Here is a 144,179-nt window from a genome sequence, read left to right on the forward strand (position 1 = left end):
ACATTTCTCTCAATCTATAAGAACAAATATAGTCACGTGTGATTTAGGGTCTGTTCACATTTACTTCAGTTCACTTCAGCTCCAATCAGTTCAATTCAGTTCACCTCAGCTCCAATCAGTTCAGCTCTTAATCTCCCTCTCTCATAAAATATTCAGTTCAGCTCAGTTCAGTTCATTTCAGCTCCAATCAGTTCAGTTCAGTTCAGTTCAGTTCAGTTCAGTTCAGCTCCAATCAGTTCAGTTCAGCTCAATTCAGTAAATGTGAACAGGCCCTTAGTTTGATTCGTTTTGATAAGTAGATTATTAATATCTCACTTTTATAATTTTTACTAGTGTAAAATTATAGATATTTATGATCAAAGATGGATTAAAAGTTACATCGATTTACGTGAACAGGAACACAGATAGAGTATATATTTTTACATTAGAAATTCCTCTCGTGAGCAGGGCTTCCTAATGTTTATTTCTTCAAAAAAAAAAAAATAAATAAATAAATAAATTCATTTACACGTGATTTGTACATGAGACTTGAGAGTTGCTTTGGTAATTTGGTGATGTGCCATTTACATGTTACTCTGGGTGAGAAGTTATTACTGTTTCAATAATAAATTTTATCTTACAAATTTTTTTTATGAATTAGACTAATTATATAAGAATTTTATATTATGTAATTATGAATCTATAAGAAATTACACATTAAAATAAAATTTAAACTAACAATAAATTTAAAATTAGCATTTAAGGAATTTAAGTTACCATAAAAATAGTTGAAGTTGTCCTAGAACTAACCGCCTTACAATAAAATTAACGTACTCCTGCCTTACACAAGACTTATTGCTTTCCTTTTGAGATCGTATTTTTATTATTTGTTGCATTTTCTTTTTTCAGAAACATTTCACAATATTTCATTAATATATTCTCTTTTAGTGGACTCCTAACTATCATACTACTCCATATGATATATCCATATTCTCTTTCCTTCTAACAATTATACTTTATTTTTCCGCCAACTTTACTTTTTTCACATTTTTTTTTTTTACTTCTAAAACTCCACACATATGTCTATAGGCCTAGTGCCTAAAATTCACTTAATATCAAGCCCGTTCTTTAATTTCTTGAAGCCCAAGTTAGGCGGCCCTTTCTTAACAAATTTAAGCCATGCTGCTCAATTCAGGTGGCTCCTCAGTCCTCGCTATCTGAAACAAAAAAAAAAAAAAAAAGGATGTCGTCTTTTTTCCCAACAATTTTTGTTAAAAAAAATATTTGTTTATTATTGGTAATAGCGTAGGTTGCACAAAAACATGTAAAAATATTAAAATACAGAAATTCTAACCTATGATAATTTTAGTCATGGGACTATAACAAATTTCGTTGATGATATCATTATAATTATACCAACAAATAAATATATTGATACAAAATTCTTGCTGGTACTAATTAAAAAAATATGTTCGTATAAAATGATACATCTAAACACAATTTAATACTAATGGAGTTTATTATATTCATGTATGAATAAAGCTATACTATTATAGTCTTCAAAAAAACAAAAAAAAAGCTATACTATTATAAATTTAGACTTTCACAAAAGAAAAAAAGGCTATGAGCACAACACGAATACGTATGTAATATGTCAGAATTATGGATATTACGAATACTTGACATATTGTTAGATTATTCTCAATAATATATAGTTATTCTATATCAATAGTTTATAATGTTTGTTGAAACATGATTAAAGATATTAATGGTGAAAAAGCTAAGGGCACGTTCTCTTCAGCTTAATTTCAGTTCAGTTCCAATCAGTTTAGTTCTTAATTTCATTCTCTCGTAAATAAATAATTTATTTCAACTCAGTTATGTTCAGTTCACTTGTTTTCAGTAAATTAGAACAGGCCCGCAAAATAACATCTTTTTGAGTTGAAGGGAGTATAATTTTGGAAAAATTGCATAAAATTATCTCACCTTTAAGGCGTCCGCCAAAATAATCCCACTTTTTTGGGTTATTTTTAATTTTTTTTTTTACCAATCTCAAACCAACACGTGTCATTTAACTTATTATAATAAGTTATATGACCAGTTGTGTAACACCCTAGAAAATCCTTTCTTTTAAAATACCTGTTTTGCTCTGTTTAAAAACTTTAATTAGGAATATCTAAGATATTACCGCCACCGTGATAACGGCTAAGGCAACTATCAAAGGCACACAGCGGAAGACTAATTTCAAACCCTTTCAAAACAAGTCAGCTTAAAAAGTAAACCAACGAAAATAAAGTCAAACCAAAGTCAAACAAAGTAAAATAAAATCAACCTACAACTTGGAACCATTATAGGCCCTTATTAAAACCAAACCAAATTCAAAACCTTTTCGTTAGTCGCGCATAATGATATTATCATAAATAATTAAAGCTATAAACACATCATAAACTTATGGAAACTAGCATGATACGCTCTTCACTCATGCCCATTCATGAATATGCTTCAACACCTGAAAAACTTATCTCTACCTATTTCCACTACTCTCCATTATAAATGGGTCATCATAGGGCCAAGATAAAGACAACGCCAACAAACACACAAAACACACAATCAGCAAAGCTGAGTACATAAGCGTAATTAACACACTAACATACAATTTCCTATCAACACACGACTTACCTTGTTGCACCTGTTTTCCAAGCATACAACACTCAACAAAAATTCTCACTAGACACTAAATAATTTATTTAGCATTGATTACGCATCGAACGGGTTTCCCCCTAGCCTCCCCCAATAAATTGAGGTTACTAACACGGGAGCTAACCGTGCCAGCATAAAAAACCACACATAGGTGGCGGAATTCCTGCGCATAATAATAATAAAAAGGAATATACAGCGTCCTGTACTCCATTAGAAGTTATGGTTAAATATAAAACCCCATAACTCCCCCCCATATATGTTCATACTCAAGGTATATACGTTCCAAGAGTTTTGGTGCGTAATCTCTTTCACTTTACGTTATTTACCGATTATTAAACTTGGTGATGACTCTCAAACCATAATAATTCAATCAATAATAATTATTCAAACAATCAAATACATCAACTTAATTCTTGAATAATTAGTGATCACATAATATTTAATGTTGAACCCTTTTTAATTCTACCTCGGTGCCAACACTAGTAGAAAAAACAAATTGGCAAGCGGTTCAAACCCCCCAATGGCAAGCGGTTTTAAACCGCTCCCTAATGGGGGGCTTGCCAATGACCATTCAAATGGCAAGCGGTTCAGAACCGCTTGCCTTTTGATGAGAATGGCAAGCGGTTTGGCGCCAAAACCGCTTGCCATTACACTTGACATACTCTTATGTCAATTGTAATGGCAAGCGGTTTTGGCGCCAAACCGCTTGCCATTCTCTTCAAATGGGAAGCGGTTCTGAACCTAAACCGCTTGCCATTCCTTTTTTTTCCAAAATTATTATTAATTTGTAATAATATAATTAGTGACCTGTTTTAATATAAATAGTCATGTCTTAATTATAATAGGGACCTGTCACAATAATATTAATAATAATACAATAATAACATGAAATAAAAATTACATATATATATCATATCAAAAGTAACATCATTGTAATATTGAATTAACAATAATATGTAAGTACACCAAAATGTGTAAAGATATATAACACCAACAATAGCTACGTACTAATCATAATTAATGTTAATATAAAAAAAACATATACTAACTAAAATAATGTTCATCATACTAATAACTAAACTCAAGCTCACTAATTAATTTGGTGTGTGTGCACCCACTCCGACAATACTAATAGATGCCATCAAATGTCACGAAATAAGCCCACATGTCGCGAATTTCATCGATTTCTTTGCTTGTTAACGGGCCTTCCCTTTGAATCGCGCAAACCTTTAGGAAAAAAAAAACAAACATTATATATATAACACTTGACTATTATAAAAAAATTCAAATAATTAACTAGCTAGGACTAATTGATGCCATTTACAAATCACATCAAAAGAGCATTACGCATTTTACCCATTGATGCCCCACATAAGTCCTATATGACTTGTACTTTTCCCATTTTCTACATTTCATATCATATGCACTAATTCTCTATCAAAACAAGTCAATATTACCTAGTATTAAGTGTCTAAGGCTTGAAATCACATCAAAAGAACATTTTACTAAGTTTTAGGACGCATTTTATACAAGATGCCCCAAATAAGGCCTATATGACTTCTACTTTGCCCATTTTTTATATTTTTTATCAAATGCACTTATTCTTTATCATAACATGTCAATATTACCTAGTACTTGGTTTCTAAGACTTGAAATCACATCAAAAAAACATTTTACTAAGTATTAGGGTCTATTTTATCCAAGGATGCCCCAAATAAGGCCTATTAGACTTCTACTTTGCCCATTTTCTACTATTCTAGTCAAATGCACTAATTCTTTATCATAACATGTCAATATTACCTAGTCTTAGGTGTCTAAGGCTTGAAATCACATCAAAAGAACATTTTACTAAGTTTTAGGACGCATTTTATACAAGATGCCCCAAATAAGGCCTATATGACTTCTACTTTGCCCATTTTCTACATTTTTTATCAAATGCACTAATTCTTTATCATAACATGTCAATATTACCTAGTACTTGGTGTCTAAGACTTGAAATCACATCAAAAAAATATTTTACTAAGTTTTAGGGCCTATTTTATCCAAGGATGCCCCAAATAAGGCCTATTGGACTTCTACTTTGCCCATTTTCTACTATTCTAGTCAAATGCACTAATTCTTTCTCATAACATGTCAATATTACCTAGTCTTAGGTGTCTCATGTTTGAAATCACATCAAAAGAACATTTTACTAAGTTTTAGGACGCATTTTATACAAGATGCCCCAAAAAAGGCCTATATGACTTATACTTTGCCTATTTTCTACATTTTTTTATCAAATGCACTAATTATTTATCATAACATGTCAATATTACCTAGTATTTGGTGTCTAAGACTTGAAATCACATCAAAATAACATTTTACTAAGTTTTAGGACACATTTTATCCATGGATGCCCCAAATAAGGCCTATATGACTTCTACTTTGCCCATTTTCTACATTTTTTTATCAAATGCACTAATTGTTTATCATAACATGTCAATATTACCTAGTACTTGGTGTCTAAGACTTGAAATCACATCAAAAAAACATTTTACTAAGTTTTAGGGTCTATTTTATCTAAGGATGCCCCAAATAAGGCCTATTGGACTTTTACTTTGCCCATTTTCTACTATTCTAGTAAAATGCACTAATTCTTTCTCATAACATGTCGATATTACCTAGTCTTAGGTGTCTAAAGCTTGAAACCACATCAAAAGAACATTTTACTAAGTTTTAGGACGCATTTTATACAAGATGCCCCAAATAAGGCCTATATGACTTCTACTTTGCCCATTTTCTACATTATTTATCAAATGCACTAATTCTTTATCATAACATGTCAATATTACCTAGTACTTGGTGTCTAAGACTTGAAATCACATCAAAAAAATATTTTACTAAGTTTTAGGGCACATTTTATACATGGATGGCCCAAATAAGGCCTATATGACTTCCACTTTGCCCATTTTCTACATTTTGTATCAAATGCACTAATTCTTTATCATAACATGTCAATATTATCTAGTACTTGGTGTATAAGACTTGAAATCACATCAAAAGAACATTTTATTAAGTTTTAGGACGCATTTTATCCATGATGCCCCAAATAAGGCCTATATGACTTCTACTTTGCCTATTTTCTACATTTCTTATCAAATGAATTAATTCTTTCTCATAACATGTCAATATTACCTAGTCTTAGGTGTTTAAGGCTTGGAATCACATCAAAATGCATTTTACTAAGTTTTAGGACGGATTTCATCCAAAATGGCCCAAATAAGGCCTATTTGACTACTACTTTGCCCAATTTCTACATTTCTTATCAAATGGACTATTTCTTTCTCATAATATGTCACTATTACCTCGTCTTAGGTGTTTAAGGCTTGGAATCACATCAAAATGCATTTTACTAAGTTTTAGGACAGATTTTATCCAAAATGGCCCAAATAAGGCCTAGTTGACTACTACTTTGCCCAATTTCTACATTTCTTATCAAATGGACTATTTCTTTCTCATAACATGTCACTATTACCTAGTCTCAGGTGTTTAAGGCTTGGAATCACATCAAAATGCATTTTACTAAGTTTTAGGATGGATTTTATCCAAAATGGCCCAAATAAGGCCTAGTTGACTACTACTTTGCCCAATTTCTACATTTCTTATCAAATGGACTATTTCTTTCTCATAACATGTCACTATTACCTAGTCTTAGGTGTATAAGGTTCGAAATCACATCAAAATAACAATTTACTAAGTTTTAGGACGCAATTTACCCAAAATGGCCCAAATATGACATGTATGACTTCATTACCAAATTCCCTATCAATTACGCAACAAGTTCAAAAATTTTTACCACAATGGCCAAATTCACTTTCAATTACGCACCAAGTTCATAAAATACTACCACATTCCCCGGGCTGCTGCCATATGGCTGCTGCTGGCAGCAGCTGTAGCTAGCTTGGCTGCTGCAGCTAGCTGGGCTGCTGCCATGGCTGCCTGGGCTGCTGCTGCTGCTGCCAAGGCAACTGCCGCAGCCCAGGCAACTGCCCAGGCAGCAGCAGCAGCCCAGGCAGCTGCAGCAGCAGGGATGTGCAATCTAAACCTCAAATGATGGGGGAAGATGTATCCTAAGGATCGAGGTCATATATATAATGCTTTTTGGAATGATATATGCCTATTAATTGGTCATGACACGAAAATAGATAAACTCATGAATGCATAATTTATGTAAATATATGTATTATATATTTAGTATATAATATATACGAAGTATATGTTTAAAAAAGATTAACTCACTAAAATGTATGTTAAGTAAAAGATTAGCACATGAATGCATTATTTATCTACTATTTTAGTATTTTACAGCCCTAAAAGATTAGCATCAGCAGCCCAGCCCAGGCAAGATTAGCATCAGCATTTATCTACTATTTTAAGTAAACAAAAAAAACAAAAAAAAAGGAGAAGCAGGCCCAACAGCCCAGGCAACTGCCGCAGCCCAGGCAACTGCAGCCCTGGCAGGCCCAGGCAGCTGCAGCAGCCCTGGCAGGCCCAGGCAGCTGCCCAGGTAGCTGCAGAAGCCAAGGAAGCTTGTAGGCAGAAGCAGCAGGCCATGGAAATTGCCGAGGGGAATTGCGGGTTTTGCCTATTTCTTGTACTACATGATTTGTAAGCCAAAATAAAACAGCAAATTCAAAAGACTTACCATTGTATCGTCCCAAACCGTTTGAAGCAACCCGGGTGGTACCTCGGCCCAATCAAGTGTAATAGGTATTTTACGAGTTAGTATGCCAACGTGTTGGGAATATTTGCATTTATATGACATTCAACTAACAATACACAAGTTCATTCATTCATATATTGCTAATAAAATTACCTAAAATCAAACTAAGGTTAACAATCCATTCATTCATTCATAGCAATCCATTCAAACATTACAATTTACTAACCAAATTTAACAAACTAACATGTTAACTAATAACTATTCTCTTCAAAAAATTAACTTTAAAGCTACTCATATTCAAACAACATATATATATATATATATATATATATATATATATATATATATATATATATATATATATATATATATATATATATATATATAACATTTAAACAATTAAAGTAACAATTAACATTATGGAATAAACAAACAATTAATAAAACAATTAAGATAAATGTGCTCACTAAATTTGAAACCCTAACATTAAAGTTTGGACTAAACAAACAATTAATACATATTTAAGTAAAGTTTAGCAAGAGCTCACCCTAATTTGAGAGTGTGAAAGAGAAGGATTGATATTGTGGGGTGAGAGTTAGACTTGTGGTGGCTTTGAAAGAAGTAGTAACTTCAATTAGGGCAGGGAGAGAGAGAGGTGTGGTGGTGGGGCGAAAAATCAGAACACACACCACCAGCCACCCATGAATTGGCAGCCGCACCCCCACGAAAACAGCAGCATGCAGCCACGAACACCACCAGCGACCTTGAGCAACACCTCCCCACGAACGCTGCAAATTTTCGCACAGGAGCAGCTACAAACAAACCCACGAAAATTAAAAAAAAAAGAGAGAGAAAAGGGAGTGAAAGGAGTGGTGGTGGCGGCGGCGGCGGCGGTGGTGGAGTATGCTTGAGAGTGGAGTTGGAAGCAAGGAGTGAGAAAGAGAGGGGAAGTGAATTAGAGAGTACTGTTCGAATTTTTGGGGAAAAATTCGACTAAGTGCCACTGACTGCTGAGTTTCAATTCCCGCAAATTTTTTTTTTTGAATTGGCAAGCGGTTCGGGGTTGAACCGCTTACCATTATACCAAATGGCAAGCGGTTCAACCCCGAACCGCTTGCCAATACATGTAATGGGAAGCGGTTCGCACCAAAACCGCTTGCCATTCTAAAAAAGAGTTTTTTTTTCTTTTTTTTTTTTAAAATAGGGTCTTTCGAAGCGGATTTGAAAAACCGCTTGCCAATTGGGGCTTCCCATTTAGTTTTTTCTACTAGTGCAATGACACCTTAAACGCATAAAGCGCCACAAATCCTATCCCTCGGTGTTAAAAACACCTTAAGTGCACTAAGGCACCAACATACAATTTATTCCTCGTGTACATAGACACTTATATAGCTCCTTTCCTCATGCTTATAGCATCAATAAAAATTATATGAACCATAAATAAATTCTTTTTCAATATTCCAAATCAAATTAAACATTTAGTTTAATTAAACATGCTCTCTATTATGCCATAAATAAATAAGTGGTTCAAAAATAATATTCCAAACTATTATTGTCCATCCAATATTCCATCACAAATAAATCATGCTTTATAATCCAATCACCAATAACATCCAAATCATAATTTCCAAATCCAAACCTAGCATGATACTACTTGTAATCAATCAAACACATTTAGCATGATATTACATCAACATAATTATGCTAAGTATGCGAACGTACCTTGAATACGATCTTAATATTGCCACAATTAAGAGAAATCACTCACTTCAAAGTCTCCTACAATTTAAAATCATAAAAGGATATTAAAACCCGCTCTACACAAATTTCCAGCAATGTATACTATTATAAAACCCCTCATAATTTATTTAAAATAAGCTGAAATTATATTTAAAACCTCATAATTAAATCTCAATTAATGGGTAATTAAAATTCCTTAAAGAAACTTGATTTCTAATGCTTTACCAAAAATTCCAGCACTTTATTTTAATTAAATCTTGCTGTAATTTAGTCTTAAAACACTTTAATCAAAGGTTTACACCATTATATATCATAATCCTTCAATAATTTATAAATCAAGAACCTAGGGTTTCAAAAATTGGGGCTTTTTAATTAAAAACATAATCTGAAAATTAATTAACATAATACTTTTAATCAAACATCAAAATTAAATCACAAAACCCATAATTAATATTTAGATCTAGGATTAAATTGATTTTTAAAACAAAATTAATAAATTATTTTTTATTCGAAAAAGAGAGGGAGAAGAAGAAGGTGGCAGCCACCACCAAGCCGGCTGCCGGCGCCGGTGGCCGCCTGCTGGCGGCGGCTGGTGCTGCTGGCGGCGGCAGCCACCTGCTGGCGGTGGCTGGCAGTGGTGGGGGGGTGGCCGAAAAAAAAGAAGGGGAAGGGGAGAAAGGAAAAAGAAAAAAAAGAAAAAAAAGAAAAAGGAGAGAGAAGTTTACCTTGGGTTTTCTCCTCTCTGGGCAAAGTTTGATTTGCCTCATATGTGGGATATTTATACCCCTTCTCTAAAACCCTTCTCCCTAAACTTTCCCTTTTTAATTTTCCTAATCCCATCCCTAATAAAACTTTACTAAAATAAACTTTCCTAAATTAAACCCCAACTTAATTAAAATAATTATTTAAATAAACTTTCCTTTTATAAAATATTTCCAACTTATTAAAATAAATAAATAAAATACTTTACATAAAACATTTAAATTCAATTAAATACTTCTCAAAATACTTATTTTAAATAAAATACGTATAAAAATACGAGGTATTACAGTCTACCCTCCTTAAAAGAAATTTCGTCCCGAAACTTGGGGAATGAATTCCGAATTTTTTTTTTCCTTAGTTAGTATAATATTGCTGTACTTTTTGTCATACCTTTGCCCTTTTTGCGTCTCATTGAGAACACAAGAACTCAAAATATTCGATAAAATTGTGCAAAAAGCACAAAAATAACTTAAAATGTAGGAAAAAGCGCAAAATTCTACCGCATTCTACCCCCCTAAAAGAAAACGAGTTACATCCCCGTAACTCAACATACCTGAAACAACTCAGGGTATTTCTTTTTCATTTCATCTTCTGCCTCCCAAGTGGCTTCGTCATACTCTTGATTAGACCATAACACCTTCACAATCTTAACATTCTTATTGCGTGTACTACGCACCTTGCTATCAAGAATTTTGACAGGTCTTTCTTCATAGGTCAAACTTTGGTCTAGCTCTATGGTTTCAGGTTGCAGTACATGGGATTTATCAGGTATATACCTTCTTAATTGTGACACGTGAAATACATCGTGTACTTTGCTTAGCTCCATAGGTAATGCTAACCGATAAGCTACTTTGCCTATTCTTTGCAGTATCTCATATGGACCAATGTACTTTGGGCTCAGTTTCCCTTTCTTTCCAAATCGCATTACTCCTTTCATTGGTGATACTTTTAATAACACCTTATTACCAACATCAAACTCCTCTTCTCTACGCTTTAAATCTGCGTAGCTCTTTTGGCGATCTTGAGCTGCTTGAATCTTGGCTTGAATTTCCTTTACTTGTTTCACTGTATCCTCGATCATTTAAGGCCCTAGAATCATTTTTTTGCTTATATCGTTCCAACAAATTGGACTACGACACTTTCTCCCATACAATGCCTCAAATGGAGCCATTCCTATGCTCGCATGATAACTATTATTGTAAGAAAATTCAACCAAATCCAAACTATCCTCCCATCCTCCTTGGAAGTCTATAACGCAAGCTCGCAACATGTCCTCCAAGGTTTGAATGGTTCTCTCAGTTTGCCCATCTGTGGCAGGGTGAAACGCTGTACTCATCTTAAGTGTTGTACCAAAGTTTTCCTGTACGCTTCTCCAAAATTTTGAGAGAAACCGGGAATCTCTATCAGACACAATATCCTTTGGAATTCCATGTAACCTCACAACATTCTTGATGTAAGCCTTTGCAAGTTGCTCCATCTTCCAAGTCTCCTTCATTGGTATAAACACCGCAGATTTTGTCAGTCTGTCCACCACTACCCAAATGGTATCATTTCCACTCTTTGATTTTGGAAGGCAAGTCACAAAATCCATCGAAATGCAATCCCACTTCCATCCAGGAATTTCCAATGGTTGCACCATTCCCTGTGGCCTCTTGTGTTCTATTTTCACTTTTTGGCAAGTCAGACACTTTGCTACAAATTCCGCAACTTCATTCTTCATTCTAGGCCACCAATACACCCTTTTCAAGTCTTTATACAGCTTATCCCCTCCTAGGTGTACTGAATAGGGCGTATTGTGCCCCTTTTCCATTAGCTTTCTCTTCACTTCCTCACACTTTTGAGGTACGCACCATCGACCCTTATACCTCAAACTTCCATCTTCATAAATTTTGAAATCCGTAGCTTTGCCTTGCTTTATTTTCTCTCGAATCTTATCCAATTTCACATCTCCTACTTGGTTTTCCCTTATCTCGTCGAATATGGTTGGTTGGATAGTCAGATTCGCAAGAATGCCAGCTGGTACTCCCCATTCTACTACTTCTAAATTCATTTTTCTCATTTCCCTACATAACTCATCAGCCACTATCAAGGTACTTAATTCGTGACTGGTCTTACGACTTAGAGCATCTGCAACTACGTTTGCTTTCCCTTCGTGGTATTGTATGTCCAGGTCGTAATCTGTCGTATATTCCAACCATCTCCTCTGTCGAGAGTTCAAATCCTTTTGAGTGAAAATGTATTTTAAGCTCTTATGGTCTGTATAAATTCTACATTTCACTCCATACAAGTAATGACGCCAGATCTTTAGTGCAAAGATAATCGCAGCAAGTTCCAAATCATGGGTTGGGTAATTCACTTCATGAGTCTTTAATTGCCTTGATGCGTATGCAATTACCTTCCCATTTTGCATAAGCACACACCCCAGACCATTCTTTGACGCATCGCTATACACATCATAGATACCACTGTCGTCTGGTAGGGTAAGCACTGGTGATGTAACCAACTTCTGTTTCAAGAGTTGGAATGCCTCTTCACACTTATCATCCCACTCAAACTTCTTGTCTTTCTTCATTAGAGTAGTCATAGGTTTAGCAATTTTCGAGAAATCCTTCACAAAACGCCTATAATATCCTGCTAGACCTAAGAAACTCCGAACGTCAGACACTGTTTTGGGCATAGGCCAACCCTTTACAGCTTCGATCTTGGCTGGGTCTACTTCCACGCCATCCTTAGATACGAAATGACCTAAGAATGCTACCTTTTCCAACCAAAATTCACACTTAGAGAACTTTGCATAAAGATTGTTTTCTCTCAGTGTTTGCAGAATTGCTCTCATGTGTTCCACATGTTCCTCTTTGTTCTTAGAATAAACCAATATGTCATCTATGAATACCACAACGAACTTGTCCATAAATTGATGAAACACCCTGTTCATCAAATCCATAAAGATTGCCGGAGCATTGGTCAATCCAAATGGCATCACCGTAAACTCATAGTGTCCGTATCTCGTCCTAAAAGCAGTTTTAGGGATGTCTTCATCTGGAATCCTCAATTGATGATATCCAGCCCTCAAGTCAATCTTAGAAAACACAGTTGCGCCTTTCAATTGATCAAATAAATCATCAATCCTTGGAAGTGGATACTTGTTCTTTATTGTCACCTTATTCAGTTCCCTGTAATCGATACATAACCTCATGCTTCCGTCTTTCTTTTTAACAAACAGAACTGGTGCTCCCTAAGGGGACGCACTCGGCCTGATGTACCCCTTGTCCAACAAATCCTGCAATTGCTCCTTTAACTCACTCATTTCTACCGGTGCGTCCGATATGGTGCCTTAGATATTGGTGTTGTTCCTGGGACTAAGTCTATAGTGAAATCGATTGCCCTCTTAGGTGGCATCCCAGGGATCTCGTCCGGAAATAGATCCAGAAATTCATTTACTACTTCTATATTTTCTGGCTTAACTGCCTCCTCATAATCCATGTTCCTTACACTACAAAAGTATATTGGATGCCCCTTTCTCATGTACTTTGCCAACTTCAATACATAAATCAATCTAGGGCATTTGACTTTGCCATGCATCCAATACGTCACTGCCTCATTCCCACTCGTGGTCATTTTTACTTTCTGCGATCGACAACCTATTTCTGCATTGTACTTGCTCAACCAATCCATTCCTAGGATGACATCAAAATCCTTTAACCCAAACTCAATCAGGTCTGACTGAAACTCTTTCCCTTCGATCTCTAAAGGTACATTCTTAAAGGTTTTGGTACAGTTCACTACCCCACCCGTTGGAATGGTTATTGGTAAATCTACTGCTTCTACTGTTTTCAAACGGTCTTTAAGTTTCGAAGCAATTCTTTTCGAAATGAAAGAAAAAGTTGCAACAGAATCAAATAAAACTTTAACAAGAATAGAGTGGATAGAAAAAGTACCAGTGATAACATCTTTCGTGGAATCCGCCTCATGCCTACTCAACACATTCAATTTTCCTACAGCTCCACTTTTCTGCTGATTGTTCCCATTGCTGTTGTTGTTATTATTCCTTGCTCCGTTCTGCTGCGCTCCCTTATTCCCATTGAAGCTGTTGTTATTTCCCTGAAAGTTCCTTTGGATCCCTCCTGAATTATTGCTTGGTTTAATCCCATTAGAACCCTTAGAGAAACACTCATACTCTCGATGCCCAAGCTTGTTACAAGCACGACAAACAACCAAGTTGCCCTCACAATCTTTTCCAGGATGGTTATTCTTGCATCTCCTGCAAAAATAACGCCTCTCATTTCTGTTATTCCCTTGGTTATTATTTCTAACCCCTCCATTGAAGTTACGTCCTCCTTGACGATTGTTACATTGGGAATTGTTGTTGTTGTGGAAGTTGTTGTTGTTATGGTAGTACTTATGCTTTTTGAAGCTATTCTGGTTACCTTGTTGACTCCCAGAGTTTTGTCCTATCTCTTTTCTCTTCTCTTTCACTTCCACATCCGCCAGTTCCTTCTTTTTCTTCAACTCCAAAGCATACAAGTGTGCAGCTCTGCCATATACTTCATCCAAGGTTTCAAATACTTGACCACATAACTTCAGCTGCAAATCAGTAGTCAACCCACTCTCAAACTTCATAGCCTTTGCTTTCTCCGTAGAAACCGACTCTTCAGCAAAACGAGACAGCTCTATAAACTTCGTATAGTACTCAGTCACTAACATGCCCTCCATTTTGAGGTTTGAGAACTCTAGCCTTTTGCTTCTGTAAGAAGCTAGGGTAAAACTTGTCTCTCATCTTTTCTTGGAACTTAGTCCAATTGAATCCAGGCAGCGCTCTAATAGTTGTTTCATTTTGTTGCCACCAAAGATCAGCTTCACCTCTCAAGTAGTAAGTAGCACAGCCCACCTTAGAATTTTCTGGGCACCCAACTGCCCCAAACAGTTTCTCAAATTCCTTAACCGATTTTCCAGTATGGTAGGGTCAGGCTCTCCTTGATAGGTTGGTGGTTTGCTTTGAGCTACCTTCTTAAAAAGTTCTCCTTGAGCATCCTCATTGGTGGATGAATTCCTTGTTAACTGCTGAGCTACAACTGCTAACTGTCTAACAACCTCATTCAACTCACTCCCAGAATTATTTCCCCCTGCCATTTTGCTTCTCCTGAATTAAGAACAAGGGTCTATATTAGAGGATGGCTATGGTCAACTCTTAAGACATACACTCATCTATCAGTTAACACCCTTTGAAACATTCACAATAAAATTTGAAGCTCACAAATTGGAATAGCAAAAGCTAAGAATTCCCTAAATTTGTAGTTTTGTCAATTAATTTTTGATTGCTAACCAACCATACACTTAATAAAGCATCACATAGATAAATAAAAATAATTCCCATAGATTCCCATAGTCGAGAAATAATTTTATTGGAATTAATTTGCTTGGAGTTTTGGCTATTTGAATAGTGATGTGCAATGGGCGATTTTGGAAAATAAATGAATTTCTTTATTAATCATATAAAATTTTCGACAAGGAAGTAAATAAGATTTTATTATTTAAAATAAACTGGAATTACTAAAATAAAATTTTTTTTTTTCTAAAAACTTATGTGGTCATGCCACTTATTAATTTAAAACTAGAGTGATAATTAACTGAAATAAAAACCGAAAATTTACGACGAGGAATGCTATAAAAATCTAATCCTTTCGGATATCGTCTCTCTTGTCGGCCGATTGCTTGTAACTACCAGGGTCGAACTCCGAATCATCTTCCTCCTCAATTGGCTCGGGTGATTCTGGTTCAGGTTCCACCTGTACGAACTCTCCCTCTTCCTCCTCATCAGAAGAAATTTCTATAATGACTGGAGTTGGAGATGGATATGGATTATAAATTTCCATGAGTGAACTATCTCTCTGTTGTTGTTCCTCATTTTCCGCTTGATTTCCCCCTGAAGAATGAGAAGAAGAAGAAGAACTTTCCGATTGATGACTAGGAGAAGGTGGATTTTGCCCCACTGGGTTTTTGAAATAATAATCATGGTATGGAAGGTGAAGTTGTCGGCAATGGGCCTTCTCGACCCTGACAAGGTAGGAAATTAAAAATCTGTAATCCGGGTACCATTGTCCATAATAGTCCCTGTATTTGTAGTAGTTTGGGATGTCGCCTGGTAAATAGAAATCAGAAAATTTGGATTTGACAGCATAATAAGGGGGCTTATCCGGCAAGCAACGGAAAATCATAGCTGAAATACGATCAGGGCTATCAAAAACTCTGTCCTTTAAAACATTGCTCCTGTAGGAACAGTAAAAGCGAATCTTTTGAACGTAATCATAGGGATGTTCAGTTGGTTTCTTAGTGAGAGTGCCTAGTTCGGTGTATCTGCTAGGAAGATTCGGCATCCTGTAAGGAAAAGACTTAGAAAAGAATTCCATTTCCCAAAGAAAACAAAATAATACAGTTCTTGCATGAAATAGGTTCAATGTTCAATCAAACAATTTTTTCTTATTTCTAACCACATAAATACATGCTCACAAGTAGTCCATAAACATGATTAAACATCACAACCTAAGAATTAATGCATACAAGAACATGATTATTCCTAACTTATATGCCCAATTTCTTTCCTACCCAATCTCACCAACATGCTTTTTAAAGCTATTAACACATAATGCTTACCTTAATCCTCGCTTTCCAGCAAAATGAGCAAACTAAAAATATTTTTGACTCCTTTTTAAATTAAATTTTTCAAAATTAAATAAGAAAGAAGGCAAAATTCGAACCTCCCTAAAAAAAATTTCGAATCTTCCTTCTAAAAAAAAAATTTCAGACCATTAAATAAAATAAATTTTTTTTTCGACCTTTCTTTAAAAAAAATTCGAACCAAATAAAAAAAAAAATTGTTTTTAAATTAAATCAATAAATATTTAATCTTCCAAAAATAAAATAATCAGAATTAAATAAAATAAAATAGAAATTAATTCTCTAAAAATTTTACCAATAAATAAGTACTTGGCCAAGATTAAATTTAAAACACTTTAAAACACGTTTTTGGCTTTAGTGGTAATAAAATCTCAACCTAAGCTCCCAGATACCACTTTGTTACACCCTAGAAATTCCTTTCTTTTAAAATACCTGTTTTGCTCTGTTTAAAAACTTTAATTAGGAATATCTAAGATATTACCGCCACCGTGATAACGGCTAAGGCAACTATCAAAGGCACACAGCGGAAGACTAATTTCAAACCCTTTCAAAACAAGTCAGCTTAAAAAGTAAACCAACGAAAATAAAGTCAAACCAAAGTCAAACAAAGTAAAATAAAATCAACCTACAACTTGGAACCATTATAGGCCCTTATTAAAACCAAACCAAATTCAAAACCTTTTCGTTAGTCGCGCATAATGATATTATCATAAATAATTAAAGCGATAAACACATCATAAACTTATGGAAACTAGCATGATACGCTCTTCACTCATGCCCATTCATGAATATGCTTCAACACCTGAAAAACTTATCTCTACCTATTTCCACTACTCTCCATTATAAATGGGTCATCATAGGGCCAAGATAAAGACAACGCCAACAAACACACAAAACACACAATCAGCAAAGCTGAGTACATAAGCGTAATTAACACACTAACATACAATTTCCTATCAACACACGACTTACCTTGTTGCACCTGTTTTCCAAGCATACAACACTCAACAAAAATTCTCACTAGACACTAAATAATTTATTTAGCATTGATTACGCATCGAACGGGTTTCCCCCTAGCCTCCCCCAATAAATTGAGGTTACTAACACGGGAGCTAACCGTGCCAGCATAAAAAACCACACATAGGTGGCGTAATTCATGCGCATAATAATAATAAAAAGGAATATACAGCGTCCTGTACTCCATTAGAAGTTATGGTTAAATATAAAACCCCATAACTCCCCCCATATGTTCATACTCAAGGTATATACGTTCCAAGAGTTTTGGTGCGTAATCTCTTTCAGTTTACGTTATTTACCGATTATTAAACTTGGTGATGACTCTCAAACCATAATAATTCAATCAATAATAATTATTCAAACAATTAAATACATCAACTTAATTCTTGAATAATTAGTGATCACATAATATTTAATGTTGAACCCTTTTTAATTCTATCTCGGTGCCAATGACACCTTAAACGCATAAAGCGCCACAAATCCTATCCCTCGGTGTTAAAAACACCTTAAGTGCACTAAGGCACCAACATACAATTTATTCCTCGTGTACATAGACACTTATATAGCTCCTTTCCTCATGCTTATAGCATCAATAAAAATTATATGAACCATTAATAAATTCTTTTTCAATATTCCAAATCAAATTAAACATTTAGTTTAATTAAACATTCTCTCTATCATGCCATAAATAAATAAGTGGTTCATAAATAATATTCCAAACTATTATTGTCCATCCAATATTCCATCACAAATAAATCATGCTTCATAATCCAATCACCAATAACATCCAAATCATAATTTCCAAATCCAAACCTAGCATGATACTACTTGAAATCAATCAAACACATTTAGCATGATATTACATCAACATAATTATGCTAAGTACGCGAACGTACCTTGAATACGATCTTAATATTGCCACAATTAATAGAAATCACTCACTTCAAAGTCTCCTACAATTTAAAATCATAAAAGGATATTAAAACCCACTCTACACAAATTTCCAGCAATATATAATATTATAAAACCCCTCATAATTTATTTAAAATAAGCTGAAATTATGTTTAAAACCTCATAATTAAATCTCAATTAATGGGTAATTAAAATTCCTTAAAGAAACTTGATTTCTAATGCTTTACCAAAAATTCCAGCACTTTATTTTAATTAAATCTTGCTGTAATTTAGTCTTAAAACACTTTAATCAAAGGTTTACACCATTATATATCATAATCCTTCAATAATTTATAAATCAAGAACCTAGGGTTTTAAAAATTGGGGCTTTTTAATTAAAAACATAATCTGAAAATTAATTAACATAATACTTTTAATCAAAAATCAAAATTAAATCACAAAACCCATAATTAATATTTAGATCTAGGATTAAATTGATTTTTAAAACAGAATTAATAATTTTTTTTTATTCGAAAAAGAGAGGGAGAAGAAGAAGGTGGCAGCCACCACCAAGCCGGCTACCGGCGCCGGTGGCCGCCTTCTGGCGGCGGCAGCCACCTGCTGCCGGTGGCTGGCAGTGGTGGTGGGGGTGGCCGAAAAAAAAGAAGGGGAAGGGGAGAAAGGAAAAAGAAAAAAAAAGAAAAATAAGGAAAAGGAGAGAGAAGTTTACCTTGAGTTTTCTCCACTCTGGGCAAAGTTTGATTTGCCTCATATGTGGGATATTTATACCCCTTCTCTAAAACCCTTCTCCCTAAACTTTCCCTTTTTAATTTTCCTAATCCCATCCCTAATAAAACTTTACTAAAATAAACTTTCCTAAATTAAACCCCAACTTAATTAAAATAATTAATTAAATAAACTTTCCTTTTATAAAATATTTCCAACTTATTAAAATAAATAAATAAAATACTTTAAATAAAACATTTAAATTCAATTAAATACTTTTTAAAATACTTATTTTAAATAAAATACGTATAAAAATACGAGGTATTACAAGTTGGGTCCATTTTAAGTGGATTGGGTATAAAGGCAGGATTATTTAAAAATAACTCAAATGTGGGATTATTTTTAGCGGACGCCCCAAAGGTGGAATTATTGCGGGGAACTTTTCCTTTAATTTTTGAGAGAAAATTTGGAAAAAAAAAAAAATTCTTAAGAAAAAATGGAAAAAAAATTTCTTAGATTAATTATCAATAACTAGTATAGTACCCATGCGTTGCACAGTGGTGATAAGTTTAGCCTTATATTTAGGGAAGTGAATGATATATATCCATAATAATTTTAAGGAAAATTTGTCAAAAAAAACCTTTTAAATGCACCATTTTGCGAAAAAAAAAAATCTTTTAAAAGCTTTTTGGCTAAATGAAACCTGATTTTTAACATTTTGGCAAAGGAAAACCCGAATGTGAAGTTTTTTTGTTGAAGACAACCAAGTGCCACTAATCCACTTAATTAACTTCTAATTTATTCTAATTATCCTTTTAGCACTCACTTAACCATTTTATAATTAAATTAATTTATAAAAATAAAAAAAGAACAAAAACCACCACCCACCACCCTCCTCCCTTCACCCCTCCCCTTGCAGCAGCCCTCTCCTTTCCCCCTCCCCTTATAGAAACTCTCCTCCCCCACTCCACCTGCAACCCCTCATCCTCGGCGACCTACCTCCACCATTGGTCGACTCCCCTTGCCCCTTTTACCTCCGGCCTGCTGCAACCCTCTACCTCCCCCTCCTTTCGAACATCTATCTCTCATTTCTCCCTCAAACACTCTCAAACACACTACCAAAATTTGCTATGGAAGCTTCAAATAAAGTTCTCCCACACATTCAATGTATTTTAGCTTCGATTTTATCGTATAATATGCTTGAATTTTGTAATCTTTAATTTATTCGTAAACCCTAGAAAAATCAATTTGGGGGTTTCTAATTTTGTGCATCTTGTTTGCAATTGATGCTTGTTTTGATTTTGATTATGTATGTATATGATGTTAGGATAATTTAGAAGCAAATTGCAATTGATTTGAGCAAATTAGAGCCAAATATTGAAACTTTCTTACTTGTGGTGGTCGCCGGCGGGGATAAGGAGGAAAGGGATGGTTGGCCGATGGTAAAGGTAGGTCGCCGGGGGTGGGGGATCTAGGTGGGGGGTCCGATGGGGGAGGGGGTGGTTGGTAGGTGGCGGTTTGTAACACCCCAATAATTCTCTCTTTAAACCTCTGAGGACCCTGAACAATATTCAAGAGAATTACTGGCGTGCTACCGCCACGTGTTCAAACGTTAAGGCTTTATCAGAAAATAGCAGCGGAAAACCTAAATCAGTTATAAATAAGTTTCAAAACCAACGAATGAAACCAAATTAAGTCATACAACTTGGAACCATTAAGGCCCTTATTCAAAACCCAATAAAAGTAGTAAGTGATTAAATTCAGTGTTCAAATAAATTCAAACCCAAAAGAAATAGTGTCGAATAAAAACGAATTAAAATAAATTCAAACTTGCAAAAGAAATAAAATGAAACAACCAACTCTCTACTCAAGATCCCACCCCTGATGAATGCTGCATGTGTAAGAACCTGTGGTAATTCTGCTCCCCAATATTACAAGTGTAAAAATTGGATCGTCACAGGGTCATTGAAAGGCGAAGGCCATGACCAAAGAAAGACACACAAAGCACGCAATCAGCAAAGCTGAGTACATACAAGCTGCAAAATAAATTAAGAATTCCATAACATGCTACTAATAATCAATCATCATGCATCATTAAATTATAGGCTCAACACACGACTCAACTATTTATATTACTAAGACTCCATTAATTAATAATAGGTAAATCATTATTTTTATTCATTGGATTACGCAATAGACAAGGTTGTCCAACCCATGCTCCATTTGGAACATCAATAAAAGAAAAACCCCATGCCTCCTTTCGGAAACATCAATAAACATCCAACGACCACGGGCGCGACTCCGTGACCGTAGTTAGTACGAGATCTCACCTAACTCCTAGTTTTGAAAAATATTTGAAATAAGAGACTCGTAGATCAGACGGCCTCGAGAAAAGTACACGGCTAATACCCCATGTACCCCAACCCCTGATTGTCATTACTCCAGAAGTGCACCAATCCAGAGTTTTATTGCTCATCCATCTTGCACTTTACGTGATTTACAGGTTTAGACTTGGTGATGGCTCATATGCATAACAATACAATCAATATAATCCAATATCAATTCAATCAAGTAAAGCAACTTTTCAATTTCAATTCTTGATATATTAGTGGCAAGCAACATTTATTATTTATTCCTTTACTACCTCGGTGTATAAACACCTTGAGTGCATAAGGCACCCCAAATTCTTAACCTTGTCTTATAAGACATGAACCATTCCTTTACTCATCCTATTTCATTAAATCATGAATGAGTAATAATTAAGTCATTTCACCAATCACATACCTTTGCCTCTAAGCGCACCTTGCATAATTAGAACATAACCAATAATTACAATAAGGAATAGTGCACGTCAAAGGAAATTCATAATGTATAACCAAACAATTTAACCCAGTCATCCCTAGACATGATACTAAGTTCTCGATCCGTCCTTAAACATGCACCTAAAAGCAAGGTTTTGTAACTTGTACGTACCTTGAGCAAACGAATTGGTATGCCACTTTACTAACTAGAAATCACCTTCAATAAACTCCTCTCCTAAGCCAAATAATAACATCTCAATCAATACCCAATCAATTAAATTTACAGCAATACTAACTTACTTTAAAACCTTCAAAATCCAAATCAAACAACACTTTAAAACCTTCCCTTTTGTTAAAATTAAAGGCTTATATATAGTTCTTTAAATTTTTCTTCATAAAAACCTTAAAATACACTCTTATACATGAAATTACAGCAAGTTCAAAATCTAATAAAAATCTGAAAATTATATAAAAACCCCTAAAATCTCTCTTTTTAATGGGTGATTAAACCCTCTTTATAAAACATCAAAAGTAGTACTTAGAAACTATTTCCAACACTTGAAACTTCAATAAAAAAACATATATTTATGCTTAATTAACTTTAAACATAATTAATTTTATTAATCAAACTCAAGGATAATATTTTAAGTATGTAAAAACTTCGTTAAAATCAAAAACTGCCCGAAAATCATATTTAGAGGCTGAATTTGGCCTCAAGAGGGTGGTGCTCACTACCAAAGGTAATGAGCTTTTCTTAAACATTGTTTCCACATGGAAAACACTACTTTTTCATCAAAATCGGATGAGTTCAGAATCTGATCGGGATTAAAACGGGATTAATATTAACGAACGGAAATCTAAAAATTAAAACACGAATCTATGTGTTCAAAATAATCTGGAATTAAGTTAAACTAATCAGTAGTTATAATCACCAAAATTTCAAAACATCATTACTATAAAAGCCCTAAATCAATTGTTCATAAAAACCCTAAAATCATGTTTTTCAATAAATTGAAACCCTAGGTTTATAATTCATAAAATATGAAATTTATAACATAAATATAATCTGAAATTTATAATCTTTATACCATTAAAATATAATTTGATACTAAAAATATAATCTTTATACTAAAATCAAAACCCAAAACAATTAAATTAACATTAAGCAAAATAATGAAACAAAGGAGGATGAAAATAAGACTAACCTTTTTGTGTGGGAAAGTTTTGGAGATTCATGGGATATTTATAGGAGAGAATTATTATAGGGTAAAAAGAAAGATTGGGCCTCATAAAAATAATGGGTCGATTAAGTAAACAAATGGGTTAGGCTTGTATGATTGGACATAAATTGTAGAATAAAGGTGCATAAAATAATTTGTTCAAATAATTTTCGACCCAGATTAATAATTTGAAACTTTTGAAATTAAATTATGAAAAATAACAAATAAATATTATAAATAAAATAAATTTTCATTTATAAAATATTTAAAAATACGGGGGATTACACAGTTGGCCAGTGGTTGAGACTTGGGAGGTGGTGGTGTTTTTATAAATTAAATTTAATTATTAAATAAAAAGGTGGGTTAGAGAGTGATTAAAAGAAATAAAAAAATTAGAGACTAATTAAGTGAATTAGAGAACAATTAGGAAAACAGGTTTCTCCTTGCAAAAAAATGAAGGTGGTGGTTTTTTTTTTAACCAAAAAGCTTTTAAGAGGTTTTTTTTTAACAAAATGGTGCTTTTAAAAGATTTTTTTTGACAAATTTTCCTAATTTTAATTAAAATATGAAAGAGTAGTAGTAAAGTATATAAAAAATATTATGTAATACTATATAATACTACTTAATTAATTGAGAATAAGATTAAGCTTTAATATTACGAAATACTAAAAGCCTTATTACTCCGTATTTCTTCCTTTTCACATTAGTTGTATATCACAATATAATGTTTATTATAAATTTTTTATGTTTTTTCTTATAGACAATGATTTCGTTTTACATGTTTTTAAATAAACGAATAATGAAAGTATTATTGTACTTTAAAACCGTGCATAGCACGGGTTCTAAACTAGTAAATAAATAAATTAATGACATCATTAGTAAATTTGGAGGGAAAATTTTTAATGATAGCTTGACACGTAGGACACTTTAAGGAATTGATGACATCATCACATTTTGTTTTAGTAATAGTTAATAGATGACATTGATATTGTGACTAATAGAAGTTATCATATCTTTTGTAAAAAAAGAGGTTATCATATCTTATTTATTAAAAAAAAAAGTAACAAATTCCTAAAAAAGTTGAAAGTTAGTTACCCATTTTCAATCTTAAATCCAATTTGAAGTGAGTCAGTTGGTTAATGATTCCTAAAGCTAGCCTCTAACCTTTTTTAAAGTATTTTTCATCGTTCCCTATGAAAACCCTAGTAAACCCTAGAAAAATATGGCAAACATTGAAGAAATTGAAGAAGAAAAAAAAGAGCAAAAAGAAGCAAATGCCAATTTCATCATCAAATTTTGGATGCTTACCCTATGACCTATTAACTACAGAAATTTTCCTCCGACTACCAATTAAATCACTTGTTCAACTCAAATTAGTGTGCAAAAGTTGGAATTTTTTAATTTCAAATCATAAATTTGCCAAATATCATCTCCAACATTCAAAACAACACAATCTAACCTCATTATCCTTTATAATGAAGAAACATAATCAACATTTCTTCGCCATTGATCTCAAAGTCTTAGGCAAAGTTCCCTTGATTGACAAAACTTGCAAAGTTGATCCATTATTGGCTCATCGTCGTATAATCATTAAGTCTTCATCGAAGTTATTAACGGTCATTGGATCATGTGACGGGCTAATATGTATGTACAAAAATAATTTTAGGAAGGTTTATGTTTGGAATCCTACTACCAAAGAATGTAGACGCACATCAACTCCTAAAGGTATTTCTAATTGCATCTGCATTTTTGGATTCGCTTATGTCCCTTCCATCGACGACTACAAAATCATGTTGATTTCGGATCACACGCGCCAAGCGATTCCACAAGTTCATGTATACTCATTGAAGGATAATAAGTGGAGAAAACTAGACGAAATTATCGACATTCAGGTAGCACGAATTTTTTACCAAATTTATCCAACTCACTATTACAAGTGGCCTATATTTACCTCCTCCGAGGGAGTTTATTTTGATGAAGCTTTATATTGGCTTTCGGATTATTTCGTATTAAGGTTTGATTTGGTGAAAGAATCATTTGATTTGATATTAAATTTGAAGATTAAGGCCTTTAAGGGAAAACATCTAGGGTGTTATTTATCGACATATATTCAAGTTATAGGAGAAAATTTGTGCGTCGTTTGTCTCATAAATAATACTCGTTTTTCCCATAACCAAAATCAAACACCTGTTAAGGTTTGGATGTTCGAGCAAAACGAATGCGTTTGGAAGAATTTTCTAAAATCTCCATTGAAGGAGCAGTATATGGGAAGTCTAGATTTTCTAAGCTCGAGAATTATTGGGATCGTTAATGGTAAACTTGTAATATTGGGAGAAACAGAATTATCTCCCGTAAAGGAGATTGTGCTTGTTGATACACGTGAAAATCAACCTATGACTTTCTGTACTCATTATGCACTTTTTGAATCGATTTATGTTGCAAGTTATGATGAAAGTTTTATTTCTCCTTACATATGACTTAGGTTGTAATGTTGTATATGCATGCATATAATTATGCATTTGCAAACATAATAATGACATGAGAATTTATAAGTTTATCTCAAATTAATTCTTTTTCATTTATTTGTTTATTTTCGTTTTTAATTTACGGAGTATAATCTTGTTTCAAACTACCATGGTAGCACTAGGGTTATCGGGCGTGAGCCAACGAGGTTGGAGTTAAGCGCAAGTACTAAATTGAGGTGAAATCTGTTTCATATTAGTGCGTAAAACTGTATTATGGTGAATACTTCATTCGTTCCAAAGTTCGACTCGCTTTGCATTTGCGCGGTCTCCAATGAAGATCTTTGACCATGAATATCTTCGGCTATGTGTTAGTGAAAATTATAAAAAGTTGATATTTGAAAATTTAATAACAAGAGGAATCTAATAAGATCCCTCATACTAATTTATTTCTATTGTATAAATCATAATACGTGGTCAAAGTTATTTTATTTTGACCAGATGAATAGTAAGTGAGTCGAACTTTCAGAAACGGAGATAGTAAAATTTTTTTATTTATTTTTTTTTTTTTTTTTGAGACAACCTAATATGATGTCTTGCTCTTTAAACGTAGTACACTAAAGTAGTTAGAGTAGCTAACTAGCACATTTGCCAAGCCACAACTTATATTGTTATTGGTTATATTGTTATATCTTTTTCTATCCCTCATTTCTTCTACGGAGTGTGAATTTCACATATGGCATTAAACTTATAAATGCTATAAATGCTAATAATCTACTCAGAAATTTCTTTACTTTATGCTTCAATGAACGTATACATGCAAATTTATTGAACAAATTCTTAATATTCTCACTGATCATTTGTTCAAATAAAGCTAGCATATGTATACCTATTGCGTATACACAGAGTCTTGGGGTGTGTTCGCGTGTTAGCTTTTGAGTAGCTTTTAGGTACCTTTTAATGGTTTGACTTATTGCTTAACAAAAAATGTGAGTGGTTGGCAAAGTAGTAATTATGGAAACTTTTAGTGGTGGAGGTAACTTTTATGAAAAGTTAAATTTATTAGTTTTTGAAGTTAGAGGTAACTGTTGAAAATTTAGTCTATAATTTTAAAAATAAAATATTGATTTTTATATGTAACTAGTTTAGATCCCGTGCATGCACGGATATGTAATACAAGTTTTTTTTTTTTTTTTACTTAATTCAATGACTATTAAGATTAAACTTTAATGAATCCAATTGACACATAAGTATGGGTCTGTTCTCATTGACTGAACTGAACTTATTAGAGCTGAACTGAACTGAAATAAATATTTTATAAGAGAAGGAAATTAGGAGCTGAACTAAACTGAACTGAACTTATTAGAGCTGAACTGAACTGAACTAAATGAATTTATTAGAGCTGAACTGAATTGAATTGAACTGAACTGAAAATAATCGTATGAGAACATGCCCTATGTCTCGCATTTTTTAATTTATACTGACATCTACTTTATAAGAAATTGTTTGTATAAAAATTTTATTTATTAAAGTGATATTAGTTTATACATTTTCCTTTCCATTGAATTTTTTTTTCCAAATTTAGATTTGTTTTAATATAAAAAAGGTAAATTTATTGTTATTAATAGCTAATGAAATATCATGTACATATCTTGATTTATTTATTAAATAAAAAAGGTATTATTAGAATCTTCCATAAAAATAATAATCTAAGATACAATAAGATTTAGTAACAATATTATAATAAAAATAGAAATTTAGAAAGAAAAATAGGCGGGAATTTTTTTAACCACATAATGATATATGTCATATAAGATTCGCCTTTAGTATAAGTTATTGATTGATGATTGATTGATGGATGATAACTACTTTACCGAACACTATACCTGAATTATCTATCTTTACAGCTAACTTCTTGTTGACAGCTAACAATAATCTACACAGCTAACTACTACCTTCACAACTATATTTTGCCGAACATGCCCTTAATCTTATTTTATCACTTTTTACCTTTATGGGGTATAAGCATGTGCGATGCACGGATTTTTATCTAATATTTTTTGTATATATTTGTTGTTTTTTTTATTTATTTATTTTCCTTTTCCTTATATTTTAAAACTTTATACCTAAAAAGAGCAGTTATTTTTTTATTAATCCGTTTGAAAAGGATAACACTTATTAGCATTTAGCACTTGCATGCTATTGTAATTAATAAAAAAAAATATCTTTAACAAAAATTATAATAAGAAACCAATTTATCAGCTTCAAACACACTATAATCCTCTCTCTCTTTTTTCCCCCATTTTCTCTCCCTTAACTTCTACGTAGAGCCTATCCCTTTTTTTCTTTAAAAAAAATTCTGATGCATGTATATATTGGGCCTCCCGTGAATAATGATGGCAAGATAATTCCTTTTTCGACTTTAGCCCTGGATCTATCTCCGTTTATCATTGTATCCCTCAGGTTATTGTAAATTTCACACCAAAGTTGTTGCTAGTGACGTCAGATATATGGAAACGACCTTTCCTCTTTTAGTCATTGCTTTTTTTATCCCCAACTTATGAAAAAAACCCAATAATAAACATTATTTGTACTCGTAAGAATATGAAATCCCAATTAGTTAACTACTTGAGTAGTTAATTGGTGGTACATGTAAATTAAGTTAATGATGCCTATTTATAATAAGATAGAAAAAATCTTTGCTTTATAATATTAAATCACATCTTTTCAACATAAATTTTATCATTCTTTAATTTTTTAATCTAATCTCATTTATTTATAAAAATTATTATCTATAAGGATTTTTTTTTTTTTTTTAGTTGTGACTTTATTAAAATCATACTATGTTTACGTACTTATTAGTAGATAGCAATATCATAGATCAAATATAACGATTATATTATTTTATAATTGTGATTTTCTTTTAAATCATAATAATTATTATCTTTATTTTTTCCAATTTAAATTTTCATTCATGAGATTTTTTTTTTTTTTTGGTAAGATAACATGTTTTAATAATATTTATAAACTTATACATCTTTTCCATATAATCATACATTTTTTTTTTTTGTAAATCATCATATATTTTTTTTTTCTCTAAATTATCATGTCATAATTTTGATAATTATAGGATGAAAACCTTTCCCATATAATCGTACGTTTTTTTTGTAAAGTATCATATATGTTTTTTTTTTTTTTGGTTTTTGTAAATTATTATATGGGCCAAAAAGGTGATGAACGAAAAACTTGTTGGGTGGCTTGGAACAAGCTTTATCGTTCAAAAAATAATGGGGGTTTGGGTTTTCGTAATCTGCAGCTTTTTAACAAAGCTATGTTAGCTAAACAAGCTTGGAGGATACTTACCAATGAGAAATCTTTGATGACTCGGGTTCTCAAAGGTAAGTATTTTCCCTCCTCGGATTTTTTTGGTGCTAGAGCTGTTGCGGGAATGAGTTTCACTTGGAGGTCAATCTTGAGTGTAAAGAATGTAATTGAAAGAGGGGCCAGGAAGATTATTGGAGGGGGAAGTAGCATTAACATTTGGAAGGACCCATGGGTTCCAAATCTGCCTAACTTTCGCATTTTTTCGCCAATTGCTGATGGGGATAATGCTCCAACTGTAGTGAATGAGCTGTGGGAAAACAAGTGTTGGAATCGGAACTTGCTGCTTGAACTTTTTACTCAGAGAGAAGTGGATGATATTTGTTGCATTCCTATTCCTTTGTTTGAAGATAGTGATGAATGGAGCTGGCATTTCTCAAAGGATGGGCATTACAAAGTTAAAAGCGCCTATAACTTGTTAATTGAAGATGAAGAATTGGGCAGGGCAACATCCTCTGTAGAGATTACTCCGTTCAAATGGAAAAAAATATGGAATGCTAAGCTACCTCCCAAGATCAAGTTGTTCACGTGGAGGGCTATCAAAGAGGCTCTGCCTGTCAGATTGCGTCTGGTGGCTAGGGGAATGCAGGTAGACCATTTGTGTCCGATGTGTGGTGAGCTAGAGGAGTCTACCATACATATGCTGCTGCTTTGCCCTTCGGTGAGGTCTAGTTGGGAACATTCTGTTTTGAGGTTGGACACAATGAGAGACCAAGCTGACTCTTTGCGTGAATGGTGTGTAAAGGTCTATGGGAAGATTAATGAACCGAGGTGGTGGGATATTTTCTGGAGTTTGGCGTGGGGAGTGTGGCTGAAGCGCAATGCTTGGGTTTTTGAGAAAAATCGAAAGCTAGAGAGTGATTTAATCCATAAGGCTGTTGGTTTAGTGGGAGAGTATGCAGCAGCTTTGGAGAGATGTAATATTGCGTCTCCTGCTCTGCATTTGGGCTCTGGTTGGAAAGCCCCGCAAGTGGGTGTGCTGAAACTAAACTCTGATGCCTCCTTCAAGGTTCAGCAGTGCCTCGGAGTGGGGGGTGTTCTAAGGGATGCTGTTGGTGATGTGCTCCTCGCATACTGTTCGTCAATCAAGGGTGGCTTTGATGTTGATATTGGGGAAGCTATTGCTATGAGGCAATGTCTTGTTATTGCTCTTGAGGCTGGGTTCAGAAACTTCGTGCTGGAAACCGACAACATTAAGTTGTTTCATCATATGAAAAAAGGTATTACGCCGCCGAATGCCTTTGGGAATGTTGTTAAGGATATATTACACTTGGGCAGGGAGTGTCTTTCTTGCTCTTTCTCTTTTGTCAGAAGGCTAGGAAATGGTGTAGCCCATGAACTTGCTTTGCTTAGTAGTAGTTTCAATGAGTTTCGTGTTTGGCTTGAAGAGTATCCCCCGGAATTACATGGGGCGATTTGTAATGATCTTGAAAACTTGTTGATTTAATAAAATACTAAGCTTGATGGTTGTCAAAAAAAAAATTATTATATGGGATATTTATGTGTGGCTGACCACGCCGTGTGACCAGGGGTTACTCGAGTTAACCCTGACCGAGTAACCCCTCAAGTAACCTATGACCGAGTAACCCCTCGAGTAGCCCAAGACCGAACCCCTCAAGTAGCTCCTAACCTTGCAGGGGTTACTCGAGTTACCCCTGATCGAGTAACCCTTCAAGTAACCCCTGATCGAATAACCCCTAACCAAACCCCTCGAGTAACCTCTGATCGAACCTCTAAAGTAACTTTGTCCCTAATCAAGTAACTCGGGTACCCATGACCGAGTAACTGAAGTAAGCCCTGATTGAGTAACTCGAGTAACCCTTGCCACATGGTGTGGCCAGGCACATTAAAATTTTGCAATATATATATATATATATATATATATATATATATATATATATATATATATATATATATATATATATATATATATATATATATATGTAAATTTTGATATTTTAATTTTAATTTTATATCTAAAAATAATATTTAGTTCTTAAAAAAGAAGACAATTTTTTATTTTTTAAATAATTTATTTTACAGGAGTTTTTTAAATAATTTAAATCTTAATAAATTAATATTCATTGTTTTTATTAGTGATTTAAATCCTAATAAATCACTATTCGTTTTTTTTTATTAGTGTGACCAGCCACATTTAAAAATTTGCAATTATCATATACTTTTTTTTAAAATATAAATTATCAAATAGTTCTTTTTTTACTTTTTTTTCTGTAAATTTTGATATTTAAATTTTAATATCAAAAGATAATCTTTAGCTCTTAAAAAAAAGATGATTTTTAATTTGTTAAATAATTTTTTTACAGGATTTTTAAAATAATTTAAATCCTAATAAATTATAGAAAAAACGTTATTTTATTTTTTTATTTTATTTGTTTATTTTTTTTACCAAATTGTAGCTAGGAGCCCATTCATTTTACCAATCAATTGATAGAAAGCCCTAGTTTATCATGATGATTAACAAAAATAGTTTATCTAGTGACATTTTTCAATTAACTTAACAACAACAAAAAAAAATCTCAGTATGACAATTTCATAAAATCAATATTTTTGTGGTCACATTTAATATAAAAAACTAAGGGCTTGTTCGGCATCATTTTTTATTTTCAGTTTCCTGTTTTTTTTAAAAAAACTAAAAACCAAAAATAGGAAACAGGAAACAAGAAAAAGGTGTTTCCACTTTTTTATTATCAGTTTTCAAAATTATTATGATTTTAATAAGTTTAAATAATTTTTGATTCATTATGCAACATATATCATATACTTTTATACAACAAAAAACCAAAACATAGAAAATCACAACAATGCTAAACGAACCCTAAATTATATATGATTTGATCAAATAAAATTTTCTAATTGTGTTTATTTTTTCAAACCAAAATTAAAAACAAAAATATTCCCAAAACAAATAAAACATCAATTAATTCAAAGCATGTAACAAAATACAAAATTCAAAGGATCAACAGTTCCACAAAAATCAAAAACCCTAACCCTAAACCCCCAAATTTAATCCAAGTCTTTAACAACATTAATTCCCATAGATTTAGCAGAACCAATAATAGACCTAGAAATACTTTCAATCGACAAATGTTGACAACCAGGATCTTCCTTCTTAATAGCAGCAATTTCATAAACATGCTTCAAACTCACCGACGACATGTCCAGGGCGACCACTACCAGATTCAACACCAGCAGCTTGTTTCAGAAACCATGAAACTTTCGGAGATTTGATGACGTAATCGAATGTTAGATCCTTATATGCGATCAGGGAGACAGCCATTGGAGTTTCGGGTTTGTACTTTTGAGTACGAGCATTGAAATCCTTGCAAAACGCCATTAGATTTACGTTGAGGTGACCTAGGATTCGTCTGACAGGTGGACTGGGTTTGGCGTTTCCTGCTGGGATTGTTAGTCGGACTCTCGTCATTACTGGTTTTCTTACCAGGTCTTTTGCTTTTGCTGCCGCCATTGTTGGAGAGGATCAGAAAAAGGAGAGAGAAAGTGAGGAGGGTGAAAGAGGGGTAATTGGTTTCCTGGCTGTGATTGTTTGTTTTTTGGCAATATATATATATATACTAAAATAACAACCGCTGATGTCATTATTGCTTATGTATCACTTTTTTATTTAACTTTTTCCCTCCTCCAAAATACAAGGATGATGTCATTTTTTTCCTTTTCAATCTACCCTATTTATCATAGTTTTGAAAATATATCCATTTAAATTTTTAAATTTTAAATTTTGGATTTTCTACACATATTATACTATTTATTATTTACAAGTTGTTAACAGTATTTAATAATATAATTTAATTGAAATTTCTTAATTAAATATGAAAATTATGCACTTTCGGGAATTGTATATTCATATTTAATTAGAAATTAGTTAGGAAAAATGAGAAAGTTATTTTCTTTCAGTACGCGTCAAAAGTCTATAATTCAATTCTTATTTTAAAACCGTGCATCGCACGGGTTTAATCTAGTTAGTATTATGTGCAGGTGCACCACAAATAGGTGCACCACGTCTATACTTTTGAACATTTAGTAAAAAAAAATTGAACATTTTATAAAAAATGAACATTTTGTAAAAAAAAATGAACAAGTCACAAAAACAAAATATAAACATGCAATTTTTATGTTCATATTTTATAAAGAAATGTTCATTTTGTATACAGTAAATGTTCAGTTTATATTACAAAACTATTGAATTATTACGAGTCAGACAAACTTCTTTCAAAATTTGTTTGACTCGTAATGATTCAAAATTTGCGATTGTTCAGATTTTTTACTAAATGTTCAAAATTTGTTATTGTTCATATTTTTTACTAAATGTTCAAAAGTATAGGCGTGGTGCATTGCGATTGTTCAGATTTTATTACTAAATGTTCAAAATTTGCGATGTTCAGATTTTTTTACTAAATGTTCAAAATTCGCGATTGTTCAGATTTTTTTTTACTAAATGTTCAAAAGTATAGGCGTGATGCATTGCGATTGTTCAGATTTTTTAACTAAATGTTTAAAATTTGCGATTTTCAGATTTTTACTACATGTACAAAATTTACAGTTGTTCAGATTTTACTATTAAATGTTCAAAAGTATAGGCGTGGTGCAGGGTGCATCTTAAAATTTGCGGTTTTTTGGGCTCATATTTGGGCTTGGTCTTGGGCTTAATTAATTGAAGGTCCACTTAATATTGAACAACTTTGAAGTTTGAAGTCGGAAAAAAGGCTGTATGATGCATCTCAACTCTCAAGTGTATTGGTATCTTCTTCCTTATTTCCATAGTTTCAAATAAGGAAAAAAAAAAAGTAGTCTTATAATGGTTGGATTGGGTGTTTGAATGGTGAATGAATGAATGATATGGAAACATGTTTGGTTAGTTAGTTCGTTCGGGTGCTGTGTTCGAGTGATTTAGAGTCATGTCAGATAGATTAGTTGGTTAGTTATGTGAATTGGATCAAGTTTACTTTTTTGACCTTTATTTTTCCTTGTAGGTGTATAAACAGTAACATATTAAATCCATCTCACATAGTCACGTATGGCGACTAAATTGGTACGTTAAAATTCAAACTATTTATCTCTTTTTCTTTAATTTTTTTTTATCCAGTATTCCAACTTCAACAGAGTTTTGCCATTTCTATATGAATTTCAACCTTCAAGAACAAGGCGAGCATGTGTTAGAAAGATGGGTGTCTGATTAGTAATGGGAATCTATTTAGATTTTGGGGGAAAAATGTTCTTAGAAGTTAAAATATCAGAGACAAACCTATGTAAAATATGCAAAATAAGTCCTACAAATGGTAAGAAATTGTGATTGTCTCATAGATTTTCCAAATATGACAAGTGTCCTCATGCAGTGACGGATCCAGGATTTTTAGGGTGCTGGGTCACTGTCACCTATCGATCATCACCCATCGACAGCATACCTATCAGTTCAGAAGGTGGATGATTTTGGTGATAGAGGATGATTTTGTGGAGGAGGATCATGCATATTGGGACTAAAGAAACTTGTTATATCACACATTTTTTATGAAAATTAAGGCCCTGTTCACATTTACTTAATTTCAGTTCAGTTCCAATCAGTTCAGTTCATCTCCAATCAGTTCAATTCAGCTCTTAATTTCCCGCTCTCATAAAATATTCAGTTCAGCTCAGTTCAGTTCAGTTCAGCTCCAATAAGTTCAGTTCAGTTCAGCTCCAATCAGTTCAGTTAAGTTCAGTTCAATTCAACTCAATTCAGTAAATGTGAACAGACCTTAAGTCACAATTTCAATTTAATTAAACAATCCAACATTGTCAAAAATAGATTAATTCAATCTTTTTGCAACTTGCCCATTCTGCACCCAAGTTAATATTTTTTTTTAGGAAAAATGGACAAGAAAAATCTAAACCTTTGTACTTTTTCCTCCTAAAAATCCAACCTTCATTTTATTCCTCAAAAATCCAACCTTCTGTTGATGACCGGTTTTTTAAGTTAGAATGTCACGTGTCAACTATTAATAGGTCAATTATTTTAATTTCAATTATTAAAAAACAAAAATAATTAAAAAAAATTAAAAAACAAAAAATATCAGATTTATCGACCATCATTCCTCACCACCTCCATTAAATCTGGCCACCATTCTTCACCACCCTCCATTAAATCCGGCCACCATTCCTCAGCTCCTCCCTTTCCGACCATCCTACCTTTACGCTCCCTTTCCAGCCACCCTGCTTTTCCGGCCACAACCCGACCAATTAGGCTGTTGTCGTACTAGCCCACACGCCTCTCCTCCCCCTGCAAAACCCACACTCATCACCTTCACTAACTTCTAGCCAACACTGCTACCTTCACAACTCCCCTACACCACTCCATCACACACACAATAACCATAATTGCAGCGGCCACCAGTCACAGTACAACCCCTGTTCAACCCCCAAAATCGAACAATTATCACCACCCCTCCATAACCACCACCTCATCAACACCACCACATACACCACCACCTAACCTAATTTCACTAGAAGAACCCCACCCAAACCCGCCTGGTCCAGCAGCTCCACGCCCATTTTCGAAACCCCAGAATTCCCACGCCAAAAACCTGACTAAAGAATTCTAACTTACTTTTTCAAGCAAAAAAAATAAATAAAATAAAACCTAAATTAAATGCACCACAAATTTTTGCAGAAAGCTAAGCACGAATACGACTGGAGGAGCCCCCCTTAAGAGAAGCACAATCAATTGCACTGCCGCTTCGAAACCCCAGAATTCCCACCCATAATTGTGAATTTCGAGCCTAGGAGGGGTTGATGGTTTCGGTTTTGGGTTTGGGATCGTTGGGTGGGATAAGTGGTGGTGGCAGAAGTGGCGGTGGCGGAGGTGAGGTTGGTGGTTTCAATGTTTGAGGAGAGAGGAGAGAGAAAGAAGAGGAGTGAAAAGGGAAAGTGAGAGAATAATTAAAAAAAAAAATTTAACCTGTTTATCAGGTCACAAGTTAAATGGATTTGTTGGAGAATGAGGGGTATAAAGGTTGGATTTTTAGGAGGAAAAAGTGCAAAGGTTGGATTTTTCTTTTCCATTTTTCCTCTTTTTTTTTACAAAAATAAAAATATCCAATTTAATTATACAAACATAATATATGCAACACAAATTAAAAGAAAAACCACTTAATGTAATGTCTTAACAACACAAAACAAAACAACATTGAAGGATAATCAAATTAATCATATAATAATCAAATTAATCACATGATAATCAAATAATCATAAGTTCATAAACATTTAAAAAGGAAAAACCAAAAAAAAAAAACAATACTAGCTAATGCTGCTACAGTGAATTAAATGAAAAAAGAAAAAAAAATTCAATAATCACATGAAAATCAATAAATCACATAACCACAGGAAGGGGAAAAAAAAGAAACAAAAAAGGAAACAAAAAGATATAAGGAATTCAAAAAAAATGCAAGCAGCAATGCTCGAACTCAAGACATGCGCAATTGCTTATTGGTCTTTGTCTTAACCACTCCAACCACAATGCTATAAGTTTGCATTGTTAGGTTATGTCCAAAAATTATTTTTATATCTTATTTTCTAATGAGTGCCCTTTTCTTAAAAATTAAGTTTTTTGTTTTCCTCCTCTAGGTCACGTGACCCAGCAGGACCAAGGCTGGGTCTGCCACTGTCTTCAGGTATCAAAAATTAAAAGTGGGAATATATTACATACACACCATATAGTGTGGGGTGATCTAATATATGAAAATGAGTGTCCCCTTGCTAGTACAGACTACAAATGGAGTGAACTCCATGTTAGAAAATACAATTACAGAAATTATGAAACTAATTACAATGAAAATATAAACTAAATAGGACAAGAAATCTCTGTCCTTAGGATAATATTAGCCCCCCACTATGATGCTAATGGGAAAACTATGCTAATTTACCCCCAGAATTCTCCAAATTCTTAGAATGAAAATACAGCATAATTTTCACTCTTCATGGACATGTTTTTTTTGAGAAAAACGTTGTGTGAGAAAAGAATATGTAAAAACTAATTTGCGAGTCTGATTAGTAAATATTCTGATAAAATACTACTAATCATGTACTAGCAAGCCCATGATCAAGCCCACACAAAAAGGCCCACAACTCATAACACACATAGCGCACACTAGTTAATAAACAAGACTAACATTTCATATTCTTTCCATGTAGGACAATTCTCTCACATAAAACTCACAAATTGAAGACTACATACAACACTCCACTCTTCATAATAGGCAACAATGCAACACTTGTATTAAGGTCCAATTTTTTTTTCACTTTTAGCATATATTGTATTAAGGACCAATGCAAACAACTACTCATTTAAAAAGAAAAAAAAATCTACTCATTTTTTTCAAAAAAACAAAAAAAAAAAAAACATAAATCATTAAGAAAAATTCGTGTAAAACCATTGCTATTGTTGAGCACCACGTTAATGACCATGGTGTTAATTAACTTGGTGGAGAATAATGCTGCTTTGTCTTGGCCTTATATGAAGGAGAAAATTTTTTCAGCTCTGCAACAAATGCACCCTTGTAAGGCCCTGGAGCCGGATGGTATGCATGCAATTTTTTTATCAAAATTTTTGGCATATAGTAGGCAGTGATGTTTTTAATTTTGTTAGTAGCATTTTACATGGCTTTTCCTCTCCTAGCTCTGTAAATAATACTAATGTTGCCCTGATCCCGAAAGTGAAGTCACCTACTTTGATGTCAGAATTCCGGCCTATTAGTTTATGCAATGTTTTGTATAAATTGGTGTCAAAAGCTATTGTGCTTAGATTGAAAACCATTCTTCTGGGAGTTGTCATAGAAAGTCAGAGTGCTTTTGTCCCTGGTCGCTTGATAACTGATAATGCCTTGATTGCTCTGGAATTATTTCATACTATGAAAAAGCGGAGTCGGGGGTCGGAAAGGGACTATTGCTCTGAAATTCGGACATGTGTAAAGCTTATGACCGGGTCGAATGGAATTTCCTAAGAAAAATTCTTTTGACGATGGGATTTGATGGTAGGTGGGTGAATTTGATCATGGAGTGTGTGATGACTGTTTCATACTCTTTCATTATAAATGGGAGAGTGTGTGGTTCGGTGTCCCTTTCCCGGGGGCTCCGTTAAGGGGACCCTTTTTCCCCTTATTTGTTTATTCTGGTAGCAAATGCTTTTTCTCATATGTTGCTTAATAAAGTGAAGGAAAAGGAGATTCATGGTGCTAAAGCTAGCAGAAATGGTCCTATTATTTCTCATCTTTTGTTTGCGGATGATAGTTTTCTTTTTGCTAGAGCGAACCGACGAGAATGCGAAGTTATAGTTGATATACTCAACAATTATGAAGTAGCATCACGACAAAAAATTAATTATGAAAAATCAAAGGTTTCGTTTAGCAAAGGTGTGAGCTTCGAGCAGAGGAATGAATTACAGATGAGACAAGTTGAGAGACATGAGAAATACTTGGGGATTCCTACAGTAATTGGGAGATCGAAGAAATTCATTTTTGAGGCTCTCACTGACAGAATATGGAAAAAACTTCAAGGTTGGAAGGAGAAACTATTGTCCAGAGCAGGGAAGGAAGTACTACTCAAATCAGTGATTCAAGCTATTCCGACTTACTTGATGGGGGTGTATAAATTCCCAAGTGCCGTTATTCAGAGTATAAGATCAGTTATGGCACGGTTTTAACGGGGTCAGAAAAATGCTCATCGAAAAATTCACTGGAAATCGTGGGATGTGATGTGTACACCTAAATGCTTCGGGGGAATGGGATTTAAAGACCTTGAAGTTTTCAACGATGCTTTACTTGGAAAACAGGCATGGAGGCTGGTCACCGAGAGGAGTCTCTTTTGAGTCGGGTAATGAAAGCAAAATGCTACCCGAATTCTTCTTTCTTAGAGGCCTATCTGGGTGTTGGAGGGAGTTATTCTTGGAGAAGCGTTTGGGGTAGTAAATCACTGGTGAAAGAAGGTGTTATATGGCGTATTAGCAATGGTATGAGTGTGAACATTTGGAAGGACCCGTGGCTCGCGGACTCGGAAGGCAGATTTGTGACTAGTACGGTGGCTGAAAACCTGTCCCAAGTGAGTGATCTAATTGGTTTTGAGGCTATGGAGTGGAATTATGACATTGTGGCAGCAAATTTTAATGACCATGATCAAAGGTGTATTATGTCAATACCTTTGAGGGAGAGATTCACTCGTGATACTCTTACATGGGCTTTTTCAAATGACGGTCTTTATTCCACAAAGACATCGTATATGCTTGGGATCGGAAAGGGTGTCACTTGGATGATTTTCACCAAGATTGGGTTTGGGGAATGGAAGTCTCACCAAAAGTGAGACATTTTCTCTGGAGATTGTGTACGAACACACTGCCAACAAAGTCGTTGTTGAAACATCGACATGATCTTGTGTAGAGTGCAGCCTATTCGTGGTGTAATGTAGAAGAAGAAACAAGCAACCATGCTATTTTTGAGTGTGTTAGAGTGTAGGAACTACGGGAAGATAGTGGCTGCATTGATCTCTTACAGGACAGAGCTGAGAATGCTTGTGATATGCTCGAGAATTGGAAGAACATAAGTGCAAAAAAGATGCAGTATGAAGCCTTTTTAGCATGGATAATTTGGTCAGAACGAAACAAGTATGTGTTCGAAGGCGCAATCACCCCTAACAACATTCTGAGTGAACGTCTGAAGAGGTTGGTGGATGAATTTGGTGCATACACCAACAAGATATACGGGGTTGCCAAGTCTGCTGTGAAGAGAAGTCCTTCTAGATGGGTTGCTCCCTCTGGTGATATTATCAAGATTAATGCAGATGCACGCTTAAGTGAGGAAGGTTGGGTGGGTTTGGGAGTTGTGGCACACAATAAGGAGGGTAAGGTATTGTTGTCCGCTGCAAGGAGAGTGCGAGCATGGTGGGCAGCAGAGATTGCTGAGGCCAAAGCTCTTCTGTTCGCAGTGAAACTTGCTCTAAGTCATGGCTTCAAGGAGGTTGTTATGGGGTCAGATTGTCAGGTCCTTATTAGGCGTCTCTCCAAGGCTATGGTGTATCTTTCGGATTTAGATGGTGTGATTGAAGACATTCTGTCATTGAGCTGCAATTTTAATTCTTTCTTTTGGTCTCATGTAAAGAGGGGGGGTAATTGGGTAGCTCACCATTTAGCTCAAATAAAACCCTTTGGGGTTGAACAAAGGTGGGTTAACCATTGTCCCCCGGAAATTACTCCCTATGTACTCTCATCATACACTTTGTCCCTTGACCAATGAATTTGCTCGATGCGTTTCCCTCAAAAAAAAAAAAAAAAAAAAAAAAAAAACTTGAGTCATTTGACCAAAATCATGAGTAGTTAAGCATATCAACCCAGGGTATGAACACCATACACATTATTTCCACTATCATATTGAAAAGAGAAGAAGGATCATTAGAAAAATATCAACATTTAGCACATAATTAATATTAACTATTACTCTGTAACATGTACCTGAAACAGAGTTGAAATACAGAATAATCTGTGAATGGAAAGAGATGAGAAAGGAAAATGCATTTTGCATAACATAAAGATGAAATGAAAGGAGGACTTATTAATTAATAAGATAGTCAAATTTTTTTTTTTCAGTTTCCTATTATTAGCAAATCTATATTATAATTACAGAGTCAGTTAATGAGGTTTCTCCAAAACCTCAATCCTCAACTCTCATGAGGTTTTTTTTTATTTTTTTTATTTTTTTTAATAACCTCCTATTAAGTAACTTCCATCATTTTTTTAAAAAAAAAACTTCCATCTTTCCTACGAAGTATTATTTTTTCTTTCTAAATATACATGTTACATGTATACCGTGCGGTAGCACGGATACACTCTAGTTTGTACAATTGTTCAATAATTTGTAAAAAGCATCTTCTCCGTATTTGTTTGTTTGTTTGTTTGTTTGTTTTTTTTTTTTTTTTTTTTTTTTTGTAATAGTTGAAGTCATTATTTATAATCCAATTTTCAAAGTAATTTAAATGAAGTAGCTTAGCTTTAAAATTAAAAAATAATAATAAGATGATATCATCAATGCATTTAAGTGGGAAAAAATATCATAAAAAGCGACACATGTACAAATTTGAAAAAGGATGATGTCAGTGGTTTCTATTTTAGTTATAGTCAACGGTTTTTCATTATTTAATTTTTTTTTATTAGGCTGCTTTGCTCTCTTTAATTATTGTGTATTCCAGATTTCCAATTGGGTCAACTCATGTTTCTATCCTTTATGTAGAGCAACTCATATAAAATGTAGGGAAACTGATACATGACTTTTTTTTGAAATTTAAGTTTATTATGTCTATCCTTTAAATTCTTATGTGTTACAAATATATATAAATAAAATTTATTAAATTTTTTTTAATAGATTTTTATTTTTTTTAAAAAAATAAAAAGCATTTTGGAGGAAAAACTTTTCACAACATTATGCCAAGTGTCCCCTCCGAGGATTACTTTGGTATAGACTAGTTTTGGCCCCGTGCAATGCACGGATTTATAAAGTAAGATTTATTAATAATAATAGTCAATTGAAATAGATTAGAGTTAATTGGAATTAAATGACTCATGTAACTTTTTTTTTTTTGAAATTTAAATTTATTAATGTCTATCCTTTAAATTCTTATATATGCGTCACACAAACAAACAAACAAACAAACACACACACACACACACACACACACACACACACACACACACACACACACACATATATATATATATATATATATATATATATATATATATATATATATATATATATATATATATAATTTATTAAAATAATTTTAATTTTATTAATAAAAATAGTATTTTGGAGGGAAAATTTTTCACAAAATTATGCCAAGTGTCCCCCCCGGTAATTACTTTAGTATATAGAACTAGATTAGCTCCTGTGCGATGCACAAATATAATAAATAGAATTTATAATTGTATACATGCAGTTTCAAGTCATATTATCACTCAAAATATGGAAACCTTTGTATTAATCAACACCAAACTACAAAAATTAAAATAGTACTTTGTATAATGAAAAAAAAAATCATGTTTACAACAAAATTCAGTGGAATTTGTAATTAGACGGAGTAATCACATATATACCGGGTTAATATTTGTTTTCCTTAAGATTAGCTATATGTAACTTAAGATAAAAGTATTTTGCAGTCAATATTTAGCTTTTCCAAAATAAATAAAAATTAAATTAAAAATAAAATAATTAAAGAAAATTGGAAGAGAAAAAAAAAGTTTAGGCGGGAAAAAATTTGACACGTGTACAATTTTTTTAAAAAAAATGATGTTAGCGGTTGTTATTTTAGTATTAATTATAGAAGTATATATATAGATAGATAGATTACATCTTTACAAGTATTTGATTAAAGTGAAGAACGGGCCTAATTGGGCCATATAAGGCTAAATTGGCTAATCTCTCGCTAAAACAATTGGGCATTAAGTGAAAAAAAAAAAAAAATTGTAAACAAGGTGATTTATTATATGAATCCGACCTAATAATAAACCTGTTCCGGGTGTGCTCCGGTACAGATAATCTTCGTGGGTTGGTAAAGGTTTACCGTCCAATTACGCACCTGCACAGTCAACACAGATAAGCTAACCCGGGGGTTATCCGGAAATAACCTCTCCGATGCTAAAGTCAGCAATCCGATAAGAAGAAAGAATGAAGAGAGAGAAAGTGTTTTAGATGTGTAGAGAGAGAGAGAAAAAAAAGATGTCCCTTTGGGTGAACATTTGCTTGGGTATATATAGAGAGATAACCAAGCTGGTGCCACCTATAATGATAGGTGGCAAACCGACCTCGTAGGCAGCAGGTGCCTACGTGGTCTCAAGCAGCTCTCCACGTGGCCGTTTAGAACGGCCGTTATGGATTTTCGAGCTTTCTTATTAATCAGTTGTTTCAGTATTATTATAAGACATTACCGGCTAATTAGGTATTACTACCGGTATTACCCCGTACAACTAGCCCCCCAAGTGAGGACGTTGGTGAAACCGGCGTGCTCACTTGAAATATGAGAAGGATTTAAAGAAAGAAAGGTTTTTCTGGAATTAGAAATGTAAGATTTGCCCTTTAAGTGACTAAAGTACCGATATAACTTTGGTCACCTAAAAATTAATTGAGATTTTAAAAAATGTCTGATTTGCCCCCCAAGTGACGAAAGTACCGATAGTACTGTAGTCACTTAAAAATTGATTGAGATTTTAAAAATCTCTGATTTGCCCCCCAAGTGAGAAAAGTACCGATAGTACTGTAGTCACTTAAAAATTGATTGAGATTTAGAAAATCTCTGATTTACCGATAGCGTGCTTGGGCATTATTACTTTGATGAAAAATTTAAAAATTCCAAAATTTCTTGGGCGGGAAAACTTGAAAAGTAAGTGGGGCACGTGTCATTCATCCTGCGTCTTAGGTTACGAAAAGGCGTTTTTCCCCAGCCAATGGATTGCATGCACAAACTGTCACTTCAACTGCCACTGTTCATGGGGGTATTTAAGCCTCGAAAATGAGTAATTTTCTCCATTTGCTCTTTATTTCCAAAAAATTTCTTCGAAGCATTTTCTGCGAACACACTTAGGGTTTCGTCGATCAATTTGCACCATCAAGAGGATTGTAATTTCAATTGCTTGCTTGAAGATACAAGTTTCTCAACTTTCTCACTTCAGTGTTTCTGTCAGTTCTGTCCTGCGAAGTTCATTTGATTCAACGAGGTAAAAAGCCCTAACTTTTCGTTTATTTTGGTAATTTAGAGCGTCAATCGCCTGTTTCGCCTTAGTGTGTGTCTGTGGTTGTGTGTGTTAAGTTTATGCCTGAATTTGTTCAAAACTCGACTTCGGGTAAAGCCGACAAGGCTGACCCGTTTGCACCCTTGTCCCCAGCTCCAGTGAAAGAAGTTGAAAACTCTTATCAGCCTACCTGGTCTAATATTTTAGAAGACGTTGAGATCATCTCAGTCTCCCCGATAAGCATTTGCCCTCAATTGGAGTCTACTTTCGAGATTATTCAATACGGGTCAAACTTAGGCAGGATAGGTCGTAAAACAACGGCAATGCCGAGAACCAAAAGAACTAGTTACCAACCCGAAGAATGTGAAACCTCTGAACACCGTGCAGGTAAAGAACCTGTGGTTGAGGAAACCTCTGATGTCGGTGAGGAGCATATTCAGTCTGTAGAGAGGTCTTTGGAGGATATGGGTGAGGAGAGTGTAGGTAACATTCAAAATGAGGGTGTGGGTGAGAGTGGAGGTGAGGGATCTGACGAAGCCGGTAGTGGGGATGGCAGCCTGGATACCGAGATGAGTGAGCAGAGAGTGAGAGTGAGGGAGGGTGAGGCCGCTGAAAGAAGCGATGCCGTCATGAAAGAAGAGGGTTTAGATGAAGGGTATGACTCTGAGAATGACGATCCAAAATACCGAGAACCTCTTGAACTAAAGGCCGAGTATAAGCTAAGGTTGTGTCGACGAAAGTTGACCCAGAATGGCTCGAGAAGGCTACCGAGAAAGAATATTGTCGTATCGGTGCTCACTTCTTCAACCTTCCTGACGGGTATGATTTGAAGTTACCTAAAGAGGGTCAAACTGCTCTTGACTGTCCTGACGGTCACATAGTTGTATATGCAAAACATCTTGAGTATGGCTTACGGTTTCCGCTACATCCTTTTATTGAGAAAATTTTCAGGGCTTGGAATGTATGTGTGGCACAGCTAACGCCCATTGCTATCCGTAATCTTATCTCACTGGTATGGGTAATGATATTCATGGACTTCCCTCTTACTTTGAACTTATTTCGCACTCTTAACTGGCTAAAGAGAGACAGTCAGTCACCAGGGTTTTGGTCATTGTTCACGGCTCGAGGTAAATGCACGGTCTGGCCGAAACTGACCAGTTGTAAAGGTTGGATGGAGAATTTCTATTTTCTAAGTGTTCCTGAAGAATATAAAGTTCGCAGGCGTTTCTATCCTGCTCATAGCATGTTTGATACTATTAGGAGTAGGAGATTAGGTGAGATAGAGAAGTATGCTTGTAAATTTTTTGATTGTACATATGTAAGGGCCGGTAGTAAGAACAAAGCTGTACCGGGGGTGTGGCTACCCAACTGTAATTATATCTTGGGTAACGCCCCTTTGTCTCATGTCGGTCTCTGCTGGACTGACAAATTTAATATGGCTCTTCTCATGTTAACAACTTTGTTTTGTTTCTTCATTTTCATCATCATTATTATTATTTGTTATGTACATTGTTGTCATTTCATTTTTTCATTTTTTTTATATTGTCGTTATTTTACGCATATGTACTTTTATTGAAATATCTCGATGCCCAGAACCAGTTATTTCAAAATAATTGACTGCCATGTCGGTATCTCGATTTTTAGTGTATTTAAATTTCACAATCCTGTTACCCGTATTTACTCCTTGTGTGGTTGCTGTGGTGCAGGTATTAACAAGTTAGACTTTGCCAACTTGGGTTTACATCCTGACGGCAGGGTGAAATTTCAGTGCCCTCCTAACCCAAAACACAGTTACGATACCCTACCCGTGTACTGCACGCGTGCTCTCAAAGGGAAGAAAAGAAGACGACAAGATATGACTTCTAACGAGCAACGTAGAACAAGAGCTCCTCGCAGTCTTCCGGTCAGACGCGGCGGAGCAAACGTCCAAAAAAGATCTAGCGACCTCTCAAGTAATGACCAGAACAAAAAGCAAAAACAAGATGAGGCCGCTAAGAATCAGCAAAAGCCGTCAGAAACCGCTAAGGATCTGAATATTGTGAATCTGGAGGACGACGCTCCTACCGGTGTCAGAAGATTGAACATCACTCTGCGCAAGCCTACCGATGCAAGTGCTGTTGCGGCAGAGAAGGTTGTAACGACTGACAAATCGGTTGCGGCCGAAGATTCTTCTCTGAGGGACCGACAGAATAGGGTGTCGGGAAAGTCTGCTAGCAGCAAGAACGCCTTCATTCCTGTGACGGCAGGGAACTACATCGAGGTTCCTCATGTGAAGGTCCCTGCCGAAGTTACTGAGGAATTCTTAGTTCCTAGCGGCAATGCTGGTGAGCCGTGGCATCCCCATATTAATGTAAACAGGGGAAAGTCCGTTATCTGTGACGACCCCAATACCGGCGGAAGCATGGGTTGGAGAGTGCTGAAGGACCTGGCCACACCAGCAGATAGGCCCGTTGACAAGCTTATCGCTCCTTGCGGCCAAATGATGAATGACATGCTCCGGGTACGATAGTGATAATAACTTAATTTAATTTAATTTAACTTGTAATTAATTAATTAATTTTTTTTTTGTTTTGTTTGTTTTTTATATGATAATTTTACACAGTTGTGTAATAACCCTTTTCCCCCTCTCTCCCTCTCTTTTTATAGACTGTCAACTCGGCGGTCGAGGTGGTACACATGTACCGATACTATCAGCGCTGTCATGATCAGGCCGAGGCAAAATATAAAAAATGCGATGACGGCTGACAAGTTGCTATCAAAGAGAAGGATCAACTGACGGCCAAGGTCAAAACGCTGGAGAACAATATGATTGTTCTGAACACTAAGCTGGCCAACCAGGAATCCATGCAAAAGAGAATTACCGACCTCGAGCTGCAGTTAAAGACAGAGAAGGAGGCCAGAGCGAAATTGGAGGAGAGCTTGAAAAAAGCTGAGGAGGACAAGCCCGGTATTAGGCGCCGAGCAGTCAATCGGTTCATGCAGTCTGACCATTACCGGAACTTGCTGGTGGACCGGTACACTGGCGGATGGGTAGCTGCGCACCGCTGTGTCTGCAAGGCCGGAAGCTGGGATGCAGAAAAATGGCAGGGAGCTGAGAACGCTTATAGTGAAGATATGCACCTGTCCCCTACCAGCTATGAAGCAGACTACTTCGATAATCCTCCTCCAATTGAAGTGATGAAAAATCTGGATCTACGTGATTTGCCGAAGGAAGAGTTTGCTGATGTCCTAATTGCCAGTCCTATCAAAGAGGACAAAGCTGCCGGCACTTCTGAGCCTGCCCCCCGAAAGGAGCCCGAATCGAAGAAAGATTAACGGGGCGGGCAGCTATCACCAGAGTCATGTGGGTCCTCTTTGTCTGTAACTTTTAAGGCTCATTGTTGAGCTGTTTTTGTCATATGTTGTTGTTTAAACAATTTCTTTCAACTTTGTATTTTGGCCGATCTGACCCTTGTCTTTTTTGGGTGATGGCTGTCGAATTTACTTCCGTGTGTTCTGACAATATTTATCTTACCTCTGTTTAACATTTATTAATCTTGTCTGTACTTGGCAATATCTATAATACTTGACTGTATTTTGATTGCGCACTACTGTATTGTTTTTCTGTCATATTCACTTACCAACGATTTTACCGTTAAACTTTATTTGAAAATTTTCCTGTATCCATTAAAACGTCGTTAATAACCTATTTATTTTTCCTTGCGACTTCCATAACTATATTGAAATTTCGTGCCTATTTGCTTACCTGTACACTAAGTTTTTTAATACTTTGGTACTTAATCTGTATCTAGTTGAAATAAATTATCGGCCTATCATATCGATTCCAACTTTGGTACTTAATGCCTGTACACTAAGTTTTATAATACTTTGCTACTTAATGCCTGTACACTAAGTTTTTTTTTTTTTTATCATATTCCAACTTTCCATTCCAACTTTTTGATTCCAACGTACTGGCATATCAAGCATAATAGGCATATGCCCCCGATTTCCGTAATTAATTTCCTTAGAAATTGATTTCGGTAATCCTTATCATTCTGATATTATCGGTATTTTCATGCAGCTGTCCAGAACTTATTCCTCTCCGGTAAGATGCCTAAACAAGTGAACTGCACTTATGTCACTTTAATTCCTAAGACTGAAAATGGTACATGCAGCCTTTAGCAGGCCGAGTATTGACAGTGGATCAGACCGTCAATTTCAACTCGCCTTGAGGCGCATTAGTTATCCAACCTTCCTCCTCACTTGAATGAAAGAGACAGCTAGCTAGGCTGTTTGTCAAATCATATCGAAAGTAGGGGATGGCTCCATATGTTGTAGTACTTACTTTTCTTACTAACGGCCTTAGCCAAAATCGTCAAAACAAATTACAGGCATGGAGCTTGCTTATAAAATATGAACTAACAGAAAAAGCTAAACCATGACTACATACCATGCCGGTACCAAACATAAGAAACAAAAGTACAATCTAGACGTAATATTTTTTGAGGACGTTTGTATTCCAAACATTTTTTAACGGTACTCCCTCTAGAGTCATCAGCCGATATGATCCTTGGCGAATCGTTTCATACACCTGATAGGGGCCTTCCCAATTTGCGGTGAGCTTGCCATCTGCATTCCCTCTACCCGTCGCAGCCGTTCGACGAAGGACCAAGTCTCCATCTTTCAGAGGCCGGTAATTAACTCTCTTGTTATATGCTTGACTCATACGATTCTTATATGCCGCTGACCTGATGGCAGTCGTAAGCCGAGTTTCAGGTAAGAAGTCTAATTGCTATCGTAGGAGCAAGTCATTTTGATCCTCACAAAAATGCTGAACACGGAACGTAGGGAGTCCTACTTCAACCGGAATGACAGCTTCGGAGCCGAAAGCAAGGTTGAATGGCGACTCCCCAGTAGTTTCCCTTGTTGTCGTTCTATTTGCCCATAATATTTCCGGGACCAGATCTGCCCACAAGCCCTTCGCATCTTCTACCTTCTTTTTCAGTGTCGTTAATATCTGCTTATTTACGGCTTCCGCTTGGCCATTTGACTGAGGATGGCAGACGGCTGCGTATGCAAATTTTACCTTGTATATGCTAAGGAAGTTCTTAACTAGGTTGCAATCAAATTGGGAGCCGTGATCAAACACCATGGCGACCGGTAGCCCAAATCGGGTGAATATACTCTTCTAGATGAACTTCATAACTTCACTCGCTGTTATTTTTGCTACCGGTTCTGCTTCTATCCACTTGGTGAAGTAGTCAATCCCTACTATCAAGAATTTCCTGCTCCCTGTTGCTGACGTAAAAGGTCCGATAATGTCCATTCCCCATTGTGCAAACGGTATCGGATTTAGAATTGGTGTCAGATCATTTGGCGGCTGGTTGATTGCTGGCCCAAATATTTTGACATTTGTCGCACCTTTTTGCGTACGCTAAAGTATCGGCATTCATTGTTGGCCAGTAGTACCCTCTTTTCATCGCTTCCAAGGACATTGACCGGCCTCCGGCATGATTCCCACAATCCCCTTCATGGATTTCTTCTATCATCCTAGCTGACTCATAGGCCGATATACACCTTCGCAGTGGTAGCGAGAACCCTCTTTTATACAGCATTCCCTTGAACATGACAAACCAGACACTATCCTTCCTTATTTTCTGTGCTTCTGTTTTATCCGCCGGTAAGACATTATGTACTTTGTAGGCTAGTACGCCATCATACCATTCTTGGTCGTTAACCACGCAATTCACTTCTTTTGGAGTGTTGTCGGGGTCAATGCTTTTGCGTTCCAGAAGCTCCACCATTACAGTACGTTCTAAATCATTGAAGCTGGAACTTGCCAGTTTTGCCAAGGCGTCTGCCTGTGTGTTTTTTGCTCTCGGCACCAATTGTATTGCAAATGATTCCAGGTTTGCCGTTACCGCTTTCAACTTCGCCAGGTAGGCAGACATCGTTTGCTCCTTGGCCTCATAAGTGCCGTCAAATTGACTTGCCACCAATTGTGAGTCAGTCGTGAGTTCTACCCGCTTTGCCTCAGCTGCAACACATAACTGTACTCCCGCAAGTGCTGCCTCGTACTCAGCTTCATTATTGGAGGCTTTAAACTTGAATTTGATAGCGTACTCGAATATGTCCCCTTGCGGTGATATCATAACAATTCCGGCTCCGGAGCCTGTTGATGTTGAGGAGCCGTCAACGGAAACCTTCCACACTCCATTGTCTTCTTCTTCTTCAGTGTAGGATGTTTCCACAATGAAATCAGACAGTGCCTGAGCCTTTATCGACACTCGTGGTTTGTAAATTATAACATATTCCGACAACTCTACCGCCCATTTGAGCAATCTTCCTGACGTCTCCATTTTCTGCAGAGACTTTTCTAACGGTTGATTTGTCAACACTTCAATGGTATGTGCATCAAAATATGGCCTAAGTTTTCTTGCTGCTATAACCACTGCATATGCAATCTTCTCTATCAGAGGGTATCTTCTTTCGGCCGCGTTCAGGACATGGCTCACAAAATAAATTGGAATTTGTGCCTTCTTTCGTTCTACTATCAACACCGCTGCAACCGTCTTTGGAGATGCCGAGATGTATAGTTGCAGGCTCTCTCCCTGTTCCGGCCGTGCTATGGTCGGAAGGGACCTTAGATGGTTTTTGACTACCTCTAACGCCTTTGCTTGCTCTTCCCCCCAAACGAATGTTTTATTTTGCCGGAGGACTACAAAGAATGGTAAGGCCTTATCAGCCGATTTGCTAATAAACCTTGTCAGCGCCGCTATGCGACCAGTAAGCTTCTGTATGTCCTTTATAGACTTGGGTTGCGGTAGGCTAAGTATAGCTTCTATTTTGTCGGGATTTGCATCTATCCCCCTTTCACTGACCATAAACCCCAAGAACTTCCCCGAACGAACTCCAAAGACACACTTTTCCAGATTGAGCTTCATTCGGTACTGACGCAAAGTTTCAAATGTCTCCCTTAAATCTGCAACATGGTCAGTGGCTAACCGGCTTTTTACGATGGAGTCGTCAACATATACTTCTACGTTTCTTCCTTTCTGGTTTGCAAAGACTTTGTCTACCAGTTTCTGATATGTTGCTCCGGCTTTTCGTAACCCAAACGGCATTGCCTTGTAGCAAAATACTCCGGCATCCGTAATAAATGTCGTTTTCGTTCTATCTGGCGCATACAAGCTGACCTGATGGTATCCCGAGAACGCGTCCATAAAGCTGAGCAGAGCATGGCCGGAAGTGGAATCTACCAGCCTATCTATTCGGGGCAGTGGATAGCAATCCTTTGGGCAGGCTTTATTCAGGTCTGTAAAGTCCACGCACATCCTCCATTTTCCTGACGGTTTCCTTACCATGACCACGTTTGCTAACCATTCAGGGTACGTGCAAGGCTCGATAAATCCCGCCGCTAGCAACTTGTTTACTTCTGCTTGTATTGCTTCTATCTTTTCTGTCGAGAAGTTTTGTTTTTTCTGCCTAACTGGCCTGGCGTTGCTATCCACATTCAGCTTGTGTACTATAACATCTGGATGAATTCCTGGCATTTCATCTGCCGAGAAAGCAAACACTTCAGCGTTCTCCAGTAAAAGTTCCACCAGATGACAATGGGTATCAACATCCATGTCTGACCCAACTCGTACGGTTCTTCCCGATACCCCAGGTTGCAACTCGATTTCTACCGTCTCCCCTCCTGGTGAAGGGCGGGGAACTGCTGCCGGGCGCGTATCGAAATTCTCCATTGCTAAGTCGTGTGAAGATACGGCTCGCCCCCTTTTCTGCGTTTCCTGGTTAGCCTGGGGTTGTCGGTTAGGTTGCTTTAAAGCTGTCACATAGCACTCCCTGGCCATTGTCTGACCTCCTCTAACGCGCTCTGTCTTTCCCAAATTTGAAACGTATACCATCGTCAAATGGTATGTCGAAACTACCCCCTGCACATCGTGGATCAGGGGTCTACCGACAATAGCGTTGTACGCTGAGGGCACATCAATTATCAAAAATTCCGTCATAACATCTTTGGCCGCCATGCCTTCGCCAATTCTGACTTGCAAGACTATACTTCCTTCCGGCCTAATTGTGGATCCGTTGAAACCGATAACAGGATACGATACCGGAGTAAGGTACTTCCGGCCTATTCTCATTGCATCAAATGCTTTTGCAAACAGGATGTTAGCGGAGCTCCCTCCATCGAGCAATACTCGCTTGATGTTGGCTCCATTGACCGTCAGAATTAAAACCAATGGATCATCGTGAGGAAAAGCCAAACCCTTGGCGTCTGCCTCCGAAAAGGATACTGACGGCATGGAAGCAGGCCTTGGCCGCTCGTCTACACCCAGTGCATTCACTGTGTGCCGGTGCTCAGACAAACTCTTTTTCGCCCCGCTAACTGATCCCCCGTGCACCGGACCACCGGTAATAACCTCTATTGTGATCTTGTGTCCTGGCGCACTATTCCCTTGACGGTATTCTCCGCTGTGGTTGCGCCGGTAGGTGTCATCTTGCATGGACGAGTCACCCTGCCTTCGATATTCACTTTGTCTGGGTTGCGGGGCTTGCTGCCGGCTTGGGCCTGCTTGAGCCCGATACTGGGACAGATGGCCCTTCCTAATGAGGTCTTCTATATTCTCTTTCAGCTGAGTACATTCTTCCGTATAATGGCCAATATCCCTGTGAAACATGCAATACTTTTTCGTGTCCCGACCTTTGGTTATCATTGGGGCCGGTCGTGTCCATTCCTCTCTGTGCTGATTTATTGAATATATTGCGGCCCTAGGTGTGCTCAGTTGCGTGTAGCTACTGTACCGGCCAAAACCTCTGGGTGGCCTACCGGCCCTTGGCTGGCTTGGTTGCTGTTGTGGTCTGTTCATTCCGCCGGTATAGGCACTAGGCGCAACCCCATCATTCTGTCTTCGAGAGGGCTCCGGTGCCGCTATCTGACTACTGGTTTTCAACAACTCCTCGCTTTTGATGTATTTATAGGCCTTGCCAAAGGCCACGCCTAAATTTGGGAACGACTTCCTTGCCATGTATTTTTTGAAGTCATTATCCCCTAGACCGTTCATTAAGGCCATTATCGCTATTTCTTGCTGTAATTTCGGTATCGTGTTAACCTCACCGTTAAATCTCCTTATGAAATCCCTAAGGGATTCATCCCTTCTTTGTCAGACCGACATAAGCTCTCCCGAAGTTCTCTGCCTTGCACTATTGCTAATATATTGACCGGTAAACAGTTCGACCAAGGTATCGAAGCAATCAATCGATCCATTCTCCAAATTGGAAAACCAATCCGAGGCTGGCCCCGTAAGCGTTGTCGGGAACACCTTGCACCACACCGCATCGGTGTCGGTATAAAGCAACATATGGCTTTCAAACGCCGCTACATATCGCTTGGGATCTCCTTTGCCATCAAAGGTACATGTCGGCATTTTTATCCTTTCCATTTGCTGATCCAGTACCTCCTGGGTGAAAGGTGATACTCTCGGCCTGACTATAGTCCTGGTTGTACGTCTTAGCGGCCCGCTATTGATCTCGTGCTGCCGGGACCCTAAGTCCTCTATCTGCGTTCCATGAGTTGGTTGGCGCTCACTTGGAACAATTATTCCCCGATTTTGGGGCTGTGACGGCGGTTGCTCGTCTGCCTGGTTGAACTGGCTCGCCAGATTCACAATCACGAGAATGGCCGGTGTATCAACTTGCCCCCTATTGGCTGCAGCTTCAGCCTCCTTTCTTTTCCGGGACATCGCTTTCATTACCCTTGCTGTTACCTCTAACTCCTCAGGAGTAAATTCCTCCAGGGGGTCCGGTATCCGTGCGGGGCTTCGTTCAGGTGTTATCAGTGTGTTCACAGTATTCTTGTGGAGAAGATGAGTTTCATCCTCCACTTCAATCTCAGGTATTGTATTGACAGTTTTGTTCGCATTGACATTCAGAGTGTTCTACCATACTGACGGTTTTCGGCTTCTGCTGTCGGTATTACGTGTTCCTGGTTTTCTTCCATGCCTGGCGAAGGCTATTTGGACGATAGAAGTTATTACTATCCCCTCCTTCTAGCGCCAACTGTTCCGGGTTTGCTCCGGTACAGATAATCTTCCTGGGTTGGTAAAGGTTTACCGTCCAATTACGCACCTGCACAGTCAACACAGATAAGCTAACCCGGGGGTTATCCGGGAATAACCTCTCCGATGCTAAAGTCAGCAATCCGATAAGAAGAAAGAATGAAGAGAGAGAAATTGTTTTAGATGTGTAGTGAGAGAGAGAGAGAAAAAAGATGTCCCTTTGGGTGAACATTTGCTTGGGTATATATAGAGAGATAACCAAGCTGGTGCCACCTATAATGATAGGTGGCAAACCGACCTCGTAGGCAGCAGGTGCCTACGTGGTCTCAAGCAGCTCTCCACGTGGCCGTTTAGAACGGCCGTTATGGATTTTCGAGCTTTCTTATTAATCAGTTGTTTCAGTATTATTATAAGACATTACCGGCTAATTAGGTATTACTACCGGTATTATCCCGTACAAAACCTCCTCATCATTCAATTTCAATTAATCGCCTCTTCATCGATCAAAGACATTTATGCTCCTCCAAATCTTCCTCAATTTCATATCTAAAAAACAAAAAAAAAAAAAAAAAAAAATGGTATGTAAGCGTCAATTATTCCTTAAAAATATATGAAAATCAGTTTTTTTGTTGTTGTTGTTGTTTAAGATTATAATTATGCTAATTGAGTATCCATGATTTTCTATTTGAATTGCAGGTATAATAATAATTTAGACCTTGGACATGTGCAAACAATGGCCAAAATCGATAGGATAAGCAATTTACCAGATGAATTATTAAGTAAAATAGTTTCTCGCCTTTCCGTACAAGAGGCGGCTACTACCTGTGTATTATCAAAGAAATGGCGGGATGTCTTTGCTTTGATTACCCGGCTCGGGTTTGATCAGTGGTGTCGGGATACACTTGAACAACTCGAGTGTGATCATTCGTGTCGGGATACGCTTGAACAGCATAACAAATTTGTTGACAACGCGTTGCGTGCTTGCAGATCTGAAAGAATAACTATGTTTAGACTCAGAATTCGCGTTCATCAATCTTATGTTTATATGGAATATAAGCGTCTTAATCATTGGATGTCCTTTGCTTTAAGCCGCGGAGTCAAGCATCTTGAAGTTGTTGCCTGTTTGAGTGATCACGTTAAGCTACCATTAGCCCTTTTCGAGTGTCAAACATTAGAGATGTTAACACTAACATTGAATGTTAATTTTGAAGTTCCCTCGACTTATAATTTGCCAAACTTGAAAGTGTCATGCCTGTGTTTTGCTTCTTTCCGTGGTGAACATTTTATAACTAGGCTAGTTTCGAGGAGTCCATTACTCGAACGCCTAGATTTGACAGGAAGCAGGGAATGTTTTGAACCTATCAATGATGTTATTTCTGCACCTTTTCTTACTACATTATATCTAAACCTTTTAACGTTCCATAAAAATCAGAGAAATAAATTTTTTCTTGATGCTCCTAATTTGAAGTATCTAGACTATTCTTTAAGATTGGAATCGCAATATTGTATTGGAGATTTGAATTCACTCGTTGAAGCTAAGTTAAATATGCCCTTGAACGAGGTTAGGCTTTTCAGATCAATGTCCAATGTTCGACGTCTACATCTAGGTGCAACGTGCATGAAGGTTTGTTTGTTTTACTCTGAAGTATTAATTTATGATTTTTTTGACAGGATGACTTTTGAGTGGTCACAATAAAATTATGGTCAATATATTAGATGAAATCGCAACTGTTTATTTTTTTTTACTAATGTGAGCCGTTGATAAAATTGACTGTTGATTTCATCTATGAAAATATTAACCAAAAAAGAATAAAAAATAATAATAAAAATCTCTCATGTTCTATCCCACTATCATTCAGTTTCCAATTTTTCACATGTCAGTTTTTTATTTTTTTTTATTTTTTTTTATCCCATTTCATTGTCATTTGCTTTCATGTGTTCACGGCAGAATTGAAACTCATAAATTTGTATGTTTGATGCAATTGTTCACTGTAGATTCTCTGTAACATTAGCCTTTGAGGTTTTGATTGCTTGGACATTCTTTTGCTTTGCCTTCTGCTCGTCATCACATTACTGTCCTTTCACTTGGATTTACTTTTTCTCAATGAAGTTCATTCTTCTTAATTCTGTATTTGTGTGTTGCTTACATTTTATTTTGGGAAATCTATGCTTATTTAAATTAATGAAAGTGGATGAGGATTGGATTGAAGGCTTGAAGTAACACTCTTAACACAATTAAGAAGAAGAAAGCATAGACATTGAGCAGGGAAAACAAACATAAACTGTGAAAAATTGAAAACTGAATTGTAGTGGGATAGAACATGGGAGATTTTAATTTTTTAAATCAACGGTTCACATTAGTCAAGAGAATTAAATGATTGTGATTTATCTAATACAATGACCTCAATTTTATTGTGGCCATTTGAAAACTCTCCTTTTTTGACAATAACCCATTATTGTTGTTTTAGTAATAACCACTACTCCGTAGAGTAATATTTTTGTATGAAATTTACTACGAGTATCTACTTATTTCCAAAACATTAAAAAACTGTCGGTGGTTATTACTTTTTTTGTCAGAAATTCCGTTAATTTAATTCTTCTCTTACCATTACAAAAAAGTTCTTTAATAACGAAACTAATTACTGTACTACTCTCTGGTGCTAGGGTCTCGAAAAATGTGGATTAAAGCATAATAAGCTGCCTATATTTTGTAATTTACATCATTTACAGCTTAATTGTGCCTGGAGTCATTCCTATCACGAAGTAGTGTTGGAGATGCTTCATGCTTCACCTGTTCTAGAAACAATTTTCTTTGAGGTTAGCACGTTTTTTTTTTTTTTTGTTTTTTTTTGTATATGTTTGATCACTCTTAAGGTCCTATTCATTTCACTTTATTTTTGTTGAAGTGAAATTATTTTTACTGATTCTATTATATTTCTCTTTAAATATTATATTTTCAAGGTGAACTGAACATGGCCTAAGTTGATTATCTATGCTATTGATGATCTTTTCAGGAATTGAAGTATGAATGGAATATGTTACTAATTGAAATAGAAAAGCATGACTTTCTCTCTCTAGGATTTTAAGTCATCGGGGACTAACTCGATCACTTTGGTGATTAGAGCCCCGGGAGCTTGCTCCTGGTGGAGAGCAGGTCTTCTGCCTTATGTTCTTACTTCAATTAAGAGCATTAGGTTCTCTTGTCCTTTTTTATTCTGATTATTTTCTTTCAGTCTTAAGTTAGTCCTGTTTTTTCCTGTTTTTCTTTTCTTTGTTATTTCTCAATGGTGAATGAAGTCTCTTCGGGGATCTCTTCAGTATTGAACCATGCTGCGGTAACCATTGATGAAATGGAGGAGGATGGGGTGATGTGTAACCCACAAGTATGCAATGTTGTTGCCTCGAAGGTGTCAAGTGAGTCAGATAGTATGGAGATTGAAAATCAAGTTGGGGATTTGGTACACAATGAGAAGACAGGCGCTAGTGCTCAAAATAAATCTAATAGCACCTTTAGAGAGGCGGTGGTAAGATCATCCCAATGGTTCACCGAGGCTAGGAAGATAGTCATGAACTCCCAGGATTGGGAGGATGAAGAAGATTGCAGCCCGGACAATGCGTTAGTTGTCAAATTCCCCAAAGAAAAGCTGCAGGAACTAAGGAAACCTTGGTCACTCACGCTCATGGGTAAATGTCTTGGGTTGAAGATAAGAGTGGAGTTTATGGCTCAAAGAGTTCAAAGAATATGGAACCCAAAGGGAGGGTTGGAGACCATTGAAATGGAAAATGGAGCCTTTTTATTCAGATTTACCCTGAAAGATGACTTAGAAAAAGCGCTCTTTGGAGGCCCTTGGTTCATTTTGGATCACTATCTGATGCTATCTAACTGGAAGCCAAATTTTCGACCTTCTTCTAATCCATTTCAATTCATGTCTGTCTGGATCAGATTTCCATAGTTACCGATGGAATACTATGAAAAGGAAGCACTATACAGCATAGCACAAGTAGCAGGGAGGCCAATTAGAGTCGATTACTCTACGGATAAAATTAATAGATGTCGATACGCAAGGGTATGCATAGAAATTGATCTAAATAAGCCCTTAATTTCCAAGGTTTGGGTGGGAGGATCATGGCAACGAATTGAGTATGAAAAAATCCATAGCCTGTGTTTCGCTTGTGGTAGGATAGGGCATGTAAAAGAAAACTGTAGGGAAGGTATAGCCTTACAGAGGGAGGTAGCTAGCAGAGAATTTTCTTCTAATACTTTAGATGCAAGCCATGCATTAAAAGGAGATCAGAATGAGATAGTGGGCCTGCAAACCCAACAGCAAAATCCAAATTCAGAAAAGGGACAAAAAGGGATTATGGATAAGGCAGGGGATTTAGTTTATAAAGAAGAATATGGGCCTTGGATTATTGCTACAAACAGAAAGAAAATCATTAAAAAATGGGAGGGTAAGCAAAATGTTGGAGGGAGAGATACTCACCAGAAAAATAAAGCTGAAAAGAAAGGAGCTCCTAGGGAGCAAGCTAGCCGCCAACATATGCATAAAAACACACAATGGAATTTATTGCCATTGGTAGAAGAGGAAAGTGAAACTAGTAGGGAGAGCAACATTCCTAGAGCTAAAACACTACAGGATAAAATTAGACAGGGAGATAATACATATAGCAGTAATAACATTTTGGGAATGAAGGCTACTACTAATCTTGTAGTCCCGAGATCGAATTACCAAAATAAAAAGAACAAGACAACGGTTCCTTCGCATGCAATTCAATCTGTTCTTTCAACTCCTTCTACCCCTTCTCCTTCAGTTAATCATGGAGAATCACAACAACTCAGTAAGCAACCCCTCGCTGAGATCGGTCAACAGCAAGCTCCGACAGGAAATTGCGGATCTCCAATCATCTCATGCTCTGAGGTCGAAGGTATCGGACCTTCAATCACAAAACCCGATTGCTCCAACGATTCATCCATCACAAACTCGAACTCTCCAAATCAAACCCCTTCCATTGTCGCCGCTGAGCATCCCGCAAATCCAATTTCCACAAAATTCTCCTTCCCACCACTTATTCCCTACCTTTCCTACCCCTCAAATATGGCTGGTGCTAGCGGAGAGGCCGGTTCCTCTGGAGGAATTAGCCCGACTAAATATAATGTTGAAGGTGCTGATGGCCTCCCATGTTTTCCATGCTGAAGGTGCTGAGGAACCAGAGCACGAAAAAATGCCGCTGCACTTCCAACTCCCCCCGGAAAACCCCATTCTTTATCCCCTGCAATTAGAAAGTATAAGCATAAATCTCTCATTAGTTCAAAACTTGCTGGCAGTATTTGTATCGAAGAAGGAAGTGATAGGATTCAATTTATGCCTGGATTACATCCCGACAGGAAATCTGATCCCGGAAATCAAGCTCAGCATGTCTCCAGTTCTACTGAACGAGGTGGAGACGATGAAGGTGAAAAAGCCGTGGAAGGAATGGGAACAATTTGTGGAGTCGATGTTCAACTCTACTCCGATTCCCTTAGGTCACTTTCCCATCCCTCCATTTCCAATTAATAATATGAAGATTATTGTGTGGAATGTTCGAGGAGCTGCTTGTAAGGAATTTTTTTCTCATGCGTTGACTATTGTTCAAATTCAAAAACCTTTGATTTTTATTTTATTAGAAACAAAGGCTAAAGACAGTAGAGCTCAAGACGTGTGTAAAAAGTCGGGCTTCGATAGTTGTACTACTATTGGGGCAAAAGGACTAAAAGGGGGAATTTGGCTTTTATGGAAAAAGCCAGCTAGCTTAATTTCTTTTGCGGCGGGATCGGAATTTCATTTTCACTCCCTTTTTAAATTCTCTCCCTCTGACCCTGAAATTCTTCTCACTGGAATTCATGCTCCATCAGCTTCCAGTGATAAGAATCGCCTTTGGAATGAATTTAAAAATGACCCTCCTCCTTCGGAGACTCCATGGCTAGTGGTTGGGGACATGAACGAGGTGCTAAATCAACAAGAAAAAAGGGGAGGTCGTCCAGTGACAAACTCGCAAGGTGCTGGCTTCTCAGAATGGGTGGATGGTGTTGGTCTAATTGATATGGGATTTAATGGTCCGACCTTTACTTGGAACAATGGAAGAGAAGGGGAGGACAACATCAAGGAGAGGCTGGATAGAGCCCTCTCTAATGCTGCTTGACTCAATTCACATCCTAATACACAGGTATTCCATCTTCCGAGAACTTATTCGGATCATTGCCCAATTTTAATTTCGAACAATGTTGAGGTCAGTAGGGGTAATTATCTGTTTAGGTGTAAAGAGTCTTGGTTAGAGAACCCTAATTTCTTGGAGTTCTTTACGAAAACCTGGTCGAAAGGAGGGAATGATTTTATTGCTAGCAAAAACTATTTTATTCAGGATGTTTGTGATTGGGATAAATTTGTTTTCCAAAGCAACTTACAGAATAAAAAACGTTTATATGCTAGAATTTTAGGGGTGCAAAAAGCATTGTGTTTTAAATACTCCCCCTTCCTGATAAATTTGGAAAAGGATCTTCTTAGACAGCTTGATTATTCTCTTAAACTAGAAAGAATAAAATGGGCTCAAAAGGCCGGAATAGATTGGAGAAAGTTCGGGGATTGGAACACTAAATATTTCCATATTCTGGCTAAAATTAAGAATAGTAGGGGAAAAATTTTGTCTTTAAAAGATGAGCAGGGGAATTGGGTGTGTGATCAGGAGAGTTTGAAACATATTTGTATCTCCTACTTTCGTAACATTTTTACCTCCACTAAATCCTCCCAACCCAGAAATATTTCCTTCTCTCCTAAAGCTATCATCGATGACAGTGATCATGACCACATTTCCTCGCCTATCACCCTTTCGGAGATAAAACATGCCTTAAATTCTATGTCTCCTATGAAAAGCCCGGGGCCGGATGGTATTCAACCTATTTTCTTTCAAAAACATTGGGAGGTTGTAGGAAGTGCCATTTTTTCAGTTATTTCGGAGTGTTTCAATGAAGGGACTATTCACCCTGACATTAATGAATCCTACATTGCCCTTATCCCAAAAGTTGACAAACCTTCTTCTATGAGTGAGTTTAGGCCCATTGGTCTTTGTAATTCGATCTACAAATTAATTACAAAGGTCATCTCAAATAGAATTAAACCTCTCCTTAACAATCTCATTAACCCGGTTCAATCGAGCTTTATTCAAGGTAGGTCAATTGAGGAGAATGTTCTCGTCATTAAAGAGGTAGCTCACTTGTTTAAGAAACAAAGCAAGAAGAAAATTATGGCTTTTAAAATCAACCTAACGAAAGCTTATGATAGCCTTGAATGGGGTTTTATTAGGGAAACTCTTATGGGTTTAAATTTTCCGGAAAAAATGATAAAACTTATTTTAGGATGTATCACTACCCCTTCTATTTCTATCTTATGGAATGGTGAGAGGACGGAGAGCTTCACCCCCTCTAGAGGCATAAGACAAGGAGACCCGTTATCCTCCTACATTTTTGTGCTTTGTTTAGAAAGGCTTTCCTTGATGATTGAGAAAAGAGTGAGTGATGGTAATTGGTGTCCCGTCAAAATTGATCATGATATTTCCATTTCTCACCTCTTTTATGCCGATGATGTATTTCTCTTTGCTAATGCCTCCCTTGAAAATCTTGAGGTTATTAAGGATACTCTTGCTGAATTTGGTTGTCTCTCGGGTTTATTCATTAGTCCCTCCAAGTCTAAAACTATTTTCCCTCCTAAAATGTGTCTCTCTCTCAAAATGAGCATTCTCAATGCTTCTAACATTAAGGGGGCTCCTTCTTTTGGCAAATACTTAGGGGTGAACATTAGTCCTAATAGATTGAGGAAAGCGGATTATAAAGATCTCCTTGTTAAAACAAAAGATAGAATTAGAGGGTGGAAATCCAAGCTCTTGAATATGGCCGGTAGATGTACCCTTATCAAAGCCGTTCTTAATTCCTACCCCCTTTATGTCATGCAAACCTCTCTTCTTCCTTGCTCTATTCTTGAGGAGCTTGAAAAAAGTTGTAGAAGATTTTTGTGGAATAAAGTGGACAGATCTCACTATCTTCCTAGAACTAGTTGGGAGAAAATTTGCATCCCTTTGGGTTTGGGTGGTCTTGGCATTCGTAATCTTAAAAATTGGAACTTGGCTTTCATGGCCAAGTTGGGTTGGAAAATCCTTCATGAACCAGAGAAGTTGTGGGTTAAAATTCTTAAAGCCAAATATTTTAAACGCTCCTCTTTTCTTAATAGCTACGCCTCCCCTAGTGCTTCCCCGTTATGGAAAGACATCCAAAAAGGGAAGGACTTGCTTATGAAAGGTATTTCTTATAGGGTGGGTGATGGAGAGGATATTTGTTTGTGGTTTCATCATTGGGTGGGGGATACCCCTCTTTACTTGGCTATTGATAGAGATGTCCCTAATTTTTGTGCTCATTGGAGAGTTAGTAATGTGATAAGGAATGGCAAGTGGGATTTACAGAGGGTTAGACACATTATTCCTGCCCATTTGTGTTCTTTAATCGAAAGCATCCCCCTGCCTATCATTGCTTCGGTGAGAGACTCTATTTGCTGGCATCCTTCACCTAAGGGTATATTCACCATTGGTAGTGCTTATTCCTTAGCCTCTAATTTTTCTTCCCCCCTTCTTTCCCGCATATCAAATGGAAAAAGCTTTGGCACATAAAAATCCCATACAAATACAAAATGCTCTTGTGGAATGCTTGTCATGCTATTCTTCCTGTTGCTACTTCTTTAGCCAACAAGATTGATAATTTCAACCCCATTTGCACTAGATGTGAGTTAGACTCGGAGAATCATCTTTACCTTTTTCGAGATTGTATTAACTCTAGAGTATTTTGGGACAGAATTTTTGGTGCTAACAGATTGGATGACAGCTTCTGTATCTTCACTTTTTTCAGTTTGAATTGGGATGAGTGGATAAACTACAATTTAGAAAGAAGTGAGGCCTGGAAAATCACCTTTAGTATTGCTATGTGGCACTTGTGGAGAGCTAGAAACAATTTGGTTTTCCAGCTTGCTATGTTGCACCCCATTTCTATGTTTAACAGGTTCATGTGCGATTTGGTGGCAAATGCTAATGTGTTTCAGGGCAAAGGCAAGGAACCTGCTGCTGCTATTAGTGATCTGAAATGGAGCAAGCCAAGGGAGGGGTATGTTAAAATTAACACTGATGCAGCTTGGAGAACGACCAGCATCAATGGAGTGGGATGCGTGGCTCGGGGTGATGATGGCAGATGGATCTTTGGGAGGTCATGGAAGACTAAAGCCAGAACTGCCAGTGAAGCTGAATTAATAGCTGTTCGTAATGGTCTTGCAGCAGCTATTGGAGCTCAGTTCAAGAAAATTATTGTGGAATCTGATGCGGTTGCTCTTAAGGAAATAATCGAAGAAATTGAGAAGCATGGGACTCATGAAATGGCGGTCATTCTTAAAGACATTGAGGAGATGATCAAAATGGATTGCGAGGTTGAGTTTAACTTCATCCCAAGAGAGGCCAACTTCGTTGCCCATTACTTAGCTAAGAGTGCAATTGACATGGAGGGACATGAAGCAGTTCACAGCAGCATTCCCTACTGTGCTAGAGGCGCTTATGAAGAGGACCTTTTTGACAGCAACTTCTAGCTCTCTTTGCTCGTTGGATGACTTTTGGTGGATGGATTTGGAAGAGGACAATTTTCTCTTGTTGTTTCTTATTATTAGCTTTTGGTTTCTCTGCTTTTGGTTTAACATTTCTCCAGCTTTGGCTGTGCGTTTTGGGCTTATTAGCCATGTACTTTGATTATTTTTAATTAATTAATATTTCTCCTCTTCCCATTAAAAAAAAAAAAAAGAACTATGAATGGAATAACGTCGTACTTTTGCAAGAAGTTAATAATTGGAATAAAAGTGAAACGATCCCATTTTGTTTGGAGTCACACCTGAGAAGAATTGTGATAAACCTATACAGTCCGTGGACTAATTTGGAGCAAGCAATGGTTAAATATTTTCTGAGATGCTCATTAGTTTTGGAGGAATTGGTTATAACTTACCCGAATATGTTTACACTAGCCGAAAGGATATTGCTCGAAAGGGAAGTACAGAAGCTACCAAAAGGCTCATCAACAACTTGTTCAATCAAGGTGCAGTCAAGATCATGCAATCCAGGTTATTGAATATTTTGGTGCAATGTATATTTTGAGCTACTTTTATTATTAAATAACGTATGAATGTGTTTAATATTACTAGAAATCAAGCATTTTGGCATGGGTTTTGAAAGCAGCTAGAGATTTGATTTTCATTGTAGTTTGGTGTCTTTTTCTTAGGTTCTATTTCGCAAAAATTAAACTTAAAAGGTTGTAACTGGTTAAAGGGGTATAATTTTGCAGGTTGTATTTGAAAATTTTTAATTTTCTATCATATCGTGTATTGACAGACATAAAAATCAAGGTATTGCAATTTCCACAAAAGATATGATGTAGCTAACCCAAGATAGGCTTATACATTATTTTTATTTCATTCTCTCTACTCTTTCCCCTCTTCCTTTCTCTCTTTCACGTGAAAATGGGAAAAACACAAAAAATCCTCACAAATCTCCTCACTCCTTCTCCTTCAATTTGTTCCCTCACTTCCCCCTAATTTCCTCCTCCACAGCACCCACACCCACCAATCGAACCCACCATCACCGAACCCACCAACCGCAAATTGTCAACCACCGTTCACCGATAACCCACCATTGCACCCACAATCAACAAACCCACCACCGCACCCATAAACCAGCGAACCCAAGCCACCGCACCCACCACCAGTAGAAGCTTACCGTCGCCGGAGAATTTATTCTTCATCTCCTCCGTCGTCGTCCTCTTTTCTATCAAGTAGTAATTCTCTATTTCTTTAAAAAAAAAAAATCGGTTTGGTTTTGAGTAATGTGGAATTTGTATTGGATTGAGTTGAATTTGAGTGAATTAAGTTGAATGTGATAGAATGAAGTTGAATTTGATAGAATTGGATTCTGCAGTCGGTGGAAATTGGAAGAATAAGGGTTGCCGCACGAACTATTGGGTGCAGGTGCCCGAACCCAATAATTTGTGTATATAAAATCGTTACTAGTACTTATATACAAGTAGGGGTGTTCAAAAATACCCGACCTGATTGACTCGGCCTGCTGACCCGTCAACTCGCTAAATTTTAATGGGTATTTTTTCATTTTTTTCAAAATTGACGGGCGGGTACCCGACCCAGCAAAAAATTGTTTTGGGTCGGGTCATGGGCCGCCCTTTATACAAGGCGGGTACCCGCTAAGTGCTTTTTTTCCAAAAAAAATTTAAAAAATATATATTGCTAGTAGTTAGGGTTTTAGGTTCCCTATCAAAACTTAGCAGCCTCCATTCAGTCATTTACCAAGCCCACCATATTCTCTCAGACTCTCTCTCCTTCATTCCCTCTTCTCTCTCTCCTTTCCTTCTCTCTCATTCACAAACTCACAGTCAAACAAGCCCAGTAGCCCACCATACCCATTGCAAAATGCAAATAGGCAAGTTTTACGCCGACATCAAATTAGCTTGCACAAGCACAACCCACACGACCCACGGGCCACAACCGCACCACTGTACATCAGCCGAGAGATCTCGCCGTAGCGGCAAGTCGGCAACCCCACGAGAAGCAAATAAACATCAAAATGTGGCTTTGAGTTCAATTTTGAATTTTAAAGAAAATGTTAATTTGTAATTATTAATGGTGTTTGCCTATGTTAAAGTATGATAAAGTTTTTCCTCAAAAAAAGTATGATAAAGAGATGCAAGTATCCTTATTTTTTCGATTGTAGCTTGATGTGGTGGTACTTGATAATTGCTGTTTAAAGTGGAAAATGTAAATTGTTAATTCTCCCTTTTATTGTTTTGTAAATTATTTTATTTTAATAGATTATAATTTTTGTGTAATGAGTTTTATATTCATTAAATTAAGCAATGAAACTCACTTGAAACAGACGGTAAGTTTTTATTTACTTTCGGTTTTTTTGTTTTTTTTTTTTTTTTGTACCCAATGACCCGACCCGAGAAAAATCGGCTACCTAGGTACCCGGTTTTCTTGGGTCGGGACATGGGCCAAATTTTAAACTTCCCGGATCTGAACACCCCTATATACAAGTATATTAACTACATTATGTAATAAAATGTTTTAAGTTTGAGAATTTATGCTGTAGTAACGACTTGTGACTCTTTGAGTTTATAATATCATCTTTAATAATTATTTCCTGCATATAATTTTTAAATAGATTATTTATATAACTAATAAAATAGTTTAAGTTTGAGGATTTATGTTGATTGATGGGAAATATTATTGTTTTTGACATGAATATTTCAAATATGAAGCATTTTTATTTCTCAATATGAGCTATAATAATGTTGACTATGCATGGGACCGAATTTAGGGCAATAGAAATTTTCTAATTACATAAATAAAAAAAATAAAAAATTCAAACATAATAAAAGCATCTCCATTAGTCTCGTCAACGTTCATGACAGAAAGTACATATAAACACACTACTATCAACATATATATAATACATATATAATCCTTCGCAACAGTCACTATTATCCTTGCAATCACTACTATCAACATAATTTTAATTTTGATTTTTTAAAGAAAAGATAATTACTAATTAAAATTTAACTAACAATTTTAAAACTAGTTTTTTTTAAAAAAAATAATTAAAAAAAAAAAGTAATTTAAAAATAAAAAAAACCACCTCCACCACCACCACCAGCTCCAGCCATCCCCCGCCCTGGCGACCGACCACGCCGCCACCCAGCTTCAACATTTCCACCGTCGCCGGCCCTCCCCTCACTATCCCCCATACCCTAAGCCCACGGCCATTGCCGCTGCTCGATCTCCCTTTCCAACGCACCAATTAGTTTCTAAATCACCGTCGCAGCAACCACGCACAAACACCGAGTATCATCTTCGCAGCTTAGCAGCCCTTACACCAGCATCCACGCCTCCACGGCTCCATGCACAGCATCGCAGCTCAAGGGAGGGTAGCTATTCGTGGTGGGGAAGGGAGGGGGTGGGTGTTAAGGGGTTAGGGGTTGGTTGGGTGGTCGCGCGGCGAGGAAAGGAGAGGGTCGGGTAAGGGGAAAAGGGTGGAAATGGGTCTCTGCCGGCGTTGGAAATCGGGGAGGCTGGTCACCGGTGTGGCTGGTCGCCGGCAGGGGTGGCAGCGAGAAGTGAGGTATGGCTGGTCGGGGGAGGGGTGGTGCAGTGGTTTTATTTTTATTTTTTTTGAAACAAAGTGGTTTTATTTTGTTAATAATTAGTTTTTAATTTTTTTAAAAAAAATATCCTTAAATTTTGTTTTATATTTTATTTATTGTTTTGAACCAGTCACATGGTGAAATGTGTCCGGTGACTTGTGATAACAAGTTATTCAACCGATTGGGACCGTTAGAATCAAATTCACATTAAAGTTCGGATTATTAAAAATTAATCGAAAATTAGGATTATTTTGGACGAATCGAGTAAAGTTGGGATTATTCTTGTCAATTTTTCCTAATATATAATTATGTTATCATAAGAATATAAATGGAACCTTCAATCATGTGATTAGACCAATAATAATAAAAAAAATGATGAAGATCAATTAAAGAGATGAAGCAAGGTAAGGTGGTTCGTGAGTAAGGTAACACAAATAATGATTATAATTAATATGCTAATCCTACTCAAAGTCTAGGTCAATTATATTCTACCTCAGCAATTATCAATGCAATTTTTTTTTTTTAGCTTAGTAAATTTCATTATGAATTAAATAGGAGTAACTCTTAAAATTAAAGATGAAAAGATTTTCAATAGACATATTTGATATTTTCTCTGTTCACAGATAATCTTTATGATTTTTTTTTTGCAGGTTGTCTACTCTAAATCTTCTAGTCCCTTAAAATAAAAATTTCACTAATTCAACCCATTTGGGTTTGACTTTTTACTAAGCTAGAATTAACTGAACGGTGCATCATCAGTAGTTATAAAGACTAGCTAGTTTCATTGCTCGAATGAAATAACACAGTGCATCCTTATGTATGTGCAGATTGTACATCAAGATAACCCAAAAATACACATCTTGAAAAAACATTATGGGTTAAGTCGTTAAGACAAAAGAAGGAATACAAATAAAATGAAACAAGATTTTGACACCAAAATTGGAAACAATTATTTCAAAATTGCTTGAGAAATTTTAGCCCACTTTAATCTTCGTGCATCTCCTCTCTCTCCTTCATCTAGAAACTTTTTAGTAATTGCAACTACAAATTAACTAAGGCCCTGTTCACTTTACCTTAAAAAAATAATATTAAGTAAAAATAATTTCAGTTCAGTAAAAATAAGTTCAGTTCAATAAAATTAATTTCAGTTCAGTAAAAATAATTTCACTTCTGTAAAATTCAGTTTTCTTAAAGAAGAGTTATAAAAATTAGTAAAAATAATTTCAGTTCAGCAAAAATAATTTCATTTCAGTAAAATTAATTTAAGTTCAGTAAAATTAATTTAAGTTCAGCAAATATAATTTTATTTCAGTAAAAATAATTTTAGTTCAACAAAAATAAGGTGAAGTGAACGGGACTTAAAGCCCCTATTTCCCCAAGTACATAACTAATGGTACATTATATGATAATATAACATTACATCACTATAGAAAATTATTAATTGTAATAAAATTATTATAAATTGCTTTATCAATATTAAAATTACTGAAAATAACTTGTTGCTACATGCAAGAATGCAAGATTACAAGTACATACTACTGGGACTGAATTTATTAAAACTTTGTTGTATTACATTAATTCTTGACTCTCGGACATAGAACATCTCCAGCAGCCAATATCGACAATGGAAGAGACAACCATTGTCACGACAACTCACGATTCTCATAATTGGCCAACCTCGACGATGGTAGAGACATCAACCATACCCGTCAACTCGTACATAAACCATGGTAGATCATCGTCAAAGGTAACATTTTCTCGAAGGTACTTGGAAACCTTGGCAATCACGTATCTCAAAACACCGGGACTCACATAATCCGGAAGATCATCCTTCTTACAAGTTATTAGGGCATCTGCAACGTAACCCTCGATCATATCGGACTTATGTGGTGTGATGACAAACATAGCCCTATGATACTTGTTGGTTGATTCCGTCCACAAGATCTTATGGTTGTTACGGGCGAATGTGACTCCATCAAGGGCGAAGGGACGCAGTGGGGGGGGGGGGGTGTTGGTGGAGGCCCGGCCTCCCCGGCCCAGATTTGCTACTCATATATTATACATTATGGCCCCTCTTAAAATTAGTATATATAGTATTCAAGACACATATATAATAATAAATATATCTTGTTTTGTTGGTTAGGTAATGTTTTATTTTTCCAAGGGGGCTGGGTTCGAATCCCATCACTCACGTATTTTTTTATTTTTTTAATTAAAACTTCCTATTCAACGTGGGTTTCTAGCAAACCAAATCAGGTATTTTTTTAAATTCTTCTTTTTGATTAATTTATTAAAATTAAGTAATATTATTCGATTAATAAATTTCTTTGTGCTATTTACATCATTGTGATTAATTGTTTACTTTTTTTTTTTCTTTTTTTTTTTTTTTTTTTTTTTTTGCTTAATATGTTTATTTACTTAATAATTTTGGGTAATTTTTAATTTATTGAATGGACCTTTAGGACCAAATTTTTGGGTTATATGCTACTTAATTTGAGAATTGTAGTTTTTAAATTGATATAGGTTAAATCATGAAATCAAAAACTGTTTGAAAGGGTACTACCTTTTTTAAGCAAATTCAATGGCTTGGTAGACAAATGCATCCACAACCCTTCCATTTATATTGCTTTCTATGATTAACTCACCTCTTTCCATGATGACAAGATTAGAATTTAAAATTATTTAGCTTCAATTCTTAGGAAGTTTCGTTATTATTATAAAAACTAAATCGTGTTTTCTTAATCCTCATATATATATATATTCTAATCTAAGTCAATTCTTGTTCTACTTAAAAAATTTGGAGTACTTGATAATCATAATTGCAAGTGGGCGCTATATGCCTAAATTATTATTAATGTTGAAGTCTAATACGAAGTAGGTTTTTAATGGTGCCTTTATGTACTACGGAGTAATCATGATATACTAAGCCCTCATAAATTAGCATTAACTGTTTTTTTCCTATTAGTAAGTCACAAAGTCTTATATGTGGCTAGCCACATACATGGTGTGGCCACTTTACATAATCATATACAAGACAATTAATTAAGCGATAGGGGGTTACGGTGATGAGCAAATGAGGTTACGTTAACACGTATGTAGGTTACTTAGATGAGAAATAGGGGTTACTCTCGATCTTAAAAATTGAAATTATTCTTTCATTTTTTAAAACAAAATAATAGGTAAAGATGGGCACGGGCCGTGCCCGTGCCGCCGCGGGCCGTGCCTGGCCGTGCCGGGGTGGTGCCCGTGCCGTGCCGTGCCGTGCCGGCTCCGCGGCGTGCCGTGCCGTGCCGTGCCTGGGATTGGCACACCCCAGCCCACGGCACGGCACGGCCCACGTGCCTAGCGGGCCGTGCCGTGCCGGGCCGCGGGCCAAACCGTGCCGTTTTTAATTTTTTTTTTTTTTTTTTTTTTTTTTTTTTCTTAAAAAAAAAAATAAATGTTAAAAAAAAACGAATTAAAAACAAAAATGCATATAATAAAAAAAAAAATACTAGTGCGATAATCCGAAAACACAAAAAATTGAAGAATAACTTATTTTATTATATGACGGTAGCCGACTAGCCGGTACGAATATATGATAATTCAATAATACAAAATTACAAAATAAGTAATGATAATTAAAAATCGTACAATAGTGTATGAATATTGAATAACTTCATTTATTATACGGAATACGAAGTTCGATAATACAAAAAGAATACAATAGTGTATAATGTAAATATGTAATCATGTAATTATTATTGGTCATCTTCGTCTTCGCCTTCGTCTTCATCTTCGTCTTCGTCTTCGTCTCCTAGAGGTTCAAGTTCATCCGCCAATTGAGTGGATTGAGAACTAAAAGAAGTCGACGTTCCTTCATCGTCGTCGTTTTGTGCATAAGTACGATCTTGAGAACGAGTTTCGGCATCCAACCAATCCTTGAAGCAAACACACATTTCAAGTGTTTCGGGTTTTAGTCTTGTTCTTCTATCGTCTAGAACTCTTCCCGACGCACTAAAAGCTCTTTCGGAAGCAACGGAGGAGACTTGGATAGCAAAAATATCACGAGCCATTGACGACAAAATTGGATGTTTCACGGCTTGTGATTTCCACCAATCGAGGATGTCGAGGCCAAACTTCTCTTCATCGTCCATGCCTTTCATGAAGTCGTAACTTAAGTACATTTGCAACTCCGAAACATCGCTTTGAGTTCTCCTAGATGATGATGATTCTGTACCTGAATACTTAGACATCAAGTTAGCAGCTTGTGCAAATAAACCTTTGGTCCGTTTACTTACATTTTTGGATGTTTGAGAAGGGGCAAATCGAGACACGGTTCCATATTTACTTTCATAAACATTATATAAATTAAAAAACTCATCTGTCACCTTATTCTTAAAAGTTTCAACATCATCTTCAAAATTCATGTTACTATAATAAATATCAATTAATAAAAAGGTGCCATCATATTTTTGTCTAGGATCTAAAATGGAAGCAAAAATATAAATCATAGGAATATCGGTGTAATATTTACGCCATTTATCCTCCATGGATGGAAGATATCCACGATAAACATGTTCTGATCGGTGTTCCGCAAAAAGTTGTGCAAGTAAACATGCATTGCTAAGAAAAGAATGAGCACAAGGATTATATACAGAAGAAAAACAATGTGTCATACCATATAGTAATGGTAAAAACTGCATATATTTTTCACAATTAGCCCAATCATCTTCAAGTAAAGCATTTTGTGGATATTTCATATTATAAAAAAGTGTTAAATGAACCTTGTACTCGATTGCCCGACTCAACATTTCATAGGTGGAGTTCCACCTAGTTGGACAATCCGGTGCTATTTTTATGGTTTTAATCCGTTGTTGCCTGCAAAAACCTTTCCATTCTTGCCATCTCATGTTAGAGCTATTAATAGTGCAAATAGCACTCCGTATTTTGTGATAAAATGGACCAATTGCTTGTGTTCCATCCTTCACACACAACTTAAGAACATGACAAATGCATCTAACATGAAGTGCATCTCCATTTAATATAACATCGTGCAATTGGGATTTGACCAAATTCGCACTATATGTCATAGAAGTTGCATTATCGAAAGTCATAGACATGATTTTATCCCTAAGACTATATGCATCAATGGCTTCCATTAAATGATGTGCAATGTTAAGACCGGTATGAGGGTATTCAAGCATTTTGAAATGAATGATGCTTTTTTGTAACATCCACTCATTATCTAACCAATGACAAGTAACACATAAATAGTGAAGTCCGTACCCACCATCCCATGCATCGGCGGTTAAAGAAACTCTACTAGGAAGATTAGCTAATTCATTTACTAATCTTAATTTGTACTCTAGATAAGTCTTCATGGCAGCAGATCGGACGGTTTTTCGGGAGATTTTTTTGTGTTTTGGTTGTAGTGCTCGGTTAATATAGTTGTTGAAGGCATCATTTTCGGCGAAAAGAAAAGGTTGTTCTGCATGTACAATCATTCTCCCAAGTTCATCCTTATCTCTCTCGTAATTATAAATGAAACCTTGTGGATGGAATTGAGAAATTTTAGGTTGGGTTGGATCACTAGATGGTCCACCACATTTTTTTGTATGTCTACTAAGGTGTCCCGTCCCTCCCTTGGTATCGGCCGAGAAAATTTTACCACAAGTCCGACACTTGCATTTTTTTTCCATCTTTACTTAATTGATAATGTGCCCAAACTTCACTCTTTCTTTTGGTTTGAGCAAAATCCTCTTCGGTACACCACTCTAATATGTTAGGATTTTGGGTGTTGGGCATGTGAGTGGATGGTTCACTCGACCCGGAAGCTTGTGTTTGGCTACCTTGGGAAGGAGGAGGAGGAAAAGGAAATTCATATTGTTGATATTGGGTTTGTTGAAATTGGGTCCAAGGAGCCATATCATCCATTTGTTCTTGCCCTCCCATGTTTTGGGGATGAAAGAAAGGGGTGGAAGTGTTTGGAAAGGGCATGTTAGAAGAGGGAAAGGGCATGTTAGGGGGGGGGGGGCATAGACATTGAAGTGTTTGGGTTTGGTGGTTCCCTACGTGCTGACTTGGCTTTTCTAGAGGAGGAGGAAACGTTCGGGTTTGATGCCATGATTAATTAATGATAATAACACAACTAACAATAACAAAGTAACAATTAACAACAATGAGATCAATGAGAATTAATAAGTAAGTAGTTTTTATATAAAATAAATTTTCAAAAATAATTATAATAATAGTAGATTATCTAAATCAATGAGATCCCAGGTAGGAGAGGTTAGGAGCGACGTTGTCCAGAGCCCAAATCCCGCCTTAGACAGATTTCAACAATCCAAATAACCCACAATTAAAATAGAAAGTAGTTTTTATATAATTAAGTAGTTCTAAGTATACAATAATAATAATAATAATAATAATAATAATAATAATAATAATATAATAATAATAATAATAATAATAATAATAATAATAATAATAATAATAACAATAATAATAACAATAACAATAACAAATTAAAAAAAGTTGAGTTAGATCTTACAATGACGCTTCAATGCTTTCCCAAATTTATAATTTCTCGAATTTATAATTTCCCGAAATTTTAATTTCCCGAATGTAAATATAACAATTTTTTTTTTTTTTTGGTAGTAGACTAATAATATTAAAAATGTAAAATTTATAAGAGAGTAGGAATTTTTTTTTTCTTTTCACAAAAGAGAGGAAGATTGTATGTTTTTTAGGAATTTGAGAATTGAGAATTTGGGAGTAAGAAAATTAGAGAATAAGAGAGAAGAGATGAGTTGATGAATTGTGAAAATTTTGGAGGAAAATATGAGGTATTTATAGGGGATTTGGGTGGGAAATGGGGTGGAAAATATGGCCGTTTATAGCTGTTGGAAAACGGCCATAAACGGCCATATTCCAACGGCTAGTGGCACGGGCCGTGCCGTGCCGGGCCGTGCCTAGCCGTGCCTGGCCGTGCCGGGCCGTGCCACGTGCCGTGCCGGCGGGTCGTGCCGGCGTGCCGGCCCACGTGCCGGCCACCGTGCCGCCCGCCGTGCCACGGGCCGTGCCCGTGCCGGTCCCAAAAAAGTTGTTCACGGCACGGCCCACGGCACGCCGGCGTGCCGCCGTGCCGTGCCGTGCCGGGCACCGTGCCCGTGCCGGGCCGTGCCGGAGTCGTGCCGGGCCCGTGCCGCCCGCGTGCTGGCACGGCCCGTGCCCATCTTTAATAATAGGGGTTACTCGAATAAACAAATGGAGTTACTTATTACAAAATTACTTGAATTCACTCGTATAATGAATTTGGGTTACTTTTATGGACAACATGAGATTACTCTTATGAAAAATTGAGGTTACTCATACATATAAATTAAGATTATTCTTATAAACTAATGTGGCCACACGTGTGGCTAGCCACATACAAGACTTACCCTTAGTAAGTTGCTACTGATTCCCCGAGGCATTAGAACACCATTTAATTTATTTTTTAAAATAGTATGGAGTATTAATTTTTAAAAGCAAGCCAAAATCACACATCTATTATTGTAATGAATGTTTACTTCAATGTAATATTTTCACTTCTAGTCAAATGCCTCTGAGACATTTGTTAACGTTGCCTATTTCTTAGTAATATCATTGTTTCTATTTGATCTCAACATTTACTATTTGCACATAATTTTGGTATATTATAGTGGATGTGAGAGTAAGATAAAAGGTGATTAAAGTACGAGAGAACGTGAAAAAGTGATCGAAATGAGGGAGCATTGGTGGTGTTTTGATAAGTGTTAAAAATATATTGGGTTTTGGATCTTTTGATTCATTTTTAAGAAGAAATAATTGATGTCAACAGTCTCAACTATTATTGGTCTTCTATCTTTAAAAGGTCGTAGCTATTGATTAGTTAGGGTGGTCCAAATTTTAGGGAGGTCCTTCTCAAACGATCCTTAACATATTTATAACCGATTTGACTGGTTAATAGTGCCACAGTGCTTAATAGATTTCTAGCCACTTTGTTTGAAAGGATACTACCTTTGTAAATCAAATTCAATGGCTTGGTAGACAAATGTCATCCACTACCCTTCCATTTATACTGCTTTCTATGATTAAGTCAACTCTTTCTATGATGATAAGATTAGAATTCAAAATTATCTATCTAGCTTCAAGTTATATGAAGTTTCGTTTGTATTATAACAATTGTGTTTTCCTGATCTTCAAATATTCTAATCTAGGTCAATTCTTGTTCTACTTAAAAAATATTTTATGATCATAAATGTAGGTGGGCTTTAGTATGCCCCAATTAAAAATTAAATAATTTCAAATAAAACCAGATGGATCAAACAAAACCTTGTCTCTCTTATATATATGCGCACTAGATGCTTTCCTATATTAGTAACATTTATTTTTTACATTAAATTCTAAGTAAATTTAATGAGTGGATGTGTAAGTGTTAGGAGAAACTTGATTTTTTTTTTTTTTTTTTTTTTTTTTTTTTTTTTTGAATAAAGGAAAAAGTTGAGAGAATGTGAAAAAGCAAAATAAAGGTAACATTGGTGATGTACTGATAAACATGCATGCTACTATAAATTTTTTGGGTTTTGAATCTTTTGATTCATTTTCGTTATCACTCCGTATAGTCTGGTGAAATAACTTTAGTTTTCATAAGTGGATGTTCGATCTTTCAGATGGAAAGTGAACATAGTGCATTCGAGTCTATAATCCAAAATTCCATGTCCATAAAATACATATTACGTGATTATTAGATTATCACCATTGTCTATTGATATTAATTGTACCAATTTTGGTCAATATATGGTACCCATATTTCACTTTATGTATCAACCAAGAGTTTAAGACATTTTTTTGTATCATTATTATATCAATTTTCAATACATTATTCCTTATAACCATTTACGTTATTTAAACCCAAATCATTTTGGGATTATGACTTTGTTGTTGATGATGAAGTATATTATTTTAGTACATTATAGTCCAATTCATCTTGTTATTTATATTTTATTATTTAAGAATGAATATTTTCAATTAGTCCAACCAACATACAAATATTTTTTCACTACAAGAAATTAGCAATTTTGCGATAGCCAATTTCTGTCGCAAAAATTATTAAAACCGTCGCTAAAAATAGTTACGACAGCCAACTATCGTAATAGGTTTGTCGCAGTCAGAGGAGTCGCAAATTTTCATTTTTACGACAGTTTGACTGTCGTAAATAAAATTACGACAATTTTTTTTTTTTTTAATTTCAACGACAGTTTATTTTTATTGCAGAAATTAACTTACGATAGCATATAGCTGTAGCAAATTACAACGGTTTTAAAAACTGTCGTAAAATCACTTTTAGCGACGGTTAAAAGCCGTCGCAGAAAAAATAAAAAAAAAAGTAGCAAAACCCCCAACCCAGCCAAAGCAGCCCCTTCACCCACGGTAACCATCTTCACCCTTACGAACTACCACCTAACGCCACCCAAAACCACCAAAGAAAACCAAAAAAACACATACATACCCATAAGCAAGTTATAGATCTGGAAATAAACCCCAATAAAACATTAGGTACGACTTTGAAACCAAGAAAAATCAAGAATAAACCAAATTAATAGATTCGAAATTAAAATGAAAAATAGCAAATCTCGAAATTAAACAAATAACATAAACCAAAAAATCAAAATAAGACAAACTAACAAAAATAAACATACTAGCTCTGAAATTAAAACCACATATAAAAAAATAAAAATATAAAAAACAAATAAACATACTAGATCTGAAAATATAACCACAAAAATAAACGAAAATTGTAAGAAAATAAATGAAATTAACAAAAATGAAACGAAAATAACAAAACTCGAAATTCATAAACATAAATAAACGAAAATTGAAAGAAAATAAATGAAATTAACAAAAATGAAACGAAAATTACAAAACTCGAAATTAAACGAAATAAACCGACATAATTAGAAAAATACACCCAAGAGATGAAAATAAACATATACCAAAACAATATAAACAAAAATTACACAAAAATCAAAATACCTATCTCAAATTGCATCTTCTATGGGCTTGCTTGGTCAAATTCGACCATGAAAACTCCAGATTTGGAATTTTCATGGTCGAATTTGGCCTAAAAACCCTTACCTTCGAAATCATGGTCGATTATATGGTGAAATTCGTAACCTTGGTTGAATTTCATGGTCTTATTTCTAGTTAAACCCATAAAAAAGAAACAAATAGAAAAAAGGAAAAGCTTATACCATGGAGGTAGGGAAAGAAAGAAAAGAGATTGGAGAAAATGGAAGCAAAGAAAGACAGACTAGAGGAGATCAAGTAGGAGAGAGAATAAGAGAACAAAGAGAGAGAAGAATGAGAAATAAAGAACAAAGAAACGACATATAAAATTTTTAAGGTTAAGGTGGGGGAGATGGAAGGGTTTTATACCCGCTTTTTATTTTTATTTTAAAGTTTTTTACGACAGATTTTAGCTGTCGTACCTTACGACGGTGCAATAAACTGTCGTAATTTAAAATGTTTACGACAGTTTTAAGCCGTTGTAAGTATTTTAATTTTATTTTACATTTATTTTTATACTTCAGCGACAGCTTAATTGGTTCGAAACCATCATAATTTAACGATAGAGTAAAAAAACTGTCGTAATTTAAAAACTGTCATAGCTTTCAAATTTTGCGACGGTTTTATGGGTTGTCGTAAAAAAACTGTCCCAGGTTGCTCGGATTGTAGTAGTGTTTAAATTTTGTAAATTATTACGGAGTACTATATTACGTATTGTGATTTTTGTGAACTTGCCCTAAATAGATTCACACTGCTGCGCCCTTTTGGGTTGGGGATTTCCTTTAAATTCATATATGAGAACCGACCTAGCACCTTGTCATGTGGGGAATTATAACTAAGAGCTGATTCCCAAAAGGGGTGGTTTGTTGTAACTTGTGTGCCTAGACACCCTTCGGGGCGGCGGCTCATGGCTCTCCTTGAAGAAATGTCTAGACATAACACATAAGTTTCAAGAAATCACCTCCAATATTATTCCTAACAATATTCATGTATCATGACAGAAGCATTGGCATATATATACCAATGCCAATAATACAAAGAAAGTAAAAAAGCACAATATGAAGAACTTCACTTATAACAAACATTCTAATGGAGATGCTAGCAAGATCGCGAACTAATCAAACACAACCTATGCTCGATTGATAATCCTTTGCCTCGAGCCAGTGTTGATCGAGCACGCCTATGCTCGATCCAATCAGCTCTATGGTCTAGTGGTTGCAATCGTACCACCAACCCCACAGATGAGTAGAGCAACAGTAAAACGTAGTCGGAGGATCAATCCCTCCAATATTATACGAACAAACAAATCCTTCGCAACAATCACTATCAACTTTGCATTCATAACCTCTCAAAGTGCACCACTCTCCTGAAACCATAATATCTACAAAATAACAACCAACACTAATTAGTTAATTAATCCACATTATTTTTAACAATAATACTAGTTACATTTACATAAATACGAGATTAATACTTCGAGTACATATATGACTAACCTGATGCCATTAGGATTAGTAGTAATCCTAGGATAATTGGCTTCAGATATTTGATCGAATGATTAGACGCCATTCAATTCTCTTGATTATCAATTGATTTCTAACAAATTAAATCTGCCCTTCTTTGGAAGATGCTTTACTTAATTAGTAAATAGATCAAATTACTTGGTTTTAAAATGCATTTACATCTTCACTATTTATATAAATGTCTTTGTATGATAGTGTCAGTCAAGTTGTTATTCTTTAATTAAGAAACCTGCTGTGTTTTATAATATCATGGAAAAAAGAAAAATCATTAATGATTTTAAACAGACCATTACATACAGATCGAGTGAAGGATAGCTCAAAAGGTTAGAACTTTCCTTCCGATTCAGGAAATCTTGTAATTGATTCTGATCATCCACCCATGTGGCTCTCTAAACACCAAAAAAGCTCAAACCAATTGGTGTTTCAATAATAAGAGTACTCCTTTACCTTATAAACTAAAACTATCTCTCCTCTTTCTCCAATATAAGACACTTACTAGTGAAAATACAGCAATGGGTTTCAACACAATTGACAATTCATTAATAAAACTTCATAAGAGATCGAGCTTAACAAATACATCAAAACTACAATTGTAAGAAAATCATAATTAATTATGAAAAAAAATTCGAAAATTATAATAATTAATATGTGAAATAAAAAAAATAAACTTTTTAAAAAAAGAAAAATCATCCTAATGAGTTTGACCAACAAAAAAATAAATAAAAAATCAGCCAATTAAAATTCAGTATAGTGGTAGTCATTCTACCATAGAATTTTCACTAATAATGCGGATGTAGCAAAATTTAAATTTTTTGTCCACTATATACTTCCAAATCTTAGTTTGTGTTAGTATTATAGCTAATGTGGATGGTAGACCTTATTTCAATAGGTTTTTTTTTTTTTTTTTTTTTTTTGAAAGGCACCTTATTTCAATAGTTAATCACTCCAATCAAAAAGTTAATCACTCAATTCATCCGATCCGTGGATGATGGATGGTGAATTTGAATTGAGATTAACCGCGTGATGGATGGGTTGGATATCCACCTTTGAATCTTCGATCCATTGCCAACTCAATAAACTCATTGTTTAAAAACATATACTACCTCCGATTTTTTTTAGTTGCAACTTTATAATATTTTATATCTCTCAAATAATACTCCAAATTTACAACTCAAAAAAAAAAATCGAAGGTAGTAGTATTATTAAATTGACATGCACGTGTATGTAATAAATATGCTAATCCCCGTAACCGTTAAAAATAAATAAATAAATAAATAAATATGCTAATCTTTTATCTAGGTCTAAGTCAATTATTATTCTAATTGAATCCGTAACTAATGGATCGGAGTAATTAGCCATCATCAATGCAACTTAGGGAGTACATAAGAATATCCTTCCTCTTCATTTTGCACCAAAAATAATAATTATACTTTCTCTATTTTAAAAACCTAGGTATGTTTGATTCATTTGATTTTTCTGAAATTGTTATATATGAACTTATTTTATTTTACTTGAATTTATTCTATTTATTTAATTTAATGAACTTAATTTATTTGAATTTCTTGAAATAGTTTTGAGTGGCTTATTTTATTTTATTAGGTTAGGTTCCGTACTCCGGTATATTTTAATATTTATTATTAATTTTTCACTATATTTAATTGAAAAGAATTAAAAGTTATTTGTAACATTTATCTCATATGTCTTTTATCCTTAGTTTTTATAGGAATTACAATCCTTTTGTTCTATCGTAAATATATAGTAGAAGAAGTTTCCTCATAAAAAATACTAAGTAATAGAAAAAGATGATAAAAATAAGATTTTTTTTTTGTGCTTAATTCAATAGTTCTTGTCAAGTAAATGAAGATTCTATTTTTTAAAAAAATATCCTCAAAGATTGCATTTTTTATAATTATTATATGTTGCCAAAGCACGTACCTTAGTCGCATATCCATTTTTAGAATGCAAAAGATCATTTCTTATTTTATACGCGCGCTTAACTATGACAATTATTATTATATGTAATAATTTCCTAAATGAAAGTTTTTTTAAAAAAAAACTATGAACACACCATAAATTGACACTTGTCATTGCTGGTGTGTCTTTTAATATAGTTTTTGATTGATTTCATTTATACTTATTGTTTCTGAAATTATTATTTTTAAAATAATTTATTTGAATATATTTGAAATTCCTAAAATAATTTTGTATAATACAGAGTACGTAGTATATATTATCTAAACTTATTGTCTATGAAATTATTAATTAAATAATTGTTGCATCTAAACTTTTTATCCGAATTTATTTTTCTGAAATAAAATATAATAAGATGAAATAATAATATGAACAAACAAACCCTAAGTAGATTGAATCCAAATTCGAATCATGCCACTTTCATTTGAAATAGAGCTAAGTCACAGATTTTGTTTACTTAAAATTTTAAATTAACATTAAACCCAAGTTGATTTTGAATATTTTTAAGTGTTCATCCTCTATAAATTAAATACTACCCCCGTTTCTTGTTACGTGTTACAAAAAAGTATTATTTATGAGAAATAAAGTATTCCTTTGTTGCACATAATAAGAAACAGAGGTTGTAACCTAAGTTGCACAAGAACGGGTACGGACACGGATACGAGTACGAAACGGATACGGAAAAACGTCTATCTCAAAATAAGGGACATGGTTACGTGATGTTAAAAATTCATAAAATATAGTTTAAAAAAAGAATTTGACCATAGATTTATCATTTCGTCCTCTCATAAGATTATATAGTATCATATTAACAATATGAAGGCACCCATACTATTTAACAATTACCTTATTTATCTTACTCTACTTAAAATTTCTCAATAAAAAAAGTTGAACAACCTATATCATAGTAGCATACGGTCCGAGACGTGTCATCGTGTGTCCCACGGGTGTCGGTGTCTGACACGGTGTCCGACACGGACACGACAGTTGGATGAAGTGTCCATGCATCCTAGGTTGTAACTATGTTATCCTAATGTATATATGTGATCATGTTCGCCACGAATTTATTGAGCTGAGCTCGCTTTGGCTCATAAAAATTTCAAGCCGGGCTTGAATAATAGTTCACAAATAACCTAGGCTCATTAACACCTTCACAGTTTTTCTATAAAACTGTAACGCAAAACATTTTGTCTTTTGTACTATTCACAAACTTGTTTTGATCGTGCAGTGTGTTTTAACCAATATATGTCCTAATAAGCATATGTTCTTATGCAAGAATGCAATTAAGATGGTGATTGAATCTTCTCAATGTATATAATTAATTTATATACATACTTGCAATGTATCAATTAAAGTTGTTTATTGGTTTTTACAAATATATGACTAACGATGTTTGTGATCAATAATGTGTTTTGACAAATGTGTCAATTAAATTGTTGAATAATGTCACTATATATTAACAACCTAAGCAGTTAGGATTTGTATATATCGACTAGCTTACGAAGGATAGCCTATGAATCGGATCGTAGATGAAATCCTTAGAGGTCTTGAATATGACATGCACAAGCCTGTTATAGACTATGAAGAGCTTGTTGAGGTAGAATTAACTGTTGAAAAACATCCTGAACAATTAATCCAGCATGAACCTGTTCTAAATTTGAACCGAAATATGAATCAAATTGATGCATTATTACAACTTGACTTGATCTAAAATGACCCTGCCAATCTGAAGTATTTCTCAATTTTTACATCTAGAGACGACTAACATTGGAAAAGCATTAATTAGTTTGGTTGAATTATTATTAAACGGCATCAAGATTTGAGATCTTATACTAATTAAATTTAACATTTATTTTTCTTTGTTAATGATAGAGTGTAAATCAATCTAGCGAATCAAAGTATAAAACTTTTGGTTGATTGGTCATCTAATATGATATGAGGCAACTTGAAAAGAAAGTCATCGGTCACATATTCAAATCTTATCCACCTTTCTTTTCAACTGGAATTATTAGTGTTATTACGGATGAATTGGAAAGTCATATGCTAAGTTTACTAATTTAACCCAAATATTGATAATGAGACAAAATTTAGGAACGGATGGAGTACGATACTGTATAACAGTACAACAATCTTTTATTACGTAGAAAAAGACGATAGATAAAGCAATACAACTATCATGAGAATTGAGAAACATAACATGATGTTGGATTTAATGATTTTGATGATGACACAACCTTACTTACTTACATACTAATAAAGGCTTGATTGTTTGAGTGTGTGATCAGTGCAAAGACTAGGAGAATTAAGTGTCGAGCAAAGATACCATGAGGAACAGGAAAGCCAGAAACAAAGTTATCCAAAAAGAAGTGGCGCTTCAGAAATGAAGACTTGAGAAGAGAAGGTTCCCTCAGGGAACAGAAGCTTCAGAGAAGAAGCATCACCAGAGAAGAGAAGTTCCTTCCAAGGAACAGAAGCCTCGGAGTAGAAGCTTCATCAGAGAAACATGAAGACTAAATATTTTACATATTTTAGGATTTATGTAAGTATAAGAAAGTTAGTTACATTCGAATTTACTGTGTGGAATTGGTCTAAAAAGATAATATTGTGCTAGCTAATTTTTAGGAAAGTTGTTATTCTCTAACGATTATCTTTTCAAACAAAAAGATTTTATTTTATCCTTTTCTGATTTTCGGAAAATATGATTTTATTTTCTTTTTCTGATTTTCGGAAAATATTTTTAACAAAATAAAATCTTCCATGTTTTCCAAAACTTGCGGCCTACTCTCCCACGTTCTTCTTCAAGTCGTGGTTCTGCAAAATTGAGGAGTTCATGATTCCTTAAATTAAGGGACATGATCTTCTTAGTGGGCATGAGTAGTGGCGTAATGGGTTTGCTGCACAATAAAGTTTTCCAAAGCGTTTATTGCTCTATAAATAGTTCATAATTTCTGTTGGAAAAAAGTCGTCCTTGCTCACATAAGTTTTCAAGCTTTTAATTGAGTCAAGCGTCCAATTCCACATAAGTTGATTAGAGTGTTCTTAATGTTCTTATACTAGAGTTTGTTTTTCTTTCGAGTTGTAATTGGGGAATGGGGAAGTTCGAGTGAACATTTGTGTATGAGAAAGAGAAGAGAGAGAGAGAAGAGAAAGAGAAGAGAAAGAGAAGAGAGAACAGAGAAGTGAGAAGAGAGAAAGAGAAGAGAAGAGTAACAAGTTGGGTGACTTGTTCCTCAGGGTCTCAAGTTCGTAGAGGAACTTGAGTGTGAGTCTTTAGCTTGTAATAGGATCATTTGCCCTATTATAGTGAAGATTCTTTTCCCAAAATCCCAAGTGGTCGTGGTTTTTCTCCTTGTTAGGGCCAAGGAGTTTTCCACGTAAAATCTCTCTTGCATTCTTTAGTTCCTTCAGTTAATCTCTCAGTTCCTTTAGCTAACTTAATTTTAATTCCGCAAAAAGTTTGGCTAAACTCTCATACTACAATTCAACCCCTCCCCCCTTCTTGTAGTATTCATTGAAACAACACATGATAAATCTTAAGATTCACCTAAAAAGTAACCTTACTGCGAGTTAGCTGATCGCCTATTCAAACTGAATCTAACCCTTTTGAGTTTTGAGCTCCGCCCCACTCCACGCCTTGGCGCTGGCCAAGGTTGATCCGGTTCATTGGCTATAGCTATAAGTCGCAATCATGCCAATACCAGGGACCAGTACAACACAAATAATAACCATAGATAGAAATGGGCCACAATCTTCCGATACAATCTAAACCTTCGCAACAATCATGTTCACCATAGCATTGATTACCTTTCGCAGTGCATGTCTGCCCTAACACCATACCTACAAAATCACAACACCAATCAATTAAAAATAATCCTAGAAATCATTAGTTATACATTATCTCCATTTTCTTTTAGTTGACACCCTTTTATTATAACGCTTGCCAACGCACTATTTTAACGCTTGATATCTCTAATTCTCGACATTCTAAAATTACAAAAAGTTGATATTAATAAAATATACGACATTGAGACGATTCAAACAAAATCCCACTTAATTGTGTTTTATGTAATTATAAATCACAAAAACTAATCAAAGTGTAGTTTGTGAATAGTGTAAAAGTCAAATGCTGTCAACTAAAAAAACGAAGAAGGAAGTATAATTCTCAATATATTGCAAAATGTGGAGCCACAAGAATTAAGAAAGCGGGTAAAAGGTGGAAAGCACCACAAAATTAAACAAAGTGAATTATTTAGGGAATATATGTAAGCAAGTTAATAAATGTCAATACGAGTATATTTATTGGGTAAATGCAACGTCAAAAGAAACGTCGATTTCCTTAAAGAGAAAATATGTAACATTTGTGAAAATTCCTAATTTAACATAAACTTGCTACTTTCTCCGTCTTTAAATTACATTCCACATCTAGCATTTATTCCTTGCATAATAGAGAGAAGTAGAAATGTAATTTAGGGACGGATGGAGTAATTAACAATAACCTCATGTGTTCAAAAAAAAAAAAAAAACCTGATGTCATTAGGATTAACATTAATCCTATGATAATTGGCTTTAGATGTTTTAGAGACACCATATTCACAAGCAATTGTTTTCTAGTTAACCTGGTTGTTTCGAAGTATAATTTTGCTAGTTTAGTTTGTGGTTTGGTTGGAAAGCGCATTCACATCTTCTCTATTTAATGCCTTAGCTTTTCAAGTTATTAAAGTCAACTCACTTAAAATAATTAGATTGTGTAGTTTACTATAAGTTTGTAAGACATGTGCTATGCCTCGTCCAAAGATGCTTTGACATTGATGATACATCTTGCTGAAGATTATAATAAAAATTAACTGATAGAGTATAAAACATATTCATGTGCCTTAACCATCAACTTAAGCTTTTGGTTGAGATGGTCCACTAACATGGTATCGATTATGTTTTATACTCTATCATTAACTAAAGAGAAGCCATTAGTATAATAGAAGTAGAAGTTTGTATTGATATTTTAATTTAGTCTAAATAATATTAGAGTACATTATTGTTGTTATGTGTGAAGTTGCATGACTTATTATTAGGTTGTGGCAGAGACTAAGAGAGAGCCATAAATTGAGGGACAAATAATGTGGACGAAATTTAAATCCCGGTTTTCGAAGTGGGTATTATATCCTAAATCTTTAACTAGTTATAATAGTCAATAACATTTACATTGGACTTAGGTTACACTATCCTCGTTTCTAAATGATGTTAACACCTTCCTTTGGCCTATTTTGAAAAAGTCACCAACACCCTCACTTGATATTTATGTGTGATGATGGGTCTTAATTAAGTCTCAGCTGATCACTTGGTGCTAGGCTTGTTAGATTATGTAAATAATCAAGTGCATATTATTAGTTTGTATTTTACTAATGTATCTTTACCACTAACCCTAGCATACGATTTTATATATACAATAGAATATTAGGGTTAGGGCTAAGGATACATTAGTAAAATACAAACTAATAATATCCATTAGATTATTTACATAATTTAACAAGGCTTACTATTGTTATTTAACAAAGCGAGCCTTGCCCGAGTAGCAAACTTAGCACGTACGAATGTCTAAATGGTGACAATGTGGGGTGATGGCTTGATGCGTGCATGGGGTTGAATGGCAGATGATGGACCGATGACCAATGGAGGCGGATTCAGCTTGATCCACTTCAATCCGCTCCATTTTCATCTCACGAAGATCAAAAACCATAATTAAATTGTCATGTACTTATGTGATAAATTAATTGCTAATCTTCATTATCTAAGTCTATGTCAATTGCGGAGTATTATTCTAATTGAATACATTGACTACAGATCGGAGTAATTAATCATCTTCAATGCAACTGTACATATGCAAGTTGATACATTTGTTTATATAAATAAAAAATAGGATATTTTGATTTTTACCACCTTCCAATAACGACTTTGTCGAATTTACCACCTCCATAAAAAAAAGATTTACTTTACCACCACCAAAATTTCCAAAAAATCGATTTTACCACCAACTAAGGGATTCCATCCATGAATCCGTTAGTAGGGCCCACATTTTGAACGTTTCTTCTTCATCTTCCCCGATCTTCCATGTCAACCAACCAGCAACGAAATCAACTACCTCGGTTGGTCGGAATTTCCTGTGGGTTTCGCGTCTGGGTGGTGGTGGTTTCGGGTCGCAGTGGTTTCGCGTCTGGGTTTGGATGGTGGTGGGGTTGGTCGTAGCTGTTAGGTGGTGGCTAGGGGAAGGGAGGGGCTGGTCGTAAACGGGCAGGGGAAGGGAGGGGCTGGTCGGAAACGGGGAGGGAGAGGGATGGGGTGGTCCGAATCGGGGAGGGAGAGGGAAGGGCTGGTCGGAAACGGGGAGGGAGAGGGAGGGGGTGGTCGGAATCGGGGAAGGAGAGGGATGGGGTGGTCCGAATCGGGGAGGGAGAAGGAAGGGCTGGTAGGAAGAGGGATGGGGTGGTCCGAATCGGGGAGGGAGAGGGAAGGGGTGGTCGGAATCGGGGAGGGAGAGGGAAGGGGTGGTCGGAATCGGGGAGGGAGAGGGATGGGGTGGTCCGAATCGGGGAGGGAGAGGGAAGGGCTGGTCGGAAACGGGGAGGGAGAGGGAGGGGGTGGTCGGAATCGGAGATGGTGGCCGGAATTGGGTAGGGGAGGTGGGGCTGCCGGAATTGGGTAGGGGAGGTGGGGCTGCCGGATTTAATTTTTTTTTATTTTTAATTTTTTTTAATTTTTAATTTTTTTTTGTTTTTTTTTTAATTTTTTTTAAAACTTACCCAATAATATAGCGACACGTGTGCAAAGTAGGCCCCACTAACGGATTTATGGACGGAATCCGTTAGTTGGAGGTGATTGGTGGTAAAACTGATGTTTTATTTTTTTATGAGGTGGTAAAGTAAATCTTTTTTTTATGGAGGTGGTAAATTCGACAAAGTCGTTATTGGAAGGTGGTAAAAATCAAAATATCCTAAAAAATAATTACTTAGTATACTAAATACATTAAAATACACTTCCTCCATTTTAGGGGTGGCAGTGGACTAAGATTTGTTTGGTTCATTTTATTTTTTGCCATAGTTATTTTATAAGAACTTTAATTTTTATTTTTTAATTTATATATAATTGATTAATATTTATTTTATCAGCTTGTTTCATTTTATTTTATTTTGTTTGAATTTCTTTCATTTATATTTTCTAAACTAATTTTTATTTTATTTCATCTTAACTTAATCTGAAATTATTATTTTGAATTCTTTCATCAAACTTATTTTTTATGAATTAAATAAATTAAGATGAAATAATATGAAACAAACCGATCCTAAGTTGTGGAAATTAAAGTTTGAATCATGACACATTCACTTGAACTCGAGTCAATTAAGTCACGAATTTTGTCTGCTTAAAATTTCAAATTACCATTAAACTCAAGTTGATTTTGTATATTTTAAATTCTTGTACATTATGACTATGTTTATGTTAATGTTTTTGTCACTATAAGTAAATTTAGATATCATATGAAGAGTTACATTTTTCTACGCGAGCATGTTCATCATGAGTTTATGAGATGATTTGAGCTTTGTTGCCATCAAAATTTCAAGCCAAGCTAATCGAATAGTAAACACGAATTACCTACATTAACACCCTCACTCTTTTGTCTTTTATATACACCATAACGCAAATCATTTTGACTTTTACATTGTTGACTCAGATGAACAGTACAAGAGGGGGTGAATTATATTGTAGAGGAACTAGGGTAATTTTTGCGGAATATGTAAAGTAAACTTAAAGAAACTTAAAGTGCAAAGAGAGATTTTTACGAGGAAAACTTCTTGGCCCTAATCAAGAAGAAAAATCTCAACCACAAGGGATTTTAAACTCAACTCTTAATTAGGCAAGCAACTTATTACAAACTAAGACACTAACCCAAGTTCCTCAACGAACTTGAGTCCCCTTGCAACTGATCCCTCAACCAGTTAAAATCTCTAACTCTTTCTCTCTTTCTCTTTACTTCACTCAAAGTAAAAACTGTTTAGAGTTTACCCAAACTCTAACCCAATACAACTCAAGATTAAACTCTAATGCTAAGTACTAAGACACTTGTAGACACCCATTTGTGTCTCCCCAAAACCAAACCCAGTGATGAATACCTTTCGCGTCAAACCATAATCGAATGAGGTGAAAGTGTGAAAAGTCAAGTGTTGCGGTTAGTTTTTATTAAAATCTTTCTTTCTGTTTTCGAAAACCCACTCTATTTTATAAAAACGTCCAATTCAGTTTATTTTGGTCCATGATAAGGGTCCAATAATGGTGTAGTTGGATGGGACTCGAAAAGACCTTTCCAACGATATATTATAAGCCCAATTCCGATGAATAATGAGGAAGTTATGGCCAAAATACTAAACTGGGCCCAAACCGGATTTTACCTACGACCCAATGATCATGAGGAGGGTCCAAAGGTTTAATCCTATTCCTAAACTAATTAGGATTGATTAGAATCTTCTATAAAGTTTCTAAAATATCTTAATTATCCTTTTTTGAAAAGATAAGATCATGGAATTTGATTTGAATATAAACTTTCCTTTTTTAAAACTTTCCTAATTCTATTCGGATTCAAACATGTTCAAAGATAGTCAGATATTATTTTCGTGCCTCATATTTTTTATCCAAATTTTATATGGTTGGATAGATCTTGAAATTATCTTTCCAATGATATATTATAATATTAAATCCGAGCTATAACGAAAAAAGATATTAAAGATATACGAAACTCTATCCAAAACTGACACCCTTTCACTATTTGATCCATATCTTTTTATCTACAAAAGATTTTAATCTGATTTCAATTGCATTAGAAATTAGACTTCAAGAGCTTTCCAACGACATATTATATGACTTATTTGGACTTCTAGATCAAAAGATATGATAAAAACAAAATCCGCAAAAACTGTCTCTGTCACCAAACGACAGGCTTGTCGCCTCGCGACAGACTCTGTCGCCTGGCGACAGGATAAATTTCTGGCGACAAGGTCGGTTTGTTAGCGACAGAGTGGAGTTTTATTCCTTATCAAATTCTATGATTTTCCGGACTATTTTCCTATAAATAGGGTCCAAACTTCTGTTTTCATTCATCAACTTTCATCAATTCTCTCTATCAATTTTCATCAATTCTCTCAATCAACTTTTATGATCTTTTATCAATTCTCTCTATTCTCTCTCTAAGCAATATAGCTTATTATTCTTTCTCTCTCTTTCTAAACTAGCTTTTTACATACAATATTCCGCATTCACAAGATCTTGGAGTCTCTTAGCCAAGTTCGAAGTTGCCTTCGCCCTAGACGTGCAAGGTTAATGTTTTCTGAGGGTTTGGTCCAAAACTAGTCTAAACTTTATTTAACTTGTTTTCAATTTGATTCTTTAATTATTGTTTATTATTTTCATTGAAGTTACTAACTTGTGTATTTTGTTATTAGAAAGAGGTACGAGGCTTCAAAGTAAGTAGATTAGCTTACTCTCTATTTCTTTCACAATGTAGAAAGCATGCTTATTATTGTTTTATGATTCCTAGTATCATGTTAGGATGTTTTTAATGCTTTCTAGTATCATGTTAGGATGTTTTTAATGCTTTCTAGTATCATGTTAGGATGTTATTTTATGCTTTCTAGTATCATGTTTAGGGTGCCTTTTAATCTTTCTAATATCATGTTAGTACCATGTTAGGTTTAAAGCTTTGATCTTTATCGTTTAGTGACATGCTAGGAATTGTTATTAATCTTGTTAGTATCATGCCTAGGATCTTGCTATTATTATTAAGCTTTATTATGCCTTATCATGCTATGATCATTATTATTATTATTGTTTATTATTATGTTGCTTGATATATTTTATTGTTATTGCTTGATCACGCCTTTTATGCAGGTTTAAAGGGAATTTGTACTTGAAATCACGCTTAATAAGATAATTATTAATTTGGTTTAGGCTAATGTGATTTTAACTCAAGTGATCGCCAATAATAGTATTATTTGTGCATTAATATTCAACCAACATAGATAAACAGGGTAGGTTTAATATAATGTTTCTATGTTATTCGAAAAGCGCACATGAATACGAGCAGAACAAAGTAGAGGCCTATTTTATAGGGCGGGTCCTTTCTTTTGTAGATTGGATTCGTACCCTCATCCCCGGACCCTATTTGGTTCAAGACCTTATGGAGTAGTTGATGGTCCTTTTGGATTGTCTTTTGGGTTTACAAGTTCCTAAAACTTGTTGGCGACTCTTTTTGCTCTTGTCTTTCCCTTTGGAACGCCACCGTACTTTAGTGTATGATCACAGTGGGGTTCAAATTTGGGGTTATCGTAATGCTTGAAATATTCCCTACAGTTTTTTGGCGACTCCACTGGGGAGGATTTCTATTTATATTCCTGAAATTTATTTAATTTTGGCAATTATTTAGAATGAGCGGATGAGACTCGAAAAATTCTAAGTATTTCATGTGTGCAATTTGATTAACATTATTGTCATATGCATTAAAAGGTCCTCATGGGAGCACCCCATGAGTCAATCCATAGGAATTTTACACGTAGGAAATTTGAGAAATATCTTTCATGACTAGAATCGAAAAGATAATGCGAAATCTGGAAAATTCGAAGAACACAGAAACTTGCCAAGGCATGTAGGAACTAGCGTCTAGAAAACAGGGCTTGTCGCCCGTAAAAAGTTTATGTCGCCTGGCGACAGTTCTGTTGCTTGGCGACAGGAGCTTTTTTGCGGCGACAGTCCCTGTAGTCTGGCGCCAAGTTCTTCCAATACCGAGCCAGGGGTCTGCCTTCTTGTTTTGACCATTTCTAGTGTTGTTGGCTCGATTTTGCTTATTGATTGAGTCATTTTCTCACTTTTCTGAACCCATATGTGTTCTACATATGGAAATAACCCTCTGGGGGTTCCTGCTTCACCTGCCCAATGGAATATTCCACTATCATGTGCAAAGTTCAGATTTGGGTACGTGTAATGTTTGTGAATCCACCAAACCATGGAGTCGAGTCCGATTTCATCTCGCACTCGCGGAATCCTGTCCATTTGCTCCAACCCTCCCGGTAGGCTTGTGTGCAATGCATATGGATTCTTAACCATGGACCTTTTTGACTTAACCCATATCCTCGAACTTTAGAGAACTAGAGCCATGGTTAGGTTGCAAACTCATCATATTGTGACTATGTGAACTACTTGTGCACCCTTGCTTGTATATATTATATATGTGTTAACCGTTTGTTTGACTTGTGTTAAAGACTAAATAAACTAACCAATGACTAAAGGACTTTGTTTAATTAATTAATTAATTAATTTGAATTAATAAAAAAGCCTAAAATCAAGTCATAGTTCCCTTTAGTCAACCCGGATTTTTATTCCCGTATACTGCACATGCGTCAACTTATTTTGGTCATAGCCGGAGTTCTAGGAAGAACCATGAGTCGTACAACCTATGGGTCTGTATCCCTGAATTTTATCTTTAATTTGGCGTTGGTTTCGTCCCAATCAGAGTCACAGATTAAAAGTTATGACTAAAATACCACAGCCTGTCCAGTTTAATGCACGTACGTGAAGTCTTAATTTAGTCTTTAATTTGCTTAAGTCTAGTCACATAGTCTAGCCACATGGTCATGACACAAGTATTAACATTTCACCTACACTCACTAGTCTTAGCACACAGATAACATGTTTGTCACACCATGTCTTAGGTTCATGCATGAGTCGATTTTTCCGTCATTTGAGTGGGGGTCCATTCTATTCCTATTTCTTCAATATTTCTTCATCTACATCTTCTTCCTATTCTCCACATACTTTCTTCCATATTCTTCCATCCACATCATCTTTCCACTCTCCACATACTTTCTCCACACATATCATTCCCTTCATCCTTTCATGATCTCTTCCCATCTATGCATGTTGAATCGAGTTCGAGTCATGTGATTGACAATAATAAAAAGAGTAATGATGAGACAAAAAGCAAGGCAAGCTTCTCACTAAGATTTCATGCTTTCTTCTTCTTTTTTCAAACCTTTCCCCAATAAGTCTAGCATAGGCACCCTTTGTCTTCCCTAGATTTATTACATAGGTTTTTTTTATTTTGTTCCCCTTTAATAAAATGAGCATTTTATTTCTTGCATATGATCATTGCATTGCATTCAAAAAAAAAAAAAAAAACGCCGAACTAAGCACAAGGTATACCAATGATTTGAGGCACCCCTTGTAGCCATGTCATATCATCTTCACCCTCTTAATATATAATCCTTTTCTTGATAAACCACTTTGAGCCTCGTCTAACGGTAGACCTTTCTTTTTTCAACCCACATCTACTAACCTTGGGATGGGATGGTGTGTAACTTATGCAAGTTCCAAATATGAAAGCTTGAGTGATTTCAAAAGAGTAAAATATAAATAAAAAAATATAATAAAAGTGTACAAAAGGGCAAGTGTTCCAATGTCTATGATATAAAAATATCTTTGATAAGAACATGTCTCAGATTGCGTTTCTTATCGAGTGCTCGGTACCGTGCCTGAGAAACATGAATGCCAAGTGAGTGATAGACCGCATGATCGAGATTGCCCACACTTATAAAAAAAATGCGAATATGAAAAATGCAAAAGCAAAAAAAAGAAGAGCAAAAACAAAAAAAAAAAAAAAAAAAAAAAAAAAAAAAAAAAAAAAAGCTCAAAAATAAGAAAACTCAAGCATAAAAAATACAAAGATTCAAAAGCAAGGTTGCACACCTTGGGGGCTTATTCTAGGGTCTTGAGCCTTTATCCCCTTCTTCTCTAACCTTTAGCCTAACCACGTTACAACCCTTAAAAGACCTTTTTTGAGGTATACACACACTTGTGCGAGGTTCGGCTAGAGCTACGTTTGGCCTGATTCCTAACGGATACGTAGGCAACCTCATATTGAGGTGCGGCCATAATAAAAATGCATTCATTTTCACATTCACACACTTACACCATGATCATGTCAAGGGATCTCCAATGCTCATCCCTATTCACTTAGAGCTAGACTTGGGGGCTTTATCCTTACATCATTAGCCTACCTAGCCTAAGAGTCATCATTATTTGACTCTTATCAAATAATACTTTTTCATACACTTAGCCTTTGCAGCCTAACTTTAGTGTCACTTTCACACACATCACAGATACATGACCAAATAGACTTCCAATTAGGAACCCTTTGTCATGAATTCTTAACATAACGTTGAAGCATGCTTTGTCATATCACACATCACTCATCACTTATAATCATCATTGTATCAAAGTATGAAGTGCTTAGCCTCCATGCCTAAGTTACCCATATACTTTCATAATCGAGTCAACTAAGATAGTTTAGGAGGAGTTAATCCTTGCACCTTGAGAGATAGTATCAAATGCATATACTTGATTAAGCTCATTCAACATGCACCATTTAACACTTCGATTCTTTTTCGCGTCTTTCTTTTTCGGGAGAAAGTCGGTACCCTTCACAAAAATGACGAAATTTTTTTGCTTTTTTACATTTTCGAGTCGCACATCACACACGAGTCATGTACATTGAGTCATGTTGTGTCATATCACATCGAGTAGAGTCTAACACATGTGTCAAACGATTTGAGTTAAGTCATGTCAAATCAATGAGTCAAGTAGCACTAAGCCTTAGGTCAACCCTAAGATAATAAAAGATGAGCAAAGTCCTATAGTCTGAAATATAGATGCAGGTACATTCCAGTGAGCAAGAATATTCCCGGATTTTTTCGAAAAAACCGCGAATATAGATATATGAGATTCTTCCAAGATGAGAGAAGTTTGAGCAAAATTTCCAAAAGATTTGAACAGATTTGGTCGTAAGGAAACGACCAAATTGAAAGTTCGGAGCGAAACCGAGCAATGAACAGCAGCAGCAGCGGTAGAAATGAGAAAGAAGAAGAAGACGGGTTTTAAAACCCCGATTCTGTCGCCAGTCGCGAGGCAACAGACTCTGTCGCGTGGCGACAGATGAAAATGCTCGCGACAGGTGTCTCCGGCCAACGCTGGAGCGGCGACAGAATGCTGGGCCTCTCTTTATGACTTTGTGGGTCTATTTTAGTAGTTTGGGTTCCTTGGTACGCCAGTTAGCCCCTTTAAGCAAAATTGACATGATTTAGTCAGCTTGATTGCAATGCATTAAGTGATCGACTTGATGAAGATCGTCTCACTTAACTTAAAGCGCCTAAGTATTGGCTCATAGCAAGGCACCGAAATAATGGTTCAATAGAGGCACCGAAATAATGGTTTACAAAGGCAAAAAGCACCAAAGTAACGGTTCACAACGATTTCCTAGGATGGAAGAAGATTTGAAGATTCGAGATGACGAAGCCTTCAACAGGGGGCTTTAAGATTAAAAAGAGTCTATTGTTTGGATTTGAGAAGGACGGTTCAAGATGAAGCGACCTTCAATAGCTTTCACTATGATTGGGGAGGTTATTATTAGATTTGAGAAGAACGATTCAAGATGAAGCGGTCTTTGATAGCTTATGCTAAGATTGTGAAGGTTATCACTTGATTTGAGAAGATGGCACGAGATGGGCGATCTTCGACGACCTTCACTAAGATTGTGGAAGTTGTCATCAAGATTTGAGAAGATAGCACGAGATGGGCGATCTTCGACGACCTTCGCTAAGATTGTGGAAGTTGTCATCAAGATTTGAGAAGATAGCACGAGATGGGCGGTCTTCGACAACATTCGCTAAGATTGTGGAGGTTGTCACCTATATTTGAGAAGAGCGGTTCGTGATGAGGCGGTCTTCGACGACATTCGCTAAGATTGTGGAAGTTGTCACCTATATTTGAGAAGAGCGGTTCGTGATGAGGCGGTCTTCGACGACATTCGCTAAGATTGTGAAAGTTGTCACCATGATTCAAGGAAAAGCTCGAGATGTAGCAGCAATGATAGACAGCGTTCCCTAGGATGTGGAGAGTTGTCAAAAATCTTGGAGATGGCGAAGTAAGGCCACCTTCGGCGGTCCCTCAAGGTAAAGAAGAGATTGTCTATAGCGGCGACATACTGCTGTGGCGACATATGACCATACCTAGAAGATGACGACATACAGTTATTTTCGATGATGTCCCCGAAATACTGTGGAGGGTTGTCACCAAGAATATTGAAGGCGACGACATATGGTTATCTTCAACGATGGCGTTCACGAGGCACTGTGGAGGTTGTCACAAACAACATATGAAGCAACAACAAAATGGTTACTTTCAGAGACGTGTGCTCGACGGTGCAAGATACGCGTTTCTTAACTCTTTTATCTGTTTTAACTAATGATTGGTTTGCAGGTATCGGCGTTATAAGAATGATTTAGAATCGCAGAACATTTTGAATCATTCTCCGTCCCTATCGATACTTTGACTTTCGTTTTCGAAACTTAAGTTTCTCCAAACTCAGTCAAAGTGGGGGCTTCTGTAGACACCCATTTGTGTCTCCCCAAAACCAAACCCAGTGATGAATACCTTTCGCGTCAAACCATAATCGAATGAGGTGAAAGTGTGAAAAGTCAAGTGTTGCGGTTAGTTTTTATTAAAATCTTTCTTTCTGTTTTCGAAAACCCACTCTATTTTATAAAAACGTCCAATTCAGTTTATTTTGGTCCATGATAAGGGTCCAATAATGGTGTAGTTGGATGGGACTCGAAAAGACCTTTCCAACGATATATTATAAGCCCAATTCCGATGAATAATGAGGAAGTTATGGCCAAAATACTAAACTGGGCCCAAACCGGATTTTACCTACGACCCAATGATCATGAGGAGGGTCCAAAGGTTTAATCCTATTCCTAAACTAATTAGGATTGATTAGAATCTTCTATAAAGTTTCTAAAATATCTTAATTATCCTTTTTTGAAAAGATAAGATCATGGAATTTGATTTGAATATAAACTTTCCTTTTTTAAAACTTTCCTAATTCTATTCGGATTCAAACATGTTCAAAGATAGTCAGATATTATTTTCGTGCCTCATATTTTTTATCCAAATTTTATATGGTTGGATAGATCTTGAAATTATCTTTCCAATGATATATTATAATATTAAATCCGAGCTATAACGAAAAAGATATTAAAGATATACGAAACTCTATCCAAAACTGACACCCTTTCACTATTTGATCCATATCTTTTTATCTACAAAAGATTTTAATCTGATTTCAATTGCATTAGAAATTAGACTTCAAGAGCTTTCCAACGACATATTATATGACTTATTTGGACTTCTAGATCAAAAGATATGATAAAAACAAAATCCGCAAAAATTGTCTCTGTCGCCAAACGACAGGCTTGTCGCCTCGCGACAGACTTTGTCGCCTGGCGACAGGATAAATTTCTGGCGACAAGGTCGGTTTGTTAGCGACAGAGTGGAGTTTTATTGCTTATCAAATTCTATGATTTTCCGGACTATTTTCCTATAAATAGGGTCCGAACTTCTGTTTTCATTCATCAACTTTCATCAATTCTCTCTATCAATTTTCATCAATTCTCTCAATCAACTTTTATGATCTTTTATCAATTCTCTCTATCAATTCTCTCTATTCTCTCTCTAAGCAATATAGCTTATTATTCTTTCTCTCTCTTTCTAAACTAGCTTTTTACATACAATATTCCGCATTCACAAGATCTTGGAGTCTCTTAGCCAAGTTCGAAGTTGCCTTCGCCCTAGACGTGCAAGGTTAATGTTTTCTGAGGGTTTGGTCCAAAACTAGTCTAAACTTTATTTAACTTGTTTTCAATTTGATTCTTTAATTATTGTTTATTATTTTCATTGAAGTTACTAACTTGTGTATTTTGTTATTAGAAAGAGGTACGAGGCTTCAAAGTAAGTAGATTAGCTTACTCTCTATTTCTTTCACAATGTAGAAAGCATGCTTATTATTGTTTTATGATTCCTAGTATCATGTTAGGATGTTTTTAATGCTTTCTAGTATCATGTTAGGATGTTTTTAATGCTTTCTAGTATCATGTTAGGATGTTATTTTATGCTTTCTAGTATCATGTTTAGGGTGCCTTTTAATCTTTCTAATATCATGTTAGTACCATGTTAGGTTTAAAGCTTTGATCTTTATCGTTTAGTGACATGCTAGGAATTGTTATTAATCTTGTTAGTATCATGCCTAGGATCTTGCTATTATTATTAAGCTTTATTATGCCTTATCATGCTATGATCATTATTATTATTATTGTTTATTATTATGTTGCTTGATATATTTTATTGTTATTGCTTGATCACGCCTTTTATGCAGGTTTAAAGGGAATTTGTACTTGAAATCACGCTTAATAAGATAATTATTAATTTGGTTTAGGCTAATGTGATTTTAACTCAAGTGATCGCCAATAATAGTATTATTTGTGCATTAATATTCAACCAACATAGATAAACAGGGTAGGTTTAATATAATGTTTCTATGTTATTCGAAAAGCGCACGTGAATACGAGCAGAACAAAGTAGAGGCCTATTTTATAGGGCGGGTCCTTTCTTTTGTAGATTGGATTCGTACCCTCATCCCCGGACCCTATTTGGTTCAAGACCTTATGGAGTAGTTGATGGTCCTTTTGGATTGTCTTTTGGGTTTACAAGTTCCTAAAACTTGTTGGCGACTCTTTTTGCTCTTTGTCTTTCCCTTTGGAACGCCACCGTACTTTAGTGTATGATCACAGTGGGGTTCAAGTTTGGGGTTATCGTAATGCTTGAAATATTCCCTACAACACTCAAGGACTTAAGTGGATTATGACTCTTTTCGAAAACTAAAAGATTGCAATACTCAAGTGTGTTTCTCTTAACTGAAAACCAAATTTATTTATAGGCAAGTAAGGAAGTTAGAATTGCCGTTGCTTAATCTCTAATAAGTCACAACTTCCTCAAAACTAGGAAGTGTAAGTAGTGGTATCTTGGGCAGCAAGTAAAACCGAACTTACAGGGAGTGGTTTTACTGCTTCCTTAATTTTCTCAACTTCTTTGACAAAGTAAAACACACGTTCAAAACAATATAAATCCAAAAACAGATTTTCCAAAAGAAAAGCTTTAATAAAGCAGAAAATCTTTTAACCCAAAAAGATATTTTATACAAAAAGATATTTCACGAAATTATTTTCAAAAATAAAATAACCAAGTTAAGATATGGAAAATAAAACTTTATTATATAAAATAAAATCCACTTAATTCCTATAAATTATCAAAGTACTTAGCATAAACATATATAAGAAGCCTAAAATACATAACAAATAAGATAGACTTTTCGAACACTCTATGAAGCTTCGACTCTGGAGCTTTAGTTCCTCACTCAAGGAACTCGACTTCTAATTATCTTCATTACTTTTCTTATCTTCAAAGGCTGACTTTAGGTCTTGTTTTATGCTCCATTCTTACTCCACAATTTCGTAGCATAAACTTAGTTCATGTCATCAAACTCAACAAGGACAACAAGTAAAACTATTATGGGTTTGCTTAGGTTCCTTCGAGTCATCATCAAAACTTAGGGTTAACATACACTATTTGCAAATTTATTTTGATTGTGTATTACTACCAATATATATCCTAATAAACATGTGTTCTTATGCAAGATATTGTTGGATTTATATCAATGCATATGTACATATAATGTATCAAAGTTTTACGGTTTCTACTACTCCTACTACGACTATATATTAATCAACTAATTAGGGTTGATTTTACTGAATTTTTTTACTTGAATGTTGAAGTGAATTTAGTATGTATATAGGATAACATTTTTAAGAGAAAAATACACTTTAATAATCCTAATTAGGAGCAATTTGCTTTTAATAATTTCAACTAAGGTTTATTTTTGGGTTTTTCTATATAGTAACCTGTTAATTTCGCTTTTCTACGTTATGCCCCAACATATATCACTTTCTACATGTAACCCCAAGATACATTTTGTTTTTATAAGATAACCTTGCCATTATCCCGCCGTTAAAATTCCGTTAGTAGGGCCTACTCTCAATTTATTAATATTTTCTTTTAATCAATTTGAGCGTTGGAAAATGTTCAGTTTAAGGTTTTGGGGGCTATTTTGCCTCTCAAGGATCCAAATTGAACCCAGATTTCATAAAAAAATAACGTAAATGCCTCGTTTTGCGTATTAAAATATGAACACGTAAATCGAGACATTTCTTAATAAGCAAAACGAGGCATTTAAGTTATTTTTTGCCAAATCTGAGCTCAATTTGAACCTTAAAGAGCTAAAATAACCCGCAAAACTTTAAAAGAAATATATTTCAATGCGCAAATCGATAAAAAAATATTAATAAATGGAGAGTGGGCCACTGGGCCCCACTAACGGAATTTTTAACGGCGGGATAACGGCAAGGTTACCGTATGGAAAAAAAATGTATATTTGGGTTACAGTGTGGAAAGTGATATATGTTGGGGCACCACGTAGAAAAGTGAAATTTACAGGGTTATTATATAGAATAACCCTTTATTTTAATAATCCCAACTATGGGGTCAGGGGTTACTCTTGAATAATTTGCAAGAAAGCAGTTGATAATCATCAAGAAAATGGCATCTCACTCGATCAAATATACAAAGCCAATTTTAATAGTATTATTGCTAGTTATCCTTATGCCATCAGGTTAATAAATTAAATATATAGCTTATGAATAATTAGGAACATAACGTAAATTTACAATTGTTGTAATTTTGTGAGTTAACACAACAAATGGGTCATAATTGTTGTTTTTTTCACCTTCTGAGTACTCATTTTTTTTTTCACCGTTTGGGTACTCTGATCCAATTTTCGGCCAAAAAAATTAAATCAGCCCAAACAATTGAGTACCCTTGGTTAAAAATTGAGTACCTTGGGTTAAGATGTGGGGCCCACCCAAAATTGTTTCTTCTTCCTCCGCTTTATTGAATCAAACCCAAACATTTCTCAGTTTCCATTGAAGCAGTTTCTGAGGTAAAATTTTAATTTCTTTTTTTCATCATCTAGTTTCAATTTCTCAATCTAGGGTTTTATCCTAAATTATATTCACATTACACACAAATTTAGGGTTTTCCTAAGCTCCACAGCATCCTCCATTTCTTGGCTTTCCATTCATCATCCTTCATCGTCGTTTACAAGTCCTGGATTCCATTTCTCGGCTTTCGATTCATCATCCTCCACCGTCTTCTTTTAATCGAATTGTTAATGAACATTAGAAATTACGTGTTAGGGTTTTTTTTGGGATGAAAACGACAGGGGCATGGTGATTTTTTGTTGATTTTGCCTAGATTTTGTGCTTATAATGTAGCATTCTTTTGCTATGTGTGATTGATGTTGCTAAATTGTGGGTTTTTGTTGAAAAATTTGCGCTAGGGTTTAATCAAGAATGAAGTTTTGGGAAGCAAAACAGGGGAAGGGTTCCTCAAAAAATTTGTGGCTTAATGTTGCAAATTTGGCCGACTGATCTTTGTTCTTGCAAGTAAAGGGAGAATTCGAGCAAGCTCGACTGATTTTCTGGAATTTTTGCTTTGAAATTTGGCTAACTATTATTTTTTGGATTGCAAAGGATTAATTTTTTTTTTTCTTTTTGCCTTTTTTTTTTTGCTACCGTGTACCTGTTTTAATAGCCTCCAATGGCTAGTTTTTTTTGGAAATTGATTACTTGATTTAATGCAGTTTTTTTTATTAATTTTAATTAATATTTAATTACATGTGCTTAACGGTGAATTAGATGATAGTTAAGTGGCCACATTTTGGGTTTGAGTACCCAAAGAGTGAACAAAAAAAAAATTTGAGTAACCAAAGGGTGAAAAATGTAACAATTGAGGGCCTATTTGTTTAGTTAACTCTAATTTTTCAGATATGGCTTCAGTACACGGGTGTAAGGGGAAAGGTGATTATTTCAGTGAAATAGCGAATGTTGCGAAGAACTAACATGTTCGTTGTATGAGATTACTTCGTCAACAGGCGTCATGAACGGTCCACTTTAATTCGTTGTTGTTCCTCTTATGCGTGGGGTTTATGGCACGAATGCTACCCCTAGCCCATGTAACTGATCCGTCGCGGGGTTGTTCAACATCCTGCCTGACTCGAATGATCGAGGTGGCCATGGCTGTTTGATTAGATGGTGATCTTGCCAGTGTCTCCGTTTATAATAATATTGTGCACTTTTGAATATTATGTTTCATGTATCAATTAAGTTAATCTTGTTGGGATTAGGAGTGCAAGCGGAAGCACAAAATGATATAGAGAAATAAATAGATAAAAGATGGACAAGAAAAGTAATAAGATACACACAAATTTAATGTGGGTAAAATCTTGATAAATTATAGAGAGAATATGATAAATTAAATAAACTCAATTGCTTAAACTTCATTGATCATGGCCATAGCCAATATATAATCCAAGGTTTCCCTGATCTGATAGGATTGGGAAATATCAAAAGATATCAAAAGATTATATTTTAGGAACAAAATATAGCAACTAAATATTATCATATAATTTCCCTCAAACCACGACCCAAATCAGAGCCGTGTTGCTGCTGCTGGCTGGGGTCTATTTGGTGCTGCTAGGTAGTGCTGGGGTCTTCCTGGTGCTGCTGGGCAGTGTTGAGGTCTGCCTGGTGCTGCTGGGCAGTGCTAGCAGATTGGTGATGCTGGCCAGTCCCAGCGCCCGCCGGTTCTCCAGCCCCCTACGCAGTAATTGGGGCTGGATGTGGCGTGGCTGACCAGCGGGCGAAGGATTTCCAGAGCCCTGATCAGTGGCACTGGATGTGCTTCGATCATTCGCTTCATTGGCCATATTTTCAGAAGTGTTGTCTTCAATTGTATCAACAACATGATTAACCAAAGAATGCTCCGCAAAATCATCATGAATAACATCATTCATCTCATAACTAGTCGAATCAATATTCACAACATCTGGACTACCAAACGGAAACACATCTTCCACAAACTTAACATCCCGAGATACAAAAAATTCCTTTATTTCTAGATCAAATAATCGCCACCCTTTTTGACCAAAAGGGTACCCCATATATACACACTTACGACTCCTACTAGTAAATTTATCCCCTTTGGTTTTTTTATTATGAGCGAAGCAAAGACAACCAAAAGTGCGAATTGCATCAAAAGCTGGAGGTTTTTGAAAGAGAATTTCACAAGGAGTTTTATTTTGCAAGAGAGGAGTTGGAGTATGATTAATCAAATGGGTTGCGGCAAGAACACACTCTCCCCAAAAATATATTGGCAATTTGGCTTGAAACCTCAAAGCTCTCCCAACTTCAAAAATGTGTTTGTGTTTTCTCTCGACCCTTCCATTCTGTTGTCGAGTCCCCACACAAGAGGTTTGAAAAATAATACCAGTAGCACTAAAATAATCATGCAAACAATTAAATTCAGTGTCATTATCATTTTGCACAACTTTAATGGTTTGAGAAAATTGCCTATCAACCATTGCAACAAATGCTAAAAACATTCAAAAAACCTCAGCTTTATCAACCAACAAGTAAATCCAAATAGCTCGGGAATAGTCATCAACAATAGTAAAAAAAATAACGAGCTGCTCCACACGACGAGACATGTCGATAAGAACCCCACAAATCACAATGTATTTTCTCAAAAATCCTAGAGGCTCTACCATCACTCAAAGGAAATTTATCTCTATGATGTTTAGCACGCATACATACCTCACACCCTTTAGCAAGATTATGTTTATTTCCACTGACATGAGGAAGTAACTTAACCACTTTTTCGGAGGGATGACCCATTCGACGATGCCACAACTCCAAGGTTGAGGTTGCTTTACCCACATCAACATGATTCACCGAATCCGAATTGCTAAAATAGTATAGTCCGTCTCTCTTAGCTCTCATTCCAATCAACTCCTTCATTTGGTCCTGTACAACACACATATAAGGGATAAATTGGACAATACGATCAAGCTTATCTGTAATTTGTGACACAGAAAGCAAATTGCAGCTCAAATTAGGGGCATAAAGAACCCAGGTTAGAATGTGCTTGTCCGACAAACGAACAAAACCAATTAAAGAAGCCAATATGATGTCACCATTGGGAAGACCAATAGGACACTCAAAACTCTGCGTATCGAACAGCCAAGATTTGTTTCCGGTTACATGATGAGTTGCCCTTGTGTTAACAATCCAAGAGGTAACATCAAATTTTCCATTCAAACGATTGTCGGGAACATTAACATTACCAAACAATCCCTTAATTGCATTAGAGAAGAAGCCGTCGGAAGAAGCACTCGAAACAACATTATTCGAATGCTTTCCCCCCGGCTGCCAAAACCCTCACGACTTCGATCGGAGCCCTCACGACCCCGTCCTAGCCTTGTACGAACCATGAAAATTTCGGTGATAGGGAACGATGAAGATGTTTCATCATCTCCAGACATTTTATGAGTTTGAAAAAATAATTAAGAAATTTAACCTGCTCTTGATACCATGATAAATTATAGAGAGAATATGATAAATTGAATAAACTCAATTGCTTAAACTTCATTAATCACGGCCATAGCCAATATATAATACAAGGTTTCCCTAATCTGATAGGATTGGGAAATATCAAAAGATATCAAAAGATTATATTCTAGGTACAAAATGTAGCAACTAAATATTATCATATAATTTCCTAAAATATATCATTAATAAACCCTCAAATGAGGTAAACAACCCACCAACAACGAGTACTAATTATCCAATATATGAAAAAAAAAGGTATAAGAGTACTACCCCGAAGGGTACAAGAGTGTCTCTTGTGTCTTGTGCTCAAAACAATAGGAATATGATGGATATATATACTGCAAATGTAAGCCTTGACCTTGGAGAGCAAGTATAATAACCTTGGAGGCCAAGGGTCTTTATGGCTTGGAGACCAAGAATATTGTAAGTAGTAATAATAACTTGTTATGACTTAATTTGTGACATGTAACCAACAAATCTATGTTGTGCCTTCTGATTTAAGTTACTATTGTTGTACGGTTGTTATCTGCGTATATTGTTTAATGTTGTTGAGAGATGAAAATAATGGAGATGATTTATAATGTTTGTAGGGACTAAGAGTGATGACTAAGCAAAAGTTTAGGGCCTTACAATTAATATTGAAGGATTTTAGTACAACCAAAGTAAAATTAAGCTATTACTCTTTGTGCTCTTTGGATGGATAATTGATTAGCATTATCTAATTAAATAATGACAATATTAACATATCTGACAATAAAAAGAATGAGCAATATTTAGAATATAAATAATTATATCATTTGCAAATAATAGATAAATAAATATATTATATACGAAGTATAAGTTAAAAATGATATAAAAATATAATTTGATTTACATAAACAAATTGATATATTCACACATAAAAAGTCTTCTTAATAAAAGCATCTAATAAATTGACACATTTCTTCCAAGTGCGCTCGATGCTCAATTGGGTCTCTCAATCAATCTTGGGAAGTCGTGCATAACAAGAACATCTTGACAGGAGAAGAATGGGTTAGCTAGTTAAAAGGCGCAGTAAAAAAAAACTGTACACCGTTCATTATAGTTTTTTTATAAAATAATAAAAATGAATTTTAATTATTCTTACATTTAAATATAAATAAAAAAATGCTTATATCTTTCAAAAAAATGCTTATATGTATATTTTTTATTGAATTTGATATGATTTTTAAAAATATCTTAACTATATTCTTATAGTTTGATATAATGTTTTTTTCAAAAATAAAGTGTCTTTGCCTAATTATTAACCCTTAGGGTCGGTTCACATTTACTGAAGTGAGATAAAATGAACTGAACTATATTCTTATAGTTTGATATAATATTTTTTTCAAAAATAAAGTGTCTTTGCCTAATTATTAACCCTTAGGGTCAGTTCACATTTACTGAAATGAGCTAAAATGAACTGAACTGAACTGATTGAAGCTGAGCTGAACTGAACTGAACTGGAATGAATAGAGCTGAAATGAATATTTTATGAGAGAAGGAAATTAGGAGCTTAACTGAACTGAAATGAAATTAAGCTGAAGTGAACAGGCCCTTAATATCAACATAGTCCAAGCATTATAGAATTCATTAAAATATGTACAAGTCCCTAAACTTTCTTTTGCAATTATGAGCTCTATCACATAAGCGTTCTTGGTCCTTAAACTTTCGATAGTGTAATAACTTATGCCTAGTCATCTCGTTAGTCCCTAAACTTTCATTGTTTAGTAAAGTAATTGACAACTCAATTTCAGAAGGTCCCTAAACTTTATTCAAAATATTATTTTATTTTTTGCCACATGGGCACTTTGGTCCCTAAACTTTGGCGACTCATCTTTTTTCCACCGAAAAAGTAAGTTATGGGTGGTTGAGGGATCAATTTGCTTCATTTGAAAGATGAGGGACCAAAATGTTACAAATACTAAAGTTGAGGAACTGTATTTTAGCTTAACACTGCTTCATATATATCATCACCCTATTTTATTGGAGATCGATCGATATAATATACAAGATTTTTTTTTTAAGGCAATTGCATATTTGCATGCATGTACATTAAACCAAGTTACTATTTTTACGTTAAAAAGAAAACCTCAAGTTATTAGACTTACCAAATTGACGACCCTAAGCTAGCATTATTTTACGGAATTAAACACAAAATGCCAAAAAAAAAAAAAGAAAAAAGAAAAGATTATTCTCTTGTTAAATATCAGATACTTTATGTTGGTTGGGAACTTTCTTTATAATCTAATCTTTATCCATAAAAAAAAGGAAATAATTTGAAGATAAAAACAAATGTAAATTAAAAATTTCCTTATTTAATTTTTAATTTATAACCTATTAAAATTCAACACAAAGTTTTATATATGTGACTAGTCACATGGTGTGGCCACTTCACATTATCATATATAGGGTATGTTTGGCCAAGCTTTCATAAAACAATTTCTCTTTCCTAAAAGTAGTTTTCCAGAAATTGTTCTTAGAGAAACACTTGCAAGAAACATATTTGTTTGGCCACAAAATTTTAGAAGTACTTTTGAGAAATAGAAACAATTTTGCATTGTTTGGCCCATTGAAAAGTGGGATAGAAGATTAATGTTTATTTGATAAAAGAAGATTAATGTGTATTTGATAAAAGAATATTAATGTTAATTTGATAAATTTTACAATTGAAGATTAATTTAACTGATAAATGAAATAAATGAGTACGAGTACGTGTTATTCAATTTATTTTTTATACTACCTCCGTTAACAGTTATTTGCAACAAAGGGGGTAGCACAGACTTCAAGGCAAAAAAATTTAAACATGATTATTGAATATAAGGGCATTACTTAAGTATTAATCCAATTTTTTTAAAAAAAAAAATCCATAATTAACCAAAACAAACCACCCAACCCAAAACCGAGAATCACTACCACCACGGAAACCCATAACCCATCGAAAACCACCACCACCACTGCCGAAACCCAGAACCCACCGAAAACCACCCCCACCCCCACCACCGAAACCCAGAACCTACAAAATAAACCACCACCACCACGAAACCCAGAAACCACCAATTAATCCACCACCACCACGAAACCTAGAACCCACCAATTAAACCACCACCACGAAACCCAACACCACGAAACCCAAAACCCATCGAAACCAAGAACCCACTAATTGAACCACCACGACCACGAAACCCAACACCACGCCACCCACTGCCCTACGAAACCCAACACCACGCCACCTACCACCCTAGGAAATCAACCACAATAAAACCTAGACCCAGACCCACGACATCTAGATCCACCCACGAAACCCACAAAACTTAGACCATCATCCACGAAACTCGTGCCGCCTAGAGCCACCACACCCACGAAACCCACAGGCGACCACCTCCAGATTTGGACAGAAGATGGGGAAGATAAAGGAGTGAGATCTTGAAGATGAAAGAGGAGTGAGGAAGAGTGAGATTTTGATGATGAAGGAGGAGAGAGAAATTTGATGATGAAGATGAATGTTGAGATATTTTGATTTTTTTTTTTTTTTTTTTTTTTTTTTTGTAAGATTAGATGAGTTAAGTTGGTTATAATAGAGTGTGGTTAGTGAAATGATTAAGGGAGTAAGTTGGTTAAATGAGGGCAGTTTGGTCATTTCTTACAAAAAAACTTACTAAAAGAGGAAAAAAAATCATTTGTTGCACATAATAGGTAGCACCCATTTATGGCAAATGTTGCAAATAACCGTTAACGGAGGTAGTATATGAAAAAAGACTCATTATCTTTTTCATATTTCTCTACCTTTCCCCTCTGCAAATTAAGCCATTATTTTAAATCAAACCACCACTAATGGATCCCTAATGTTATTCTTACTCTGTGACTCACTCAATTGCTCAAAATCAACCAAGTGACCCATAAAAACACATCCTAAAAATATGTAAACCTCACCGGATACATCAATCCTCCCACCCGTTCCTCTGCAAGTGCATCAATTTTGCCACCACGATCTCCACTAGGCCGACGACAGTAAAGCTTCGCGGTTTTAAATGCAAATATAGAGCATGGTCTTTTGGAGTTGTGGTCAAATCTACAGAGATAAAGATAGAGGAGAGAGAGTGGACAAAGGGCTTGATTTTATGAGAGGATATATGGTCAATTTAACTTATTTTGAGGGTATATTGGTCCACAAAAATTTTCATTTAATGGACTAAACTCCTCCCTGAGAAACTGAACCAAAAAGCTACAAATTGTAGCTTCTACATCTATAGTGTATTTTATTCTTCAGCGGGCTTCTCAAGAAGCTGAAATTACTTTTATAAATCACACTGTTTGGCCAAGTTTTTCCTTTTACCACTTAGAAGCATTTTGAAAAGCCCGACCAAACAAGCACATTAGGTAATTAATTAAGTAATAGGGGTTATGATGATGAGCAAATGGGGTTATCTTAACGTATATAAGTTAAATAAAAAAAAGGAGTTACTCTATTAAATACATAGAATTATTCTTTTATTTTTCTTAAACAAAAGAAAGAGGGTAGTTACTCGAAAGAATAAATGAGGTTACTTATTTCTAAATTACTTGATTATACTCGTATAATAAATTTGGGTTACCTTTATGGATAAGATAGGTTACTCTTATGAAAAAAATGAGGTTACTATACATTTAAATGAAAATTACTCTTATAAACTAATGTGACCACACCGTGTGGCTAGCCACATACAAGACTTACCCCTATCCCTTTGAGTGCTAAACTTGCATCTCAAGACAGGGACGGCCTTGCCATCAAACGGTCTAATCGCTGCACACTCACCATAAAAACCACAAATACTCGGAACAACACAAACGCATCCGGACCGAAGTCAAGAGCACAGAAGTTCTGCATCGAGATGGAACCTCTCTGGTTGCACCCCTGCTCTAATGCCAACCCTTGAAAATTACAAGACTAATTTAATATAATGAAATTTTTAAGAGTAAATATATTTATCAAATTAGGTGAAATTGACAATTACCAGGTGTCATTGAAATTAGCAGTAATCCAATGATAATAATTTGCTTCAGATACTTGAGTGACGTCGCTATTATCTCTATTATATAATTTAAGCTAAGCAATGAACTGCGTGGTTAGATAAATAATGCATCCACCACCCTTTCTTTTATACTGATTTCGATGATTAAGTCAACTCTTTCCATGTTGATAAGATTATAATTCAAAATTAATTAGCTTCAATTGATATTATAGAAATCGTGTTTTCCTAATCTTCTTATATTCTAATCAAGGTCAATTTGTTGTTCTACTTAAAAAATACGGAGTACTTAATTATCATAATTGCAAGTGGGCACTAACATATCTGAATTAGTTTTAACACAGAAGTCTAATACGAAGTACATTAGATTAATTATTGATTTTGTTTACTAGAGAATCAGATCTTATTTTTACTCAATTGAAAATTATGTTTCATAATTGTGATGTACAATCTTTAATTTCTGATGAAAACTAAACATTGTGCATTGGAGTCTTCATTGTCCAAAATTTGGTATCCATCATAAAAAAATTACGTGATTATCACATTATCACATTGATTATTGATATTAATTGTACTTTTAAAAAAAAAAAAAACATATAGTGCCAATTAATAATGCACTCTTATGTATCAAACTATCTTGTAAGGATTATTTCAACACAGTGTAGTGTGCAATTCATTTGGTTTTCTAGTTTAGAATGAATATGCCCTAAATAGGTTCACATAGAGCCTTATCGGTTAGAAATACCCTTTATTTCTTAATTTGATTATGAGAGCCGACTCAACACCCTGCCATGAGCCATGAGGGTACGTATTGAAACAAAGAGCTGATTTTCATTAGCAGTGGTTTGTCGTGACTTGTGAGAGTTAACAACTCATAAGGGATTGCAACTCGATGCTAAGGGTGTCCATTTGATATTGGGTTTGGATTTAGGTCAGGTTCGATCCAATAATCTGAAATAAAATTTGGTTTTAAACTTTCAAATTCAATCCGATCCAAATTTCTCATCAAATACAATCCAAATTAAAATTCGATTATTTGAATTTGATCTGAAAATCATAATCAAAATACGTTGCAAATTTTTAGAGCCTAGTGTGATTATTATGAAAATAAAAGGCCAAGTCATTAAAACATAATTTTACATGATTAAAACAAGTATTGAAAACATATAGTTTTACATGATTAACATTAAAGTGATTAAAAACTTAGTTTTACAAGATTAATATAAAACATCTTTATTTGTGAAATCACTGTTTCTTTTTTTTTTTTTTGGTTATTTCAGCTTTTTGGATCCAAACAAGGCCAACCAGATTCCATCCAAAAATCCGAATTTTCACAAAATTTAAATTAATCCGATGCGAATTAATTCGGTTTGAATTGAATTGGATTCGATTTTAATCCAAATAATAATAGACAACCCTACTTGGTGCTCTTCATCAAGAAATGACTAGACAAGACATAATTACATAACACACAAGTTGAATAAAATCACCTCCAATATTATTCCAAACAACATTTACGACATAAGTACCGACATATAAGCATGTACTCATATAAGAGTAACATATGCAGGTAACAATAATACTAGTACAACAACATAATCATAAGAAAGTAAAAAGGTACAACATGGAAGAAACGTAAATCATCACTTATAACATAAATTCAAATGGAGACGCTAGCAAGCTAAGATTGCCGAGCTAATCAAACAAGCCCGCCTCAATCCTTTGCCTCCAGCCAGTGTTGAACACGCCCATGCTCGAGCGGGCGATCTGATCGCATCTAAGGTGATCTAGTTATTGCAATCGTACCACAAACCCCACACATGAGTGGAACAACAGTAATACGTAGACGGAGGCTCAATCCCTCCAAGATTATACGAACAAACTAATCCATCGCAACAGTCGCTATTATGATTGCATTCATAACCTCTCAAGGTGCAGTCCCCTAATACTATACTATCTGCAAAATAACAACCAACACTAATTAATTAGGATTCATTTTGGCATTATTGTGGTTTTTTATTTTTTAAAATCATATGATATATGTCATATAATGAATCAAAAATTAGTTAAACTTATTAAAATTATGATAATTTTGAAAATTGAGATTAAAAAAGTGGAAACACCTTTTTCTTGTTTCTTGTTTTTGATTTTTTGTTTTCAAAAAAATTTGGAAACTAAAAACAAAAAAAATAATGCCAAACAAGCCTATACTAGCTATATTAACATTATTTTTAACAATATACTAGCTATATTTTTACATGATTATTATGAGATTAATACTTCGATCGAGTATATAACTAATCTGATGCCATTAGGATTAGCAGGAATCCTAGGATAATTGGCTTCAGATATTTGATTGAATGAGAAGCGGCCATTCAGTTCTCTTGATTATCAACTGATTACTAGCAAATATAATCTGCCCTTCTCTGGAGGATACTTTACTTAATTAGTAAATGGATCGAATTACTTGGTTGGATAATGCATTTACATCTTCACTATTTATACAATGTCTTTGTATGTTATGGTCAGTCAAGTTATTATTGTTTAAGCTAAGCATGCAACTTGCGAAGTATAACTATATTATCATGAAATTATACAATAATCAAACATTAATGACGACGTTAATTACACCAACAGATTGGTCAATTATGAATAAGCCCACTATACTTATATGTTGCACATAATGGTACTCTATATTAATAAAAAAAAAAAAAAAAAGAAAATAAAATAAATGAAAACTGAAGTTACTGATGATATTGGAGTATTCATCATTAATGCACTGTGCTAAATCATACATTTTTTTTTCCAGGAAATTGTCATTAAACTAAAAGAGTAGCAAAATTAGGGAGGTTTATTGTACAATTATTTTTAAAAATATTAATATATAGAGTATATTTAGTAGGTTAAATTTAAATTGCAATAATAATATGACTTTTAATTTTGTACTCCTCTTAAAATTGGGGAAAAACTTCAAATTAAATTATATATTTATGTTAATTATTTCACTATTGAAGTTTTTCCCCAATTTTAAGAGGAGTACAATATAAGAGAATGAGAAATTGAGAGAGAAAGAAAGAAAAAGAGGAAAATAGGGTGGGAAAGTAGTTAGTGGGCCTCATATGACGTCACATTTCACTTCAAAGCCAAGTAAGTGGAAAGTTTTGATATTTTCAAAAATATTAGGTGTCAAAAAAATCCTTAAAATGATTGACAGTTAAAGTGTCAATGTTCTTATGTAAGATGTTGGATTCATCTCCTAGCATACTATTTCTTTTGTACTCTTGGAGTACATGCACAAGGTACTCTAGCTTTTGTATATTTTATGTTATTTCGATGTAAACTTCTTATTATTTTAATTTGTATATATGTTATTTTAACATTAATTATATGTTATTCCATATGGACATTCTTTTGTACTCATGAAATACAAAGTTTTTATTGTTTCATGTTATTTCGAAATGTGTATTATGTTATTCAATGATGTATTTCATGTTATTTTACTATACAATAATGTTATTACATAAATTTGATCATTGTATACGAATGTTTATTTAGTGCATTATTATGCTATTCAGTAAAATATAACTCTATTTTATTTGATTGAAAACTTTTTGTTACATAATATTATATGCTATGTTCACCGAACTATATTCATCTCTCAATTTTATTCTCTATTTTTATTTAGCTACTTACTGTAAAATAAGTTTAAACAAAATAACACAAGTTTTTGGCAAAATAATACAATGTTTAATTAACATAAAAAATAAGTTATATTAAAAAAAACAAAATGACACCAAGTTTAAGCAAAATAACCTCATACTTAAAAAGATCGTCATATGATTTAAACCAAAATAACACAATTCAATGTTTTAACAAAAAAAAAAAATACAAAAGGCTAATATAATAAATACTAACACAATGTTTAAGCAAATAACATTATAGTTTAGCAAAATAATATGAGGTTCAATCCAAAATAACTCATGGTTTCAACATAATAACGTGTATAGCATGATAGTATGGTATCCAAAGTACCATGCTTATGGTACTCCAGGAGTACTTAAGACTAACTCGCTAATTTAATTTACAATGTATCTAAGTTTCACAATTTCTATTACTATATGACTATAATTATTACTTCCTTTGATTTGATTTGATTTTTTTTATTTTTTTATTCAGAAATTTCATAACGATCCTATTTTTGAAATATAGTAACTCTATATATATATATATATATATATATATATATATATATATATATATATATATATATATATATATATATATATATATATATATATATATATATATATCTCCACCTGTCCACATGATCGCCGTATTAACTTTTTTTTTTTTTCACTTTTCTCACTTCACTTTAAGATAAGTATATACGGAGTATTTATCAATGATAATAACAACCGCATTCACATCATATTTACTACGGAGTACTATTTAGTATTTACAATGTCTTTTCACAATAAGGTCACAACAACTTCCTCATAATTTCTCGTCAAAAAAAAAAAAAAAAAAAAAAAATATTCCTCTGATTTTGGCACACTAAAAATTAATTTAGCATACCTCTATATGAGAAAAAACATGAAATTTTTTCTGTGGAGGCGGATGCACCATGCTTGGTGTATCTGGTTTTCTTTTAAAAAAAAGGCGGAATGAACATTTAGTTTTTCAGTAAAGAACATATAGTTGTTTTGTAAAGAACATCTAGCTATTTTATAAAGAACATCTAGTTTTATATGTTTTTTTGTAAATCTAAAGAATATTTGTAATATTAGTAAAGAACATGATAATATTAAAGAACATTATTCATATAGTAAATGTACATTTGGTATAAATGATCATGTATATATAAAAAAAGTACATTTTATTGTATTATAATGTACATTGTATTATATTCTAATGAACATATATGTTATAATGTTGGTTACATGTTTAATGTACATTGTATTATTTGCATCATGTAAGTATATAAAAAAAGAACATTTTACTGTATTTTAATGTATATTGTATTATTTGAATCTATAACTTTTTCTAAAATTTTCTATTTGCTTGCTTTCTTCTTCCAAAATGTATTAATTAGTCGATTTTCTTCAAGAACTTCATTTTATTTCTCATTGCAATAACAAAATAACATCAAAATCGCAATTAATTCCCAATAAAATCAAATATTACAATTTTCAATCCACTCAAACTCAAAGTAAACAAGTATGAATGTCGAATTTGGTCTTACCTTTTGTTTTTATTTGTCATCTTGAACAATTTTGGACTCAAAATTTCGAATTTCTTGAAATTTTGCTTGAGGTTTGAGGAATTTAAATGGGTTTGAAGTTTTGTTTGGAGAGAGAAAGTGAACTTTTGGTAAAAAAAAATTGAAATGATTTGTAATTAATGTATAGTAAAAAAAAATTAATTATAGTATTATTTATCTATTTCATTATACAAAAAAAATAATATACAAAATTGTTACACAAAAATCTGATGTACATTATAAATGAATACTATGTTCTTTTATATGCCCATGTACATTAGTACATATCTGCATGTTCATTCCGCCTTTTTGTACTTTGGAGCGGATGCACGATCCGCGAACCAAGCTTTGGAAAAAACATAGAAAATTATTGTGCCAACATCGTTTCCTTTACATTATAAATCTTTTCTCTTTCCTTCAAAAGATAAAAAGAAACATTTTCTCCGTATTACTTGCTAATGTGGATTTATTACATGATATTTTATCAGTAAAAATAAAATTATAAGTAATTATACTTATTATTTTTTATACTAGTATATATGCATCTAACAAGTTTTCCTCCTACAATTAAGGGAAACTAGTGATAATATATACTACTCCTTACTATTTTACCCTAACGTAGTAGAAAATAATAATGTAGTGTGCGACATTTAATGATGATTCTTAGCAAAGTCTAGGTCAATTATTATTCTATCACTGCCGTTCAAAAAAAAATTATTCTATCACTGCAAGTTATTTGGAGAAATATAGTACTAATTAAACAAGATTTGGTGAATAATGTAAATCTACAAATTTAGCAATTATTTGGATTAATATAGTACTAGTTTTTTTTTTTTTTGGTGCAAAAGTGGGAAGAAACCCGAAAAGAAAATACATCCTAACAAACAAACCGGGGTGAGGTAACCCCAACTATGTCCTCCCAGAGAAGATTTTTTATTTCGATTGGAGGAACATCGAAATAAACTATCCTCTCTTCAAGAACCACTCCTAGATTAGCCAGACGGTCGGCTACTTTATTTCCCTCCCTAAAACAATGATTAACTACGACATTACTAAAAGACTTAAAAAGATTACGACAATTGTTCAAGATGTGATAACACTCGCCTCCTTGATAAAGTGCATTCGAAAGAGCTTCAATACATGCTTGGTTGTCCATTTGAACCACTAGCCTCTCAATGCCTTGATCAATAGCCATCTGCAAACCTGTTTCCAAGGCTAGCAACTCTGCTCTGTAAGAATTACAGATGCCAAACTTAGCTGAGAATCCCTGCACAAACCTACCAGTAGCTTCACGCAGCACACCTCCTCCTCCTGCCTGCCCTGGTGCCCCTTTAGCAGCTCCATCAGTGTTAAGCGCAGTCCAGTTTGCAGGAGGTGTCCTCCATTTGACAAATATCTCATGTCTGATCTTCCTTCCCAGAATATTACCTTGAATCGGGTCTGCACTAAGAGCATTCCAGGTCTCTTCTACTCTTGCTGTGATGAAAGCCCCTGTGTCAAGTGGAATATCATCAGTTCTTCCAAAAGCTCCTGTGTTCCTCCACCTCCAAATCCACCAAAGAGTGGTAGCAAAGCAAGTTGGCCAATTGTCTGAGTAGGTTGACTCTACTGCTTCCATGTTGCGTATGAACCACTCACTAAAATTGCCAGAGAAGAAATTAGGCAGGAGAGCAGAACAGCCTACTTTCAACCAAATCTGTCGAGTTGCAGGGCAATCTCTCAGCAAGTGGATTACTGTTTCATCAGCATTGGTGGAGCAACGAGTGCACCTAGGATCAACAGCAATCTGTCTCTTGAATCTGTTAGCGTTGCATAAGATCCTATCATGAAGACAAAGCCAGAGAAAGCAGCGAATCCTCTGCTGCACAGGAGCTTTCCAGGCCAAATCCCATTTAGGATGATTAGGAATTGTATCCTGCTCTTTCATAATATGCATAGCATATTTTACTAAAAATTTGCCATTGGTCGAGCCTTTCCAAAAAAGCAAGTCACATACTTCTGGATTTTCTACAAGCTTATGAGAGGCTATTGCTTGCAGTGCTGCATTAGGCAGAAGGTGAGCAAAAATGTCCCACTTCCACCCAAGATTTGGTTCCCACATCTGTTCAACCAGAACCCCATCCAATTCTGCTGGAATCAAGGAAGTAGTAGCATCCCTTAATGGATCATCCAAAGCCCAGCAATGGTCCCAGAAAAGAGTCGATTTGCCATTGCCTACAGCCACTTTAGAACCTAATTTGATCCATTTTGCATTGTCTGTGATGCCTCTCCAAACATTCGACATGTTTGAGTTTGGTGTGAACATATCTATGTCACATCGTCCATGGCAATACTTGTGTCTCAAAACTCGAGCCCATAAAGAATTAGGTTCAGTTAGAACCCTCCATCCAAGCTTGGTGAGGAAAGCTGAGTTGGATTGACGAGCTGATCTCATGCCAATACCCCCTTTCTCCCTAGGTAGCTGTAGTGTGTCCCAAGAAAGCAGATGCACTCGCCTCTTTTCTTCTGTTCCTCCCCAAATGAATCTTCTTGTGCGTTTATCAATGTCATCACAAATCGTACGAGGAAGCTTTGCAGTTTGCATAGAGTAATTGGCCATGGTCGAGATAGTTGATTTAGCCAAAGTAATGCGGCCTGCCATCGATAGATATTTGGTCTTCCATCCCGAGAGTCTTCTATCTATTTTTTCACAAAGATGAGCAAAGGTTTCCCGAGTGACACGACTTGTTAAAGTCGGCATACCCAAATATAATCCCAAATCATCCGTGCTTTCCATCCCCAATTCTTGATTAATGCAATGTTGTTCTGCCTGAGACACATTGCGGGAATAATAAACACGAGATTTTGAGAGACTCACACGCTGCCCTGAAGCTTTGCCGAATCTGTCTAAACACTCCTTGATGACAGTAGCTTGTTCTTGGTTCGCTTCCGCAAAGAGTATTAAGTCGTCTGCAAAAAATAAATTTGACAGAGAGGGCCCTCCACGACTTGCAAAAATCGGCTTCCACCTTCCTAGAAGTACAGCTTCTTCAATGACTTGATTTAATCGTTCCATACAAAGAACGAATAAATAGGGTGATAACGGATCACCTTGTCTAATGCCTCGAGAAGGGAAGAATGCATCCGACTTTTCTCCGTTCCACAACACCCTCATCGAGGGGGAAGTCACACATTGCATAATTACCTCCATAAGCAACACTGGAAAATTCATGTCAAGCAAAGTATCTCGAATAAAGGCCCACTTGAGGCGGTCATAAGCCTTTTCGAAATCTATCTTGATAGTCATGTAACCTTTACCTCCTTGTTTGCGCTTCATCGTATGGATCACTTCTTGGACAATTACTATGTTGTCAGTAATTTGTCTCCCCGGGACGAAACTTGATTGAGAATGAGAGATAATTTTTGGGAGAAGAGGTTTAATCCGATTAACAATGGCTTTTGTGATGATTTTGTATGCTACATTACAAAGACCAATTGGTCGGAATTGGGCAGGGAGTTCGGGTTTGTCAACCTTTGGTAAAAGAACCAAGAAGGTCTCATTGATTGTCTCTGGCAAGCCTTTACCTTCAAGCACACTGAGAGCCATAGAATAGACGTTAGGTGCCACCAAGTCCCAATTTTTTTGGTAAAAGAGTGCTTGGTAACCATCCGGACCCGGTGCTTTGAGAGCACCCATGGTATTGATAGCTAGATCGATGTCACATCTTGAAAAGGGACGCACCAAAGCATTCCAGTCCTCATGAGAAATAGGCCAGCTTACCCCTGATGGAATATTATATTCCTCATCATTGCCATCATCCGTGAAAAGGTTGGCAAAATAATCCACTACTAACTCCTTGACTTGATTTTTATCATGAATCCATTGATCCTCACTATTTTTTATGGCTACAATGTTGTTCCTCCATCTACGTACAATTGTGCTAAGGTGGAAAAACGTTGTATTTCTATCTCCGTTTTTTAGCCAATCCACTCTAGCTTTTTGATACCATAAGAGCTCTTCTTGATTGAGTACTACATCCAACTCCCTTCTCAGCTTTGCCTCGAGTTTGAGAAGACCAGAATTTCTTTCAAACACAAGCCTTTTTTGTATCCCATCGATCCTAGCCATAAGCGTTCTTTTCTCTCGGAAGATATTATGAAAAATTTCCTTATTCCAATTTTGCAAATCAGAAGATAAGGACTGCAGCAGAGGAATTAGAGGAGCAGAATTATCCCACTTACTCTGAATAAATTCACCAAATTTTTCATGCGTGAGCCAAGCTGCCTGAAATCTGAAGGGGCGATTTATCTCTTCCAATGGAGCAAAACCATTAGGAGATATAAACAACGGGCAGTGATCCGATTGTAGTGCTAGAAGGTGTCGAACATGAGCCTTATCAAATCTCATCCCCCATTCACCAGAACATAAAGCCCTGTCAAGACGTCCACTCCTTCTAGTTTCCAAACTGTTACCCCTAGCCCATGTGTGAGCAGGCCCCGAGAACTCCACTTCTATGAGATTATTTTCATGTATCCAAGCATTGAATTTTTGACTCCTCCGAGAAGTCTCCGCACAGCTTGAGTTTCGTTCCCATCCGAATCGAGTCTCATTGAAATCACCAGCGAGAAGCCAAGGCTTGTTGTTTCTACTGGCAAAATCTGAAAGTTCATCCCATAAATCATTTCTCTTTGCAGGATCGGGACTGGCATATATTGCAGAAAAATACCAAGGTTCTTCCCCTACCTTCGATATTTGCATAGTGATGTATTGATTGGCTTGTTCAATCGGGTCTACAGTGACTAATTCGGGCTTCCAATAAACCCAAATACCGCCACTAAAACCTTGAGCATCAACGCGAGTGTGACCATTGTAGCCAAGTACTGTAGCAATATGAGTCGCACGATCACCACCCATGTGAGTTTCGACCAATGCAAGCACAATAGGTTTATTGATACGAATCACTTCTCTGAGGACAGAAAGGAAATCTTTACTACCAGCACCCTGAACGTTCCATACCATACACGTTATGGGATAGGAATTGGACATCATATTATGATTATAATTCATAAGAACAGTTGATTGGGGGAAATTGGCTGCATAAGCTCCTAGGAGGTGCCTAAAAGCTTGATTGATCTTCCATGGCAACTTCAGAGTTATCATTAGTTCCGGTGTCATTAGCCTCGACACCGACCATGAATGAATCTCTACCTCCATCCTGTGAATCAGGGGGTCGAGAGTGTAAAGATACGGTTTTTCCATTGGCAAACTCGCGCATAGTATCTTCTCTGGGGGAATTGGAAGCTGGATTGGTGTTGGCGGTGGGTGAGACATGAGTGATTAGGGGGGAGATTTGTGACAAATTGGGTAGCTCAGTTGTTTCAAATTGGTGGTCAATGGTTAAGGCTGCTGTGTTTGCTTGGTTAATGGCTTCTTTAGTGGCTTCAAAAATAACTGGGAAGTTTTCTTTGCCTTGTGGTGCATTCAAAATCTTGTTAGGGGTGGGGTCCAAAGATAAATCATTTGGATCAATATAATATATACTGTAGTACTGGTGGATGGTTCAATTCAATGCTTCAATAGTACAACGTGAATGCTTAATATTGCCATTATATATATATATATATATATATATATATAAAGCTAAATTTTTAGCCAAGTCACGAAATAGCGACATTTGACGTTCTAACTTTTCGCCTAGTGTCGCGCCACCTTGAATAGATTTAAATAGACTTTATAAGATAAAAAACATCATCAAAGTGTCGTGCCACCTTGGACAGATTTAGATAGACTTCGTAAGATAAAAAAGTTAATTAAAAATTCCATTTTGAATCAAATTAGGATAGAATTTTAGAATAAGATTGTTAGTTTAGAGTTTTATTTTCGATAAAATACCAAATAATAAACTTATAATTAGGCCACAAGACAACATCATTTAGCGTTTTAATTTTGTGCCAAGTGTCGTATCACGTTGGATTAAAAGTTCATAAACAACCCGGGCATAGCATGGGGCACAAAAATAGTATATATATAAATGTAATAATAATAAAAAAAAAATCTAAATCTCCTTTGTATGTCGCTTTACATGTTTTTTAGGCTATTGTTTGGATTTCTCAGACCTCAATTTCCATTAATATGTTTATGTCAATCCAATATTCACATAGAATATCTTGTAAATCTATAAAGAAGCTAAGCAAGCTCTACAGCCTGTATATTTTCTTCACAAATATTTCTTTTAATCTTCTTTTTCTTTTTTTAAAAAAATAAAACAAAACTTATACTAATTTTTTTTCTAAAAATTTGTGTGTTCAATGTAGAATTTGTTATATACAGCCGAGTGTACCGTATATCTAAAGTCATTTGCTCATTAAATTAACATATGAGCTATTAGAGTCGGTTTGGTTATATTTGTTAATATTGTATTTATGTTAAGTTTATCATGTTAGAAATTTTAGGCAAGTTAGGTTTCCAATTGTATTGAATATATATTTGTGATTAATATCAATGCAAAGACTAAGCCGTTTTCTCCAATATTTCTTGAGTTTAACATGGTATCACGCCTCTCTGATTTTTAGAGATTTTATTCGATCTTGGTTTGTTCTTGTTTTAATTCCGCAATTTGTTGTTTGGTTGTGAGATTAAGGCTTCAAATTTTTTTACACATACACAATTTATTTTTTTAATTTTTCCACACGATTTTTTTGAATTTAGGGTTGCTAAAACCCTAATTTCAGGAGTTTGGTTGGGTGTGCTACGAGTTTGGTGCGCTGTGTCTGGGTGCTCTGTGTGGGGTGCTCGTTGCGTGTGGTTGGTGCGTCGTGTGTCCAAGTGCTGTGTTATTGTGGTGCTTGGTGTGTGGTGCTGTGAGCTAGTTTTGTGTTGTGCGCTGTGCTTGCTGTGTACGAGTGTGGTGCTTGCTGTGTGCAGGTGAGTTGCGTGTTGTGTGATGCTGTCTTGTGTGCAGTGGTGCGTGGTGTGTGTTGCTGTCTTGTGTGCTGCTGTGTTGCGCAAATTTTTTTACTCATTTGTTGATTGAATGATCAAATGACCCCGGGCCTACATAATAGGCTCTCGGGTCAATGAACCCCTTGAAACCTCCCTGGCCGGCTAACCGCTACCTTGTCAAACACTTTTTTTTTTTTTTTTGCAGTACCGTTTTGACCGTTCAAAATACTAACCGCTACCGTCAAACAGGACCTTAATAGATATTGTTTATTTATTAATACAAAAAAGTATATATTAATATAGAACAAAATTATTACCACCATTTTCCGTGGGATTGATAACACTTGCATGTATGGTACTCAGTTTAGCAATTTGAATTGTATTGATAACTTAGTCTCTCCAATTTAGCTAAGCTAGTTTTTTTCCAAGGAAAGTCTCGAATTCTTGACATTTCATTACTTCCTTTACTTTTAAATTAGTAAGAATGCAGAAAGGCATAACACATTACAAAGAGATGATGACGGCTTTGAATAGCAGATTTTCTTTATTTTGAATTTTATAACAAATTATTAGATGTGGAAAGCTAAACGTCGCCCTCGAATATCTAACTAACGCCCGTAAAATAAAATAAAATTACAAATTTACCCTTAATTTATCAAAAAAATTACCCCTCCATACTCTCACTCCTTGTTCACTCTCTTAAACATAATTCTCTCCCTAAACAACAACAACAACAACAACCATCACTTCTTCACACTACCCACCACTACCACCACCACCGCCACCTCCTCCTCCTCTTTTAACCACCAACTCCTTTTACCTCCGGTTTCACGATCTACATAGCCGCAGTAATGACGAGGAAGGACAAAGGAAAGTCGGTCCCCGGAGAAAAGATTTGTTTTTTTTTTATTTTCTGAAATCGCAGGCAAACGCCCAGTTTTTTCGAACGTCCTAGGCTCAAACGCCCTGTTTTTTCGAACAACCGCACGGTTGTTCACACAAACTAGGCGTTTGAGCCTAGGACGTTCGAAAAAACTAGGCATTTGCCTGGGTTTTAATTTTTTTTTTTAAATTCGTTTTTTTGATTTTTCGCTATTGTTTTTATTATTATTGTTTTTTTTTTAAAAAAAAAATCACAACTTCGTTAGTTGTTTATAGTTTAGATTTGTACTAATTTGTTTTTTTGTTTGGGTTAAAAATTGAAACCTAGGAAAACGCCTAGGATTTTAAAAAAAAAATCCTAGGCTGAAACGCCTAGTTTTTTCGAAAATCCTAGGATATTCGAAAAAATTAGGCGTTTCAGCCTGGGGTATTCGAAAATTCTAGACGTTTTCTTGGGTTTCGAATTTTTATAAAAAAATTATCGCAACGTACTGAGTCCGTACGGTTTCAAATTTAAAAAATTTGTTTGATTTTGAAAATCACGGTGGTTGGAATGGTTGACCGATAAGCGTTGGTGGCCGTTGACCACTAGAGAGAACGGTTAAAATTTTTGTGTACGGTAAAAGTATGAAATTGAGGTAAATTTAATTATTGTTATAATCGTTATTATAAGGATAAGTACGTTATTTTATTTTATTTTGTGGGCGTTAGTTAGATATTCGAGGGCGATAGTTAACAACCCCTGGTAATTCTACATTAAGGGAATTCATTTACTTCAAAAAAAAAAAAAAAAATAAATAAATAAATAAATTGAAAATGTATGGTGACCACATTAGATTTCTCTCTTTTAACAGGTGCTAAATTAATTATGGTAGAATAAGAACTAGATACCTAGATTATCCTTTAGTGCCTTCGTTAAATCTTGTATTTCGTATATATAAAAAGATCAAACAGTATGTAACTTATTATTTGTGGATGGAATGAATATATCAATATATTAAGAAAATTTGCAAAATACCACCTATTAAGAAAATTTTAGAAATTATTACCAAGAGTTTTTTTTTTCTTTTTTCTTTTTATTTTTTATTAATATAATACCACCAAAACTTTTTCAAAACATCAAAAACTTCCACCACTTTTCCCAAAGCCTCCTAAATGACGTCACTGTGGACCACTAACTACCCCTTCAATTTCCCTCCCTTTCCCTCTCTTTCTCATGATACTCTCCCATGTTCTTCCTTCTTCATTCCTTTTTGTCAAATTACCATTCTCCTAAGCAAATTTAGGGTTTAATTCGCCAACTTCTTCTTCAACCCAAGCGACAATACAAAACCATGGGTAAAATCTTATAATTAAAAAGGCATGTTTATTTAGGATTTATGAAATCAATTTAGAAGGTTTTCAATTGAAATTAGGGTTTGTAAATTAAGATTGGAGATTTGATTCTGGGTAAGTTAGATGAATAATTGATTCTTATTCTGCCATTTATCGCTAATTAAGGTTGCAATTTGATCTTTGATTTTTTCTTTGCAAGGATCAGGTATATGGCGAGAAAATATACAGGGCTAGCCCCAATTTCTCTTATTGATTAACAACTTTGTTTCTCAAGACACTATAGTCAATAAAACCAACTATTTTAATATTTTAATATTATTTTGTTTTACTTTTAGTTATTCTGTATCCTTCTTTCCTTCTTTCATTTTGGCTGTCAACTTCGTGAATCACTATTGAAGCTCCTTTTCTCCTCCATTGAAGCAGATCGCGAACCACCATTTCACCTCCATTGAATCAGATTGTGAACCACCGTTTCGCCTCTTTCCGGCGTTTCGTCGCCAAATTAAAATGAAAACCCTAAGAAAAAAATACAGAAATAAGGGCAGGGTTAACCCTAAAAGGATAGAGTTATTGTCCTCAATTAAAGATATTCGCGAGCTTTGATTACTCCATTGAAGCTGCTCCATTAAAGTGGTTGATACCTCCAATAAACCTTTAGCCTTCTTCTGCAATTTTTCATTTTCTTAGGAAAATTACAATATTAGCCCTAATTTATCGTCTAAAATTACGAATATGCCCCTTGAGATAAATCTATTGTTAATCAATAAGAAAAACTTGTATTTACCCAAATATGTAAGTACGCATATATATCCTTTTTCCTTGCTCACTTCATGGAGACATGCACCAGGGAGAACCTAATGTTGTAATCCTATTTGCATCCTTAATACATAGGGCCTAAGAGTTTTTCATTCTAAATCTTGTATGAAAAATCACACAATATGTAACTTATTATTTGTGGACGGAAAGAATATATCGTTATATATATTATAAAATGAATATCTGATTTTCTTTATTTTGAATCGTATAATTAAATAAATTAGTCTGCATTGATAATTATTGAGGTAGCAAATAATTGGGTTAGACTTTGAGGAGGTTTAAGCTATTAATTACGTAGAACAATTATTTGCACGACTGCATAACTCAGCCATCACGTTCCCTCCATTTATTGCATTGTTCTTCTACACTTATACACTTTTATTAAAAAAAAAGGAGAGTAATTTTTTATTTATTTTTTTTTATGTTTTTTTTTTGACAAGATTAATTAATTTTTCTATGTATCTAATTATATTTATTGGTCTAATTTCATGAACACTCCTTTTATTTTCCTATAATTATTAGTGAGTACTCGGTATAAGTTAAAATTATTATGGCCGGTTGCTAAAAACAATAATAAGTTGATTGACTTTGTCATAGAAACACACTATAAATAGTGACAATTTGACTAAAAACAATAATAAGTTGATTGACTTTGTCATAGAAACACACTATAAATTCATATTCCAACCAAGCAATTTGACCTATATTTACTAAATAAATTATACTCAAAAGAGGAGCAAATTTTAGTAATTTGCTAGAAAGCAGTTGATAATCAAAAAAATGGTGTCTCACTCGATCAATTATACGAAGCCAATCTTGACAGGATTATTGCTAATAATCCTTACGACATCAGGTTTAATTAAAATTTTTTTTTTTCTTATGTGTAAATACATAAATAGCTTATGAATAATTAGGAATATAATGGAAATTTACGATTGGTGTAATTTTGCAGTTATGGCTTCAGTACACGGGTGTAAGTTGCAAGGTGATTATTGCAGTGAAAATAGCGAATGTTGCAAAGGACTAACATGTTCGTATGAGATTACTTCGTCGACAGGCGTTCGTTGTTGTTCCACTTATGTGTGGGGTTTGTGGCACGAATGCTACCCCTAGGCCATGTAATTGATCCAGCACGGGGGTGTTCAACATCCTGGCCTCGCTCGATTGAAGGTTTGAGGCAGCCAGGGCTGTTTGATTAGGATGGTGATCTTGTCAGCGGCGTCTCCGTTTCTAGTAATAGTGTGCACTTTTGAATATTATGTTTCATGTATTAATTAAGTTAATCTATGTTGTGCCTTCTGATTAAAATTGTTGTATTATTGTTATCTGCGTATATTAATCTTATAGTCTTATACGATTATATATGTTGATACTACAGTGTTTCAAATAATGGAGATTATTATTTATACAGAACTGTTTCACGTGCGTCCGGTTTGTACACACCCATCCTCCACCCACTGCCACTACCTAGCCACTTGTTAGTGGCCGACGACCACCCTCCCCCTCCCATCCCCCGGCGCCGGCGACCTTCCCCCACCCATTCCCCAACGCCGACGACCCATCCCCCTCCCTCTCCGTGTTTGAAAACTTACTAGCAGTACTCAATATCTGACTATTTATCATATATTGAGATAAATCTTCATAATCGTCTTCATCATCACAACCAGTGGCGGATCTAGGATTTTCGAGTTGGTGAGTCACCATTATTATTTATTGATCACATAAGAAAGTACAAAAAAAAATTGGGTCTAGTTCATAATTGTTTTTAATCCAAAAATTATATTAAAGAAAAACTATATTACAACCAAATTGATTTCAATCCAAAAATAGAACACAAAAATCCATACTACAACCAAATAGTATTTAAAAAATTCATTTACAAGCCAAAGTTACTACAAATAACATCTAAGTACCCATTCATTATTTTAATAGTAGCAAAAAAAAAAAAGTACACTGACTTTAGAGACTGGTCTCTTAATATAACCAGTCTCTATGACCCATTATTTTAAAGAATAGCAAAAATTGACATTAGAGGCTTAGAGACCGGTTGTTTAAACAACTGTCTCTTTTAATTACAAAAATAAAACAACGAGAAATAAGAGACCTGTTATTTGTAATAACGGGTTTCTTTGATAGTTTATTTAAAAAAAAAAAAAACAAAAAAAAATTCAACTTCATTTTTTTTGGGGGGGTTGCTGGTGCACGTGAACCAGTGTGCAACAATGTAGCTCCGCCTTTGATCACAACATTCAACATTAACCTCTACAAGCTGCTCTTCCTCCACCATTGGAGCTTTTTGTTGGGAATATTGAGATAATCTTTATCATATATTTAGTAGAGTTAGTTTCCTTGTTTATAGGATATGATATTATTTAGCATATCTTTAGATTTTATCTCTTGCAATTTACACTTTTCCTTTAGCGATCATCTTCCTCCTCGCAATTTTAGCGGCTTCTTCGGAAGAGATTGCCATCTCCTCTGCTTCTCGAGAAGAATCATATGTTTTCGGATCAACCTCCATTTCGGCTGTTTCTTTAGAGGTTGTCCCTGTTTCAATATTCTGATCAATATTGTCTAATATCTGATACTTATAAACCAATATCTGACTATTATAATCTAATAGGCTTTTTGTCAAAAACTACCTATTAAAAGCCATTTTTTGTGAGAAACTACCTAATAAAAAAAATGTTGTAAGAAACTACCTATTAAAATGAAAATATTTTAAAAGACTACCATTTCACCGGATTTTCACCGTTGACTAATTTTTTTGGCATTGGTCATCTACTTGTCAATCACGTGAACTTTTAAAACCTTTATTTTTCCATGCCCCACCAACAATGCCACCTATCACGTGACCGGCCGAGCATGGTCAACGCCGGAGAAATTACTCAAAGACGAAAATTCGACTAATAATAGCTTTTTTACAACATTATTTGCTTTAATAGGTAGTTTCTTACAACATTTTCATAGGTTGTTTCTTACAATAGTTTTTTTATTAGGTAATTTTTCACAAAAAAATGCTTTTAAAAGGGGAAAAATGAAAATTAAAAATCCAACCTTCGCGCGGTCTTCTCATAAAAATCCAACCTTCCATTAATCTCACAAAAATCCAACTTTTATACCCCACCTTCTTCAACAGATCCATATGACCTTTAACCTGTTGATCAAGTTAAAAAGTTTTTTTTTTTTTAATTCTCTCACTTTCCCTTCTCACTCCTCCTCTTTCTCTCTCCTCTCTCCTCAACAACTGAAACAGAGCAGCACGCACCTCCGCCACCACCACCACCTCTGCCACCACTTATACCCACCTTATCCCTCTCTCTTCTTCTGTTCTCTCTAAAATCAGCAACTCAAATACACTCAACTTCTCTCTCTAAATCAGCTCATCAATAAAACGGAGGAAAATAGACCAGCTAAATTTGCTAAAACGGGGGAGAAAACAGAGGATCATCATCATTCTTCTCAAGAAACAGAGGAGAAGACGAAAATCTCGCCAGAAGAATCAAAGGAGAAGAAGAATATCTCACCACCTAAAATGGCGGAGGACTAGACTACTGAGATTGATTTTGATGAAATCAATCATGTATTCAACCTAAAATGGCGGAGGACCAGACTATTGGGTGTGTGTGTTGGTGGCGAGGAGGTGGAGTTGGTGGCTAGGGGTGGAGTTGGTGGCTAGGCGTGTGTGTTGGTGGCTGGGGCGGTGGAGTTGATGTCTCTGCGTTTTTGTTGGTGGCTGGGCGTGTATGTTGGTGGCAGGAGAAGGTGGTGGTGGTGTGCGTTGGGTTCCGGTGGGCTGTTCGTTTTTGTTGGTGGCGTGTGCGTTGGGTTTCGATGGGCGGTGGGCGCGGAGGGGAGGGAGGGGGAGAGGGAGTGGTGGCAGGGGAAGGTGGTGGTGGTGGAAAAGGGGTTTCTGAATTTTTTTTTTTGTTTTTTTTTCTTTTTCTTTTAATTATTTTTGTTTTTTTAATAATTAAAAAGATAATTGACCTATTATTAGCTGACACGTGGCATATAACTTACAAAAATCGGTCATCAACAGGTAATGGATCTTTAGATGAAGGTGGGGTATAAAGGTTTAATTTTTGTGAGATTAACAGAAGGTTGGATTTTTAAGAGAATATCGGGCAAAGGTTGGATTTTTAATTTCCATTTTTCCTTTAAAAGGTAGTTTCTCACAAAAAAGTCCTAATCTAATTTATGACACTTTTAATCTAATATTTGATAATTATAACCTAATTTCTGACATTTACAATCTAATATCTGATAATTATAATCTAATATCTGACTATTATAATCTAATTTCTAACAATTAAAACCTAATATTTGACACTTATAATCTAATATCTAATAATTATAATCTAATATCTGATCATTATTATATAATTTCTGACACTTTTAATCTAATATTTGATATTTATAACTTCATGTCTGACCATTATTATTTAATTTCTAACAATTAATTTTTTTTCTTTTTTATTTTTCTTTTTCTGTTTGTATGACCAGACTCACGTGAATCCGTTCTACACAATACTTTTCCTTATTTATAATGTTTGTAGTTGTTTTTAGAAATGAGTAGAAATTTAATTTTTATTAAAATAAAGCGAAGTTTGTGCAATAATCAAAATATAAACCCAATTGATCAACTAATTCATCAAATAAAATGTGTGACTTTTAACCGTGTATATATATAGCACTATCTTAGCGAATAAGGATCTTATTACGTAATGAAATTTATACAATACAGTAATAAAATAAAAATCCGATTTTTACAAGCACATATAACTAATAATGCTATATGATCGAACAACATTCATCAATAGGAAAATTAATATTTCAAACCAAGTACTTAATTGCACGAATACAAACAGTGTCAACTCCAGTCTAACTCGTTGAAGATCGATCGTTCTATTATGAAATACAAAATCAGCTAAAATAATTAACTTTGATAGTACTAATAAACAAATGAATTTGCTCCTAGCTAGATGCTTTATTACAAGTACTAGGACTTAAATATGGAAATATGAATTTACTTCTTGAATGTACTTCTCCGTCATACATAACTGGCCTGGTCAGCATCGACGATGGTAGAGACATCAACCATACCTGTCAACTCGTACATAAACCATGGTAGATCATCGTCAAAGGTAACATTTTCTCGAAGTTACTTGGAAACCTTGGCAATCACGTATCTCAAAACACCGGGACTCACAAAAGCCGGAAGATCATCCTTCTTACAAGTAATTAGGGCATCTGCAACGTAACCCTCAATCATATCGGACTTCTGTGGTGTAATGACAAAAATAGCCCTATGATACTTGTTGGTTGGTTCCGTCCACAAGATGTTATGGTCTTCTTGGTAAATGGATTCTGGATCATTGCAATATTGGTGGATCTCAAGCTTATGGTGAAAGAAAAGGAAGACTCCGATTTCATGACTATCAATTTTCGACGAGTAGGGTAATCGCTCAATGGGGTCAAGGGTCATGGAACAAACTTTGTAATTGTTATCGAAAGGCTTCAAAGTTGAAGGTTGATGATGGTGTTCCATTGCTCAATTTGTGTAATATGTGGTGATAAGATGAAATTAATTAAGGCTACGTTTAATTTTGGTTTTGTGGGAATTGCATAGGTTTGTTCTTTGCACAAGTTTAAGTATCCGGGAAAGATTTAGTTGATAACTAGAGCAAGTATTACGAGTAAATATAAGATACTCCATATCTTTTTATTTCTATTTTTTTTTTTAGACAGAATTACATTTTCCTAAATATTTTGTTTTTTGAAAGAAAATCTTTATCCAATAGAAAAGAAGGGAAATAATTTAGAGATAAAAACAGCTGTAAATAAAAAATTACTTTATTTTAACCCAACAAAATTCAATAGCCGTCACCGCTTCAATAATTCTTGTTGTGCAAGAATACATCACCGATATAATCCCCTATAAATATAGACTTCTTGAAAGGAATTTATTCATATTTTTTTCATATACTCTTAGTCTTAGCCATCAAATTAAGTTTCAATGGAGATTACAAACCAAAAAGTTTGCTCCGTGACCCTTAACCCCATCAAACGAGTAGCATCGTCGAAAAGTGATACTCACGAGATCCGTGTCTCCCTTCTCTTTCGCCATTGGCGTGAAGTCTGCCTAAGTAATCCAGAATGCCTTACCCAAGAAGACCGCTACATCTTGTGGAAGGAGCCATTTAGCAACAAAGTTTTCGAGGTGGCTTTTGTCATCAAACCCGAAAATCCTAATATGGTTGAATGTTACATGACTAATGCCCTAAGAACTTGTAAGAAGAATTTGCCTACATACTTGAGTCCCGGTGTTTTGAGTTTTGTTATTGCTAAGGTTTCGCGGTGTATCCGAGAGAATGTCGTCTTTGATAAAGATCTTCAAGGGTTTCGGTTCGAGTTGCCGGCTGTTGTTGATGTATCGACCGTAGTCGATGTTGGTCGTGATATATATGACGAAGGAATGGTGAATATGATAGCTATCTAGGTCTTTAGTGGTTACGTTAAAAGTCATAGTACTTTTTAAATTTGCTGTCATTCTTGTAAGAGTTGTAGCAAATGTTTAAGATAATTCCATTTTATCAATTTGATTATTTTTTTTAATTACACAGATGATGATATGCATTTTTGTACCGGTAATAATCAATGATTAAGATCTGTAACTTGACATTTGAGTTAGTTATTACTTGTTACTTTCATTATTGTTAACATCATTTTGTAACTTTGCGTTTGATATTCTTATTTTTGAGTAATTATTATATCTATGATTTAATCAAGACTTTTATATATTATCTTATCACATACATATAACAAAATAGAATGTCTACAAAGGATTTTATTAACAAAGTATTTGCATTAAACAAAAAATAAAAGTTAACTAAACTAAATTTTCTTTTTGCTTTTTAGACAGTCGTCTTCTTTTAACTTCATTCATTCATCTTCTTTTCTTAATTAATTAAAGTTCTGTAAAAAAAAATTAAGTAATTTTATACACTAATTTTTTGACTTCAATATTATATTCTTAATTTTTAAAAAGAAATATATCTGATCCCCGCTAAAAAAAAAAATTAAAAAAAAAAATTAAAGGGTAAAATTTGCACACTAGCAAGGTATATTCATCAATAGAAAAATTAATTCTAATGAAATTTCAAAACAAGTATTTAATTGTACGGTATATTACAAGTACATACTACTAGGAATTAATTTTGATAGTACTAAACAAATAAATTTGGTTCTAGCTAGATGCATTATTACAAGTACTAGGACTTAAATTTGGAAATATGAATGGTTTTTTTCTTGACCGTACTTCATCCCCCGTCATATATCATAACAACTACTCAGCCTCGACGATAGTAGAGACATCTGTTAGAAAATAATTATGGGGATGAAAAATTAGGGACGTGTTTACACTGTCCTTAAAGCAATTTTAACCCCCACTATGATTGCTATGGGTTACCGGTTAATATGCTCCCAGGATTTCCCTAAGTTCGAGAACAATTAAAGCAATGTAATTGAACTCCCTAAGAACACTTTTAAGAACAATAAGAATAGATAAGGAAGAAGAAGATAAAATAAAAAGGTTAATTATAATTTTGGAGCAATTAACCATATACAATGAATAGTCTTTTAAACCAAGAGTCGCTATTTCCTAAATATAATTAATTAAGATAATCTGACTTTTAATGGAAAGTCATTATTATCATAATTAATTTAACCGTAAGAAAGTGATTGTTGACACTCGCCCGATCGGGCCAAGCCCGCCCATTTGGGCAAATAAACGGACGAATCTTTTAACTAGGCTCGCGCCTGACGAGGCAATGCCCGCCCGATCGGGCCATCTACACTTAAGAAAATAAATTGGCTCTCGCGCCCGATCGGGCTAACTTATCCCTATCAAGCAAGCAAATATTATGATGACCAGGCCCGTGGTCATAACCATGACTCACGTTAAAATTTTGTTTTGCTCCAAATATTAAACTTATAAACTAGCTCCAAGCTAAACCTTTCTATTTAACCAATGTGGGAGTTTTCTTCCCAACATCAAGTTAAATAGAATAGAGTAACTTATAGACTAGCTTCAAGCTATACTTTTCTATTTAATTAATGTGGGAGTTTCTTCCCAACTTCAAGTTAAATAGAAGAGAGTAAGCTATCATCCTCTATTTTCAACCAATGTGGGACTTTCTTCCCAACAACATGTTAAATAAAATTGAATAAGGCAACTTCTTCTATTCTACCAATGTGGGACTTCCATCCCAACATTTTAAGCTATATAGACTAATCTATACAACCAACTTCTATTCTACCAATGTGGGACTAATTTCCCATCATTTACTAAACACCTATTATGAAAACTACTCTAACAACATCAACCATACCGGTCAACTCATTCATAAACCATGGTAGATCATCATCAAAAGCAACGTTTTCTCGGAGGTACTTGGAAACCTTGGCAATCACGTAACTCAAAACATTGGGACTCACATAAGCCAGAAGATCATCCTTCTTACAATTAATTAGGGCATTTGCAACGTAACCTTCAATCATATCGTGTTGGATTGATCAAAGTAACTAGCTATTCTTTGTCGTTGATAAGTTAGAGTCTTTAAGGAGTAAATGGTTAGTGGTTAATTACGTGGGAGTTAGTCATTGTTACTGTTAGTGGAGTCATGCATAGTGGGTTAGTTAGATAAGATCATGCTCTTAATGATTAGCTTCAGGTCGTTATTCCATATGCTATTTATATTCATGCATCTTTGTATTCTCGTTGAGTAGAACAGTGAGTGCAAGTTATTAAAATCAGTTTTGTTTATCTCCATTAATATTATTATTTCACTTTAGTATAAGATTCAACATATCGGACTTCTGTGGTGTAATGACAAAAATAGCCCTATGATACTTGTTGGTTGGTTCCGTCCACAAGATGTTATGGTCTTCTTGGTAAATGGACTCTGGATCATTGCAGTGTTGGTGTATCTCAAGCTTATGGTGAAAGAAAAGGGAGATTCCGATCTCATGACTATCAGTTTTCGACAAGTAGGGTAATCGTTCAATGGGGTCAAGGGTCATGGAATAAACTTTGTAATTGTTATTGAAAGGCTTCAAAGTTGAAGGTTGATGATGGTGTTTCATCGTTCAATCAAAGGCTAGGTTTAATTTGGTAAGAGATTATAATATGGTTGTTCGGTTGAATATTAGCTAGGTTTTAACAAAGGTAACAATTTATGAATTGAGAAGTTTTGAATTAGTCTAAAATTTATAGGGGATTTTAGGGTAACAAGTAGTTAGTGTCCGGGAAAGATTTTCTTAGCTTTTTTTTTTATGAAAAAATTTTGTTAACTAAAGAAAGTATACTAGTGATAAAAATATTCTGTACCTTTTAATTTCTAGGAAAAATGAAAATTAAAAATCCAACATTTACTCGGTATTCTCTTAAAAATCCAACCTTTCATTAATCTCATAAAAATCCAACCTTTATACCTTACCTTCACCAACAGATCTACTTTGACCTTTAACCTGTTAAAAAGGTTAAAAAGTGTTTTTTATTTTATTTTATTTAAATATTCTCAGTTTTCCTTCTTACTCCTCCTCTTTCTCTTTTCCCTCTCCTCAAAAACCGAAACAACACAGCCGCACCACCACCTCCTCCACCGCCATGACCTCTACCACCACTTACCCCAACCAAAAATGACGAGTCACATCCACTTCCTCTTCATTTTCTCTCTCCTCCTCCTCCTCCTCCTTTCCACCGCCACTTCCTCCTTCATCGGCATCAACTTCGGCCGCATCACAGACAACCTCCCACCACCTTCCTCACTTCCCAAACTACCTTCACATTCGTCAAACTCTTCGATTGTGACCCTCAAATCCTCCAAGCTTTCGCTAACACAACATTCGTGAGGTAAATGGTGGTTTGGAGTGATATGGGCTGTGATTGGTGGCGATTGGCGGCTGTAGTTTGGGGCAGCAGTTTGGTGATCGAATGTTGGCTAATATCAAGCTAAAATTGGTGGTTAGTTGCTGCCATTGCGCTGCTGTTGTTGGCGAGTTGATGTTGTTGGTGAAGGTAAATTGGTGGGCTAAATTGTGTGGTTGTGTAGTTGTGTTGCTGGTGTCATGTGGTGGGGAGCAAGGTGGATGTGGATTGGTGATTGGTGGGAACGCTGCAGCGTGAGGTTGGAGTTGGAGCTAGAGGGTTGTTCTTGGTGCAATTGTGATTGTGATTGTTGCAGGGCTGCTGAAACGGAGATTGAAAATGGAGTGTGGGGGCGGCAAGTCGACAGAAGGAGTGGTGTGGGTTTTCCGGTGGAGAGGGGAATGGGGTTAGTGGGTTCTGATGGCTGGTGGGCGGTGGGGATGGGGTGGTCAGGGAAGGAGGGTGGGGTTGGATTTTTTGATTTTTTTTTAAAAAAAAAATTCTTTTAATTATTTTTTTTTAATAATTAAATAAATAATGGACCTATTAATAGCTGACACATGACATGTAGCTTACAAAAACCGGTCATCAACAGGTAATGGATCTTTTGGTGAAGGTAGGGTATAAAGGTTGGATTTTTATGAGATTAATCGAAGGTTAGATTTTTAAGAGAAAACTGAGCAAATGTTGGATTTTTAATTTCCATTTTTCCTAAATTCTATTTTTTTAGACAGAATCTTATTTTCTTAAAATATGTTTTGTAAGAAAATCTTATTTTCTTAATTAAGTAAAGTTATTTTCACAGCATATTTTATCTTCACTATTACAGCATATCCTTCAATACGTGTTAAAATATATCTGATCTCTAACAAATACTCCATAGTTATTTCCTCAATACTTCGACAAAATCTATAAGCTTAGCTAAAAGTAAAGTCATTTTTTTAGAAGCAAGATGGAAATATCTAATTTCTAACAAACAAACTTTTGTAAATATTTTATTTTTTTGGAAAGGTATACATACATCCCTTACGGCTGAAAATTTTGTAATAGTCGTTTGAAGTATGAAAACCATAATGTTTTAATGATTATGTGTTTCATACTTTGACATATTTTTCTCCAATTAAATAATTATATTACTTAATTTTTGGCATAAAATAGTATTATCAACATTTTTTTTATCCATCAAATTTTTAGTTTCATTTTTAAATGTATTTTATATTATTATTTTATAGTTTCTTGAAAAATATTTATTTTATGTTTGTTTGAAATTTCGAAAATTATATTTGCATTGTAGATATTAGAAGACTAAGAGCCTGTTCACTTTAGCTTAATTTCACTTAAGGTTAATTTCAGTTCAATTTAGCTTCAATCAGTTCAGTTTATTTTAGCTCCAATTAGTTCAGTTCAACTCCTAATTTTCTCTCATAAAATATTCGTTTCAGCTCTATACAGTTTAGTTCAGTTTAGTTCAGCTCAGTTCAATAAATGTGAACAAGGCCTTAATTGTATCCATATTACAATGTGAAAAAATAAACCGATCATATTGTTTATCAATTAAAATAATATGGTTGTCATATTTCAAACAAAGTAAAAAAAAAATGAAATAATATAGTAACATTTATTCAACCTATCTACACGTGATTATGTCTTACACTACTAACTAATACCAATTAATAAAAGGTATTAAATGTATAATATATATATACTGTAGCTCTAAAGGATCATATATCATTTTTGTTAGGATTTTTTTGTGAAAAACTACCTATTAAAATAACTTTTTGTGAGAAACTACCTATTATAAAATATGTTGTAAGAAACTACCTATTTAAATGCAAAATGTTATAAAAGACTACCATAGGCCGAAAACTCATCGTTGACATTTTACCTCGGCGTTGACCGGACCGCGTGGCGGCCTTTCCTAACCCTCTGTCATAAATGCAAAATCAGAAGATTGAGATAGATAAATGTGCAAAAAAATTTCATTATTATATATACAAATTATTTCTGAATGTGCGAATTTGATTATCAAACAGTTAAAATTTATCAAATTTCTAGAAAAAAGAAAATTATGTGCATTATGTTAGAAATTAATGCACATCAAATTTGAGACAATCTTTATTTTTTGCACATTTAGTTCAAAACATATATGTACATGTATATGTAATTATAGAAAGTAGTTATTTTTATGCATTAATTATTTCTCATCGTTTCTCATTTTAAGTAAGGAACTTCTTATTTGACCCTAGATCAGTAAAGATTATGATAAATTTAAGTATGGAATTGTTGAAAGTAGTTATTTTTATGTATTAAATTCAAATATGATCCATTTCTTTATTCCACAATTTGAGCTATAATGTTAATCAACTAGCTATGGTACCGAATTTAGGGCAATGAAAACTTTCTATACATTAAAACAAAATTTTCAAACATTATAAAATCATCTCCATTATTCTCATCAACATTCATGACAGAAAATAAGTATAAACACGTTACTATCAACATATACTCTACTACTACTACTCATCATGTAGGAGTAATATATGAAGATAACAATAATACAACAATAATCAGAAAGAAGAAAATTTAAATTAAAACATGTAACATATCATATTATGCTATTTATAATGGCTTTCTATGATTAAGTCAGTCAACTTATTATATTTAGCAAGCTTAATGTATGAATTTATTATATTTAGATGCATTATACAAATACAAGTACTAGGACTTAAATATGGAATTATGAATTTATTTCTTGAATGTACTTCTCCGTCATACATAGTTGGCCTGGTCAGCATTGACGATGGTAGAGACATCAACCATACCCGTCAACTCGTACATAAACCATGGTAGATCATCGTCAAAGGTAACATTTTCTCGAAGGTACTTGGAAACCTTGGCAATCACGTATCTCAAAACACCGGGGCTCAGATAAGCCGGAAGATCATCCTTCTTACAAGTATTTAGGGCATTTGCAACATAACCCTCAATCATATCGGACTTCTGTGGTGTAATGACAAAAATAGCCCTATGATACTTGTTGGTTGATTCCGTCCACAAGATATTATGGTCTTGTTGGTAAATGGATTCTGGATCATTGCAGTGTTGGTGGATCTCAAGATTATGGTGAAAGAAAAGAGAGACTCTGATCTCATGACTATCAATTTTCGATGAGTAGGGTAATCGTTCAATTGGATCAAGGGTCATCGAACAAACTTTGTAATTGTTATCGAAAGGCTCTAAAGTTGAAGGTTGATGATGGTGTTCCATTGTTCAATCAAAGGCTACGTTTATTTTTGTTTGGTAGGTAAGAGATTGTAATATGGTTGCTCGGTTGAATATTAGCTAGGTTTTATTTTTTTTATTTTTATTATTTTTTATTTTTAATATTTTGAAACAGAATATTAGCTAGGTTTTAACAAAGGTAACAATTTATGAATTGAAAAGATTTTGAGTTACTCTAAAATTTATAGGGGATTTTAGGGTTGCATAGGTTTGTTCTTTGCACAAGTTAAAGTACCCGGAAAGATTTAGTTGATAACTAAAGCAAGTGTACGAGTAAATGTAAGATACTCCATATCTTTTTATTTCTATTTTTTTTTAGACAGAATCATATTTTCCTAAATGTTTTTTTTTTTTTGGAAGAAAATCTTATTTTCTTAATTAAGTTAAGTTAAGTTATTTTTACAGCAGCATATTATATCCTTAATTAAGTGTTGAAATATATCTGATCTCTAACAAATAGTTATTTCGTCAATATTTTTTTCAACAAAATCTTTCAGCTTAAATAAGTAAAGTTATTTCTTTAGTGTCAAGTAAGAGGAAATATCTTATCTCTAACAAATTAACTTCTGTAAATATTTTACTTTTTTGGAAAAATACACGTGTATCCCTTACAGCTAAATATTAAAAGCTTAAAGTGAAAAAAAAATACATGAAATAATATAGTAACATTTATCAACTCATCTACGCATAATTTTGTATTACATAATTAAATTAATACGGATCGGAGTACCAAATTAGGAAAGTTAGTTTTTTATTTTTATTTTTTTTATGTATGTGTTTAAAGAGCCACAAATCCACAGTGACGAGTGATGACAATCGATATCAGGATTATCCGTAACCGGAAGGAAAGCTTTAACTTCTTGAGCTTTCCCTCACTCTCAATTATGAAAGATACTAAATGTATGGAGTATAATATATAGCTCAAAACATTAAACCAAGTTATTATTCCAAGATATTAGACTTACCAAATTGATGATCCTAGCATTATATTACGGAATTAAACACAAACAAGCCCAAAAATAAAGACAAATTTTTAAATAAATTGGATGTACAATTACATCCGTTACAAAGTTACCTTAAAATGAGCAAAAGTTACCTTAGTATAAATAAAAGTTACCCTGCCATAAATAAAAATTATGAAATATTTATGCTTTTTTCATAAAAGATAATCAAAAATTTGTAAAAGCGATCCTAAATTTGATAAAAGTGACCCTCGATGTACAGTAAATGACTAAATGTACATCTGTAAAAACAAAAATTAAATCAATAATGAAAGGTTATCTTGTTAAATATCAAATGGACAGATACTTTATATTGGGGATCGGAACTTTCTTTATTAAATGCAATCTTTATCCATTAAAAAAAAAGGAAATAATTTGAATTTAAAAGATAAAAAAATTCCTTATTTTAACCCATCAAAATTAAGGCACCGCTTTAATAATTCTTGCAGTGCAAGAATAATAAATTACCTCTATAAATATAAGGTTTTAACTCATATTTTTTACCTCATCAAAACCTAATCTAGCCACAAAAAATACACTCTTACCTTCAAATTACCGAAAAATTCTAATGGAGAACAAAAACTATCAACCTTCAATAATGAAGAAGCCATCCAACGACGACTTAAAAGTTTGCTCCGTTACCGTTAACCCCATCAAAAGAGTAGCTTCGTCGAAAACCGATACTCATGAGATTCGTGTCTCTCTTCTCTTTCGCCATTGGCGTGAGGTCTGCCTAAGTAATCCAGAGTGCCTTACTCAAGAAGACCGCTACATCTTGTGGAAGGAGCCATTTAGCAACAAAATTTTCGAGGTGACTTTTGTGATTAAACCCGAAAATCCCGATATGGTTGAATGCTACATGACTAATTCCCTAAGAACTTGTAAGAAGAATTTGCCTACTTACGTGAGTCCCGGTGTTTTAAGTTTCGTAATTGCTAAGGTTTCGCGATGCCTCCGAGAGAATGTCGTCTTTGATAAAGATCTTCAAGGGTTCCGGTTCGAGTTGACGGGTGTTGTTGATGTATCTACCGGAGTTGATGTTGGTCGTGATATATATGACGAGGGAATGGTGAATATGATAGCTGTCTAGGGCTTTAGGGGTTTAGTTAAAAGTCAAGAAATAGGTAAAATTTAATTAATTAAAACCTAGTACTTGTTAATTTGCTATCATTCTTGTAAGTTGTTGCAAATGTTAAAGATGATTTCAAGTTTATAAATTCGATTATTTTTCCACAAATTATGGTATATATTGCATTTTTGTACCCATTAATAATCGATATTAAGTTTTGTAACTTGACATGTGAGTTAGTTACTCGTTACTTTCGTTATTGTCTTCATCGTTTGTAACTTTGCACATTGAGATTCTTATTTTTGAGTATTATATCTATGATTTAAGTCAAAATATTGTTATATTGTATATCATATACATACAATAAAATAGAGTGGCCGTGAAGCATTTAATTAACAAAAGTATAATACTCCATTTGTTTCTAACTACATAAAGTTTCAGCAAAAATTTAAGTAATTTTTAACATCATATTATTTGTCTTCGATCAATATTATATTCTATATTGTTTAAAACAAAACATCTGATCTCTACTCCAAGGTCCTGTCCACTTTACCATAAAAAAATTATATTAAGTAAAAATAATTTATGTTCAGTAAAAATAAGTTCAATTCAGTAAAATTAATTTTAGTTCAGTAAAAATAATTTCAGTTTAGTAAAATTCAGTTATCTTAAAGAAGAATTAAAATAGAAAATCAGTAAAATAATTTCAGTTCATTAAAAATAATTTAAGTTCAGTAAAATTAATGTAAGTTCAGTAAAAGTAATTTAAGTTCAGTAAATATAATTTTATTTCGGTAAAAATAATTTCAGTTCAGCAAAAATAAGGTGAAGTGAACGGATCCTAACAAATACGGAATACTTATTTTGTTGTGGATATATTTTGGTGATTTTTCTTGGACATAATCTTTTCTTAACTAAAGAAAGTTTCGTCAAGAAAACTAAGGAAAGTTCATTGCATTTTATCCTCACTATCATTAATTTCCTTAATTAGGTGTTAAGCAAATATGCAAGAGGGAAAGGGAACTGATAAATTGCATCATTAATTTGGCAAGCCTTTTAATTTGTTGCACCAAGTGTCCATGTCATCGATCATACCATGCACATGACTCAAAGAGGGTAATAAAGAAACAGTAGTTATTAATATATATTCCATCAATTAAAGGAACAGTCCACGTATGACTGTATGAGGTTGTTTAGCACCCCCAAAAAAAATTCCCTACTTATAAAGTTATACAATCAAGAACTCCTTCACAATATTTTTATACATTGTTCAGTTGTAGACATTTCACCAACTTTACTCGTGTCACTAGTTTTTATGGTACGGAGTACTAAGCTACTAACTCTGTTTCACATAATTTGTAACAATTGAGTATTTTTTGTGAGGTATAAAAAATGATTCAATTATTTTTCATGAAACGGATGTAGATAGTATGTAATGTAAAAAAAAAAAAAAAGTTATTTCTAAGGGATACAAGTATATATTAAACAAAGTATAATATGATGGAAAATTTATAGTCCTCTCACAAAGGGGGAAGAAGAGTTTTGAATTTATTTATTTTTCTTAAACAATTACAATGTTGATTGGTTAAAAGGGATGGTACCACATGACATAAGGGCCTATTCATATTTACCTAATTTCAGTTCAGCTATAATCAGTTCACTTCAGCTTTAATCAGTTCACTTCAGCTCCAATCAGTTCACTTCAGTTCAACTCTTAATTTCCCTCTCTCATAAAATATTCATTTAAGCTCAGTTCAGTTCAGTTAAGCTCCTATTAGTTCAGTTTAGTTCAATTCAGTTCAATTCAGTAAATGTGAACAGACCCTAAGTATAACAATTTGTAGGTGATTTTTTTTTTTTTTTTTACTATTTAACTCTATTAATTTCAACTTGTGTTATTTTTGGCTTTTAAGTAGAGAGATAATAAAATTCTAGTAAAATTTTTAGTGTTAAGTTAATCGCATGGACATTACACTAAACTAATAAACTTACCAAATTAATTATATGGAATTAAACACACAAGCAAAAAACCAAAAAAAGATTTTCATTGCTATTAGAGATGAGATACTTTCCACATTTTATTATGACACACAAACAATAATGAAAATAATAATGTAGATAGATAAAGTATACGAGTAAATTTTTTTATCAAATCCAAATTCAAGTCAAATACTCAACACTTTTCCTTGGTGTGCAAGAATAAAATAGTTCCCTTATAAATACTCCCCTTATTAAAAGCTTTTATATTCATTGTTTCTTAATTACCTTCATCCACCAAATTATTACCAAATAAAAATAAAGAAAGTAGCCTTAAAAATTCTACTCTATTTCCGGCAAACAAGATCAACAATGGAGATGATCTTAACCCAACAACCTTCAACTTTGAAGCCTAACAAAGATGACTTCAAAGCTTGCTCCATAACCCTTAACCCCATCAAACGAGTAGCCTCGTCTAAAACCGATACTCATGAGATCCGTGTCTCTCTTCTCTTTCGCCGTTGGTGTGAGGTCTGCCTAAATCCAGAATGTCTTACACAAGAAGACCGCAACACCTTGTGGAAGGAGCCATTCAACAACAAAGTTTTCGAGGTGACTTTTGTGATTAAACCCGAAAATCCCGATATGGTTGAAAGTTACATTACTAATGCACTAAGAACTTGTAAGAAGAGTTTGCCTGCTTACGGCGTGAGTCCTGGTGTTTTAAGGTTCGTTATTGCTAAGGTTTCGCGGTGCCTCCGAGAGAATGTCGTCTTTGATAAAGATCTTCAAGCGTTCAAATTCGAGTTGGGGGCTGTCGTTGATGTCTCTACCGTCTTGGATGTTGGTCACGCATGATATATATGATCAAGAATCGTGATAATGATCGTTATTTAGTTTTAACTATACAAGTCAAAAAATATTTAAGTATAATGATACGGATTTATGTTATCATTCTTGCATTGTTTGTAAGAACAAATTTAGTACTTGTGCTTATATAATGTCAAAGCTGTATTTTTCTTTATCAATTTGATTATTTTTTTTTAATAAATATTGCAATGTTCATATATTGCATTACTCTCTTAAATCTAAGTTGAAAACTTCCTCTGTTTCATATTATTAGTCTCATTTATAATCTTTTGACTATTAAAGATGAGAGGTAAATGATAGATTATAAAACATATTCTTGGGCCTCAACCATCAGCTTAAGCTTTTGGTTGAGTTGGTCCTCTAACATGGTATCAAGAGCCAGCGTGACACAAAGGTCACGGGTTCGAATCTCATCCGCCCCTCCTTCGAAGTGGAATTAATTCGCACCAGGTATGGGTGGGCAGTTTTTAGGGTAATTTTTCACAAAATCTGGAGTTTAAAAGGTAGTTTTTCACAAAAAAATCCTTTATTTTATTGTGAAATTCAAAATATTAAAAATATTTGCAACCAACGGTACAATTTCTGTCAAAATACGAATGTGAACATTATGAAACTGATGTACAATATACTAATAAAGAATCCCATAATTATTGCAATAATGATCATATATATTGCATTACCTTGATATCTTAATAAGTTGAAAATCTCTTATTGAGTTCTTGACACAAATTTTTTTGTCTCTTTGTTCACCGAGTATGTCTACTAATTCTAGATTTAGGTTATATTTTGAAATCTTTTTCTTTAAAAAATTGCAAAGAAAATAAATTCATCTATACGAAGAAAGATACCATAGTGAAGTACAACATGTCGATTCATTGTGAACTGATCTGACAACAACTCTTTTAATGTCTAATTATAAAAACATAGAGTATTCTTCCAAAAAAAAAAAAAAAAAAAAAAGGAGTACCAATATACAGTAGTTATAAAACTTACGCTCTTCAATTCAATTCAAATAGGTTCAACAACAACTCCTTTAATATACTCCGCTCTAAAGCCTCTAATTAGTAATTACCTATCCTTTGCATATACCCTGATGAAAAAAAACCCAAATATCTTATTAAACCTATTGATGATCATTTTGATCAAGATGGGCTTGTCCTGGTCGGGTTTTAGACATAAAATAATATTTGAAATCATGCATGCTTTGCTTTAGGGCCGTCAAACGGGTTATGTCGTGTCGATTTCGTGTTTGTGTCAACATTAAATGGCCTAGGTTGATAAACCCCTGACCCAAACCTTACCCATTTATTAAACGGGTTGAAAACCCTTGACCCAAACCTAATCCGCTTATTAAACGGGTTAGTCGTGTAACCTTTTACCCACTTTATTAATTCATACGATACATTATATAGTTTTTTTTTTTTTTTTTTGGCAAAATATACATTATATAGTTTAGTACTTAATAAACTAATTAATATTCATATTTAAAATTAAAAATGAGAAAGAATTAAGGGTGGGTGACTAACAGTAAGTCAAAACTATATAAAGACTTTATAGTGAAAGAGTAGTAAGATTTGTCCGCCCAAATCAAAAGTTTTGCCCCGCTAAAAGTTTTTACTAAAGTTTTTA

At 34.8% G+C, this 144,179-nt stretch overlaps 6 protein-coding genes and 1 pseudogene across 6 annotated transcripts; 4 read left to right on the forward strand and 3 right to left on the reverse strand.

The window, feature by feature from the left end:
- Positions 1–32,024: 32,024 nt before the first annotated feature.
- Positions 32,025–32,543, reverse strand: LOC145572013 (uncharacterized; annotated as a pseudogene).
- A 5,715-nt stretch (positions 32,544–38,258) lies between these two features.
- LOC145570867 (uncharacterized) lies at positions 38,259–40,347 on the forward strand. Its single transcript, XM_081629993.1, has 4 exons — positions 38,259–38,736; positions 38,895–39,414; positions 39,496–39,514; positions 39,610–40,347. The coding sequence occupies exons 1-4, from the start codon at positions 38,259–38,261 to the stop codon at positions 40,345–40,347; spliced, it is 1,755 nt and encodes a 584-aa protein (XP_081486119.1).
- An 8,256-nt stretch (positions 40,348–48,603) lies between these two features.
- LOC145570868 (uncharacterized) lies at positions 48,604–49,137 on the reverse strand. The gene is made up of 2 exons (XM_081629994.1): positions 49,023–49,137; positions 48,604–48,878 (listed from the first exon to the last, which is right to left on the reverse strand). The coding sequence occupies exons 1-2, from the start codon at positions 49,135–49,137 to the stop codon at positions 48,604–48,606; spliced, it is 390 nt and encodes a 129-aa protein (XP_081486120.1).
- A 43-nt stretch (positions 49,138–49,180) lies between these two features.
- Positions 49,181–52,888, reverse strand: LOC145570869 (uncharacterized). The gene has a single exon (XM_081629995.1). The coding sequence runs from the start codon at positions 52,886–52,888 to the stop codon at positions 49,181–49,183; it is 3,708 nt and encodes a 1,235-aa protein (XP_081486121.1).
- A 1,717-nt stretch (positions 52,889–54,605) lies between these two features.
- On the forward strand, positions 54,606–56,958 carry LOC145570870 (F-box protein At4g22280-like). The gene is made up of 3 exons (XM_081629996.1): positions 54,606–55,496; positions 56,603–56,689; positions 56,887–56,958. Exons 1-3 carry the CDS (start codon positions 54,606–54,608, stop codon positions 56,956–56,958), a joined length of 1,050 nt encoding a protein of 349 aa, XP_081486122.1.
- A 2,137-nt stretch (positions 56,959–59,095) lies between these two features.
- LOC145570871 (uncharacterized) lies at positions 59,096–62,563 on the forward strand. The gene is made up of 2 exons (XM_081629997.1): positions 59,096–59,938; positions 60,077–62,563. The coding sequence occupies exons 1-2, from the start codon at positions 59,096–59,098 to the stop codon at positions 62,561–62,563; spliced, it is 3,330 nt and encodes a 1,109-aa protein (XP_081486123.1).
- Positions 62,564–62,583: 20 nt separating this feature from the next.
- Positions 62,584–63,522, forward strand: LOC145570872 (uncharacterized). Its single transcript, XM_081629998.1, has one exon. The coding sequence runs from the start codon at positions 62,584–62,586 to the stop codon at positions 63,520–63,522; it is 939 nt and encodes a 312-aa protein (XP_081486124.1).
- Positions 63,523–144,179: the final 80,657 nt, after the last annotated feature.

The sequence above is a fragment of the Chenopodium album genome, chromosome 12 (assembly GCF_948465745.1).
Source record: "Chenopodium album chromosome 12, dcCheAlbu1.1, whole genome shotgun sequence".
Lineage (NCBI taxonomy): Eukaryota > Viridiplantae > Streptophyta > Magnoliopsida > Caryophyllales > Amaranthaceae > Chenopodium > Chenopodium album.

Coding starts and splice junctions, on each gene's coding strand:
- LOC145570867 (XM_081629993.1), top strand. CDS start 38,259: ATGTTGCTTAATAAAGTGAAGGAAAAGGAGATTCATGGTGCTAAAGCT. Junction 38,737..38,894: donor CCCAAGTGCCGTTATTCAGA/GTATAAGATCAG, acceptor CTTGGAAAACAG/GCATGGAGGCTGGTCACCGA.
- LOC145570868 (XM_081629994.1), bottom strand. CDS start 49,137: ATGGACATTATCGGACCTTTTACGTCAGCAACAGGGAGCAGGAAATTC. Junction 48,879..49,022: donor GGTAGCAAAAATAACAGCGA/GTGAAGTTATGA, acceptor TTGCATACGCAG/CCGTCTGCCATCCTCAGTCA.
- LOC145570869 (XM_081629995.1), bottom strand. CDS start 52,888: ATGGCCTTAATGAACGGTCTAGGGGATAATGACTTCAAAAAATACATG.
- LOC145570870 (XM_081629996.1), top strand. CDS start 54,606: ATGGCCAAAATCGATAGGATAAGCAATTTACCAGATGAATTATTAAGT. Junction 55,497..56,602: donor TAGGTGCAACGTGCATGAAG/GTTTGTTTGTTT, acceptor CATCATTTACAG/CTTAATTGTGCCTGGAGTCA. Junction 56,690..56,886: donor TAGAAACAATTTTCTTTGAG/GTTAGCACGTTT, acceptor TGATCTTTTCAG/GAATTGAAGTATGAATGGAA.
- LOC145570871 (XM_081629997.1), top strand. CDS start 59,096: ATGCCGCTGCACTTCCAACTCCCCCCGGAAAACCCCATTCTTTATCCC. Junction 59,939..60,076: donor TCTCAGAATGGGTGGATGGT/GTTGGTCTAATT, acceptor CCTAATACACAG/GTATTCCATCTTCCGAGAAC.
- LOC145570872 (XM_081629998.1), top strand. CDS start 62,584: ATGCTCTTGTGGAATGCTTGTCATGCTATTCTTCCTGTTGCTACTTCT.